Source organism: Notolepis coatsorum, assembly GCF_963971535.1.
Source record: "Notolepis coatsorum genome assembly, chromosome: 8".
Classification (NCBI taxonomy): domain Eukaryota; kingdom Metazoa; phylum Chordata; class Actinopteri; order Aulopiformes; family Paralepididae; genus Notolepis; species Notolepis coatsorum.
In genome coordinates, this window is record NC_140172.1 from 72,953,009 (window position 1) to 73,086,306 (window position 133,298).

The 133,298-nt window shown below is 44.2% G+C and overlaps 1 protein-coding gene across 1 annotated transcript; it reads left to right on the forward strand.

Annotated features, from left to right (window-relative positions):
• The first annotated feature begins 34,628 nt into the window (after nucleotides 1-34,628).
• Nucleotides 34,629-114,397, forward strand: LOC311233283 (uncharacterized protein). Its single transcript, XM_084320226.1, has 7 exons — nucleotides 34,629-36,109; nucleotides 40,184-40,245; nucleotides 69,809-70,034; nucleotides 71,853-73,789; nucleotides 107,424-107,642; nucleotides 113,838-113,955; nucleotides 114,193-114,397. Exons 1-6 carry the CDS (start codon nucleotides 35,839-35,841, stop codon nucleotides 113,940-113,942), a joined length of 2,820 nt encoding a protein of 939 aa, XP_084176352.1. The 5' UTR covers nucleotides 34,629-35,838; the 3' UTR covers nucleotides 113,943-113,955; nucleotides 114,193-114,397.
• The last annotated feature ends 18,901 nt before the right edge of the window (nucleotides 114,398-133,298 follow it).

Sequence of the window (133,298 nt, forward strand, 5' to 3'; positions counted from 1 at the left end):
TGAAAACACAACATCCTCCATCTAAAACAGCCAGGGGGTCACCTTTGAGTCTCTATACAGTTGTCCATTTATGTACAGTTTATCGACTGACAAAGCCACTCTGTGATTCAGGGCCCTGTTTTCCCTCATGATAGGAAGCAGTTGTTTTCTCCTGTCATTGATCTCCACAGGAAAGTGGTCATTTAACCACAGAGAGGACCCCTTCAACTCCTTACCACGGCTCTTCACCAACTCCTTATGCTTGTAGTGCTCAAACCGAGCTATAATTGGTCTGTTTTTTCCTTCAACAGGTCGGCCCAGTCTGTGAACCCTTGAGAAGGTTATGTCCCTAACCACCTCAGGGGACAGTTTGAGTTTTTTTGACATAAAGTCTCTTACAATTTTTTCCGGCTCAGTTTTATCCTCAGCTTTGTCCTCACTGATACCAGAGAAAATCAAGTTGTCCCTCATCTCTCTGCACTGTATTCCCAGTAAGGTCTCTTTCATATGCTTCTTCTCCAAGGTGAGAGAGACAGCAGATTGCTGTACCTCCTTCACCACACCCTTAAGGAAGGCATTTTCCTTCATCAAGTCCTCAATCTGCTTTTGACTAAACTCCAAGCTGGTTTTCAACTCACGGATGTCATGTTGTAATGAGTCAAGGATATCCAACATAGTTGTGCTGCAATGAAGAGATCAACGTGGCATGAAGCTTTTCCAGTTCCACCAGCTTGGAGAGACGTCCCTTGCGGAGATTAGATGCAAAGAGAGTAGTGTTATTTCTGATAAAACCCTTAACCAAATCCCATAAAATTCTGGGATCCTGTACAGAGCCCGTATTAAACTGCAGGAATTCAGTGAGCTTTTCTTTAAATTGCAAGTTAAAATCCCCATTTTTCAGCAGTGTAGAGTTAAAGCGCCACCTAGGGGCACGGGACGTTATTTTACTGAGTGAAACCTTAAGTAGGATACCTTTGTGGTCTGAAAGTGCTATGGGTAATAAGTCAACATCAAAGCTATCAAAGAGCCGTAGGGAAGAAAAAACATAATCAATCCTGGAAAAAGTCTTATGTCTCGATGAGAAGAAGGAATAATCTCTCGCGGATGGGTTGAGCGAACACCACATATCGATTACCCCCGTGTCCTTAGACCAGGCACGTAGGGCCGCTGTAGCTTGCTTCTGATCAGGGGTTTCAGCGTTACTGGACCTATCAATCAATGGATCCCAAACCGCATTAAAATCAGCTCCTACTATTAATGAGTAATCAGGTAGTTTCAGCATTGCTGCAGTGAGGACAGCATAAAGATTTGCGTACACATACACATTAGGGGCGTAAGCAGAAATCAGCGCAATTTTCCGGTTGGAACATTCTATTTTAGCAATAGTAATTCGACCTTCTGCATCGGACCACACATCTAACAGTTTAATATTCAATTTTCGCTTCGCTATTATGGCTACCCCTCTGGACCTGGTGTCAAAAGAAGAATAACTTATGTTATGGTAAAATGTCTTGCGTTATCCGCCAATAAAAGGTGTGTTTCACTCAGCAATGCAAGATCCACTTCCTTCCTTTTTAGCCACGTTAGTACACTTGTGCGTTTCTGTGGTATATTGAGACCCCCTGTATTCCAGATCAATATGTTCAAACTAGCCATAGTCTAAGAAGGCTGCAGTATGACTGAATGTAATTCGTTTGGAGTAGAGTACCATAGCAGTTATATAACCATTTGTTAAGGTCCTATTGAGATCAGAGCGTGAGCATGAGAACAAACATAAAACAGAGCGATTCAAATTGAAAGAAAAACATAAAACCACACAATCCCCCATTCCCACCCCCCTCCCCCCCTTCAAAATACTTGTCCGGTATCGATCAAACATCAGTTGGTCAAACCTGACAGAGCACAGCAACCACAGCAACAATATGTATCTTAACCATACTAATAACTTGTAAGGTATATTGTAACAAATCAGACAAATATAACCCATTTCACTCTACTGAGAGGAGAATTCAAAAACGCTATATGTGCAGTTTAAAGTGCCAGCGATAATAACAGGAGTAATAAAAACACAATTTGTCTAATATGAACTATAGCAGACAATATAAGGTCAATGCGTTAAATAGCGCCGGTCGTCCGCATTATACTTGAAAAAATTAAGTCAGTGTGCAACCGTAGCTAAAGAGTCACAGTAAACACGTGGCGAGGTAGTGTTAACTAGGAGAGCTGGTTAGCCGGCATGTCTTGAGCATAGCTTAATTAGGCTAAGGCCTGTTGCCCGATTCACGTAGATAGCTCCGCCAAGAGGGATCCTTCCCTCTCGACCGGCCGATATGTTAGCATATAGCTCTTTCGAGTGAAAGTTATGAAGTACAGTCCATCCAAATACAAACTTGAAAAAAGATAGTTTGCATAACAATACGAAGTTCAGTAGCGAAGTTCAATGCTCAGACAATAAAAAGACTAGTGCATCAAAAAGCACAAGTTGTAACTTGTCTGAATTATATTCGAAAATAGTCAATGTACATACCCATTTCTGGATATATATAGCGTCGATAATACCATGCATGTTACCGTTCTGTTGAATCGAAAGGCCGTGTTAGGCGAGTGGAACGAAATAGTTAGTTGAAAGAGCCCGATAGCCAGCATAGCTTGCGCTAAGCTGCTACTCCCCGGTGCTCGTCGTCTGCCCCGCCGGGTGCGGCACACCATCCACGGACGGGGTGGACGTTGCCACGTCGCGTCTGAGGAACCGCTCCGCTTCGGACGGCGTTGTGAATAGGTGGTTGACGGACACAACTCCGCGTCCCTCCTTGATTTTCAGAGTCGCAGGGTAAATTAGGAATGCTTCTATGCCCCTCTCAAGAGCAATCCCCATGGCTTTCGAGAAGGCCCTGCGGCGCCTGGCCGTATGGTCGCTGAAGTCGGCGGCGAATCTCAGTGTATAGTTGCCCATTTTCGGGGGGTGTTTTCTTGCTTCTCGTAAAATAGCCTGTCTTGTAGGGAACCACAGGCAGCAAAAGATAAAAGTGCGTGAATGTCCGGCTTTATCCGTGGGGCCATTTCTAAAAATGATATGCGCCCGCTTAATCGCCGGTGTTTTAATCGACGGAAACCATTGAGGAATCATCTTTTCTAGGTATGAAATCGGCGCGTCTTCTTCAATGTCCTCGGGCAAGCCATAAACTCTAATATTACACCTCCTGTTCCGGTCCTCCAGTTCTGCGATCTTATTTTCGTAATAATGGAATTTTTCCTCGACCTCCGACAGTTCAGCACAGTTGGTTTCATTCACGATTGCCACCTCTGCCATCCTTTCCTCCACTTGGGTGATCCGCGTGGTCGCGCTAGCTAGCTCCTCCTGGAGCGAATCCAGTCTGCTGGTTAGCAAGAGCATGCTAGCGTCGAGCTCAGTGCGGAATAGAGTTCTGATAAAGTCACCATCCACTTCATTTAATGTCCCCTTCTTATTCGATAATTGATTCGCCATCACTGTAAAGCAATATATGAATGTATGTCGTGAAATTAACGTCGTAATTGATATATATGTGGAGTGGTCACTGAGCTCGGAAAAATCACGCCGCCATCCGACCTGATCGTAAACTGGAAGTCCTCTTCTGAAGCATGTTCTGAAACTTCTGAAGCATGTCTGAACCTGTTCTGAAGCATGTTCTGAACCTGTTCTGAAGCATGTCTGAAACTGTTCTGAAGCATGTCTGAACCAGTTCTGAAGCATGTCTGAAACTGTTCTGAAGCATGTTCTGAAGCATGTCTGAACCAGTTCTGAAGCATGTCTGAACCAGTTCTGAAGCATGTCTGAAACTGTTCTGAAGCATGTTCTGAAGCATGTCTGAAACTGTTCTGAAGCCAGCAGCCTGCAGTCCCGAAGGCCTCTGACACTGGATACTTGGTGTGTCCTACTGTAGGTCAAAGTAGATACTTGGTGTGTCCTACTGTAGGTCAAAGTAGATACTTGGTGTGTCCTACTGTAGGTCAAAGTCCAAACTGTAGGTCAAAGTAGATACTTGGTGTGTCCTACTGTAGGTCAAAGTAGATACTTGGTGTGTCCTACTGTAAGTCAAAGTAGATACTTGGTTTGTCCTACTGTAGGTCAAAGTAGGGCGATATGGACAGAAATGAACATGTATCACAATATTCAGAAGCCTTTTTTGTCTATAGGTATGGAAAATCACATCATGATCGAATCCATGTTTATCATATTGGTCTTGCATGGCAATGGGAAGTATGATACAATCAACTGAAACCAATTATAATAAACAATCACTTGACATTCTCCAACATTTTGTGGGAGATCTGACTTTTTGCATTGATTTAAAACAGCTAATTTGTGTCTCACAATTCTTGATATAAAATAAATATCCACTGTCCCTAAACCACCTCGCCCCACTTGTAAGTATCAGACAATCCAATGAAATCCTATATTCACATCTACTCAGCCATTTTCTTGATTTCCTGTTGGCTTACAAAGTGTGTGTTTGTTAAAGTGGGGGCAACAATGGCTCAGGAGACTCGTCTGGAAATCTGGAGGTTCCTGGTTAGATTCCCACTCCTCCCGGGCAGCGTGTCGAAGTGTCCTTGAGCAAGACACTTAACCCTGTATTGGTCTCGATGTGCAGGACACCTTGCATGGTTGCTTCCGCTGTCGGTGTGAATGTGTGAGTGAATGGGTAAAATGTGAGGAACAAATTGTAAAGCACTTTGGATAAAAGTGCTATGTAAATGCACCATTTACCATTTTAATGTCCAATTGCTTTTTTTTTCTTTTTTTTTTTTTTTTGATTTTAGACTTTCGGAAGCACTTAAGCGCTTAAACAAAAAATCTGGCATCGATTTTCAAGCTCCCAATGACTTCACACTGAAAGAACTACAGCAAAGCTAACTGCGAGGATGTATGCTGCATGTATGTAGGCATATATTGTTTGGTTCTGTTTTGTGTTGTTTTTGTCTCCCTCTTCTGTTTCTACATATCCTTTTCTCAGATGGACCCCTGGTTTCAGCCCTCATCATCACCACCTGTTCCCGATCAGCAATCAAGCATTCCCACACCTTATATATAGTCCCCTTTGTGTTTAGTTCGCTCTCTTCCTTTTGGGTATGTTGTGTGTAGAGCTGGTGGCAGAGCGCTGGTATTTTCCCTGTTGTGATCATTTGTGCTGTTACTTCGGTGAAGCTTGTGTCTTTTTGTTACTCATTTACCCATTCTTGTTTAAAGCTACCATTCGTATATTTGTTAGTCCTTCATTTCACCCAGCCTACTGTAGTTATATTTCTGTGTATTCACTCTTGTTTTTGCACACAGGGACAAGTGAGGACAGGAAGATGCCCTGGGGTCTTCATCTAGCATCATGTAGGTTTACCTGTTGTTACAACCCTAGGTTAGAGTGAGCACCACCCTCTGTATTTATGGATGCTTAGCACCTGTCAAGGGGGGTGGGTTATCATTTATTTGTGTATTTCATTTGGTCCCACTGATAGTCCTCCTTGATCCCTGTGTTGCCTTATGTAAATAAACATTATTTTATAATCTGTTTCTTGGTTTTGTGTCGCTGCACCCTCACCCACCATGTCTGTTGCCTTATGTTGCGCCCTTCCACTGAGTGACCACAGGGGGGTGCAACAAACATAGTTTGGTTAATTAAAGTTAGTTTAGAAAGTCAGTTTAAAGTAGTTTGGTCAACTAAAGTCATTAGTAATTCACACTACTTTATAAAATAAATGTACATCTGCAATGTAACACAAAATTGTAACACAAAATGAAGAGACATGATTGCAAAAAATAGCGCTCAGTAGAAAGTGAAAGCTAAGTGCATAGTGAAGCTACTCATGTCGATAGCTGTCTACCAGTCAGACATGAACCAACACCAAATACCTATCTGGGTTCTTTACGGAAAAAAGTATCAGTGTACATTTGTAAAACTGGATTTTGCACAGATGTTATTTTAAAACGTGTTTCTTAAAACGTGTTTCTTTAATTGCCACCTTTTTAATAGTTTAGAGACTATTTACCAAATTAAATATCACAATGGTCTCGCCTGTCTGTCTACAGTGGTTGTCGGAGCAGAAGTTCTTGTATGACAAGGAGGGGGTGGAGTTGATAGTGGGGGTATCGCTCAAGGAGAGGAGAGGCAAAAAAACATTTTATACATGGAAAGCTATCTGGCTGCAAGATAGCCTAGCTTAGCACAAATTAATAGAAGTGGATACGAACAAAAAATCCCTCCCTGAGTTCTAATCTAGGCTAGTGGTCTATATTTGCTTCCTTTGTGCTAAGCTAGGCTACAGTAGCTTGCAGCCCAATAGCTTTCTACTGAACGAGAGGAAATGGTCTGATTCTGCAGAAGACGGTCAGCGCAATTCCCATAATGTTGGCATGTTTCTTTAACTATTAAAATCACTATGCCGGGGGCGGCCGGGTAGCGCAGCGGACTAAGCGTCTGTCTACCACCACAGAGCCAGTGGGATCGAATCCGGCTGTGGTGCCTCCGGCTTGGCTGACCGTCCATACTAACACAATTGGCAGTGTTAGCGGGTGGGAAGCCGGCGTGGGTGGGTCCTGGTCGTTGTAAACAGCGACTCCTACAGTTCGGTCGGGGCGCCTGCACAGCAAGGGAAGGATCTAGGAGAGGTAGTGTGACCTTCCACATGTTACACTCTCCCAGTGAGAGTCCGCGCTGCCAGGTGAAAAGAAGCGGTGGGCTGGGTACACATGTGTCTGAGGAAGCATGTGATAGTCTCCGCCCTCCCAGACCGACGGTAGGGGGTAGAGTGCGCAACGACCAGGAAGGGGATTGGGAATTGGCATAACGACTAACATTGGGATGGGAGAAAAACGGAAAAAGAAGGGGGAAAAAGATCACTATGCCAGTTTGAATTCTCACATTGTGTTAGTCTAGTGATCTTGGACAGTTAAGTCAGTATCTATAAGCAGAGACGGCCGTCTCCCTAAGCTGGAGACCAAAGCATCAAGGCTTGAATCTTTCATGTCAAAACCACTTTTTGGAGTTGGTCCATTGACAATAGATAAGTGACCAATACTGTGGACTCATTGAATGTTTGTTTGAGCTATTACATCCAGATTAGTTTGATTAAAATGTAGGGCTTCAGAAAATGTACCCATATCCCAGTAAGATCACCATGGTTACCTGTCGTAATGGCCTAGAGGTAAAGAGGCCGACCATCCCTTGTGCCACATACTGAGTCCACCAGTAGACCAAGGACCCAGGCAGGTGCAATGTCTCTGGACAGCAGAGAGTGGATACGATGTCACTAGTCAGTGCAAAGAGTGGATGATGTCACTGGACAGCAAAGAGTGGATATGATGTCACTAGACAGCAGAGAGTGGATATGATGTCACTGGACAGCAGAGAGTGGATATGATGTCACTAGACAGCAGAGAGTGGATATGATGTCACTGGACAGTGCAGAGAGTGGATATGATGTCACTAGACAGTGCAGAGTGGATATGATGTCACTAGACAGTGCAGAGAGTGGCTATGATGTCACTAGACAGTGCAGAGAGTGGCTATGATGTCACTAGACAGTGCAGAGAGTGGATATGATGTCACTGGACAGCAGAGAGTGGATATGATGTCACTAGACAGTGCAGAGAGTGGATATGATGTCACTGGACAGCAGAGAGTGGATATGATGTCACTAGTCAGTGCAGAGAGTGGATATGATGTCACTAGACAGTGCAGAGAGTGGATATGATGTCACTGGACAGCAGAGAGTGGATATGATGTCACTAGACAGTGCAGAGAGTGGATATGATGTCACTAGACAGTGCAGAGAGTGGATATGATGTCACTAGTCAGTGCAGAGAGTGGATATGATGTCACTAGACAGCAGAGAGTGGATATGATGTCACTAGTCAGTGCAGAGAGTGGATATGATGTCACTAGTCAGTGCAGAGAGTGGATATGATGTCACTGGTCAGCAGAGAGTGGATATGATGTCACTAGACAGCAGAGAGTGGATATGATGTCACTGGACAGTGCAGAGAGTGGATATGATGTCACTAGACAGTGCAGAGAGTGGATATGATGTCACTAGACAGTGCAGAGTGGATATGATGTCACTAGACAGTGCAGAGAGTGGATATGATGTCACTAGACAGTGCAGAGTGGATATGATGTCACTAGACAGTGCAGAGAGTGGATATGATGTCACTAGACAGTGCAGAAAGTGGATATGATGTCACTAGACAGTGCAGAGAGTGGATATGATGTCACTGGACAGTGCAGAGAGTGGATGATGTCACTGGACAGTGCAGAGAGTGGATATGATGTCACTAGACAGTGCAGAGAGTGGATATGATGTCACTAGACAGTGCAGAGAGTGGATATGATGTCACTAGACAGTGCAGGGAGTGGATATGATGTCACTAGACAGTGCAGAGAGTGGATATGATGTCACTAGTCAGTGCAGAGAGTGGATGATGTCACTAGACAGTGCAGAGAGTGGATATGATGTCACTAGACAGTGCAGAGAGTGGATATGATGTCACTAGACAGTGCAGAGAGTGGATATGATGTCACTAGACAGTGCAGAGAGTGGATATGATGTCACTAGACAGTGCAGAGAGTGGATGATGTCACTAGACAGTGCAGAGAGTGAATATGATGTCACTAGACAGTGCAGAGAGTGGATATGGTGTCACTGGTCAGTGCAGAGAGTGGATATGATGTCACTGGTCAGTGCAGAGAGTGGATATGATGTCACTAGACAGTGCAGAGAGTGGATATGATGTCACTAGACAGTGCAGAGAGTGGATGATGTCACTAGACAGTGCAGAGAGTGGATATGATGTCACTAGTCAGTGCAGAGAGTGGATATGATGTCACTAGTCAGTGCAGAGAGTGGATATGATGTCACTAGTCAGTGCAGAGAGTGGATATGATATCACTGGACAGTGCAGAGAGTGGATATGATGTCACTGGACAGTGCAGAGAGTGGATATGATGTCACTAGACAGCAGAGAGTGGATATGATGTCACTGGACAGTGTAGAGAGTGGATATGATGTCACTAGTCAGTGCAGAGAGTGGATGATGTCACTGGACAGTGCAGAGAGTGGATATGATGTCACTAGACACTGCAGAGAGTGGATGATGTCACTAGACAGTGCAGAGAGTGGATGATGTCACTAGACAGCAAAGAGTGGATATGATGTCACTGGACAGCAGAGAGTGGATATGATGTCACTAGACAGTGCAAAGAGTGGATATGATGTCACTAGACAGTGCAGAGAGTGGATATGATGTCACTAGACAGCAGAGAGTGGATATGATGTCACTAGACAGCAGAGAGTGGATATGATGTCACTGGACAGTGTAGAGAGTGGATATGATGTCACTAGTCAGTGCAGAGAGTGGATGATGTCACTGGACAGTGCAGAGAGTGGATATGATGTCACTAGACACTGCAGAGAGTGGATGATGTCACTAGACAGTGCAGAGAGTGGATGATGTCACTAGACAGCAAAGAGTGGATATGATGTCACTGGACAGCAGAGAGTGGATATGATGTCACTAGACAGTGCAAAGAGTGGATATGATGTCACTAGACAGTGCAGAGAGTGGATATGATGTCACTAGACAGCAGAGAGTGGATATGATGTCACTAGACAGCAGAGAGTGGATATGATGTCACTAGACAGCAGAGAGTGGATATGATGTCACTGGACAGTGTAGAGAGTGGATATGATGTCACTAGTCAGTGCAGAGAGTGGATGATGTCACTGGACAGTGCAGAGAGTGGATATGATGTCACTAGACACTGCAGAGAGTGGATGATGTCACTAGACAGTGCAGAGAGTGGATGATGTCACTAGACAGCAAAGAGTGGATATGATGTCACTGGACAGCAGAGAGTGGATATGATGTCACTAGACAGCAGAGAGTGGATATGATGTCACTGGACAGTGTAGAGAGTGGATATGATGTCACTAGACAGTGCAGAGAGTGGATATGATGTCACTAGACAGCAGAGAGTGGATATGATGTCACTAGACAGCAGAGAGTGGATATGATGTCACTGGACAGTGTAGAGAGTGGATATGATGTCACTAGTCAGTGCAGAGAGTGGATGATGTCACTGGACAGTGCAGAGAGTGGATATGATGTCACTAGACACTGCAGAGAGTGGATGATGTCACTAGACAGTGCAGAGAGTGGATGATGTCACTAGACAGCAAAGAGTGGATATGATGTCACTGGACAGCAGAGAGTGGATATGATGTCACTAGACAGTGCAAAGAGTGGATATGATGTCACTAGACAGTGCAGAGAGTGGATATGATGTCACTAGACAGCAGAGAGTGGATATGATGTCACTAGACAGCAGAGAGTGGATATGATGTCACTAGACAGTGCAGAGAGTGGATATGATGTCACTAGACAGTGCAGAGAGTGGATATGATGTCACTAGACAGTGCAGAGAGTGGATATGATGTCACTGGACAGCAGAGAGTGGATATGATGTCACTAGACAGTGCAAAGAGTGGATATGATGTCACTAGACAGTGCAGAGAGTGGATATGATGTCACTAGACAGTGCAGAGAGTGGATATGATGTCACTAGACAGTGCAGAGAGTGGATATGATGTCACTAGACAGCAGAGAGTGGATATGATGTCACTAGACAGTGCAGAGAGTGGATATGATGTCACTAGACAGTGCAGAGAGTGGATATGATGTCACTGGACAGCAGAGAGTGGATATGATGTCACTAGACAGCAGAGAGTGGATATGATGTCACTAAACAGTGCAGAGAGTGGATATGATGTCACTAGACAGTGCAGAGAGTGGATATGATGTCACTGGACAGTGCAGAGAGTGGATATGATGTCACTGGTCAGTGCAGAGAGTGGATGATGTCACTAGACAGTGCAGAGAGTGGATATGATGTCACTGGTCAGTGCAGAGAGTGGATATGATGTCACTGGTCAGTGCAGAGAGTGGATGATGTCACTAGACAGTGCAGAGAGTGGATGATGTCACTAGACAGTGCAGAGAGTGGATGATGTCACTAGACAGTGCAGAGAGTGGATGATGTCACTAGACAGTGCAGAGAGTGGATATGATGTCTCTGGTCAGTGCAGAGAGTGGATGATGTCACTAGACAGTGCAGAGAGTGGATATGATGTCTCTGGTCAGTGCAGAGAGTGGTCACTGGAGCAAACCTCCCATGGCAGACGTTTAGTTGACTTTGGGATTCTTGGAACCAACTACTCTCAGATCCACAACTGTGGCACCACTGCCAGCCAACCTCACCATCAAGACCACTCCTATACCATCTGTTACGAAGGATCAGATTAAACCGAATATATATATTTACTAGTTGATATATATTGCATAATATTTGTATATCGTCTGATATCCCTTGTGTATTCTTTGTACATATACACGGAATATCCCTTTACCTAGTACAGACCATAATATTTCGTTCTCCTATTGGACAGCGGTCCCTTAGGCGCCACTGCCATACCCCCAAGGTCTAGTTCAAAGTCACCGCCAAAGACATGCCTGGACATGAACGGCTCTGCGCAAGAATACGAGACAGGAATAAGGCTGGTACTAGTTTGTTCACCTAACGTATAAATATGGCGCAGGTGAATACAGAAGTAGTTCGAGTTACCCAAGTGAAGCCTCACCCACGATACAACGTGCGGTGAAGTAGGGCCCGTTTTGACAGTAACAGAAGAAAGCCTGCACCCTCAAGCAGCACAAAGGCAAGTGTTATGTACATTGACCCCGCCAGCAGCGGGGGCGCCCGGGTGCTCTTGAAGGTGGTCCGCGTAACATTGAGTTACGAAGACAAGGTCATGGACACCTACGCCGTCCTTGACGACGGGTCAGAGAAGACCCTTCTCCTCGCGTCCGCTGCGGCCCAGCTGGGGCTGCGGGGGAGCGAAGAAACGATGACGATTCGGACAATAAGAAGAGACCTGAAGACGATCAAGGGCGAGAACGTCTCCTTCACTATCGCAGCAAGCGGGCAGCCAGAGAGACGGTATAGGATCACTAACGCTTTCACCAGCCAAGACATAGGCCTGTCGCAGTACACCTACCCCATCGCCAAGGTGATGGATAAATATGTGTACCTGCGTCAACTACCTATACCGCTCATAGACGGTGCCACCCCGACCCTGCTGATAGGATCCGACCATGCACACCTCATCGTCCCGATGGACCGGGTCCACACTGGGCCCAGAGGCTGTCCAGCAGCAGTCGAGACCCGCCTAGGATGGACACTACAAGGCCCCCTCTCTAGGTCTCCTAACCGAACAGCAGCCACTCGCTGCCTCCACTCCAGAGTGACAGAAGAAGACACCACCCTCCTACAGCACGTCGAGAGGCTATGGACACTAGAGACAATGCCCTTTAAGAACGAAAAGAAACACATTCGTTCCAAGGAAGACATTTATGCTATAGCCCTCCTCGAGCAGGGGACAAAGAGAGTCAAAGTCAACGGAGTGATGAGATACGCAACTCCACTCCTGAGGCGAGAGGGTATGCCTACCTTCCACGCCCCCAAAGAAGCGACGGAGCGGTATCTATCGAACACAGAGCGGCGCCTAGCCAGAGACCCCGCTCAAGCTACTGTGTACCGCGCTGAGATTGACAAGCTAATCACAGCGGGACACATAAAGAAAATTGACATTAAAGAGGCCGATCAGACGACCGAATCATGGTACGTGCCGCACCACAAAGTCCACCACAACGGCAAGGATCGTATTGTGTTTAACTGCAGCTACCAGATCGGATCACAAAATCTGAATAAAGAGCTCTTGCCCGGCCCAACACTCGGCCCCTCTCTACTAGGCGTGTTGCTACGTTTCCGCCAAGACAAGGTGGCCATCAGCGGCGACATCAAAGGGATGTTCCTGCAGGTGCGACTAGTGGAAGAGGACAAGCCCCTGCTGCGGTTCTTATGGAGAGAGAGGATCGGGGATGAGCAACCATCCATCTATCAATGGGAAGTCCTCCATTTCGGAACCACATGCAGCCCATGCTGTGCTACGTTCGCACTGCAAAAACACGTCGCAGAAGACCCAGCAGCTGATGAAGAGGTCCGACAAAGTGTAGGAAATAGTTTCTATGTGGACAACTGTCTGCAAAGCGTCTCGACGCCAGAAGAAGCCGAGGCCCTCCTACTCAAGCTCCGCGCCTCCCTGATCAAAGGCGGCTTTGATCTCCGGCAGTGGGCCAGCAGCGACCCTCAAGTATTGCGCAGCCTCTCCCCAGAGGACAAGGCAGCAAGCAGCGAGACCTGGATGGCGACCATCCCAGGAGAAGCCCAAGAAATGACATTAGGACTAGTCTGGCGCTTCAAAACAGACTCGCTCCATTATAAACACACACCCCTGACCAAGGAGCAGGGAAGGTCGACTTCACTACCGACCACAAGACGGAGTGTATACAGAACACTCGCCAGACAATATGACCCGTTGGGATGTATTCTACCTTACACCACCAGGGCAAAGATGATTGTAAGAGCGTTATGGGACAAGGACCAGGGCTGGGACGACCCCATACCCGAACACCTTGCCTCCACATGGAGAGAGTGGGAGACAGAACTCAGCTCGCTCCCAGGTGTCAACATACGCCGCAGCTACTTCCCACCCACAGTGAGGCCGGAGACGTGCCAGATGGACCTGCACGTCTTCAGCGACGCCTCCGAAGTAGCTTACGGTTCGGTGGACTACTTGCGGGCCCGAGAGGAGGGAGGAGAAATACATACTGCCTTCATCCTGGCTCGCTCAAGAATAGCCCCCCGCAAGCAACAATCTATCCCGCGTCTAGAGCTCTGCGCAGCTCCCGGAAGAAGAGTGGCCTACACCCACCCCACGGGAGGCGAGTGAAGAGGAGGCAGAGAAGAAGAAATCTATGTTCTGTGGGTTGACACACACACTCGTCCCCACAGATCCCAACATAGACGACTGCCTCACCCTGGAGAGTGCGCAGCTAAAGACATTCCTGTGGCACCACCCAGAGGTTCAGCCCACTACTGACATTACTGCAGCTAACTACGAAGAAGCAGAACTCCTTCTGCTACAGCGAGCCCAGAGAGACTCGTTCCCTGACGAGCTAGACTGTCTGCAGGGATCAAAGCCAGTCCCGTCAGACAGCAGACTGCTCCACTTAGCCCCTGAGAGCGACGCCCATAATCTCATCAGAGTGGGTGGTCGTCTGAGGAGAGCCCCAGACTTACCGGATGACATCAAGTACCCGATAGTCTTAAACAGCCGACACAAGGTCACAGAGCTCATCATAAAGAAATACGACGAGGACGTGCACCACGCCGGGGCAGAGAGAGTCTTCGCGGAGATCAGACGTCGTTATTGGATACTGCAAGAAAGAGAAGCAGTACGACGCTTCCAGCGGACCTGTCTAGACTGTCGTAAATGGCGAGCACAGCCCCGTATACCCCGGATGGCTGACCTACCCCCCTGTCGCCTCCGACTCGGCGACAAGCCTTTTCACTCCACCGGTATGGACTGTTTCGGCCCGCTGTATGTAAAGAAAGGAAGAGGGACAGAGAAGCGGTGGGGTATTGTATTCAAATGCATGACCACCCGAGCGATACACATAGAACTCCTTCCAACCATGAGTACGGACTCATTCCTTATGGCCTTCCGGAGATTCACATCGCGGAAAGGAAAACCGTCTATATTATTGTCTGATCACGGGACAAACTTCAAAGGCGGAGAAAGAGAGCTGAGAGAGAGCTTCCAAGCTATGGGCCCAGAACTTAAGACCCACCTCGCTCCATCTCAGATTGATTTCCAGTTTAACCCCCCGAATGCACCTCACTTCGGTGGAACTTGGGAACGAGAAGTACGTTCAATAAAGACAGCCCTGTACGCCGTGCTTGGGGCCCAGACCGTGGCGGAAGAAGTCCTCACGACAGTCCTCACGGAGATCGAGGGAGTATTGAACTCAAAGCCCCTCGGTTACGTCTCAAGTGATGTAGCAGATGTCGACCCAGTCACCCCCAACACTCTCTTGATGGGGCGGCTGGACCCCGCGCTACCACAGACAGTGTACAGGCCTGAAGAAGCGAACGGCCGAAGAATGTGGAGGTACAGTCAAGTATTGGCTGACAAGTTTTGGAACAGTTTCCTCCTCCACTATCTACCGTCTCTGCAGACACGCCAGAAATGGGTGAAAGAAAGAGACAATTTGACAGAAGGAACAGTCGTCATGATTATCGACCAGTCACTACCCCGAACTATGTGGCCGGCCGCGTAAGCAAAGTGATCACTGGTGCCGACGGAAAGGTCAGAGCGGCAGAAGTGCTCGTCCAAGGGCGGACATATACCAGACCCGTGGCGAGGCTGATAGAGTTGCCAAGGCTCACCGACACTTTTGATGACGACCATGACCCCCTGACTTTGTGAACTGCCCTACCCTCACAACGGACATTGAGTAGTGGACAGTGCGGTTAATCTGTCTCTGCTTATCTAATTAGGTGGGACTAATTAGGAGGCGGCTGTTACGAAGGATCAGATTAAACCGAATATATATATTTACTAGTTGATATATATTGCATAATATTTGTATATCGTCTGATATCCCTTGTGTATTCTTTGTACATATACACGGAATATCCCTTTACCTAGTACAGACCATAATATTTCGTTCTCCTATTGGACAGCGGTCCCTTAGGCGCCACTGCCATACCCCCAAGGTCTAGTTCAAAGTCACCGCCAAAGACATGCCTGGACATGAACGGCTCTGCGCAAGAATACGAGACAGGAATAAGGCTGGTACTAGTTTGTTCACCTAACGTATAAATATGGCGCAGGTGAATACAGAAGTAGTTCGAGTTACCCAAGTGAAGCCTCACCCACGATACAACGTGCGGTGAAGTAGGGCCCGTTTTGGCCCCAAATAGAGCATTGAGACCGCGTGCGAATTGATAGCTGAAGTATCAGAGTTTAACGCTGTACCGTCGAGTTCGACCTATTCTATTAATTCAGTAATAGTCTATTTATGTATAGTGTATCGTGCGGCTACCGTTCTACAGTGACCAGCATTACCAACGTTTCCTCGTACCAGCTAGTGTGCTTATCCAGGCTGGGCAGCTTAACCTGGCGCCTTCATCCGAGGAGCCCTAGACGAGGACCGTGTGGACATGTACACTGGATAACCTACCCAACGACTGCATAGCCCTTTTCGGCTGGATTATATTTGCTTTGGTCCTGTAGCTGATGGAGCGGAGAATCGTCTACACCCACAATTGTGTGGGATTTACCCTGTGAGGAGCAACGTCGAGCCCGCCTCTAAGACGCCTGAGGCTGGCTAGCTTTCTTCCATGCGGAGCTGCATGCCGGAGAATAGCTGTTATTCGTCTGCGGATCAAGAGATTATTGCACTGTCTCATGTACCTGGAGTCTCCCTATTCTTCGTTGACCCAGACTTTGCTACCGACAAATCCTCTCCCCTTGCTGGTCTACAACCGGAGGGACCCTACTAGTATCTCCCGCTGCCCTACTAGTGTACCATAGATATAATTCCTAAGATACAGGTGGTATTCATTATCTCCTGCGTAATATTATAATGGACTTACGCTCTTGACTTACTCACGCACATTCTTCGCCTTACAAGCGCGACTCTAAGTAAAGTAATGTAATCTACTATTATTGTTGCTAATAAATATTATTCTAACCAAGATTTGTGTGGAACCGTGTCATTGTGGAAGTGTTCATCTCATATACCTGTGTACTGTATGGCCAGTAGTAATGTACATAAGACAGTAGTGGTTTAATGATACCATACTTATTTAATACAGTCAGGGAATTGTACCCCTCAGTTACACCGTCTCTGATTTACCAGTTTCCCCCAAACCCTGTGCTATAGGGTACTGATATCCTGCAGACCTTGTGCTATAGTTAAGCATTACATCACGCGCAGGAGTGGTTTGTGAACAATAAACCATGCCTAGGGGTGGTCGTTAGACCCCCCTAGGCATGGTTTATTGTTCACAAATCACGACTGCAAGTGGTGTAAAGCTTTTATACAACTGCCAGATTCATCCAACCTTATTTCTATACAATAAACACACATTAATCGAAGATTTATTGAAAAAACCATCCGCCAGAAAAAGTAGTTCCCACAACTACAAAAAAGACAAGTTGCCTCCATGTGGAAGCAGCTTGAAGTGCATCCAACCAAACTAACACATCCAACTGTGTATTATTGGAATGATTGAGAGAAGTTGCCTCATGTGGAAGCAGCTTGAAGTGCATCCAACCAACTAACACATCCAACTGTGTATTATTGGAATGATTGATTGAAAATTGTATTACCAGATGCAGAATGGGTACAATACAGTACGGCTCAATACACACAATTGTTAAGGGAATGCAGACCTACTTTCCATAGAACTTCATTCTTAGATGCTTCTATATAAAGTAGGTAAAACAAATTAAAAAGTTTTCTTTGCCCTATAGGCAGTGTTGGGACTAACGCGTTACAAAGTAACGCGTTACAGAAACGAAGTTACTTTTTGCCGCAACTAGTACTCTAACGCATTACTTTTGAAATTCAGTAACGCTACTTACGTTACTGAATGGTTCGTCACTGCGTTATTTGCGTTATATACGGCGTAGATTGATAGCGAGCGGTAGTGATTATTATTATCCTCATCCCCACCCGCGTAGAATGATACGAGGCGAGTCTGGCCACTGGCCAATCAGAAGTGCGCAAACCAGATGCGGCTACGGAAAGAAATAGACCCTCTCTATTGTAAACAAAACAAACGCTCGCTATTAATCCACATAAAAAGAACGCAGTAACAAACTAACAAACCATTTAGCAACTACTTGGAGAGATAATTAATATACAACATGGAAACGAGATAAAGAACATGTTTGAGGCGCTGCTGGAGTCGACTAACGTAACGTTACTACATCTCGACCACCGCAGACTTTGGTGAGTGCAACTGAAACTCAAGTTGATCAACGGATTTTGACTGTACGAAATCTGCCAGGGAATCTCATAATACTAATCAAACAATATAAATAGTCCTTTCATGCACAATTGATATCCTAACTATTCTATCGTTGCAATGCTTTGATTGATATCTTAAACAACGTTGCAACTTGCAAGATGGTGAATGAATGAATGAATGAATGAATGAAAACTTTATTTAACAGATTGCAGAATGGGTACAATACAGTACGGCTCAATACATACAATTGTTAAGGGGATGCAGACCTGAGAAAGACGTTTGTCTTGTTTCCATCAGGGTCCCCCATTTTCAATTCATATAGACATTTATGACATACACAACATACATGACATTTATGGCATAGGGACATATAGGTATTTAGTACTGATACATTTGTGACATAAACGGTATTCAAATATACAGTACTGTTACCCGTAGGGCGTTCCACATTGTTGTGGCATAATTGCGAAACGTGTTTAGTCCCTTGTTTGAGCCGAATCTGGGTTTTACATGATTTGTGGAGCTCCCTCTGGTGTAGTGGTTGTGGTATTCACTGACCTTTGGGAAGTATTTTGACATGTACATGGGTACCCCGGTCGTATAGTGTATCTTGTAGACCAGGCCCATTGCAAGTTGCTGTACTCTGTCGTCTACTCTAAGCCATCCTAGGTTGTCAAAGTGGGCAGGGGTGAGGTGGGTTCAGGTCAAGTAGTAGTCTGACCAGTTTGTTTTGTGATGTTTGTAATTTTGTTTTAAGCGCCTTTGAGGTGCTTTGGTACCATGAGGTGCAAGCATAGTCGTAGTATGAATGAATGAATGAATGAAAACTTTATTAACAGATTGCAGAATGGGTACAGTACAGTACAGCAGTACAGTTCAAGTACCCTTGAATTATAATGGTTATAATGAAACGCTCCGGCGACATCAAGGCTGTTCCTTCAACCGCCGCACTTCTTATTATATCGACTCGGGACAACATTTGTTTGTGTCAGATTTGTGTTTGTATCTAGACCACATTGCTTAGCAGAGTTCGGTGATGTGAATGGAAACTGTCAAGTTGATCAACCGATTTTGAATACTATCTGGGGCATGGGACTCGGGAGCAATCTTTTTTTTTTTTTTTTTTTTTTAAATAACTAAATAGTTACTTTTCACAGTAACTCATTACTTTTGGGTGTAAGTAACTAGTACAGTAACGAAGTTACTTTGAAATGAAGTAACTAGTAAAGTAACTGAGTTACTATTTTTCAGTAACTAGCACAACACTGCCTATAGGAAAAAAACGTTTTCTTCGCCCTATTCTTTTATTTATTTTTTTAAACCTACTGTAGAGGGCCTAAACTTAACCAGTTGGAAACCAAGCGTACAGTAATTAAATTAGCAATCAATCAATCAATCAACTCAATAGGCCATGCTCACTTAGAACAGCGCAGCACCCAGCTCTCTGACTATCCCCCGCGTTGCAGGCAGAGTGTGTGTGTGTGTGTGTGTGCGTGTGTGTGTGTGTGTGTGTGCGTGTGTGTGTGTGTGTGTGTGTGTGTGTGTGTGTGGGGGGGGGGGGGGTGTGTGGCGGTGGGTGGAGACTAGAGCGAGCGCTGACAGCGAGCGCTGACAGTCGAAAGGAAAAAAAATTGAAAAAAAATTTGAAAATTAATCAATCAATCAATCCGCGATTTTTCTTTTGTTACAGAATGATTCAAGACCCATCAATTACATCATCCAACATTGTTTAAACGACTAAGACATTCGCTGTGACAGAATCGCTTGATATTTAGTCGTTTAGTCGCTATCAACATCCATTTGTAAAGATTATTGTCCACCTTCTTGTGATCCGGCGGAGTGATGTGATGTGGTTCGGTTGTGGGCGGGTCCTGGGCCAGCAGCGTGGAATTGTTGCCAATAAAGACGTGTAAAATGACTGTTTCAGCCAATCAGAATCGAGAAATTTGCATGCCGTTGTATAAGTACTGATATCCTGCAGACCTTGTGCTATAGGTATACTGATATCCTGCAGACCTTGTGCTATAGGTACTGATATCCTGCAGACCTTGTGCTATAGGTACTGATATCCTGCAGACCTTGTGCTATAGGTATACTGATATCCTGCAGACCTTGTGCTATAGGTACTGATATCCTGCAGACCTTGTGCTATAGGTACTGATATCCTGCAGACCTTGTGCTATAGGTACTGATATGATGCAGACCTTGTGCTATAGGTACTGATATCCTGCAGACCTTGTGTTATAGGTACTGATATGATGCAGACCTTGTGCTATAGGTACTGATATCCTGCAGACCTTGTGCTATAGGTACTGATATAGTGGATTTCAGGAAGAAAGCAGCCCTGCCCCCTCCCATCATACTGGGAGGCACTCAGGTGACCTCCGTGGAGTCATGCCGATTCCTCGGCATGACCATCTCCCGGGATTTGAAGTGGGAGCTCAACATCACGGGCCTGCTCAAGAAGGCCCAGGGGAGGATGTTCTTCCTCCGGCAGTTGAAGAAATATAAACTGCCGAGGACCATGATGGCCCAATTCTACACGGCCATCATTGAGTCCATCCTCACCCACTCCATCATCTCCTGGTTCCCCGCTGCAGCGGCAAAAGATCTTGCCAAGCTGCAGCGGGTGATTCGCTCCGCGGAGAGGGTGATCGGCTGTCCCCTGCCCTCCCTCAGGTCCCTGCACGACTCCAGGGCGCTGAAGAGGGCGAGAAAGATCATGGCCGACCCATCCCACCCCGGTCACAGCCTCTTCACCCTGCTCCCCTCTGGGAGAAGGCTGAGGATCCCAAAGGCTGTGAAAGCTCGACACAGACTGAGCTTCTTCCCCTCAGCCGCCAGGCTGATCAATGCCTGTATGTATAGTGATATCCTGCAGACCTTGTGCTATAAGTACTGATATCCTGCAGACCTTGTGCTATAGGTACTGATATCCTGCAGACCTTGTGCTATAGGTACTGATATCCTGCAGACCTTGTGCTATAGGTACTGATATCCTGCAGACCCTGTGCTATAGGTACTGATATCCTGCAGACCTTGTGCTATAGGTACTGATATCCTGCAGACCTTGTGCTATAGGTACTGATATCCTGCAGACCTTGTGCTATAGGTATACTGATATCCTGCAGACCTTGTGCTATAGGTATTGATATCCTGCAGACCTTGTGCTATAGGTACTGATATCCTGCAGACCTTGTGCTATAGGGTACTGATATCCTGCAGACCTTGTGCTATAGGTACTGATATCCTGCAGACCTTGTGCTATAGGTACTGATATCCTGCAGACCTTGTGCTATAGGTACTGATATCCTGCAGACCTTGTGCTATAGGTACTGATATCCTGCAGACCTTGGTCGGTTATCTGACACTGGACTTCACCGGACCGACTTTACATTTCATTTAGGTGCTTGTTACACACAGTGTTTTTGTGCTCGTTTTTATACGTTTTTGAATACGTTTGATGTCCCTATTACATAGAAATGCCGTTTTTGCCGGATACGTTGTGGCCCTACTGAAAACGCTAAATTGTGTTTTCCGTTTTGGAGTAGCGCCAAAACTCGCCAACAACATGTCGTGTAATCTGCGTGGAGCCGTTGTTGCGAAAACGCCCATGCGCAGTAGATACCATCTGCGTGCCCTTCCGGTGACAACAGAGCTGTCCCAAATAGCTGCAGCTACCATGTGTTGTCAAGTTATTGTTATAAGGACCCCAGTCCAAGCTACAACAGTCTGCATTCCCTTAACAATTGTTTGTATTGAGCCGTATTGTATTGTACCCATTATGCAATATGTTAAATAAAGTTTACATCCATTCATTCTGCTAGCATTACCGATTGCATGAGCACTGCCGCTGGCTAACGTGAGCTAGCGTTAGCTATCAGACCCTGTTAGCTCAAGCTCCTCTTTCAATCTTAACAAGCATTAAACAAAATGGCCCAGTCATCTATTCACCTTTGTTTAATACACACGGCAATGTCTCTAATGTTATCTAGCTACTGATAGCTCCCGATATCATCAGTTTGGTGCTGGCTGGTTAATGTGAGCTAGCGTTAGCTTCTAGCCACAATGCTATACTGTTATACTGGCATATTCCAGTCACGTTAGCATGTAGCTAACAATGTAGCTAACAACATTGCCGATCCTTTTTGAGACTAAACTATCCGCTCTTGGTGGTCACTTGTGTTGATGTTAGTTTTGTTTCATCAACAAATGAGAGGCAGAACACACAGTGAATGTATCCGTTTTGTTTATTGCACTTTTATTACACTTTGCTGAAAAAGAAGTGCTGCATTGGGTAAATAGGCAAAGATGGCGGCGCCCGCCTTGTTGACATTTTCTTTGCAGGAAGTGTATTGGCACATTCAAGTTCTGATTGGTTGAAAATTGCTTTCATGTTCGCCACCTACTGCCACCTACTGCTTTGGCAGTGTACTACATCACTGTGCTCAGGTGACAAAACGAAAGTGTGACTCGCCTCCCGCTACGTTGCGACCTGGAAAAGCGAAACTCATCTGAAAACTAAACGAAAGTCTAACCGCAGCCTTAGCTGAACGCTTTTATCCAAAGCGACTTACAAGTTCTGTACGACAAGTCAGCAGGAAGGGTACGACTCTTTCAGCTGAGTAACAATGTTCATCAAACAGTGTTGAAACTTGAGTGATGCAGTGTTGAGTGCATAGTAGTAAAGACATAATATAGTATATTAGGAAGAGTGTATGATAGTAGACAGAAAGACGTTTTTTCTTCTTCTTCAGATATAGATCTTGATATTGACTTGACTGACTCCTTGAGCAGTACCGGTCAATGCAGGGGTCTCTGCACCCCAGTCAGTACCTAAGAGTGTAGTTATGTCATCGGGGTATCAAGTGGGCCCCTCCAATCACAGACACCCAGGACACCAGCAGGAGGCTCCTGGAACCCCCCCCCCCCCCCCCTCTCACAGCCATGTGTGAGTTCACCATGTATCACTGGGGTTAAGAGAACTGTAGCTATTAAAGGGATATTTCACTTCATGATAATCTTACAGATAAAGCCGTGAAAAGTCCTGGAACCACTGTAGGGGGGGGGGGGTTGTATGCGAATGCAAAGCAACACGGCCGTATGGTGAAGGCTGAGAAGTGGCTAGATCGCTCTTCTGCTTCCAAAGAACTAGAGCTCTCCTTCTGCAGTGAACAACTATAATCATTAAATAGTTATCTTACCAAGACACTAGCTACATTTTAAATGCATTTTAGATACTCACATTTTAGTGTGAATTTGGAGGCATACAGTATATGGGCCATGAATGAATAAATGAATGAAAACTTTATTAACAGATTGCAGAATGGGTACAATACAGTACGGCTCAATACACACAATTGTTAAGGGGATGCAGACCAGAGAAAGACATTTGTCTTGTTTACATCAGGGTCCCCCATTTTACATTTAACCAATCAGTATCATAACATTTTAGTTTATAACTCAATATACTTATTTTTATTATTTTTTTACCTAAACGTGACTGCATAATACATAAAACATAATATTTAGCATAAAACCCCCAAAAGTGTACCTTATTGAAGAGAATATGTGTTCCATTCTTAAAGTTACACACTGATTTTCTGACTTTGGAACACATTTATTTCAAAATGATGGGATTTAACTACTTATCATTCCATTTTAAATAGATCATCACATATTCTTAGTAAATATCTATGTCTGAATACTTAATTGTTTTGTTAAATAGTTTTTCTAGTATTTCTAAATAATGTATAATGTATAAATAAAGTTATGTGGAATGACATAGGAAAAAAGTATTGAACACACTAACTGAAATTAATTCAATACTTAGTGGAGAAGCCTTTGTTTGTAATATAAAATAGTAAATTGTATAGTAGTGTACATAGGAATATCATTAGAATATTATTCTTTTGGTAACGTTTTATTTCTGACTACAGTACAGTATGTATTACTATCTACTACTACCTACTATGCTGCTATGTCTATACTACTATCTACTACTACAACTTTTTTCTCTAAAACACTGGAACGCATTGCTGCCTCCCAACTCCACTCCCATCTCCAGTCCAACACCCTCTATGAACCCCTTCAGTCTGGCTTCCATCCCGCTCACAGCACCGAAACTGCACTGGTTAAAGTCATCAACGACCTCCTCATCGCCGCTGATTGTTTACTTGTTTATTGCACAATGTCGCTCTATTGGTTGGATTCTTATTATATATTATTACTATTGTATTATGCACATCGTTGCGGGCAATTTCATTTTATAAATAATAAAAGAAATTATATCAGAAACACTGGGATTCAAACCCAGGTCGTCCGCTGCTTAAGAGGTATGAGCATTAACCATTACACCACGGTACCAGACAAAACATATCCATTATATATCCATTATAAACAGAGCCCACCTGGCACCTCCACTAGCAATCTATACAAAATATACACATTGACTGCTCCATTCGACAGGTTTTAACTGGTTAATTATTTTATTCAGCAACATTGCGTGTTTACACAACCGCTTTACCGCTTTACCGCGTTTTGTTCCAGGTAACCATAGTTAAATTCCATTCCTGCATAAACGCGGATCATTGTTCAGCATTCCTAAGCAATTAGCCGTCATTGTAATTTAAAGGTTTAGAACGCCTATTCACATATACGCCTGGTATGGTATTTATTTTAGACAACAAAACATATACAGATCGTTACATACAGTACAGTACTGTAGGACGTTGTAGCGTCCGTCTAATGACTTTGCGCCTCCTGGCGGCATAAAACAGAACAGCAGCCTGGGTTCCTAATTAATTCCAACGACGTGATATCACCGTGCGTGCGTCGCGGCAAAGCGTCCATGAAAACTAAAGGCTTCATCTGTAACTACCCACCTCACTAAAGTCTACCCATATACTCTGTATGATAGCATAGATAGATATAGAATGTAGGCCTTGGCTAGTAATTAAGGGTGTGTGTTTAATAGATATAGAATATAGGCCTTAGCTAGTAATTAAGGGTGTGTGTTTAATAGATATAGAATGTAGGCCTTGGCTAGTAATTAAGGGTGTGTGTCTAATAGATATAGAATGTAGGCCCTGGCTAGTAATTAAGGGTGTTTAATAGATATAGAATGTAGGCCTTGGCTAGTAATTAAGGGTGTGTGTTTAATAGATATAGAATGTAGGCCTTGGCTAGTAATTAAGGGTGTGTGTTTAATAGATATAGAATGTAGGCCTTGGCTAGTAATTAAGGGTGTGTGTTTAATAGATATAGAATGTAGGCCTTGGCTAGTAATTAAGGGTGTGTGTTTAATAGATATAGAATGTAGGCCTTGGCTAGTAATTAAGGGTGTGTGTTTAATAGATATAGAATGTAGGCCTTGGCTAGTAATTAAGGGTGTGTGTTTAATAGATATAGAATGTAGGCCTTGGCTAGTAATTAAGGGTTTGTGTTTAATATATATAGAATGTAGGCCCTGGCTAGTAATTAAGGGTGTTTAATAGATATAGAATGTAGGCCTTGGCTGGTAATTAAGGGTTTGTGTTTAATAGATATAGAATGTAGGCCCTGGCTAGTAATTAAGGGTGTTTAATAGATATAGAATGTAGGCCTTGGCTGGTAATTAAGGGTGTGTGTTTAATAGATATAGAATGTAGGCCTTGGCTAGTAATTAAGGGTTTGTGTTTATAGACTTTAGGCCTTGGCTAGTAATTGAGGGTGTGTGTTTAATAGATATAGAATGTAGGCCTTGGCTAGTAATTAAGGGTGTGTGTTTAATAGATATAGAATGTAGGCCTTGGCTAGTAATTAAGGGTGTGTGTTTAATAGATATAGAATGTAGGCCTTGGCTAGTAATTAAGGTTGTGTGTTTAATAGATATATATATATAATGTAGGCCTTGGCTAGTAATTAAGGGTGTTTAATAGATATAGAATGTAGGCCTTGGCTGGTAATTAAGAGTGTGTGTTTAATAGATATAGAATGTAAGGCCTTGGCTAGTAATTAAGGGTGTGTGTCTAATAGATATAGAATGTAGGCCCTGGCTAGTAATTAAGAGTGTGTGTTTAATAGATATAGAATGTAGGCCTTGGCTAGTAATTAAGGGTTTGTGTTTAATATATATATATATAATGTAGGCCTTATAGGGTGTGTGTTTAATAGATATAGAATGTAGGCCTTGGCTAGTAATTAAGGGTGTTTAATAGATATAGAATGTATATAGGCCTTGGCTAGTAATTAAGGGTGTGTGTTTACTGTTTAATAGATATAGAATGTAGGCCTTGGCTAGTAAATAGTAATTAAGGGTGTGTGTTTAAGAAATTAACTTCCCTTCAGGATTCAACCTTGGAACACATGTCTGACAGGGGACAGAAAAGGGGCGTGTTTAAAGAGCGTGTGAGACGGGATGATGTGGTCAATCAGGTGGACTGGTCGTGTGAGACGGGATGATGTGGCCAATCAGGTGGACTGGCCGGGTAACGTATGGGTGGAGTTACGCAGTGCAGGTTAGAAATAGAAGGCGAGGAATAGGGGGGCGTGCGTAATAATAATCCACATCATTGGTGTAAGCCTCCTCCCGAAATTTGTATAAATACTCCAATTATAGTAGATATTAACTTCCTATGGTCATACAGGTGAAAACAAAATCTGTCCTCAAACATAAAATTGCATCAAACTTTGTGGGTTTAAATCCTGATCATGGTTTTTATGGCGTCATCGTCGTACACTTCTTATCCTGTCACTCTCTAATGTTTACTTTATCTAATAAAGCAGAAGGTATGCCCACTTTCTTGAATCTTTTGAAGGGACACTGATAATCTTGTGGAGAGCTATACATCTGGTGCAGGGCACCTACTTCCTACAATCCTGACATTGACCTTTGAGTCAAGTCAAGAGTTTTATTTGTCACGGCATACAAGCATAGTGAAATGTGGGTGGTCATGCCCGCAGCGATTGTGTAATAATACAGGTAATAAGAATAAGACATTTGTGCAATAATACAAGTAATAAGAATAAGACATAACAGGTATAATGTACATAAAGTTTACAGAAAGCATGGTAAAAGACATGCTAAGATCCTGCGATAGTGCAATAATGTATAGCTACGGATGAGGCACTGGGTCTTATGTACACTACTATACAATACTATACTATAGAATCTACAGTTATACTATATATCCGTATGCTATCTTGCTATATCCATCTATTTACTCCCGTTCTGTTTTATTTAATTTTTTTAAAGTGACCTTTTCATTGTGTAAAGTGACCGTTGAGTGTGAGCGTGTGCAGCATGTGTGTGTGTGTGTTCATTCTAAAGTGACTGTTAGTGTGTGAGGGTATTCAATACAGTATGTGTGTTGTGTGTGTGCTCATGTGTGCTTGTGTGTGGAGAGTTCATTGTTCAAGACTCTGATGGCCTGGGGGAAGAAGCTGAGCCGAAGTCTCTCTGTCCTAGTTGCTGGTGTGCGCAGGCGTTTGCCTGACCGCAGCAGCTTGAACAACACATTAGGCCTTGGCTGGTAATTAAGGGTGTGTGTTTAATAGATATAGAATGTAGGCCTTGGCTAGTAATTAAGGGTGTGTGTTTAATAGATATAGAATGTAGGCCTTGGCTAGTAATTAAGGGTGTGTGTTTAATAGATATAGAATGTAGGCATTGGCTAGTAAATAAGGGTGTGTGTCTAATATATATAGAATGTAGGCCCTGGCTAGTAATTAAGGGTGTTTAATAGATATAGAATGTAGGCCTTGGCTAATTAAGGGTGTGTGTTTAATAGATATAGAATGTAGGCCTTGGCTAGTAATTAAGGGTGTTTAATAGATATAGAATGTAGGCCTTGGCTAGTAATTAAGGGTGTTTAATAGATATAGAATGTAGGCCTTGGCTAGTAATTAAGGGTGTGTGTTTAATAGATATAGAATGTAGGCCTTGGCTAGTAATTAAGGGTGTGTGTTTAATAGATATCGAATCTAGACCTTGGCTAGTAATTAAGGGTGTGTGTTTAATAGATATAGAATATAGGCCTTAGCTAGTAATTAAGGGTGTGTGTTTAATAGATATAGAATGTAGGCCTTGGCTAGTAATTAAGGGTGTGTGTCTAATAGATATAGAATGTAGGCCCTGGCTAGTAATTAAGGGTGTGTGTTTAATAGATATAGAATGTAGGCCTTGGCTAGTAATTAAGGGTGTGTGTTTAATAGATATAGAATGTAGGCCTTGGCTAGTAATTAAGGGTGTGTGTCTAATAGATATAGAATCTAGGCCTTGGCTAGTAATTAAGGGTGTGTGTCTAATATATATAGAATGTAGGCCTTGGCTAGTAATTAAGGGTGTGTGTCTAATAGATATAGAATGTAGGCCCTGGCTAGTAATTAAGGGTGTGTGTCTAATAGATATAGAATGTAGGCCTTGGCTAGTAATTAAGGGTGTGTGTTTAATAGATATCGAATCTAGACCTTGGCTAGTAATTAAGGGTGTGTGTTTAATAGATATAGAATATAGGCCTTAGCTAGTAATTAAGGGTGTGTGTTTAATAGATATAGAATGTAGGCCTTGGCTAGTAATTAAGGGTGTGTGTCTAATAGATATAGAATGTAGGCCCTGGCTAGTAATTAAGGGTGTTTAATAGATATAGAATGTAGGCCTTGGCTAGTAATTAAGGGTGTGTGTTTAATAGATATAGAATGTAGGCCTTGGCTAGTAATTAAGGGTGTGTGTTTAATAGATATAGAATGTAGGCCTTGGCTAGTAATTAAGGGTGTGTGTTTAATAGATATAGAATGTAGGCCTTGGCTAGTAATTAAGGGTGTGTGTTTAATAGATATAGAATGTAGGCCTTGGCTAGTAATTAAGGGTGTGTGTTTAATAGATATAGAATGTAGGCCTTGGCTAGTAATTAAGGGTGTGTGTTTAATAGATATAGAATGTAGGCCTTGGCTAGTAATTAAGGGTTTGTGTTTAATATATATAGAATGTAGGCCCTGGCTAGTAATTAAGGGTGTTTAATAGATATAGAATGTAGGCCTTGGCTGGTAATTAAGGGTTTGTGTTTAATAGATATAGAATGTAGGCCCTGGCTAGTAATTAAGGGTGTTTAATAGATATAGAATGTAGGCCTTGGCTGGTAATTAAGGGTGTGTGTTTAATAGATATAGAATGTAGGCCTTGGCTAGTAATTAAGGGTTTGTGTTTATAGACTTTAGGCCTTGGCTAGTAATTGAGGGTGTGTGTTTAATAGATATAGAATGTAGGCCTTGGCTAGTAATTAAGGGTGTGTGTTTAATAGATATAGAATGTAGGCCTTGGCTAGTAATTAAGGGTGTGTGTTTAATAGATATAGAATGTAGGCCTTGGCTAGTAATTAAGGTTGTGTGTTTAATAGATATATATATATAATGTAGGCCTTGGCTAGTAATTAAGGGTGTTTAATAGATATAGAATGTAGGCCTTGGCTGGTAATTAAGAGTGTGTGTTTAATAGATATAGAATGTAAGGCCTTGGCTAGTAATTAAGGGTGTGTGTCTAATAGATATAGAATGTAGGCCCTGGCTAGTAATTAAGAGTGTGTGTTTAATAGATATAGAATGTAGGCCTTGGCTAGTAATTAAGGGTTTGTGTTTAATATATATATATATAATGTAGGCCTTATAGGGTGTGTGTTTAATAGATATAGAATGTAGGCCTTGGCTAGTAATTAAGGGTGTTTAATAGATATAGAATGTATATAGGCCTTGGCTAGTAATTAAGGGTGTGTGTTTACTGTTTAATAGATATAGAATGTAGGCCTTGGCTAGTAAATAGTAATTAAGGGTGTGTGTTTAAGAAATTAACTTCCCTTCAGGATTCAACCTTGGAACACATGTCTGACAGGGGACAGAAAAGGGGCGTGTTTAAAGAGCGTGTGAGACGGGATGATGTGGTCAATCAGGTGGACTGGTCGTGTGAGACGGGATGATGTGGCCAATCAGGTGGACTGGCCGGGTAACGTATGGGTGGAGTTACGCAGTGCAGGTTAGAAATAGAAGGCGAGGAATAGGGGGGCGTGCGTAATAATAATCCACATCATTGGTGTAAGCCTCCTCCCGAAATTTGTATAAATACTCCAATTATAGTAGATATTAACTTCCTATGGTCATACAGGTGAAAACAAAATCTGTCCTCAAACATAAAATTGCATCAAACTTTGTGGGTTTAAATCCTGATCATGGTTTTTATGGCGTCATCGTCGTACACTTCTTATCCTGTCACTCTCTAATGTTTACTTTATCTAATAAAGCAGAAGGTATGCCCACTTTCTTGAATCTTTTGAAGGGACACTGATAATCTTGTGGAGAGCTATACATCTGGTGCAGGGCACCTACTTCCTACAATCCTGACATTGACCTTTGAGTCAAGTCAAGAGTTTTATTTGTCACGGCATACAAGCATAGTGAAATGTGGGTGGTCATGCCCGCAGCGATTGTGTAATAATACAGGTAATAAGAATAAGACATTTGTGCAATAATACAAGTAATAAGAATAAGACATAACAGGTATAATGTACATAAAGTTTACAGAAAGCATGGTAAAAGACATGCTAAGATCCTGCGATAGTGCAATAATGTATAGCTACGGATGAGGCACTGGGTCTTATGTACACTACTATACAATACTATACTATAGAATCTACAGTTATACTATATATCCGTATGCTATCTTGCTATATCCATCTATTTACTCCCGTTCTGTTTTATTTAATTTTTTTAAAGTGACCTTTTCATTGTGTAAAGTGACCGTTGAGTGTGAGCGTGTGCAGCATGTGTGTGTGTGTGTTCATTCTAAAGTGACTGTTAGTGTGTGAGGGTATTCAATACAGTATGTGTGTTGTGTGTGTGCTCATGTGTGCTTGTGTGTGGAGAGTTCATTGTTCAAGACTCTGATGGCCTGGGGGAAGAAGCTGAGCCGAAGTCTCTCTGTCCTAGTTGCTGGTGTGCGCAGGCGTTTGCCTGACCGCAGCAGCTTGAACAACACATTAGGCCTTGGCTGGTAATTAAGGGTGTGTGTTTAATAGATATAGAATGTAGGCCTTGGCTAGTAATTAAGGGTGTGTGTTTAATAGATATAGAATGTAGGCCTTGGCTAGTAATTAAGGGTGTGTGTTTAATAGATATAGAATGTAGGCATTGGCTAGTAAATAAGGGTGTGTGTCTAATATATATAGAATGTAGGCCCTGGCTAGTAATTAAGGGTGTTTAATAGATATAGAATGTAGGCCTTGGCTAATTAAGGGTGTGTGTTTAATAGATATAGAATGTAGGCCTTGGCTAGTAATTAAGGGTGTTTAATAGATATAGAATGTAGGCCTTGGCTAGTAATTAAGGGTGTTTAATAGATATAGAATGTAGGCCTTGGCTAGTAATTAAGGGTGTGTGTTTAATAGATATAGAATGTAGGCCTTGGCTAGTAATTAAGGGTGTGTGTTTAATAGATATAGAATGTAGGCCTTGGCTAGTAATTAAGGGTGTGTGTTTAATAGATATAGAATGTAGGCCTTGGCTAGTAATTAAGGGTGTGTGTCTAATAGATATAGAATCTAGGCCTTGGCTAGTAATTAAGGGTGTGTGTCTAATATATATAGAATGTAGGCCTTGGCTAGTAATTAAGGGTGTGTGTCTAATAGATATAGAATGTAGGCCCTGGCTAGTAATTAAGGGTGTGTGTCTAATAGATATAGAATGTAGGCCCTGGCTAGTAATTAAGGGTGTGTGTCTAATAGATATAGAATGTAGGCCCTGGCTAGTAATTAAGGGTGTTTAATAGATATAGAATGTAGGCCTTGGCTGGTAATTAAGAGTGTGTGTTTAATAGATATAGAATGTAGGCCCTGGCTAGTAATTAAGGGTGTGTGTTTAATAGATATAGAATGTAGGCCTTGGCTAGTTATTAAGGGTGTGTGTTTACTAGATATAGAATGTAGGCCTTGGCTAATTAAGGGTGTGTGTTTAATAGATATAGAATGTAGGCCTTGGCTAGTAATTAAGGGTTTGTGTTTAATATATATATATATATAATGTAGGCCTTTGCTAGTAATTAAGGGTGTGTGTTTAATAGATATAGAATGTAGGCCTTGGCTAGTAATTAAGGGTGTGTGTTTAATAGATATCGAATGTAGGCCTTGGCTAGTAATTAAGGGTGTGTGTTTAATAGATATAGAATGTAGGCCTTGGCTAGTAATTAAGGGTTTGTGTTTAATATATATATAGAATAGACCTTGGCTAGTAATAAAGGGTGTGTGTTTAATAGATATCGAATGTAGGCCTTGGCTAGTAATTAAGGGTTTGTGTTTATAGACTTTAGGCCTTGGCTAGTAATTAAGGGTGTGTGTTTAATAGATATAGAATGTAGGCCTTGGCTAGTAATAAAGGGTGTGTTTAATCTATATCGAATGTAGGCCTTGGCTAGTAATTAAAGGTGTGTGTTTAATAGATATAGAATGTAGGCCTTGGCTAGTAATTAAGGGTGTTTAATAGATATAGAATGTAGGCCTTGGCTAGTAATTAAGGGTGTGTGTTTACTGTTTAATAGATATAGAATGTAGGCCTTGGCTAGTAAATAGTAATTAAGGGTGTGTGTTTAAGAAATTAACTTCCCTTCAGGATTCAACCTTGGAACACATGTCTGACAGGGGACAGAAAAGGGGCGTGTTTAAAGAGCGTGTGAGACGGGATGATGTGGTCAATCAGGTGGACTGGTCGTGTGAGACGGGATGATGTGGCCAATCAGGTGGACTGGCCGGGTAACGTATGGGTGGAGTTACGCAGTGCAGGTGAGAAATAGAAGGCGAGGAATAGGGGGGCGTGCGTAATAATAACCCACATCATTGGTGTAAGCCTCCTCCCGAAATTTGTATAAATACTCCAATTATAGTAGATATTAGCTTCCTATGGTCATACAGGTGCAAACAAAATCTGTCCTCAAACATAAAATTGCATCAAACTTTGTGGGTTTAAATCCTGATCATGGTTTTTATGGCGTCATCGTCGTACACTTCTTATCCTGTCACTCTCTATATTTGTGCAATAATACAAGTAATAAGAATAAGACATAACAGGTATAATGTACATACACAGTTTACAGAAAGCATGGTAAAAGACATGCTAAGATCCTGCGATAGTGCAATAATGTTAGCTACGGATGAGGCACTGGGTCTTATGTACACTACTATACAATACTATACTATACAATCTACAGTTATACTATATATCCTTATGCTATCTTGCTATATCCATCTATTTACTATACAAGAACCACTCCTGTTCTTTTTTATTTTTATTTTTTTTAAAGTGACCTTTTCATTGTGGAAAGTGACCGTTGAGTGTGAGCGTGTGCAGCATGTGTGTGTGTGTGTGTGTGTGTGTTCATGCTAAAGTGACTGTTAGTGTGTGAGGGTATACAGTATGTGTGTTGTGTGTGTGCTCATGTGTGCTTGTGTGTGGAGAGTTCATTGTTCAAGACTCTGATGGCCTGGGGGAAGAAGCTGAGCCGAAGTCTCTCTGTCCTAGTTGCTGGTGTGCGCAGGCGTTTGCCTGACCGCAGCAGCTTGAACAAGCTGTTGTTGGGACTTGGGGTGGTGAGGGTCTTTCATTATTCTGCAGGCTCTGGATTTGCACCTCTTGTTATATAAGACCTGCAGGGGTGGTAGTGCAATACCCGTAGTACGCTCAGGCTAAGCGCACCACTCTCTGTAGGGCCTTCTTGTCCTGTGCCTTGCTGTTTCCATACCAGGCAGTGATGTTTCCAGTTAAGATGCTCTCTACAGCTCCGGAGTAGAAGGACTAGAGTATCTTCCCCGATACTCTGAACTTCCTTAACTGTCTCAGGTGGTAGAGGCGCTGCTTCACCTTCTTTACGACTGAGTCTATGTGTGTTGTCCATGTCAGGTCTTCTGAGATGTGGACCCCCAGGTACTTAAAGCTATCCACAGTGGTGTGTGTGTCCCCTGCTGTGTTCTCCTAAAATCCACGATCAGCTCCTTGGTTTTACCAATGTTCAGGAGCAGGCTGTTGTCCTGACACCAGCGTGCCAGTGCATCAACCTCCTCCCGGTAGGCCTTCTCGTCGTTGTCAGAGATCAGCCCCACCACCACTGTGTCATCCGCAAACGTCGTCCTGCTTTGTGAGCAGGATGTGGTGAACGCTATTTTCTGTAAAACAAGGAGAGGTACATTATGCCATATATGGTCATGGCTGCTCAGTGTCATTATATTATTACAATCGTCAATACATTTACAGTTAGATGGCATAGATGGTCACAATAAAATCCCAGATCTAAAGTCATTAGATATAATATGGTTATTGTGTGTGGATAATCAACCCTGGTCTCTCAGGTCACATTTAGGTTTAGATGTAAATAACATAGAAACTGGAATACAGTCCACACATTAGGTTTACTTGTCACAGAAAAACAGTAGGCCTAATATATGCCTACTTACTGTATGCACCCTATTCTCAGTGACCAACTTGACTGTGCACCAAGTGAGGCAATAGGCTACCGCTATTGGCATCAAGCGCTACCAACCTACCTTGATGCATGTAAAAGCTCTCACCGAGTGACAGTTCTAACAGCCAATCACATCCTCTCTGGCGGATTCTCTTTAAAGGATCTACTAATGGCCTTTGTCTGAAGGCGGGGGAAGAGCGCCCTTCGTTAGGCTGTTATTTAGTAACCAACAGAAGGTTACGAGTAAAAAAAAATTGGATTATTTGATCATCTGACTGATTTTGCATAAATGGTAGCGATATGGAATATGTCGGATGTCGCGTTTGAGAGGGTTGGCTATCTTTTGAGAAGATCGACGGGTGGATTTTTACAACATTTTGCGCCGATCAGGGAGACACCTCGCTTCTTCTTCTTTTTTTTTTAGGTCGTTCAACTCGCGATGCTGGACAGATAGCTGCATCATCATCATGTTGCTTCCGACTCGAGTTCTAGCAGAAAGAAACCACAAGTTACGTGCCGGAGGTGAAGCTCGATCCGCCCGTCATTTAGCTCCGGAGGGCCGCCACCCCCGACAACTCCAGCTGCTGATAAATGAGACTATTAGGCGCTGAGCCGCGTGTTTATATAGTTGTTAAAGTGTAGCACTAAACCTCTTCTGAAAACACGTTACACGATCACGTTCTAAAAGTGCTTACAGTGGAGCCCGCTCTGAAAACACGTTACATTGTATCACGTCGGTGTTGTGTGAAGAAGAGTATATTGTATTAATTACGGCGACATTACCGTGTTTGTAAAAAAATCTGGGCGCTTTGTTTTTAAAGCAAACTTTGCAACTTTAATCATTTGAATATTTTTTTTGTATCAGTATTTGGACCAAGTAGTTGTGACACAGAATGACCTCGACTTGACAAAGATGCCCAGGAATGTGGAGCAGGAAGACGCTACCGTCCGACAGTCGGATTATACCTTCTGATCTAAAGGATGGTGGTGAGCGTTTCATGTAGTAACGCGAACTGAACGCCGACGAACCCTCGTCGTGAAGACAATCGATTTATTTCCCAGCCGTGCTCTCGGTAAGTGACACCTGACGCCCCGTGCAGACACCAGCCCAATAGGGGATTGGGCTTGCGGCTCTGCAGATATACCCTACTCCGAGTGGGACGATGGGACGCGCGAGCCTCGTAGGTTGTCCCCAGTCTGGCCGCCCCGCGGTGTCCCTTTTGTGAGTGGTCTTGATCCGCCTGTCACCGTGTCCACGCGGGAGTGCATGTCGGGACACCGGGGGGAGGGGGGGGAGACTTCTGGCCGAGGAGGCTCCGTGATGCTGCGGTGAGGACAGATGAGTTTGTTTTGGTTCAGGCGGCAGAGGATACGGGATAATAAAGTTACATCAAGATAAACGGATCCGGTAAAATGGCCGGCGATTGCGCCGCCTACAAGACTCGTTACGGGAGCGACGGGACGTTCGACAACGGTTCTTCTGTCGGGAAGTTGAAAGGCTTCGAGGTGATCGACGGGCTGCTGTACCGCAGGAAGCTGGAGAGAGGCTTCATCAACTACCGGGAGGTTCTGGTCGAGGACCGGCGGCACGAGGCGGTCTCCGCCTTCCACCGGCGGCCCGGCACGCGCCACCTCTCCCTGGAGGACACGTACAAAGCCGTGGCGGAGAACTACTGGTGGGAGGGTACGGATGGACTTTGTTAGCCTACTACTCCTAATACTAATGCATACTAAAAATACTACCGTATGGCTACACACGCAGTCACGAAAGGGGCTACCTTATACATGACTTAATATGACAAACATAATTATGTATCCCTCCACGAGTCCTTATAGCGTTCCCTGACTCACCCGACTCTTGCCCTGTTTGTTTTGACATGTTGTTCTGTTCCTTTGTTTGTCTGTTGGTTGGTTGTTTATTTTCTGTTTATTTATAATTTAGGAGTACTTTCTTAGCTACACGGCCCACTGTAAAGCACTTTGGTTGACAAGGGTCATGTTTGAAGCATGAAGACATTGTTATTGTTAGGGCACTATGTTTTAGTATGAAGACATTGTTATTGTTAGGGCAATATGTTTTAGCATGAAGTTATTGTTTGGGTACTGTTTTAGCATTAAGACATTGTTATTGTTAAGGCACTGTTTTAGCATGAAGTTATTGTTAGGGCACTGTTTTAGCATGAAGTTATTGTTAGGGCACTATGTTTTAGCATGAAGTTATTGTTAGGGCACTGTTTTAGCATGAAGTTATTGTTAGGGCACTGTTTTAGCATGAAGACATTGTTATTGTTAGGGCAATATGTTTTAGTACAGAAGTGTTATTGATAGGGCACTGTTTTAGTATGAATACATTGTTATTGTTAGGCCACTATGTTTTAGTACAGATGAATTGAAAATGGGGGACCCTGATGTAAACAAGACGAAAGTCTTTCTCTGGTCTGCATTCCCTTAACAATTGTATGTATTGAGCTGTACTGTACTGTACCCATTCTGCAATCTGTTAATAAACTTCTCAATCAATCAAGTGTTATTGTTAGGGCACTATGTTTTAGTATGAATACATTGTTATTGTTAGGCCACTATGTTTTAGTACAGAAGTGTTATTGTTAGGGCACTGTTTTAGTGCAGAAGTGTTATTGTTAGGGCACTATGTTTTAGTATGAATACATTGTTATTGTTAGGCCACTATGTTTTAGTACAGAAGTGTTATTGTTAGGGCACTATGTTTTAGTACAGCAGTGTTATTGTTAGGGCACTATGTTTTAGTAAAGAAGTGTTATTGTTAGGGCACTATGTTTTAGTACAGAAGTGTTATTGTTAGGCCACTGTTTTAGTACAGAAGTGTTATTGTTAGGGCACTATGTTTTAGTACAGAAGTGTTATTGTTAGGGCAATATGTTTTAGTAAAGAAGTGTTATTGTTAGGGCACTATATTTTAGTACAGAAGTGCTTCTTTAGGGCACTACGTTTTAGTACAGAAGTGTTATTGTTAGGGCACTATGTTTTAGTACAGAATTGTTATTGTTAGTTAGGGCACTATGTTTTAGTATAGAAGTGTTATTGTTAGGGCACTATGTTTTAGTGCAGAAGTGTTATTGTTAGGGCACTATGTTTTAGTACAGAAGTGTTATTGTTAGGGCACTATATTTTAGTACTGAAGTGCTTCATACTGCAGGCTGGGGGGTGATAACAGAGAGTGAAACGTATTCTTAAACATTGCCTCATTCTACTAACTTCTAAAATGAGTATTCGTTTAATTAGAATATTATGTCATAGTAGAACCTAGCTCAATGAGATGATGCATCAGCATGACTTTATAACCACTGTTATCTGCCCACCTACTGTATATAGACGGAGATGTCCTCGGATTGCGGTCGGGTCCAATGCGGGTACTTGGCCTGTTGATCTTTGTAGGGGTTTTGAGAATAGTTGGGGAATCCCCGTTGTAGTGACTAAAATTGCAAAACCAAATTTGTTTTGCATCTTGTTGGGGACCCCTGGAACCCACTTTTGGAACCACTGTCATAGGATGTCATTCTTCTCCTGAGACAACAGCCCCATCATTTATAGTATTCTCATGAGTCATGACCGATCATGCCCTTCCATCCTCTATTGATATGGCAGGGCTCTACGCTAACCTTTTTCACTAGGGGCACAGGTGCTCCTAAATGAAAAAATTTAGGAGCACACAAAGAAATTTAGGAGCACCCAAAAATATTTAGGAGCACAGTGAAAATATTTCAAGTAACAGAGTTTATTTTTTTTTCCAAAAATAAATGTATATTTGTACTGTGCGTGCATGTGCAAACGGGAACGGGACACACATCTGTGCAATTACCAAAGTCACTGGCCCACTGTGTGCGTATGTGTGTATCATCTGCATGTGCAAACGGGAATGGGACACAGACATTTTAACTATTAATTAAGTGATTAATGCCTACTGTGGCAAAGTTGTAGCCAACAACTAGGCCTAATAAGAAAGGCAGTGACATTGAACAAAAAGGAGACACTGGCATTACCACCAGGGCCATCAGTAGAGGGGGGAGCTAGTGTTGCTCTTCTAGAAAAATAATCCTTTCAGGGTTGCCTATTGAAATACTGTACACCTCCAATACAGAAACATTGTTTATGAGTTTGCGTGTCAGGTAGACCATTGATTGACAATTACGACGTCACACCGCTTGCACTCTGGTCGTCCGGCGCTGCAGCTGGACCCTATTGCCCACCTCTGCGGTTGATAACGCTAGCCAACTTAGCTGTACACACATACACAGTGGGCCAGTTACTTTGGTGTAGGGGTGTAACAATGCATCGATCCTACTTTGCAATATTTACAAAACATGACATTGTTTTCGAACTCTAGCCATGGGAAAATGTTTAGCCAATTCACGTTAAATTTGTATGTCTTCCCTCCGGCTCCAGTGGGTGTAGCTTCGCTAGCTACAGTGGGTACATTGGGTGCTACAGTGGGGGTAGTAGTGGGTGTAGCCTCGCTAGCTTTGCCAACTTCGCTAGCATGCTGGCTAGCGTCAGTATCTTGGTTAACGTTAACGTTAACTATCACCTCTGTAACATGAGCTGCCTCGCCTGACTTCTCATTCTCCGGTATCTTTCGCGCAAAATAAAAATGAATGGGCTTCGACATGGCTGTATCGTCTGACTCAAACAGACGCTGATCATTACGTTCAGTTTCCAGTCACGTGACCACAGGAAACTCTACTGTGATTGGAACGTTTATGCGGCTGTGAACTGTGGGACTTGTAGTTTTTTTAACGATTCTCGCAGCGGAGAAAAAAAAGAACTAATGAGGCTGTAATCTGCACTCGCACAACGTGCAAGTAATTGATTTTTCATGTTCGAAAAACACATTTTTAGGGGCATATGCGAGCAATACGGTCACACTGTAGAGCCCTGTATGGCCTGGTGCCATAAACATATGGAGGCCATGGCTGTCTCTTTAATGAGTATTACCTGTTATTTGATTACAACCACCTGTTGTTTGCCTACCATGATGTCTGACTGCAATGGTGATGTAATGGAATACTATGGATAGGCTCATTTTATTAGAGGGTTATGGAAGGATTCTACCCGGCGACAGATGATTCCTATTTCATTACCTTCTGCTTTCCTCGCCACGCTGCGCCTGCTTGGCTGTGTGATGTATTTATCTGTAACCTAATCATGACTGAGTTCCTTTTTTTGATATTCATCATCCTCTTTTCTATGGGCACATTATTCTCTATGAATAACTCATTCTCCAAGTGTGATCCTGTTTTAAAAGGCATGCATGAATGAAGGAGTGATTCAGTCAATCAATCAATGAAAGAAGAGCAGACTGTATGAATCACACAAGGAAGGAGATTGTTAATCACAGCCCTGCCTTTCTTTTTCTGCGATTTGATGGACTTATTTTTCTTTCTGGGGTTGGATTGATGATGATGATGATTATGATTGTAATTTCCTTTTTTAAAGAGACAGTAGGAAGGCTGAGAGGGAGATGGAGTAGGGGAGACACGGGAGATACAGCAGGGGTACATGTGGTCCCAGAGATGTGGGGGGGTTAATAACTTAATTTAATTCAATCCAAACCTTTATTTAAAACGTGTTAAAATTGATGATAACATTGATTCCCTTTTTTCTTTCCTGCTTCCTGTTTTGCTGTTTCCTGTGTTTTTCCGTGTGTTGTCCTGATGTTTTCCGTGTTCTGTCCTGATGTTTTCCCTGTTCTGTCCTGATGTTTTCCCTGTTCTGTCCTCAGACATGTACTTCCAAATCCGAGAGCATGTCCTGGGCTGTCCGGAGCGCTGCCACAGATCAGAGGTGAGGAACTATAGTACTGTAACTATCAGATCAGAGGTGAGGAACTATAGTACTGTAACTATCAGACCAGAGGTGAGGAACTATAGTACTGTAACTATCGGATCAAAGGTGAGGAACTATAGTACTGTAACTATCAGACCAGAGGTGAGGAACTATAGTACTGTAACTATCAGACCAGAGGTGAGGAACTATAGTACTGTAACTATCAGATCAGAGGTGAGGAACTATAGTACTGTAACTATCAGATCAGAGGTGAGGAACTAGTACTGTAACTATCAGACCAGAGGTGAGGAACTATAGTACTGTAACTATCAGTTTCTTCAAGTTTCTTTAATAGTTGTCATACAGAAGTACAGAATACTTTCATACAAAATGCTTCTTACTGTTACGCTCCAGAGACTGTGCTAGACAAGATAGTATCAAACATAGTATACGTGTAATTTAGAAGAAGAAAAAGAGGTCACAGTGTTCGGTATAGACATATGTACAATGTTCTGAGTTACCATATAATATACAATACTATGCAGTGTACTAATGTACAGTACTATCTAGTGCAAAGCAGAAATGGGATGAGGTACAATTTAGGTACAATTTACAGTAAGGTGTACGAGTTGTAGTGCAATCCTTCATCAATAAATATAAAGTGTGGGGAGTGGGTGCTACAGTGTGTTTGTTTAAAGTGGGTGTGTGCTATAAAGTGTGTGGAGTGGGTGCTACAGTGTGTTTGTTTAAGTGAGTGTGTGCGTGTGGATGTGTGTGCTATGTGCGTTTGGTGGTTGTTGTGTAGTGTTCATTCATTGTTCGTTTAGCAGCCTGATGGCCTGGGGATAGAAGCTTCTTCGGAGTCTTTCTGTGCTCACCTTGAGACTCCGGTATCGCTTGCCTGACCGCAGCAGTTCAAAGAGGCAGTTGTTCGGGTGACTGGAGTCTTTAATGATTCTCTTAGCCTTGCCCTTGCAACGCTTGTTGTAAATGTTCTGGAGGGTGGGGAGCCCCCCTCCAATTGTGCGTTCGGCTGAACGTGTCACTCTTTGTAGTCTGCTTCGGTCTTGTGCAGTGCTATTCCCAAACCAGGAGGTGATGTTGCCGGTCAAGATGCTCTCTATTGTACATGAGTAGAAGTTCTTAAGGATCTTCTGACTGACTTGGAACTTCCTTAGGCGCCTGAGGAAGTAGAGGCGTTGTCGTGCCTTCTTCACAACACTGTCAATGTGTGTGGTCCATGTCAAGTCCTCGGATATGTAGGCTCCGAGGTACTTAAAGCTGTTGACTCTCTCAACCGGTGCCCCGTCGATGCTGAGGGGGCTGTAGTCCTTGACCCCCGACCTCCTGAAGTCCACAATCATCTCCTTTGTTTTGCTGACGTTCAGGGAGAGGCTGTTTTCCTGGCACCATCCCGCCAGGACCTTGACCTCTTTCAGGTAGGCCCTCTCGTCGTTGGCAGAGATCAGGCCCACCACCACTGTGTCGTCAGCAAATTTGATGATTGTATTGCTACTCCGCTGAGCCACACAGTCGTGTGTGTACAGGGAGTAGAGGAGGGGACTCAGAACACAGCCCTGGGGGGCCCCTATGTTGAGGGTGATGGATGAGGAGGTGCAGTTGCCTGCTCTCACCACCTGGGGTCTGCCAGTCAGGAAGTCCAAGACCCACTGGCAGAGGTCATAGTTCAAGCCCAGGTCCCTGAGCTTGGCTATGAGTATGGAGGGGACTATGGTATTGAATGCCGAGCTGTAGTCGATGAATAGCATTCTCGCATAGTTCCCCTGCCTCAGACCAGAGGTGAGGAACTATAGTACTGTAACTATCAGACCAGAGGTGAGCAAGGGCCTGGCTGGTACTGTAACTAGAAAAGACAACTATCAGATCAGTAGGGTTGGGTACCGTTCACATTTGAACCGATACCAGTACCCGACGGTACCTTTCATTATAACAACATTTTTATTTATGTTGTAAAACTAAACTAAAGTCTAAACTTCTCAATTTAAACATTGTTATCACACCACACAAACTAAAACCCCTCCCTACCTCCCTCTCCCAAACCGTTTGTACAACGATTTTTTTTTGTCTCATGATCATGTATACATTTATTATGTATTATTTTTTAAGTTTAAATATCAACATATTTCAATCAAGTTGAAAACATTTACTTTCTACTTCCTCAGGAAAAGACAACAGGCCTACTTTCTACTTCCTCAGGAACAATAGGCCTACTTTCTACGTCCTCAGGAGAAGCAGGGCTGTACAGTGCGATGAGGGCGTCACATATTGCGCCTAATTATAGCCTGTGTGAATAGAAAAAATATTTGGGGGCACCCTTGCAAGTACTGATTTAAACCCTTTCATTCGCATTTCACTCAGGGCTCCAGAGTGCGAAAAATCAGTGCAGTGCGACTGAATATTTCCCCTTGTCGCACTGGTGCAGCTCCCAGCAGGTCTGTCTGTCTGTGTGTATGCGTGTGTGTGTAGCGTATTTCCCCCCGTGGCCATGTGCGTTCTCAAAAAAAATTCGAAATAAAAAAAATCTCTGCCTTTGATTGGCTCTAACGTGCATTCTGCAAAGACCAGCCCTGATCTGCCTCTGATTGGCTCTGATCATCACCCTGCCATTATTATTTACTGAATGACAGGATAAACAAAAAAGCCATGTGAGCATCAACTTTCCGAATTGAAACGATAAAAAAAGCACAGCGTCTCATACTGGTTTCATAATACAATGTTTCCGAATGGAGGTTTGGAAGTGTGTGCAGTGATGCTGATGCTTTCCCAGCAGAACACAAGCTCCTTAACGTTACACAGGTATGTTATGCACGTTAATTGGACTTCCTGACTGGCAGACCCCAGGTGGTGAGAGCAGGCAACTGCACCTCCTCATCCATCACCCTCAACATAGGGGCCCCCCAGGGCGCCTGTTCCTTAATGATAAGCAAGCAGTGCAAGAATGCCGCCCAGCGCCCAGGTGCGTGCACCGGCGGCGGCGTGCTCGCTCAGGTGCGTGCGTGCGCCGGCGTGCTCGCGCGAGGTGCCCGCGCATGCGCATGAGATCCCGCCTTGGTTCGACACGAGCGGAGCTCAATATATATAAGTCACCGCCCCTTATTCAGTATCGAGAAATAGCTCAATTGGCAACACTGCATGGCTGTGGATCCTACAGCTCGTTTGCTGGCGAGTTCGAATCCCATAAAATATATTTTTTTTAACGTGATTTTTTTTTTAACGTGTATTCTTTCGCCGGTTAAGGTTAGGCATGGTTAAGGTTAAGGTTAAGGTTAGGCATTGTTTCGGAGTTGGTTAAGGTTAGAACGGTTAAATTTAGGCGCTGTTAAGGAGCTGGTTAAGGTTAGAGTTTGTCAAAGAGAATGGCAATATTCTTTCTATGGTTAAGGTTAGGCATGGTTAAGGTTAAGGTTAAGGTTAGGCATTGTTTCGGAGTTGGTTAAGGTTAGAACGGTTAAGTTTAGGCGCTGTTAAGGAGCTGGTTAAGGTTAGAGTTTGTCAAAGAGAATGGCAATAGACAGCCTATTTCCGCGCGACAGCTCCCAAAGCGGGCCTGAAAAGAAAGGCGCTTTACCGTAGTGGCGTGCGGTGACGAATGCTTCCGCATTTTTGCACTGCTTGCTTATCATTAAGGTAGACGCCCCCAGGGCTGTGTTCTGAGTCCCCTCCTCTACTCCCTGTACACACACGACTGTGTGGCTCAGCGGAGTAGCAATACAATCATCAAATTTGCTGACGACACAGTGGTGGTGGGCCTGATCTCTGCCAACGACGAGAGGGCCTACCTGGAAGAGGTCAAGGTCCTGGCGGGATGGTGCCAGGAAAACAGCCTCTCCCTGAACGTCAGCAAAACAAAGGAGATGATTGTGGACTTCAGGAGGTCGGGGGTCAAGGACTACAGCCCCCTCAGCATCGACGGGGCACCGGTTGAGAGAGTCAACAGCTTTAAGTACCTCGGAGCCTACATATCCGAGGACTTGACATGGACCACACACATTGACAGTGTTGTGAAGAAGGCACGACAACGCCTCTACTTCCTCAGGCGCCTAAGGAAGTTCCAAGTCAGCCAGAAGATCCTTAAGAACTTCTACTCATGTACAATAGAGAGCATCTTGACCGGCAACATCACCTCCTGGTTTGGGAATAGCACTGCACAAGACCGAAGCAGACTACAAAGAGTGACACGTTCAGCCGAACGCACAATTGGAGGGGGGCTCCCCACCCTCCAGAACATTTACAACAAGCGTTGCAAGGGCAAGGCTAAGAGAATCATTAAAGACTCCAGTCACCCGAACAACTGCCTCTTTGAACTGCTGCGGTCAGGCAAGCGATACCGGAGTCTCAAGGCGAGCACAGAAAGACTCAGAAGAAGCTTCTATCCCCAGGCCATCAGGCTGCTAAACGAACAATGAATGAACACTACACAACAACAACCACCAAACGCACATAGCACACACATCCACACGCACACACTCACTTTAAACAAACACACTGTAGCACCCACTCCACACACTTTATAGCACACACCCACTTTAAACAAACACACTGTAGCACCCACTCCCCACACTTTATATTTATGGATGAAGGATTGCACTACAACTCGTACACCTTACTGTAAATTGTACCTAAAATTGTACCTCATCCCATTTCTGCTTTGCACTAGATAGTACTGTACATTAGTACACTGCATAGTATTGTGTATTGTATATTATATGGTAACTCAGAACATTGTACATATGTCTATACCGAACACTGTGACCTCATTTTTCTTCTTCTAAATTCATGCTATATTATGTTATTATGTTATTTGATACTATCTTGTCTAGCACAGTCTCTGGAGCGTAACAGTAAGAAGCATTTTGTATGAAAGTATTCTGTACTTCTGTATGACAACTATTAAAGAACTTGAACTTGAACTTGAACTTAATTAAGCTATGTAACGTTAGAGCGCAGCCCTTTAGCTAACGTTAAGATAGCAGGAGCCATCGGCCAACAAAGTTGTTTCAACAAATGTATTCACAAAATGGATTATCATTCAAATGTTATTGAAGCCTCCCGTGACCAGTAAGTAGGTACTACTACTCAACCGCAGCAATGTGCGCTATGTGCCTAAAGTCAAGACTCGACAGTACTGAACTAGAAAAAACCTGTGAGTAAATCAAGTACGCTGGAGTGAGGCGCGGACGGAAGTGGCCATTTTTCAAAATAAAATACCCGAAAGACTATTACTACTACTAAATTGATTAGAGTTGTTCCGATACCGATACCAGTATCGGAAATGCCTCCGATGCTAAAATGCTGGTATCGGTATCGGCGAGTACGCCGAAAGGCTAGCCTCCGATACCATATGACGTAATTTATCAACAACACGTGCGGTATCCTCCTACTGAGAGTGAGCATTATAAAACAAACATGTTTTTAATCGGCCGTGAATTAAAGTGTCAATGCTGTTTGTCATTTTAACAGCAGATACTTTTTATTATTTTTTTTATCAACTTTTTCTCCCCATTTTTCAATTTTTTCTCCCATCCCAATTTTCGTATTATCCAATTCTTCCCTCCCCTGTCTCGAACGTCGCTAGACCATGCCTCCCACTGGTCGGCTGCAATGTGGACGAAGCCTTGCATCACGTGTCCCCTCCGGTACACGAGGAGGCAGCCGTCTCATCTTTTCACCTGTACAGCGCGATCTCTCAGTGGCGAGGAGTAACGCGTGGGAGGCTCACGCTGCCCCCGATACTTCCTGATTCTGCTGTACAGGCGCACCAACCGACCTGTAGGAGTCGCTGTCCACAACGTCCGATCCCCACCCACCGGCTTTCCCACCCCCGAATACTGCCAATTGTATTAGTATGAACGACCAGCCAAGCCGGAAGCAACGCCGAGAGCTGGGCTCGAACCCAGCATCTCCTGCGTTAGTGGCGAGCGCCTTGCCCACTGCGCCACTTAGCCGCTAGCAGATACTTTCTTAAATGCCATCGTCCCGAGAGAAGGGTGTTGACGGGGAGCTCTGATGTATTCGCTTGCTGGTGTTATTAGCATTAGCTGAAGAGCTAACCGAAAAGCTAGTTTTAGCTTAAAGTGGAGATGAAGCAGTGAGCAATGTGATCCTAGTTTGTTTGTTGTGTACCTTGTGTAAGACAGGGTTCTATAATCAAATGTGAAATCTATCTTATTTGTCTGAAAAATATAATATAATATCCCTGTTTTCAACATGGGCGCCGCCATTTTGTTGCTGACGTCATGGCTGACGTCATACCGTGGCTTGGGTGTATACACTCTGGTTAGCTGCCTATATTGAATGGGTCGGTCAGCAAATAAAATGTTGCCTACAAAACAACGGGACCGCGGTGGTTCTGTTTGTATTGCTCCTGGCTGTTCAAACTAATTTTACCATGTGAGAGAGAGGAAAGTTGGTTAATTTCCACAAACTACCAGTGAAAAAAACAGTGTTGTTGACATGTTGGCTCGGGCTGCCTGCACCCAGACGGCGCGACCAGCCTGTTGGACAGGGAAGGAGGATCTGCAGCGAACACTTCATTGCCTCGGATTATGTTGTTGGGGTGGGATGTTTGTCCAGAAGACCACTAATCAGCTGAAGCCGGACGCGGTTCCCTCGGTCTTCGACAGACAGACCGGCGTTAGCTCTCGGGAGCTAGTTGGCACCAGCCGGGGCCAGGCGTTAGCTCTCGCTAGCTAGCGTTAGCAACCGGAGCGTCGCGGAGCATTCAGCCTGCTGGCTACCTAGACCCACTTCAACCAGCGTCGCGGAGCATTCAGCCTGCTGGCTACCTAGACCCACTTCAACCAGCTTGTGTAGCCAGCAGGCTGAATGCTCCGCGACGCTCCGGTTGCTAACGCTAGCTAGCGAGAGCTAACGCCGGGCCCCGAGAGCTAACGCCGGTCTGTCTGTCGAAGACCGAGGGAACCGCGTCCGGCTTCAGCTGATTAGTGGTCTTCTGGACAAACATCCCACCCCAACAACATAATCCGAGGCAATGAAGTGTTCGCTGCAGATCCTCCTTCCCTGTACAACAGGCTGGTCGCGCCGTCTGGGTGCAGGCAGCCCGAGCCAACATGTCAACAACACTGTTTTTTTCACTGGTAGTTTGTGGAAATTAACCAACTTTCCTCTCTCTCACATGGTAAAATTAGTTTGAACAGCCAGGAGCAATACAAACAGAACCACCGCGGTCCCGTTGTTTTGTAGGCAACATTTTATTTGCTGACCGACCCATTCAATATAGGCAGCTAACCAGAGTGTATACACCCAAGCCACGGTATGACGTCAGCAACAAAATGGCCGCGCCCATAATGCTAAATGCTTCAGAAATGTACACAACAAATCGTTTTTTCTTAGAAACTGCTTATTTTTATAACGTGACTTCTTCTGTGGCTTATCTAAATACTAATGTGATGCTATGAATATGTATTTATGCTCACTGCTTCATTTCCACTTTAACGTTACCTTGGCTAAAATTGGGACTATTCATAATCTAGCAATAATGGCTGCAGACCTGCAAGCAAAGTACAGCAAGTTGGCAAAGGAGTATTCCAAGGTAAATCACTTTTTCACCAGTAACGTTATATTTAGGGATGCACGATAATTATCGGGTCGATAATTATTGGGCCGATATCAGCAATTATGACGTCATCCCGATAAACCAGATACAATTATTGATAGCTCCGATAATATATAATATATATATATTTTTTTGATCCACTTTTTCTCCCATTTTCTATATTATCTCCCATCCCAATTTCGTATCATCCAATTCAACCCTCCCCTGTCACGGACGCTGTTTCTTGCCTCCCACAAGCCGGCTGCAATGTGGACTAAGTCATACATAGCACAAGTCCCCTCCGGTACTTGAGGTAACAGCAGTCGCATCTTTTCACCTGCGCAGCTCGATCTCTCAGTGGCGAGGAGTAACGCGTGGGAGGCTCACGCTGCCCCCGACACTTCCTGATTCTACTGCGCAGGCGCACCAACCGACCTGTAGGAGTCGCTGTCCACAACGCCCGATCCCCACCCATCAGTTTCCCACCCCCTAATACGGCCAATGTGTATTAGTACGGACGACCAGCTAAACTGAAAGCAAATGTGGAGCGCTGGGCTCGAACTGACGAGCCCAACGTCTCCAGCATTTCGTGGCGAGCGCCTTGCCCACTACACCACGTAGCCGCAATATATAATATATTCTTTGGTTAAAAAAATGCGGTGTGGGTGGATTGGGATGAAGGGCGTTTGTTTTTACTTTAGGCTCCTCCCGTTTTGTCAGTACTGTGGTACGGCTGATAGCGTGTGGTTTAGGAAGAGGGAGTTTTTCACAAATCCAGCGCTCCCTTTCTCATGCCTGGCTGTGACGTAGTCACGTAACTTTCAGAACCAGCGCAGATAGTAAACAAAGATGGCGTCAGTAGTGTGGGACTTTTACAAAGTTTCAGAGGAAAACAGTTCGCTTGCTATTTGTAACAAATGCAATGCAGAAGTTCCACGAGGAGGGAAAAGGGCAACAAGCTATAACACATCCAACATAATAAGTCACCTGCAACATCACCACCGCTACGATGGTGTGTTAAAAGCCTACGACGACACGCGAGCAGCTAAACCTGCTGCAAATCTAGCCCCTTTTGTGACTGTGATGCAACCCTTGGTTGAATACGATTACGCAGTCACTTATTGCTCCGTAGTAGCCAGGTTAATTTGCACCACCAAGCACTGCTTAAGAGCTAGTGGTGGGTCCAAAATATATCAGATATAAATTTCAAAGGTACCCAGCATTCCATTAGGGTTTCACACACACACGTGCGGCGGGGTTTGAAAGCTCGGCGTTGCTAATAAACATTTAAAATCATTTTTATAAACTATTAAAAAATATCACTGAGCTAGCCTTCGCTAAAATGGCTGCTTCCGCATTTTACAGTAGGAGTGCTGTGATTTCTGGGCGCACCAGACACGTGACAAAGCAGCCAGCAATCGCAGCACGTACGTTTCACCACGGACATATGGACCTGTGATGTTTGTTTGGTTTATTTAATTCTTTTTGAGGCGTGCTGTCCTATAAATGCCAAGTAATAGTTGTTTCATGGACCAAGACCACAACAGTCTCATCTCCTATAGCAGGGGTCGGCAACCCTAGGCACGCGTGCCTGCATAGGCACGCGGGGGCATTTGCATAGGCACAGGGGGCAGCAGTAAAAAAAAAAAAAACATATATATTTTTTTTTTTTTTCTCTGAAATATCATAGTGAAATATTTTGCACTGTTGTCGCATTTATCTTGTTGAAATCCTCCCACAGGTTCTTTTTACTACCACATATTTAATTGAGACCCTTTATTTGTTTATTATTTCAATTTAGCTGGAAATACATTGCTACATCACTCAGTAACATTTGCAGAGCCTTATAACAAAAACATTATTACGGTCACCATTGTGACCAGTGGGATTAATCAACAATTTTTATTATTTATTTTTCTATTTCATTGAACATTGCACATGTTAAAAGCCATTTTTTTACTCAAAATGTGAGTATTACCAAGTCAACTTGTGTTCTTAAAACAATGACAATAAACATATTTTTATTAGGTTGAAATAATGTGGTTGTGTACTTATTTTTCTGTTAACTTATTATGGATTGAAAACTGAAAACCTTAATGCACAGTAACTGAACTCAATATTTTTAAGTTCTGGTAACTTATTATTATAATTTTTTTTTACAGTGTAGTCTTGCGATCAATCAAAACTTATTTACACGATATACCTCACATTCACCCTCCATTCACATCCTGGTGTTCTCCTGGTGTTCTCCATTAGGCCTGTAGGTGGAGCTATGACAGCACACGTACAGTACACACACCGATGGTGTGTGATGTGTCCAAAAATGAATGGGCAAATGTGAGTGAAATGGTCGCACTGCATGCAGCTGTTTGTCTGCATTGCATTCCCCCCCCCCCCCAAACTCAGATTTAGGGTTGATACAACCATCATAATAATATTGTTAATAATAACAATAACAATAAGTAAGGGATAATGTATGGCTACGAGGTCATTGTCGCAAAATAATTGACCGACACGGAGTTTAAAATACCGAGGCGCCGCGCCGAGGTGTTTTAAACGTAGTGAAGGTCAATTATTTTGCGACAATGACCGAGTAGGCTAGACATTATCCCGCTTATTACATGGCTAACTTACTAACAATATACCTAATTCATTTGACAAATCGCAGTTGTTCTGTGGCTCTGTCAGCCCAAATAAAGTGATTATTATTATCGCGGGCAGCCTCTGTTCTGGCTCCGCTGACACTCCGGTGTCAGTGCAGCGCTATACATTATCCCACTTATTACATGGCTAACTTACTAACAATATACCTAATTCATTTGACAAATCGCAGTTGTTCTGTGGCTCTGTCAGCCCAAATAAAGTGATTATTATTATCGCGGGCAGCCTCTGTTCTGGCTCCGCTGACACTCCGCTGTCAGTGCAGCGCGGCAGGTGTGTCTGATTTGCTGCACTGATGTGGGCTTGATTGCCAACAGCTGCGCACTGCGGTCATTATTGAAAAAACAGCGGTCATTATTGAAAAATAATGACCGCTGTCGGGGGGCTATTGACCAATCACAAGCAAGCATTTCGGCGAATGTGAAAACGCCATGTAATAATGATGTAATAATGTAAAGATTATCATTAAAAATACCTGATTATCAGAAAAAATTACGATGCATGTAATATTGTTGAGGCACACTAGTTACAACTATATTTCAAACAGGCACTCCATGTCAAAAAGGTTGCTGACCCCTGTCCTATAGCGTCAAATGTTTTATCTGCTGACAAAGCACAATACCTGTTGGTTTTTAGTTCACTCATTGTTCAGGGAAACACATTGTTAATGACATTGACGGATTGTGAATTTTGTGACTGACTCAAATTATATTTATTTGGAAAAATAAATATAGTCACTTTATTTGAAGAGTCAAAACTGTTCTCTTGGCTTTGTTTTGTTCATAGTAGTAACGCTCATGTCATGATAAATCTGGTTAGGTAAAAACTACAGGAATATACATAAAAAAAAAGATTATAATATATTTTTGTATTATAATCTTTTTTTTGTTATCGGTATCGACCTTGAGGAGCAGAAAGTTATCGGTATCAATATCGGGGTAAAAAAAAATCAATATCGTGCACCCCTAGTTATATTGTCTTGTTTCCATCTAACGTTAGCTCACGTTAACCTAGCTCACGCCAACGTAGTCACTGATCGACCTCTCGCACGCAATTAATGACATGTTGTGGACAGCCATACCGGTGACAATGTTTAGCTTTTAGTGCCAAATGATAAGAGTCTGAGGCGGAGTCTCAAAAGAGAATGTAGAATATTTATTGTGCAAAAATCACAACAGAGCCTCTGCTACTAACTGAAGTTACCGGAGCCTTCTGGAGTGCAACAACATATAACGTCCGTGTGGAATCGATGTCCCAACAACCGTTCCGTGGGTGAGCATAGTTTAATAAATACCATTACTTTATAGTTATTACTAAAAAACAGTATATATTAGAGGTGGGCATAGATTCATTTTTTTTAATCTAGATTAATCTATCTGCAATCCTGGATTTAATCATTAAAATTGCTAAAAAAAATAATAAAACCTGCAGAAGGCATTCAAAATATGTGTGTTCTACCCAAATAATGACCAGAAGTAAGTCCTTACTTTTTCTTTCCTCCTTATGTTTCTCAGGCCAGGTGGCCCATTACACCATGAGCCCATCTCCCGTTTCCAAAATGCATTACAGACTGTTTGAAAAAGCTGTTTTGCTATGATAATTGGTAATGAAATATCAATAATGTTCAATAAGATGTACTTGTGTTTAATAAGTTGTTTTATTCAGAAATTAACACAAATAAATAATATTACCAGTACAGTACAGTATCTAGCACACTCTCCAGGGCTGTACGCTAAGCTTTTTCACTAGGGGCACACTTGCCCCTAAATGAGAAATTTAGGGGCAAAGAATATTTTTTAGGGGCACATTTTTAAATAACTATTTTACCATTATAGTAGGGCTGGGCGATATGGCCTCTAAATGATATCGCGATATTTTGACATTTCCTCTAAAGCACTTAAAAATGCTTGATTTAACCCTTTGATGCATACAGTCACGCCAATATGATGATTATAATAAGTCCCTGCAACATATGTTTGCATTATTAAACCATGAAGATGCTTTAAAAAATAATTTAATGAAAATGTACTAAGAGTAGTCTACTGACACACTAATAAAAAAACTTATTTACATCTAAGACAATTTATATAAAAACTCTTGGGTGCCTTTTACACAGTACTGTGTTTTCTATCCACTTTAGCCAAACACACACACATATATATATATATATATATATATACACACACACTACTGTGAGAAAATAATAATCACACAGACTTAATGATTTTAGAATATTTCAGATAATGAAATTAAATGTTTATATCATCAACTATCCAGTTAGTATTTATACTGTGTGTAACATTTGGCTACTTTAAATCATTGAATGTAGAGAGAGAGCGAGAGAGAGAGAGAGAGAGAGAGAGAGAGAGAGGGGGCGAGAACGAACAAGAGAGCCAGCCCCCCCCTTCGGGTTTTGTTCTAGGTTCGCGTTTTGATCGTCTAAGCTGCCGTAGGTGATGACGTCACACTCGAATGTAAACAGGAAGAGATGGAGACACACGGAGATGGAAATTTGATGATATACAGAAATGAATAACCAATAAATATGAAGTTATGTTTAAACTTCTGTTGTCAAGCGTTGTCAATATAACCCACCCCCTTTCCTCACGAATGGAACTAGTCTTGTGGAGTCCGCTTTGACCGTTTTCCAGGGTTAGCAGAGATCGCTAGTTAACTTAGCATAATCCTAATGGATACCTTGGTTAGCAGCTACCGTTAGCTCATTGCTCGTGTCAATTAAATTGCATGTTATTAAAGGTCCGCGCTGGTCTGAATGAAATTACAACCGCAACATTATATTGCACTGTACAGCCCTGGTTGTAGGCTAATGTTTTACTACAATTTGTATGGATTAATTTAGGAGTGAAATGCGAATGAAGGGTTGAAATCACCACTCGCAAGCTTGCCCCCAGATATTATTTTAAACTCGCACGGACCAAATTAGGGGGCAATTTGCGACCATATCATCGCAGTGTACAGCCCTGCTCTCAGGAGCAAAACAGAAAGAAGCATTTCAAACTTGAACTATGTGACATGGCTTGACTCAATCAGTCCAATCTCTATTTCTCCTTATTCCACCAGTCACTCAGGCAGACCAGCTTGTTTTATGTAGCGGTGTCTACTTATAGTGCCTATAATATTTTTCCCGTTGGGTGCCAGACAGGGCCAAACCCTGCCAATGCAAATCAACTGCTCCAGTGGAGTTGCTCAGTGGCCAATGGTGTCAACTGTGGTTGTACTGGGCAGCTCCCAGGTGTGAATGGAACTGTGTGAATGTGAAGCAGGGCGTTCCTGAAAAAGAGCATCTGTGCTCAGAGAACCTACCCTGGGTAAATAAAGGTAATTTTTTTTATTTATTTTTTGAATTTTTTTTAGATTAATGTGTTAATTATATTATCGCGCGATACTAGTATCGCGTTAACGCCGTTAAAGGCCCAGCTCTAGTATATATAAAACAGTAGCTGTAAAAAAAAAAGTTTTATAATTTTCTTTTTATGTATGCACTGGTATCGGATCGGTATCGGCCGATACCCAAAGCTTAGGTATCGGAATCGGATCGGGAAGGAAAAAATGGTATCGGAACATCTCTAAAATGTATCTATACAAATTGGATAAAAAAATTGTGTACTATAGTTAAATGGTGAGCAGCCAGATCATTGCTGTAGACTGTGGTGTGTTTTGCTTTAATAAACCACAGGAAAATGGTGAACTGTGTGGGCCTGAACATCTTCTTTTAAATGCTTTATTTTTTCACCAGCCAGTTATATTTTTCTCCTTACCAGTTTCCACCTGTGTTTACCACAAGAGAGCGTTGTTTGAGTGTTTTTTGCTAATACATTCCAGTTATTGCCATCAACAGCAGAGCAGCAGATGCTGACTATGAACACTGTTATCAATGAAAGAAGAAATGTTTGCAGCAGTGGTAATATTTCAGTTGGTTCATTATAAAAGATACAAACCTGAAAACAAAAGCACTTGAATGTTAAATAAAAGGACCACAGTAATGAGGCAGGATGAACATCTTTTTTTGCACTATAATGGTGAAATTGTTATTTAAAAAAACGCCCCTAAAAAATATTCTGAAATATTTAGGGGCACCTGTGCCCCTAGTGAAAAAGCTTAGCGTACAGCCCTGAGAAGTGACTGGTTCTTCTTTAGAAACAGAAGCGTCTCTGCTTTCTCTCAGAGAAAGTCGGTTCCTTTTCTCACCAATGACATGACATGCAGCGCTAAACAGTCTCTCACTGTCTGTGCTTGTGGACGGAGCAGACGAGTACCTGTCATCTGTACCTGCTCTGGAAAGATGAGTACCTGTCATCTGTACCTGCTCTGGAAAGACTAGTACCTGCCATCTGTACCTGCTCTGGAAAGACTAGTACCTGCCATCTGTACCTGCTCTGGAAAGACTAGTACCTGCCATCTGTACCTGCTCTGGAAAGACAAGTACCTGCCATCTGTACCTGCTCTGGAAAGACAAGTACCTGCCATCTGTACCTGCTCTGGAAAGACTAGTACCTGCCATCTGTACCAGCTCTGGAAAGACTAGTACCTGCCATCTGTACCTGCTCTGGAAAGACTAGTACCTGCCATCTGTACCTACTCTGGAAAGACTAGTACCTGCCATCTGTACCAGCTCTGGAAAGACAAGTACCTGCGTGCCATCTGTACCAGCTCTGGAAAGACTAGTACCTGCCATCTGTACCTGCTCTGGAAAGACTAGTACCTGCCATCTGTACCTGCTCTGGAAAGACTAGTACCTGCCATCTGTACCTGCTCTGGAAAGACATTCCTCCAATAAGAGGGCTATCGCGACTGTACTTGATCCGCAGTATAAAAAACATTACTTTGATGTGAGGGGCAAAACAGCATGCACGCAAAATGATCCAGGGTCAGTTGTATTGAATGGAAATGGAAGTTGATGACAGACGGCTTGCGCAGCACAGAGCATACGTTGTGGCAAAATATCTCAGATCAGCACTTCTCCTTCGAGATGCTTGACGAATACAGGCCTAACCACATCATTCTGCTTGGTGAAATACAGGCCTAACCACATCATTCTGCTTGGTGAAATACAGGCCTAACCACATCATTCTGCTTGGTGAAATACAGGCCTAACCACATCATTCTGCTGGGTGAAATACAAGCCTAACCACATCATTCTGCTTGGTGAAATAAAGGCCTCATCATTCTGCTTGGTGAAATACAGGCTTCATCATTCTGCTTGCTGAAATACAGGCCTAACCACATCATTCTGCTTGGTGAAATACAGGCCTAACCACATCATTCTGCTTGGTGAAATACATGCCTAACCACATCACCATCAACATGGACCCCCTGCAATTTGCATACCGCCCCAACAGGTCCACGGAGGACGCCATAGCCCATGTGCTGCACACAGCAGCATCACACCTGGACAAGAGGAAGGGGAACTATGTGAGAATGCTATTCATCGACTACAGCTCGGCATTCAATACCATAGTCCCCTCCAAACTCATAGCCAAGCTCAGGGACCTGGGCTTGAACTATGACCTCTGCCAGTGGGTCTTGGACTTCCTGACGGGCAGACCCCAGGTGGTGAGAGCAGGCAACTGCACCTCCTCATCCATCACCCTCAACATAGGGGCCCCCCAGGGCTGTGTTCTGAGTCCCCTCCTCTACTCCCTGTACACACACGACTGTGTGGCTCAGTGGAGTAGCAACACAATCATCAAATTTGACGACGACACAGTGGTGGTGGGCCTGATCTCTGCCAACAACGAGAGGGCCTACCTGGAAGAGGTCAAGGTCCTGGCGGAATGGTGCCAGGAAAACAGCCTCTCCCTGAACGTCAGCAAAACAAAGGAGATGATTGTGGACTTCAGGAGGTCGGGGGTCAAGGACTACAGCCCCCTCAGCATCGACGGGGCACCGGTTGAGAGAGTCAACAGCTTTAAGTACCTCGGAGCCTACATATCCGAGGACTTGACATGGACCACACACATTGACAGTGTTGTGAAGAAGGCACGACAACGCCTCTACTTCCTCAGGCGCCTAAGGAAGTTCCAAGTCAGTCAGAAGATCCTTAAGAACTTCTACTCATGTACAATAGAGAGCATCCTAACTGGCAACATCACCTCCTGGTTTGGGAATAGCACTGCACAAGACCGAAGCAGACTACAAAGAGTGACACGTTCAGCCGAACGCACAATCGGAGGGGGGCTCCCCACCCTCCAGAACATTTACAACAAGCGGTGCAGGGGGAAGGCTAAGAGAATTATTAAGGACTCGAGCCACCCGAACAACTGCCTCTTTGAACTGCTGCGGTCAGGCAAGCGATACCGGAGTCTCAAGGCGAGCACAGAAAGACTCAGAAGAAGCTTCTATCCCCAGGCCATCAGGCTGCTTAACGAACAATGAACACTACACAACAACAACCATCAAACGCACATAGCACACACATCCACACGCACACACTCACTTTAAACAAACACACTGTAGCACCCACTCCCCACACTTTATAGCACACACTCACTTTAAACAAACACACTGTAGCACCCACTCCCCACACTTTATATTTATTGATGAAGGATTGCACTACAACTCGTACACCTTACTGTAAATTGTACCTAAAATGTACCTCATCCGATTTCTGCATTTCTGCTTTGCACTATATAATATTGTACATTAGTACACTGCATAGTATTGTATATTATATGGTAACTCAGTTACGTCTATTCTGCATCGAACATTGTACATATGTCTATACTGAACACTGTGACCTCATTTTCTACTTCTAATTTACATGCTATACTATGTTATTTGATACTATCTTGTCTAGCACAGTCTCTGGAGCGTAACAGTAAGAAGCATTTTGTATGAAAGTATTCTGTACTTCTGTATGACAACTATTAAAGAAACTCCAAAACTCATTCTGCTTGGTGAAATACAGGCCTAACCACATCATTCTGCTTGGTGAAATACAGGCCTAACCACATCATTCTGCTTGGTGAAATACAGGCCTCATCATTCTGTTTGGTGAAATACAGGCCCAACCACATCATTCTGCTTGGTGAAATACAGGCCTAACCAGAACATTCTGCTTGGTGAAATACAGGCCTAATCACATCATTCTGCTTGGTGAAATAGCGTCCAGGTCTATTTCTATAACAAGCCTCGCCATGTGTTCACACTACGGGCTACAAAGTAACATGAAATCAATACATTTTCAATGGAAGTCGTGACATGAAGCTACAGACCCGTTATGCAGAGTGTGACGGAAGACTGCAGCTTCAAATAGAAATTTAGACAAGCTCAACTTTTCCCTCTAATGCCGTCGTGAGGCGCAAATATTTTTGCTGAAAGAGAAACGGACAGATCACTGTACATTTCAACTGCAAGAGAAACAGACGGATCACTGTACCTTCAACTACAATTTTCTTTTTTTCAAAATGTTTATAGCAATTTTGTTCCACCCATTCACTCACACATTCACACACCGACGGCGTAGGGGACCATGCAAGGTGCCGACCTGCTCATAAGGAGCACATAGGGGTTAAGTGTCTTGCTCAAGGACACTTCGACATGCTGCCTGGGAGGAGTGGGAATCGAACCGGAAACTTTACATCTACCAGACGACCACTCTACCTCCCTGAGCCACTGTCGCCCCTTACAATTACATTTAAATATCATCATATTGCCAAATAATTAAACTCATTCAACGCCAATCACGGAAAAAGTCGGGTTAACTCGCCAACCGTTCAGCTCCAATCACGAGAAAAGTCGGGTTTTAATCGCTATTTCTTTTATTAGCTATATCCATTCATTTTCATTAGGGATGTCCGATATTATCGGCCTACCGATATTATCTGCTGATATTGGCATTAAAATGTGATATCGGAAATGATCGGTATCTGTTTTCAAAAATAATTTCCCAGTTATTTGATCGCCATCTGGTAGATCGATATGTCCATTGGCTGATGCTATATTCCTTTACTGCATACTGAATTCAACGTTGCAAAATGTATTCCAGGCGATCTGGTAAAGCCATAGCTTTAGGCTAACAGAAAAGTCCACCTGGAGCGAAAGAAAAGTGACACCCGGTCTGCAACAGGGGAAACTGCATTCTCGAGACAGCGCCAATACCAGGATCTGGCCGGTACTGCACTTTCGGAGTCCCAATATGCCTTTTCCAGCCAAAATACAGCTCCGTGACAACATCCGGGATATTAAAATGGAATAAAAGCAAAAACGAGTTTAACACGTGTATATATACGTGGTTGGCCTTCAAAGGTCGGCTCCCAAACACGTGTATATATATATACGTGCATGGTTGGCCCCGAACCAGTTAACGGTAAACATAATTCATTATCCTACCGATTAACAAACCTCCTACAGCCTGTAAATTGGTGTTAAAGGCTCAGACAGTGAGTTTCCAGAGTGAAGAGAAGGAAATCTTCAATCCAATGAATTCTTTTTTTAAACAAAGTCGGTAGTGGGCCTTGTTATAACGGCCATCATGGATTGGGCCTTAACTCATTCCCCGCCAACAACGAGTATACTCGTTATTTGATAGTTTTTCCTTTTTTTTCGATATTTGTATTCATTATTCATCCAGGGACCTTGGTGTTATAGGGAATGAGTCTGAGATCGCCAAAGTGCAATACCGGCCACATCCAGCTAGACGGCGTTATCAAGCACCCTTTGAAACCTTGTATCTTGGCCTGTGCAACGGTCAAATGTCACCGGGGACCGGGCTCACTTTTTTTTGTCGGGCCAGTCTAGCTGTTCTCCCGGTTGCATTGAAGCGCGTCAAATATCCCCGATCCATATGTTGTGGTGGGTTATGTCGGGGATCAAATGGACATTGGATGTACCAGATGGCGATCAAACAATTGGACTATTATTTTTGGAATACTCACAGTTAAGGACTATCTGACGTCAATTTTAGCTTGATCGTGCAATGCTTTTATACCGATCGGGCTGAGACACGTTTTTAGTGTTCAATAGGAATGCCGTTACTGCCAATCAAATAATCAGAAACGACCCTTACTTACAGGTATTGGCACAAATGAATGAAGGTGGATAAGGACTACTAGCCTAGCTTCAAACCCAGGGAGAGGTGTTTTTTCCCAACAGCTAGGTTAGCTGGTTCGTATCCCCTTCATTTGTGCTATGCTAGGCTAGTACATGTCTAGTTTTAGGCATACAGCTATTTATTTGTGTCTGTCTCTTATTTAACACATTGACTGCCGTTCACGTAGATCTACATTTCTGTGGCCCGACCGCTGAGTGCCGGAAACGTAGATCTACGTTTCTGTCGCGGTATTTCTTTTATTATCTATTGCCATTCATAATTCAGCGGGGCACCTTGTGCATACTGTTCTGAGTGTCTGAGCCATTATATTAGTATTATACCACCCTCTAACGCCTTCGGCCAGTAATGCACCCCGTTAGAAACAGGTTGGTTTTTTTTCTCTACCGAGCTGCGGCATGGGGGCGGGTCCTAAACACTCCGGCAAAACACACGTTTGTAGGGGTGGTTTGGACTACTGACCCCGCCCGCCCGTTGAAGTGCAATGTCCTACAACGTCGGGGGCACGATCGCTGTGGATAACTGGAATGGCGATGAGATTATTGGATTCTTTTTTTTGCATTACTTCAGAGACCAGGTAAGGACACCATATATGAAAGTTGCGTTGATATGGTATTTATTTCTACTGCGAAGCTATCTGTGTTATAGCTGTTTGGCTGTATGCCGTTGGGTTGCAGGAGGGGGTGCGCCGGTCTAAATCACATTGCTTGCGTGCACGAGGAAGGATAATAGTGATGATCTAGCGTTGATTTCAGGAAGATCCGATAATCAGGCGAAAAATTACGTGTTTATTGAATTACACAAAAACGCTGTTTTCGTGTTTTTTCCCTGGAATTGCTCAGAAGCGGCCAGACTATGTTCATATTCAAAACGGTATGAAACGGAAATGTACGGATGAAAAAATTATCTGTTTTTTGCACATTGACCAGAAGCAGCTCAATGGGACTCAACGGCGTTATTAGACCCATAGCTATACTATAGAATATAGGTTTAGGTCTACAAAGTACAACTACGTTTACATGGGGTTAATGGACGGCACGGAAGTGGTCACTTCCCGGAAGGGGCGTGGCACTCAATGTGTTAAAGGAGCGCTTCCCCCCCAAAACGTATTATTTTGTGCATGCCTCCACGATTAAGCTGTAGCCCTATTTTCTGAAGATCCGCCTAAAATACATACCTAAGTAAATGGAAGATTGCTCCACTTCTACAAGGCCGCATTTGCATGTTCTTGGTATCTAGGGACATCTATTGATATCAGGGAATGTATTCCCAGTGTCAGAAATATTGTGTCTGTTACTAGGCTTGAGTAAATTGTGATGAAACAAAGGAGAATATAAATTATGATTTTTCTTTGCATCTTTGACAGTGAATAACACCATGCTAAAAATGACCAGACATGAAAAACTGCCACTGAGCTCATCCAGCACCTTCTCGAGATCATGTGTACAAAAAATCTAAGCAAATGAATAAAGGCAAGATGATTAACTCATTCAGTGCCAGCTATTAGTCTTGGCCATGTAGCTAACGTGCCAGGTTTCCATTACATATTTTCACTAGGGATGCACCGAATATTCGGCCACCGAAAATTATCGGCCGAAAATGGTTAAAAAGGCTCTTTCGGCTTTTGGCCGAAAGGGTTTTAGCACCGAAAATATATCACCGAATGTCAAAGAACAGGGATATGTAACGTTCGTAACCGAAAGTGTTGTGTGATGACGTAATCAAAACGTGCAACGTGTAATGTGAGCAGCTTGGCAGCTCTTCCTGCATTCTGCAGCCTGTGATAACTAACTCCTCTTGGGAGTTGCGCTGTTTCTATGTAAACTCCGCGAGCAACGCATCCAATAAATGCGTCTTTAACATGCTTTATATCCTCGCCATTACTATATGCCCGTCGCGGTTAAAACATTTTGAACTAACGTTAGCGTTAAGCTAGCTAACGCTTCCATTCCTCTTTGACCAGTCTCTCGTAAGCTACGTCATCCCCCGCTAAGAGTCATGGGAGATGTAGTAAATACAACAGTCCTGTGTGTGTGTCTTTATGCAGATCGTTATTGAGTTTTAAAGCACCTTGGCTTTGTTCTGAATGCACTTTGTTGTAGTTATCCTACAGAGAAAAGAAAATGCACTTGACTTTAATGCACATTTTGTTGTATGCAAAGAGAAAATGTTTAAATTGTACAATCTTTCAGCAGTCAGTCTGGAATTAATGTATGCATTCAAAAGTGCTGAATAAATGTTTTATGGGCCCATAATAGTGATTATTAATATGATTTAAGTTAAGTTTTGCCATAATCATGTCTTTTGCCATAATCAGGTAGCTGAAAAAATTAAGAAATACATTATATATATATTTATATTAATCATTTTCGGCCTTTCGGCATTCCGTTTTCGGCCAACTGTTTCCTATTTTCGGTATCGGTTTCGGCGTCGGTGCATCCCTAATTTTCACTGTGCGTCACTGTTTGGAGAGCTATATCTATATTCTATATTATAGCTATGGGGACACAGGGTGTCCGCGGATCCTTAAAAAGTCTTAAAAGGTCTTAAATTTGTTTATCAATAATTAAGGCCTTAGTTTGTCTTAAAATGTCTTAAATCCATTTTCAGAGGTCTTAAAAATGCCATAGAAAGGAAAGATAAAATGCAATGTCATCTTATGTTTTATTATGAAATCTGGGGGAAAACGGTTAACGGGAAATAAAGTTTGACTTTTCATTGACCGTGTTGTAGAATCACGCAGACCGGAATGGGGCGGAACCAACAAGGAGTTGTGTTGGGCCGGGGAACCATTTCAGCAACGGAGTCTAGCTAACGTTAGCAAGGCGAAGCGATAACGCTAACATTACGTTTAGTTTAGTTTAGCATTTGCACTCGTTAATATGGGAAAGTGCCAATTTAACGAGAACTGGCTCGACAATCCACTGTTTGCGCGATGGTTGGTCCCAGTCAAAGACCATTACGAGCCCAGCTGCAACAAAAAAAATAGCAGTCGCGTCGCACATGCTGAGCGCTAAGCATGTTACCTCTGCAAACTACTATTTCCTCCACACCAGCTGCGCCATCAGGTAGGACTATAACATTTGCACCAACAGAAGTCCGGATAACATTCGGCTCCACGCCAAAGCTTGAAGCTGAGGTCTTAACTTGAAAATAATCTATTCACGGATGTAAACAAGGACACGTTTGTGTTTATGTTCGATGAGAGCTTCACCCACTATGTATTTTTTCCTCCCACCCACCCCCTCCTAATGACGTACAGTATCCTCCCATGTATGTTAGGATCTATGGGTAACAGTACTGTATATTTGCATATCGTATATGTCACAAATGTAACAGTACAGTACTATATACCTGTATGTCCCTATGCCATAAATGTCATGTATGTTGAGTATGTCATAAATGTCACTATGAATTGAAAATGGGGGACCCTGATGTAAACAAGACAAACGTCTTTCTCTGGTCTGCATCCCCTTAACAATTGTGTGTATTGAGCCGTACTGTATTGTACCCATTCTGCAATCTGTTAAACAAAGAATTCATTCATTCAACCAAACCACAAAAACAAAACAACTGGATGAATGAATGAAAACTTTATTTAACAGATTGCAGAATGGGTACAATACAGTACGGCTCAATACACACAATTGTTAAGGGGATGCAGACCAGAGAAAGACGTGTCTTGTTTACATCAGGGTCCCCCATTTTCAATTCATAGTGACATGACATTTATGACATACTCAACATACATGACATTTATGGCATAGGGACATACATGACATACAGGTATATAGTACTGTAGTGTTACAATTGTGACATATACGATATGCAAATATACAGTACTGTTACCCAGAGATCCTAACAGAAAATATATACATATGATGGGGAGGAGACTGTACATTGGGGGGGGGGGGGGGGGGGGGGGTTTGGACATTTTACTCTTTAAGAGCGGTTTTGAATGTGGGCAGGGGTAAAGTGGGTTTTAGGAGTGAGGTTAAGCAGTAGTCTGACCAGTTTGTTTTGTGATGTTTGTAATCTTGTTTTTAGGGCCTTTGAGGTGCTTTGGTACCATGAGGTGCAAGCATAGTCGTAGTACCCTTGAATGAGTGCTCCTGTTAGAGTCTTCAGGGTATTCTTGTTTACCAGAGAGGAGATCCGGCACAAGAATCTTGTTTGTTGGTTGACTTTTTTGATACCCTGGGGAGGGTGGTAATAGTTATGTGTTCTGACAGTGGCTGTTGCACTTGCTGCTTGGCCCCTGGTATATTTTGTATAGCTATATTTGCTATTTATGTTTGGTCACCCCTTTGTTGAAATTCATCCAATCCAGTTACTCCTTTAAGTTCAAGATTTTTAAGTTTCTAAGTTATGTTTTAATAAACATCTTTGGACCAATGTGTCCCTAAACTTAAACTAATTGGTGTCGTTGCATGATTTGTCATTTTGTTATTGTGAAATTGGTATTAAATTTAATTCTGAGTGGCATTAAAAAGTCTTAAAAAGCATTAAATCTGACTGGGCTAAACCTGCAGATACCCTGGGACAATACTATGGTCATTTGACAGTGACTTTCTTCCGTCCAAGATGCAAAAGAGAGATTTTTTTTCATGCATATGTTTGCGCGTTATCCCGTGGTGAATATAAGTATAATTTCAGAGTGATCCGGGATAATTCCCGAAAGGCTGAGTTATAGGGCGCTACGTGAATTCTACTATAAGCATTGGCGTTTCTTGCCTGGACACGCTACTATTTCCAAATCAAATGTGATTTCTTCGGTTTAAAACGGAATTCCGGTTTTTCTGACCTAAAATAGTGACTCACGTGAATCATGCAGAAAAGCAATACAAATTGTAAATTTTTGGGGGTCATGGTCAATATTGAGCCCCGAAACCGGCTTTTTAGAAAGCAGCCAAATGCAACCAACCAGAAGGCGAGGCTGTTCCGAAGCTTACAGCGCTTTCACCCGCCTCTGCTGTGCTCGGCACCAATGAGAAGCGGCTATTTGCTTTTTCCCCGCCTCTGCTGTGCTCAGCACCAATGGGAAGCAGCCATTTGCTTTTTAGTTTTCTGAAAGGCGGCCATTACCCTCTAGCTCTACACAAGAGTACACTTGACTCAACAACACTGACCTGCGGCAACCTTTCCGAGACAGTAAGTTCATTTGACTTATTCTAGTCTAAGGCTATGTGTCCACTAAAAGCCTTTTTTTCAAGGCGGACCGCTTTGAAAAAAGAAAAAAAAAAGCTCTGAGCGTTTTTCTGAGGCTCGCGCCAGCCGCGGCTCCGCCCCTTCCTCGATGAGTTACATTGATGAGCGCGCTCCTTTCCAAAAGTTGAACTAGTTTCAACTTTATGAGCTGGGAGCGCTCCGACCAAAAACGCTGTCGCCGAGAGCTCATAAAATGCGAGGCGCGGCGCTGGGAAGAGGAGCGCGCGCGCCTGTCGCGTCTCCAGCATAGAAATGAATGACAGAAAGGAGCTGACAACTCATAAAACGTCCCTGGTGGACACAAGCCCTAAAGAAACATATATATTACTATTAGGGATGTCCCGATCATATTTTTTTGCTCCCGCCACCGTCTGTAAAAATCAGGTGACTGGCAAGTTCTGCAACTAGTGGATGTCCCTCATCCTTGACATAAATCATTTGATGTATAATTAAATCAAAGGAAATGCGTTTGTTTTGGCAAAATTCTTCTGCTCTGTGACAATAAATAAATGAATGATGATATGCAATTTAAAACCAAAACTAAGGCCTCAGTATGAGTTTAAGACATGAACATGGTCATGTTTGTTGAATTAAAAAAAAAAGGTTATTTTTTTTTAATCCAGATTCCCCCCCCCCCCCCCCCCCCCCCCCCGATCTTCTGAAAATCACGTGAGGCCGATCACATGATCGGATCGGGACATCCCTAATTACTATTGCTATTGATAAATCTAGGTAACATGACGAATGCGTTTGTTAATCAGAAAGTTATTTACGCAACAACCACTGTGTGTGTGTGTGTGTGTGTGTGCGCGCGTGCTGTACATTGGAATATCGACGAAACCTTACTTGGTCCCAAGAAAAAAGAATGGTTTCGAAAATGTTCAGGTTTTTTTCTTAACACATTCCCTGCCACGCAATTTGTGCATCTTATACCATTCTCTGCCAGCACTGTAAGTCTATGGAGATGTTCACCTTCTTTGCAGGGCTATAACTTTTTAAATTGTATTGCTAAATTGACATTACTATGGCCCATTCAACATCGATTATCTATCGTTCAGGATGTAGGAACGTTTAACTTTTTCATTCATACATTCATACGAAAATACCGGCTAGAATATAAATATGTTTTTATCGTTTTCTGCAGTAATTCCTAAAACGTGAGATATAGGCATAAACGCATATATAGATTATCAAATGGCGTTTGTTGCCGATCCACGCTATATTAAAAATGTCAACTGTACATGATCCTAAACGTTATGACTGATCATGCGCGGTTGAACGGAGGGGGGGGGGGGGGTCGTTTATAATTCCGTGATCGTCGTTAAATGCTTTATGTAGTATGGGTGATATATTTATCAGAGCAGTTTGCATGGATAATAATAAACAAACAGGCTGAAAGTAACGTCAGCGTCCTCTTACCGTTCGACGATGAGACTGGAGGAAAAAGATCCCACTTATTTGACGGCGATCGCCTAAATCCATTTCCGGTTTGTATAATCATAATACACGGCCAAATCGTATAGATTATTGCGTTATGGCAGCGATCGCTACACACGGACGTGTGTCTACAGTCCCGCAACAATATGCGAGTGGCCGGACGCATTTCGGAGACCAATTCAGGTTTGGCAACTCGCCGATCATCCACCAATCATCCACCAGGGGCCAGTATTGAAGCGTTGCAGAGATGCGACCGAGTGAACCTCTAGGCTTCCCTGTACTAAAAAAACTGCGCCCGGAGCGGTTTAAACGTAACACACGGTCTGGAACAGGGTTTACTGCACTCTCGATACTGCCACCTGGCAGGATCTGGCCGGTGCTGCACCCTCGGGGTCCCAGTATGCCTTTAACGGCAATATACAGGTCTGTGACATTGAATTGGATATTAAAATCGAATAAAAGAAAACGACCAAAACCCGAGATATCTTGGGTCTGGCAGCCAACGCATGGCGAATTAACCCGAGATATCTCGGGTCTGGCAATTAAAGAGTTAAACGGAAGGTTTTGTAGATGCAGTACTGAATTCTGCCATCCGGACACATGCAATTTGAAATATTATTATTATAGAATATAGAATACCAGGCCTATAAATGACCTTATTATAGCCAACTCGCACATCTATGGATCGGGCCAAATCTCCTCTTTCAAATGGCAGAGTTCAATTTGGATTTAGTATCTCCAGGCATGCACTGAAGAACCGTGAATGAAATCTACTGTATGTACAGTTCAATCCTTATAATGGATATGGCTCCGCCATTTTCAGTTTGCAACGCGATTATTGCTAAATGTTCACAGAAGGTAGACTAACTGCGCTCCAATCTATGCCAATAACGTTCAGTTTTGTGGTAGAGAATCCCGAGAAATAAGAGAAATAATATTTTTTTATACAGAAGTAATTTGCTTGCAGGAAGCTAGAATCGGCTGGGTACTGTAGTTTTTCGAAATTCCAACACTCATTGAGAGCTCTGGATGCCCTCTTCTCATATGACTATTCTGCGACGTTTAGCAAATTCAAAATGGCAGATATTCGCTAAATTATAAACACATTCCATAAACTAAAATCTCACTAACACTTTACCCTATTGGTAAACAAACATATTGTTGAAAATATACACTATGACTGCTGTTGTGACATGGTTAGCGTCTTTACTATTGGATACATTTGGAGAAAAAAAACGCTACTTAACACTTATGCGTTGACCGCCAGGATCGATGTACAGCGTTTTTGAGATCAATATTTCATTTTTTCGCCATGGCATTCATAATTCATATACCCACCCCCGGTGCTGCAGCTGGACCTTAGATGTGACTGCAACGACGGCTCAATACCGCCGCCTGGTGGATGGTCGGGCGAGTTACACTCGCCAACAGGATGTGCCCATCAGTGCATCGATGAAACTCATCCGGCAGTCACATCTCGTTACGGGACTCCCGACAGACACTATGTACATAATGGATCGCTTTCTAAACGTAATAATCGATATGATTTCGGCGTTTATTGCGACATACAAACCGGAAATGGACCTAGGCGATCGGCGTCGTATAATTGGGATCTTTCACCGCCAGTCTCATTGGCCCACGGTAAGAGCAATATAACGTTATTTTCAACTCGATTGTGCGTTTCCTTGTTTGCAAACCATCTGATCAATATATCCACCCAACCTACATAAAGCATTTACTGATTATCGGGGAATTATAAACGACCCCCCCCCCTTTCCTCCGCGCATGATGAGGCATAATGTATACCGATCATATACATTTGAGTTTTTTGGTGTAGCGTGTATGGGGGGGAAACGGCAATCGATAATCTATATAATGCGTTTGGGCCTATAACTAGCGTTTTTGGAATTACAGCAGAAAAGATTAAAAACATACTTATATTCTAGAAGGTATTAACACAACAATGTATGAATGAAAAAGTATAACGTTCCCACATCCTGAACGATAGATAATCGATGTTGAATGGGCCATAGTAATGTCAATATAGCAATAACATTTAAAAAGTTATAGCCCTGCAAAGAAGGTAAACATCTCCATACGCTTTTAACGGTGGCAGAGAGGGGCATGAGATGGGCATAACCCCCGGCGGGCAATGTGTTAATGTCATACAGTCTGGAGAGATTGATTTATGACGTGATGTAATTTGCGGTCCGCCGATGGACCGCTCGGGCTAAAGAGTTTAAAGTAGAATCCCCAAAAAAACTGTAGCAGTTCTTGATGAATTGAAGTTACTGAATATGTACATTTAACAACCGCAACAAAGACGACATCAAAACATCCATTTACAAACTCTTGTACTCTCAATCTCGCAGTATAATCCAAGTCTCCTTTATCCTCCATCGTGTGCTCAAGGCTTCACAAACGCGTGCATTTTTAGCTAAAACTGGTTGAACAGTCTCTGTGTTGACACGTGCAGTTTGTACAAGAAGCAACGGTTGTGATTGGAGGATGGAGAAAAAGAGGGCGGGGTCTGAGATGAGTCATTATTGGTGTGACCCAGCTGTACTGCAGTGTTTTCCCCTCCATATCTATCTTAGCTTTAATTTCCTCGCTTTCTCTTTCAGCTCCTCATTTCTCAGCCGGCAGCCGCTCTCTCACATTTGGAGTATTTCACACATAATTTTTCCCATTGTGCCTCTTCAACTCAATCACCCCCCTCCCTCCTCCTCCCCTTCTCTCCCTCCTCCCTGTCTCCCCCTCCTCCCTGTCTCTCACCTCCCTGTCTCCCCCTCCTCCCTGTCTCTCCCTCCTCCCTGTCCCCCCCTCCTCCCTGTCTCTCCCCTCACACGTTTCTGATCGCCTTCTCACACGTTCTATACTGTATCTTATACGCTGCGTATCCTATGACATCCTCTCTGGATGTTTCTCCCACTCTTTTATTCCTTCTCTTTCTGCTCTCGTTTCCTCCCTCTTTCTCTCTCTCGAATCTCTCCCAACACTTTCGCTCTTTTCAAACAACAACATCCAAAGATGTACGGTAGCACTCACCAACTCTTGAGAACAACATCCAAAGATGTACGGTAGCGCTCACCAACTCTGAGAACAACATCTAAAGATGTACGGTAGCGCTCACCAACTTGGAGAACAACATCTAAAGATGTACGGTAGCGCTCACCAACTCTGAGAACAACATCTAAAGATGTACGGTAGCACTCACCAACTCTGAGAACAACATCTAAAGATGTACGGCAGCAACTGACCAACTCTGGGGGGGAAAAAGGACAAGGACAGGGCCTCAGTTTCACCAATTTATTTTTGCCATCAAAGTAAACATGCTAAAGTTTCAGCCTAGTCGTCAGAGCATGTCCTTGTCCTTTTTCTCCAAGTTGGCGAGTGCTACCGTACATCTTTATGTTCTCAGAGTTGGTGAGTGCTGCCGTACATCTTTAGATGTTGTTCTCAGAGTTGGTGAGTGCTGCCATACATCTTTAGATGTTGTTTTTGATGTACATGTTTTTTGGTTCAACACCACAGTACGAGTTTCTTTCTGGGAAGAAACCTCCACTGCAGCCCTTCTCTCTCTCTCTGTTAGTCTCTCTCACTCTCTGTCTCTACTGTCTCTCCTCCAGGGTGGCGAGGGGCGCCTCTCGAAGACTGTGGCACCTCACAGTCGTGACGTGCTGAGCAAGCTGAGGAGCCAGCGGGAAGCGGGGCTCTTCTGTGACATCACACTGAGGACCGATGGCCGCTCGTACTGCGCCCACAGAGCCGTGCTGGCCGCGGTCAGCGAGTACTTCCAGGAGATCTTCGCCGAGACGGATGATGCCAGCAGCAAGACGGATGTGGACCTCACTGGTAGGGGGTGTGGCCAGGGGTGTGTGATAGTCAGCGGACCTCACTGGTAGGGGGTGTGGCCAGGGGTGTGTGATAGATCAGCGGACCTCACTGTTAGGTGGTGTGGCCAGGGGCGTGTGTGATAGATCAGCGGACCTCACTGGTAGGGGGCATGACCAGGGGGGTGTGATAGATCAGCGGACCTCACTGGTAGGGGGCATGGCCAGGGGCGTGTGTGATAGATCAGCGGACCTCACTGGTAGGGGGCATGGCCAGGGGTGTGTGATAGATCAGCGGACCTCACTGGTAGGGGGTGTGGCCAGTAGGCTTGGGCGGTATCATTTTTTTCATACCGTCATACCTTGCTGACATAATACCCCGGTATGGGTATTATGACGGTATGACTTTCATTCTCAGCTCCCAGAACGATAGCCAGTTAGCCCACACCAGCCTAGTACTACTAACGTTAGCTCCCAGAACGATAGCCAGTTAGCCCGCACCAGCCTAGTACTACTAACGTTAGCTCCCAGAACGATAGCCAGTTAGCCCACACCAGCCTAGTACTACTAACGTTAGCTCCCAGAACGATAGCCAGTTAGCCCGCACCAGCCTAGTACTACTAATGTTAGCTCCCAGAACGATAGCCAGTTAGCCCGCACCAGCCTAGTACTACTAACGTTAGCTCCCGGAACGATAGCCAGTTAGCCCGCACCAGCCTAGTACTATTAACGTTAGCTCTCAGAATGATAGCCACGTAACCCTCTGCTGGCGCGTGCTGTGCACTACAATCAACTCTGTGTCAGTGTAATAGCAGTCTTTGACGTCACGGTATTGAGAATCATACCGGCGGGATTTCGAAATATCCTGGTATACCGTAATACCGTCATACCGCCCAAGCCTAGTGACCAGGGGCGTGTGTGATAGATCAGCGGACCTCACTGGTAGGGGGCATGGCCAGGGGTGTGTGATAGATCAGCGGACCTCACTGGTAGGGGGCATGGCCAGGGGCGTGTGTGATAGATCACACACAATGAGTTAATATCTAGATTACGTTTTGTCACAATGGCGACACCTTGCGATATGGCCTAAAAATAAAATCTCAGATATTTTTTCTTTTATCCGATTTACGATTTTAATCGATTTTTTTCTCTTGAAAACTAGAAACGCCAAGGAAATCATTCAAATAACCGTTGTTATTATTTGACACAAAAAAATATTCAAACCAAGATGAATTTCCCTATTGGGATTGAAGTGCAAACCTAACTTTCACCAATCTTCACTTAATTTTTATATATATATATATATATATATATATATATATATATATATATATATATATATATAAAAGGTTACTCTTCATCAAACAAAGATGAATGTCCCTATTGGGATTAATAGTGCAATAACTAGCTTTTTCACCTAACTTCACTTAAAAGTAACAAACAAATAAAAGGTGCCTCTTGATCATCAAACAAGAATGAATTTCCCTATTGGGATTAATAAAGTGCAAATCTAACTTTCACCAAACATTACTTTTTGTAAAATAAAAGGTGACTCTTAAAAAAAAGAAGAAAAAAAGAAAAGACTCAATTTCATTGGCGACCCAAAGAAAAATTGCATGTGTGTGTTCCTGTGTGTGCCGCCCATTATTATTTTCTTTACTTTTTTTCTTCTTACTTCAGCTGCTGTCGTTTTAGTCATAAAACATTTGTCTTGGACTAGTCCTTTAGAAGTTTAGAGCACAGATGACGGATGCTGTATCGAAAATGCCCAAGATGAAATGTCTGTCATCTAAAGGTTAAGTAGCAGTTGCCTGAGGTCTGTCTTGTCTCTGTCCTCCAGGCTTCAGCGAGGACAGCCTCCTCTCTCTCCTCGACTTCTCCTACTCCTCCACGCTGAGCGTGCGCCAGGAGAACCTGCATGAAGTCAGCGCCATGGCCCGCCACCTGGGCATGTGGCCTGCGGTGGAAGCCTGCTCCGCCCTCCAGAGGGAACAGGTGCGTACGTCCCCCCGCTGCGCCAGGACGGAGCTCTCTGGCCAGGACCCCCATCAGAGGAGGAAGAAGAGGGCGTCGCCGGAAGAGGACGGCGTGGAGGACGCCTTCAGCCTGACGCTGGACGCTTCGGATGAGTCTGTGGCGGAGAGTCCCAGGCGCTCGCTACGGGGCCCCTCCAGAGCGGGGCCCCGGGGCCTCCTCCCTCTCAGCCCCACGCACAGGATGAAGCTCATGGACTTCAAATCCCCCTCCTGTAAGAACCGGTCCCCGGGCTCTCGTGGCTCCATGTCCAGCCCGCAGTCCCCCTCCCACAGCCGCCTCCTCCGCTCCTCGCCCGGTGCCGCCCAGGAGGTCCTAAAGCTGCTGCCCCGGCCGGAGAGCCCGAGACGGAACAAGAGGTCATACCCTGTCCACCGGCCCTCTGGCTCCTCCAGGCCACCGGCCGGCGCGGTTGGTCTCCAGCCTGGTGTGATGGTGGAGAAGGAGGGGGAGGACGAGGAGGACTACGCCCGAGCCCAGGAGAAGTACCGCCTCATGTTGGTCCTGGGGCTCCAGAGGACTGCCCTCCTCCCCAGACCGGAGGATCTGATTGGCTGGAGACAGAAGAAACGCCTCCGAAAGCTGAAGGCCAACAACTATTCGCTGACCAAGCGGAGGAAACCCCGCCCCCAGCTGCCGGAGGTGTCGTTCGGGGATCTGTCCCTGTCGTTGCCACTGTGTAACCCCGTAAACACTCGCTTCCTCAGCAGAGTCGTCAAGACTGAGCCACAGGAGCCAATCAGCGTGGAGGAGATGAGGCTGAAGCGACCTCGGCACTGTGTTCCGCCCAGCGACAGGAGCATGCGCAGTAAAGAGGGCTCCTCAGACCTGGTGCCGTCCACATCCAGGCCTGCGTTCGGGGGGCGGGAACTCCGGCAATCGGTGAGGGGAGGAGACGGCACGCCTATTCCTGTCCGTCATCCTCCTCCTCGCCATGGCAACAAGGCTCTGACGAGGAACGTGGTCAGAATCAAACCGGAACCGGTCGACTACTCCATCTCGGGTCCCTCAAATGGTTGCCGTGGCTACACACAGACTCACAAACCCCCCCCTCCTCCTCCACCAAGGGTGCAGGCAAGCAATGGCGCGGTCGCCATGGAGACGCTCAGGACCGTACGCTACAATGGCGGCCGGCCGCCAGCTAAACCGAGGCGGGGCGTGGTGAGAGAGGCCAGGCAGCCGCAGCGTGAGCCCAGAGAGAGGGGCCGTCAGGCGGGGATCCGGGGCCTGCAGGGGGGCGTGGTCCGCCCTGCTGGGGCTCTTGGTGACAAGAACAACAGGCTCCAAATATCTGCCCCCGTACCTCCGCCTTCCATCTACGGCCCCCTTTACGCGGTCATCAAAGAGGAGCCGGCGGACCCCATGCCAGTGATGGGCCCCTTCCCGGACCCCCCCTCCCCCGACCTGGGCAAGCGGCAGAGCAAACCCCCCATCAAGCTCTTGGACCCGGGCTTCCTCTTCAGCTTCTGCCGGCCGGCCGGGGCGCCCGCGGGGGGCTCCGTGAAGAGGGAGGAGGAGAGCGTGGATATCTGCCTGACGCGCTCTGTGTCGCAGGGCCAGAGGTTCAGAGCAGGGGAGTCCCAGCCCAGGGTCCTCAGGGCCAGGCTGGGCCCTCCGCCCCTGCCCCCGCTGAAGAAGAGGAGCGAGAGCCAAGGCAGGGCCCAGAGGCCAGGGTCACACTCTCACCAGAACAGCAGGTCTCATCTGGCCGTGGGGTCGAAGGTCACACGGGACATGCCAAAGGTAGGGGCTCTCTCTCATATACACACTAGGGGTCTAGCAATTCAATCCAACTTGGATTCAATGACTTATTATTTAGGCAACAATTCAATGCACCAGAAAATCGTATAGTTTTACTAATAATCGCAATACCTTTAACTAGGCTTGGGCGGTATAATTTTTTTCATACCGTCATACCTTGCGGACATCACACCCCGGTAGTGTTGTCACGATACTGGAATTTCGACTTCGATACGATACCTTGAAAAGTATCGATACTTCGATACCATTTCGATACCGAAAAAAAAATACAAAATTATAATATATATATATATATATATTTTTTTTTAAAACAAATTTAGCTTTTGTTGCTGGTTGATTCTCCTCAGCTTCTCTCTGGTACTATAAGAGAAGATAAATATAACACTTTTAAAACCCTTTGTTTATCTTTAGATCACACATTTAAAAATAACTGTTCATCTCACTTCAATCATTTTTATTGCAGATGCAGAACATGGTATTTTCTCAAGCAGACAGATGTAAACACTGTAATCTGTGTTGCATGTACCTGACAAACTGAACTGTTTGTATTACAGTTAGTATTTTTATTTTTATTTAAAGATAACGAGAGGGAGAGAGAGAGAGAGAGAGAGAGAGGCTATACTCGGAGCATTTTAGTAACGTTACATTTTCAACAAGATTGCTGCTATTTAAACACTTCATGGAAACGGGGTAACGTTAACCTTATGTCGACTGTAGTATTGTATGACCTCGACATAACGTTTAAACGTTAACGTTACTCCGTTTCCATGCAGTAATTATAAAAGGTGGCCAGCTAAGCTAAGGGAGCTAACGGCTAGCAGTAGCTAACGTTAGCTGATAGCTGCCTGTAATGTTACTAACAACGAATCAGCTGTTGATATTATGCGCCATCAGTAGACAACGTATCATGTATTAAACTAGAGTTAATGGTTTAATGCTTCAGTCACAGTGACGTTGAAAGAGCAGCTGTCACGAACCTCTTTCATTTCTTTATGGACATCCGCGTTGGCACTGCTCTGTAACACCGCTTGCAAATAGCATTGGGGCATCTTTAGCTCGTCCTTCGTTGTTTACTTCAAACCCGAAGTACCTCCAAACAGCACTTCTGCTGTTTTCTTTATCCACAAGCACAAGTTGCGGAGCCTCTGCATTTGCCATCTTCAGCTAAAATGTTTGTTTACAAACTGAAGACGGCTCTGTGAGGGGGAGGGATGGACTTGGAGGAGGCGGAGGGGCAAGCGTGCTCTGAACAGCGTGTCAACAACTTGCGGTAGAACACTCGCCAGCTGGTACCGATACTGCAGAAAGTATCTGTATTTTGGGAAATTAGTATCTAAACCATTTTAAATATTCAGTATCGATATGTATCGATACTTCGATATTTTTGACAACACTACACCCCGGTATGGGTATAATGACGGTATGACTTTCATCAGCGGGGGGGCGGAGCGGAGCTAAGTTAAGTTAACAATATACTCGTTATCACCATACATAACGCTTATATTGAAACACGTTGACATTAGGGCCGTTCTTTCAACCTAAAAGTGCACTTTCTTCAACCTCGAACCTAAATTCCCTAGCGACCCGTGTTACCAACGTAAACAAATTGCACAGCGCGGCAGCGCGCACATTCGAGACACACAGATATGAAACGAGTCATACATACGGAACAAATAACGTTAACGGAGGCTGAAATTAGACCAATGTGACTCACAAACTCATGACGGTAGTACACAACTACACATACAGACGCACAAAATTGAATCTGCACTGATAATCAAAACCTAGCTTAAGCCATTAAACCCCTGTAGTGAATCACCGAAGCCAATCGAACTGGAATGGTTTACCAAACATAACTTGTACGTTCATCTTCCATACGCTTAACCATAACATAACTTACTTACCGGTACCCAAACAATGTATCCCAGAGTCCACATTCATGCACGAATCCATTTCAAAACGTTAGAAAAACGATACCCGAATCCACAATCATCCAATGTCTGGAAGTGGACCCATCATTCGACCTTAACACATTCATGTATATTCATATATATACGTGGTAAACTTGTTTTTGCTTTTATTGCATTTTAATAACCTACTCAATGTCACGGAGCGGCACTGCAGATATACCCTACTCTTGAGATTCGGAAAAGTGCATTACCGGCCAGATCCTGGTAGTGGCGCTGTCTCGATAATGCAGTGTTCCCTGTTACAGACCGGTGTTTTTATTTTTTTCATCATGGGTGGACTTTTTTGTTAGCCTAAAGCTATGCCTGTAGCCCGGAATACTTTTTGCGAGACGGAATTCAGTATGCAGTAAAGGAATATAGCATCAGCCAATGGACATATCGATCTACCAGATGGCGATCATAACTGGGAAATCCTTTTTGGGATCCAACCGGCTGCAGGTAAGAACGATTTCACGTAGATTTCATGCTGATCAGTCCTTGTTATCATAGCCAACCAGCCGATCAGTTAGGGCTGGGCGATAAAACGATAACTATCGCGATAAATTATTTCCTCGAAATAAACATGAAACGTGGTTGCAAAGTTTCGATATATCGATTTTCCAAGCTTGGATATGAGCACACGCACTAACAACCAATCAGTGAAGGAGATGGCCGACAGCGGAAGGAGACCCGGAAGTAGACCCGGAGGTAGGACTCAGTAAACAAGGCTGGCTAGGCTAATTAGCTTGCACGGCGCTATTTTACAGTTTACCTGCCGAGTTGGTGTGTGTTTTGAATTCTGAGGGTAACTGTTATAGTAGTGTGGGGTATACGGTGGACGTCGTTGCAATGTATTGGGGCGGAACAGAGTATTTTATGGTCATATTTAGTACATTGTCTTGGAATACACTAGGGATGTCCCGATCGCCTTTTTTTGCTTCCGATCCGATCCCGAGCATGTGATTTTAAATATCTATCGATCCGATCGTTTCCGATCCGATCTTTCACATTAGTAATCAATTTTGACGCATTTTTGTCAGAAACTAGAGCGAGACAAGCCCATCTGTTGCCTATAATAGTCCGGGGCGCGAGAGCGGAGGCTTTTATTATTACATTCACCCTGAGAAATGTGCTTCTGCTTCATATGAAAAATATTAAAAGTTTCAATATATGTTTGCACATTAGTATACATTCAGTGTTCGACTTACGTAATGGTCCATTCTGGTCTGAAACGGCGACGATAAACCTCAGTCACGTAACGTTATCCTCCAGGTGAAAATTTAGTCTGAAAACTTCGCCTCCAGCCTGCTGCTTCATGCGTTTTTCCTCCACGCGGAATCTCCTCCTTGCAAACATTGCAACTGGCTTGACTTTATATTTTAAAATGCTTAGTTCCAAACCTCTGACATTAAGTCTAGCTGCTCAAGTCAGTGGATATTAACTGTGTTTCGGGAGCGACGTGTTGTTGTTGTGGTCGCGTGTAGCGTGTAGCGTCTAAATTAAAGGGAATGTTTGTTGCAACGGTGAAAATTAAAGGGGAATGTGTTTGTTGTGGATAATTATTCTGCTCTGTGTGACAATAAATACATTAATGATGATATATTATATGTAATTTAAAACCAAAACTAAGGCCTCCGTATGAGTTTAAGACGTGGACATGGTCATGTTTGTTGAATAAAAATTTTCTTTTTTTGACTGCCGATTTTTATTATTATTTTTTCCCGATCCCCGATACTCTGAAAAGCACGTGATCGACGCCGATTCCGATCACGTGATCGGATCGGGACATCCCTAGAATACACCGCTCGGAAACGAGGCTGGCTAGGCTAATTAGCTTGCACGGCGCTATTTTACAGTTTACCTGCCGAGTTGGTGTGTGTTTTGAATTCTGAGGGTAACTGTTATAGTAGTGTGGGGTATACGGTGGATGTCGTTGCAATGTATTGGGGCGTAACAGAGTATTTTAGGGTCATTTAGTACATTGTCATGAGATACTCCGCTTGCTTTGGCTAACTGCTAACGTGCGCGGACTGATGACGACATCAACTCGACTCTCGAGACATTCGCAGCAGCAAAACAAGTATATTAATAGCCCGTCCATCGGCGCCGGTCATAATAAGTTAATTAAACTTGACAGACATTATGTAACTGAGGGGTACAATTCCCTGACTGTATTAATAAGTATGGTATCATTAAACCACTACTGTCTTATGTACATTACTACTGGCCATACAGTACACAGGTATATGATGAGAACACTTCCCACAATGACACGGTTCCACACAAAACTGGGTTTAAGAATATTTATTAGCAGCAATGATAGTATATATAATAATACTTTACGTAAGGTGCGCTTATAAGGCAAAAGAATGTGCGTAAGCAAATCAATAACGTATGTCCATTCTCATATTACGCAGGAGATAATGAATACAACCTGAATATTAGGAATTATATCTATGGTACTCTAGTAAGGTAGCGGGAGATAATAGTAGGGGTTCCCACTAGTGCACTGCAACCTTGCCCAAGCCCGACGGGGCCCTACCCGACCCGACGGGTTCGGGCTGGGTAGGGCTTTGTTTTTAAATAAATAATTCGGGCTCGGCCGGGCCGGGCAGTGCCCTCTTTAAAAAAAAAATTGTTTTATTGCGTCTTTTTTTTTTTTTTTTTTTTTTTTTGCGCTCGCTATACTCATATAACTAGGGTTATAGCCAGGTTAACCTTAAGTTTCTGTTTCATTTTCGCGTAACGTAGTGCTGTCATCAGAGCGTGAAAGCCTCGTGTCTGAGGAGTCAAGATGTATAGGTTAACAGATAAAATAAGGGAAAGTTGCATTTTTGGAAACATTTGGATGTCTCCCTCCGCAGCCTGCAGGGATAACTCGAGGGGAGCGCGCGGCTCAGGTGGATGATAACTCGAGGGGAGCGCGCGGCTCAGGTGGATGATAACTCGAGGGGAGCGCGCGGCTCAGGTGGATGATAACTCGAGGGGAGCGCGCGGCTCAGGTGGATGATAACTCGAGGGGAGCGCGCGGCTCAGGTGGATGATAACTCGAGGGGAGCGCGCGGCTCAGGTGGATGATAACTCGAGGGGAGCGCGCGGCTCAGGTGGATGATAACTCGAGGGGAGCGCGCGGCTCAGGTGGATGATGAACAAATTAACCAGACCGAAGCGGCATAGGTTGAAGTTGGAATATAGCCAGTTGGCGAATGTTTTAATTTGTTCTTGGATGTTAACGTTGTTAACGTTGTTCAACGCCTTGCTGACATCAACACAGCGAAGTGGTGAGTTTGATTATTATTATTTGCTGGTGTCTGGGGTGACGTCGCTGCTGCCCTGTTCTGTTGCGCTTTCATTATATAAATTTTGCTCTGCTCGAAATCTGATTTATGTTTTCTGTTTGTTTGTACAGTGACTGAGTAGGCTATTGTGTCGTGTGTGTGTGTGTGTGTGTCAAAGAAGATTCCATATAGCCTTCAAATTACGAGTTTTACGAGGCTGACTCGCGCTGGGAAATAGAATTTGCGAAAAAAGGCTATACTGGTTGTTAGTTTTCAGCATGATAATGTGTTATTTAGTTAGACCTATTGGACATTTTCGTTTTTGTTTATTTATTAAGTTAATATATAAACAGTGTTTAGAATATTTAAAACAAAAAAATTAAATAATTTTTGGCTATATGTTATAATATATATATTAATGTTTCTTTCGTTTTCACTATCTGTTATTTAGGTAGACCTATTGAACATTTTCGTTTTTGTTTATTTATTAAGTTCATATAAAACCGTGTTTCGAATATTTAAAAAAAATTAAAAATTTTTTTTATAATAAATAATTAAAAAAAATCGGGTTTTCACGCGGGCTAGGGCCTAAAATATTATTTACAGTCAGGCTTATTTTCGGGCAGGGCCTGAAGTTCACGGGCTCGGGCTGGGTACGGGCTTCATTTCAAGGCCCTTGCAGACCACTAGTTCCCACCGGTTGTAAGCCAGCAGGGGGAGGAAATGTTCGAATGCAAAGTCTGGATCAACGGGGACTCGATAAGCTCCTGCTATGGGAGGCGGTATATTACTCCCTTGATCGGCAGACGAAAGCAGCAGCTGTAATCCCAGTATGCGTGCAGCATAGGTGAAAGCCGGCCAGCCTCTCCAAGAGACGGGCTCGAGTGATGTTCCTCACGGGTAGATCCCACACAGTAGTGGGTGTAGACGATTCTCCTCCGCTCCAACATCCACAGGACCAAAGCAATAATCCAGCTGGAAAGGGCTCTGCATTCACCGGTGTAGATTCTCCGGTGCGCGGTACTTCACATTAACTAGGTCGAACTTGACGTTATTCCACTAAGCTCTGACACTTTACTATCCTATTCGCACGCGGTTATAAGTGCTCTATTTAGATGCACGGTTGCTCACTTCACTTGGTCGTTGACTCGTGATGAAGGCTTTACTAGTAAGGAGCGAACGATACGTTGAACGAACGTATTAGGATAAGACAAGACTACTGCTGTATCCACCTGCGACGTATTTATACGTACAGTGAATAATCTAGTGCCAACCTTATTTCTGTCTCGTATTCCTGGGCAAAGCCGGGCATGTACAGACATGTCTTAGCGGTGACTTTGAACTAGACTCTGGGGGTATGGCAATGGCGCCTAAGAGACCGCTGTCCAATAGGAGAATGAAATATTATGGTCTGTACTAGGTTAAAGGGATATTCCGTGTATATGTACAAAGAATACACAAGGGATATCAGACGATATACAAATATTATGCAATATATATCAATCAATAAATATATATATTCGGTTTAATCTGATCCTTCGTAACAGCCGCCTCCTAATTAGTCCCACTAATTAGATAAGCAGAGACAGATTAACCGCACTGTCCACTACTCAATGTCCGTTGTGAGGGTAGGGCAGTTCACAAAGTCAGGGGGTCATGGTCGTCATTAAGCGAGTCGGGGAGCCTTGGCAACTCTATCAGCCTCGCCACGGGTCGGTTGTATGTCCGCCCTTGGACGAGCACTTCTGCCGCTCTGACCTTTCCGTCGGCACCAGTGATCACTTTGCTTACGCGGCCGGCCGGCCACGCAGCTCGGGGTAGTGACTGGTCTATGATCATGACGACTGGACGGGATGAAGGGGGGCTTAGGAGGAAGCGGGCCTGAGACTGCTTTGATCTGTGCTTGGCTGTGCCTCCTCCTCCTCCGTCTGTTTCTCTTGTTTGCTCTGTACCCCGTCTGAGGAGGGGCCGGTTCTGGCCGCCCCGTCAAGGAGTCGCTTGGGGTGCTAGGTTTGAGGTCAGCTACGTCTGAAGCGCAGCTGAGGGGGGTGGAGTTCCGAACTCCCTCTTGTGCCCACTGTTCTCTCACAGGCCTCTCGCTTAATGTCAATAGCCTCTCAACGGGCTGTACGAGGGAGTGGCCGGTGTCACTCGCCTTTGTGTGTAGGCAGCGTGTAGACGTGGGTTGACTGTCAAGTCCGTAGAGGGGGCCCTGGAGCGTCCATCCCAGTCGGGTCTGAACCGCGACTGGGCATCCTTTGGGTCCGATGTGGGCCGCCTCAATTGGGAGAATGAGGTCCGCGTGGTCGGAGCCGATGAGCAGGGTCGGTGTGGCGCCGTCGATAAGCGGTATAGGTAGTTGACGTAGGTGGCGGTGCACATACTTCGCCATCAGCTGTGGGATGGGGTAGGTGTACTGAGACAGGCCTATGTCGTGGCTGGTGAAGACGTTGGTTATACTATACTGCTTCTCGGGCTGGTCCACCGCTGCTATCTTGAAGGAGACCTTTTCACCTTTTATGGTCTTCTGGTCCCTTCTGATGGTGCGTATGGTCATGGTACCTTTGGCACCCCGCAGGCCCAACTGGGCTGCTGCGGAAGCGAGGAGGAGAGTCTTTTCAGACCCATCGTCCAGGACGGCGTAAGTGTCCAGGACCTTGTCCTCGTAGCTCAGGAGCACTCTGACCACTTTGATGAGCACTCGGGGGGGGTCCCGTTATGCTGGTCAATGTGGAGCACTCCCGTTAGTCGGTTGCTTTGGATCTTCTGGAGTGGTGCCGACTCGCGGTCGTCCGAGTAGCACCGTGACTCCCAGTGTCTGCTGTAGCAGTCGGGACAGTAGGGAGCGGTCTGGTGGATCTTTGGTACTGGTGCCACCGCCTCGGCATGGTACATTACCGCGACGGGCCCACTCTGTTGTCCTGGCTGACGCCTGTTGATGTCATGCAGGACCTCCAAGTGGGTGCCGCCGCACCTGCTACACTTCTTCTTCAAGCGGCACTCGGCTGCCAAGTGGCTGCGCGCGCAGCGGAAGCAGCGGCGGTGGTCCTTGATCCACTGACTCACCTCATCCGTGGTCAGCTTCTTGAAATCGTCGCATTGATACAGCCGATGTTCCCCTTCACAGTACTGGCATTCAATCTTCCACTCCTCTTTCGTCGAGGGGGTGTCGTGGTTCTTGTGCTGCGGTACTGATTCGGCTTGGTGCATAACGGTCACCGACCGGCGGTTATCATTTAATCCCCGAGGTCCTGGTCTTGGGCTTGGTCCACTCCATACGAACGTGTCCAGTCGTAAGCTGCTGACCTCCCTGGCGAGGAACTCAGACAGGTCTAGGAGGGATGCCTCTGGGCCGTTGGGGTCACGGTGGTCTCTCTGCCGCCGAAACCGCTCTTGTCGGGCGGGAGGGAGCTTCTCTAATATTCTCTCTACATTAGAGTTAGCGTACAGTTCGTGTATCCCTTTTTCCTTTTGGGACCCCAGCATCCCTACCAGGGACTGTACCTTGATAGAGAGGTCATCCAATGCTCTGTTGTCTCTGGCTGGGGGGAGACGGTCAATGTCTCTTATCTCCTGTATCACGTAGTCCCATATGCGTCCATAACGTTGGTCGAGGGCTACTAGAGCCGCGGTGTATGGGGTAGTAGAGTTGGAATATGCCAGCGCTATATTGTGCGCTCTGGGCACCTTCAGGTGCTTGAGTAGGATAGCATACTTTTACGTTTCATCCGGTACATCGGACATCATTGTCTCTAAGCACATTCGTAGCTCTGTGTACCATGCTCTGTTCTCGTGTGTGAAGTCCAGGAACGTCGGTGTGCCAAGGTACGATGCCATGGATGGCTGGCACATCGGTGAGCGTTGGGGGAGAGGCCTCCTGGGCGAGTCTCCCCGTGCGTGTCGTCTTGGGCTGGTACTTGGTGGGTACCGAAGGTCGGGTACCCAGGTGCTGTTCCTCGGTGCTGACGGTGCGTCAAACTCACCCGTGAGTTGAGTCGGGGTTTGTAGCGCAGTGCCTCGGGGCTGACGTCTGGGCTGTACTGGGCCTCCTGGTCCAGAGTACGTTGCTGCTGGTCGGGGCTGTACTGGGCCTCCTGGTCCAGAGTACGCTGCTGCTGGTCGGCTTGACATTCCTCCTCTTCCTCCTCCTCCTCCTCCTCCGCCAGGTCCTGGAGTCTTCTGTTCAGTCTCTCGGCGTGGTCCGGTTCTTCCCGGTTGCTGGGTCTCGTATGGACCGGCCGGGGAGGGGGTTCGGAGCCGTGGACAGGATCCTCCTGTTGGCGGGGTCCCGGGTCGCTTGGTCGGGTAGGGGAATGTGTCCTAGACCCTTGTAGTGACGATCTCCGGGAGCTCCGTGCGGAGCGGGGGGGTGTCGCCATGGCCATCAATTGTTCTACCATCTTCGCCTGCTGCCGGTCGCGCTCTGCTTCGCGCTGGGCATGGGCGGCGTCGCGCTCTGCTTCGCGGTGGGCATTGGCGGCGTCGCGCTGTGCATTGGCGCTGGCATGGGCGGCGTCGCGCTGTGCATTGGCGGCGTCGCGCTGTGCATTGGCGCTGGCATGGGCGGCGTGGAGCTGTGCATTTGCGGCGTCGCGCTGTGCGTTGGCGGCGGCGTGCTGTGCATCGGCGCGGCTTCTTTCAATGTTCTCTTCCGTCTGAAGGCGTCTGGTCTCCAGTCTTATGCGGTCGTCTTCACTCCTTTGTTGCGCCTGGAAGCGCTCTCGCTCGGTTGCAGAATGTTCGCGTTCACGGAGGGCTTGCGCTTGGAGTTGCGCGTGAAGGCGCTCTCGTTGGTCTGCAGCTTGTTCGCGCTCGCTCGTCTGTTGCGCTTGAAGTCGATCGCGTTCGGTGGAGGCTGCCAGGGTGGCGATGAGTGCCTGCGCCAGCATCTTGTCCGCTTCGCTGGGGGAAGACACAGGCGGAGGTGATCGGCTTCTGGCAGTGCTCGTTGGAGATCTGTTCTCCTGTCGCGCTCCGAGGAGATCCATCTCCTGGGTGTGCGTCTCTTCTGGTAGTGGGTCGGGTTCCGTCCAGGGTTTCCGTTAGAATTTTTTTTTGCAGGTCTGAGTGTCCGGTAGATTTCAATCTACCGGACAAATGGGATAAATTCCGGTCAGAGTTTATTGAGCTTAAAAACAATTGATAGACCTATATAAAGAATGACATCATCAAGGCATTTATAATATTTTAACTTAAAACTAGGCTACTTTTGCGTATCAGTCATTAATATATTCCAAATAAAATAAGTCCCTCGAGACTTCGTGCTGCTGCTGCCGACTTGAGGTGTCGGTGGGCAGTCTGCCCGACCTTAATAAACAGCAGTCTGTTATAATCACATTTTTATGAGCTAACTAATTCCGTTATATTGGACATTTGTATTAATTATATCAAGCGAAGAACTGAGAAATTTGGCACCGCTGTGTCAGCGCGAGCTGGCTGCTGATATATTTACGTGAAGCATGGAGCACTTGGAGCAGGCAGAGCAGAGCAGTGGTGTCAGCAGCGCCCCCACCCAACAGCTGAATTGCCAATGGCTGAATTGGAGTACTGCACCCTGCCAAGCCATGCTTCACGTAAATATATCAGCAGCCAGCTCGCGCTGACAGCAGGATGTCATTATTAGACCGGCTGCTTGGTGAGATTGTTTCGTTCATCGCATAGGCTATATAATTTTAGCCTATTTTAATACAATTCAAATAATCTAATTGTGTTTAGAGGGAATTATTTTCACCGGACATTATGACCGGAGAGATTAAATATGTCGGACTTCAACAGATTTTGCCAGTCAAATACCGGTAATTACCGGCTAACGGAAACGCTGGTTCCGTCCCTGGAGCGCTGTCTTTATCCTGGAGCTCTCCGGGGACTACCTCGTCGACGTTGGCGGGGGGTAAAGTCATGTCGGGTCCCTCCTGGTCCCCACCGTGAGCTTGGTCAGTTACGTTAGAACCCACTAGGGTCTCTACTGGCGGGGTCGCCTGTTCGGTAGGGTTTGACATACTTTTACTATCCGCTTTAGTTACTTTATCCGTATTTAACTTCCTTTTAAAGCTAGGTATTGGACTGACAACGTATGCCTCTAGATAGGGAGGTGGCTGCTGTCTGCGCTGCGGGCGATCTAGTTTAGGAGAACCGTTTGTGGAGTGTTCATCATCGGCCATGTTAATATTAATATTATATTAATATTACGCTAATTACTATCTCCGGCTCGAAGGACCAATTGTAACTGAGGGGTACAATTCCCTGACTGTATTAATAAGTATGGTATCATTAAACCACTACTGTCTTATGTACATTACTACTGGCCATACAGTACACAGGTATATGATGAGAACACTTCCCACAATGACACGGTTCCACACAAAACTGGGTTTAAGAATATTTATTAGCAGCAATGATAGTATATATAATAATACTTTACGTAAGGTGCGCTTATAAGGCAAAAGAATGTGCGTAAGCAAATCAATAACGTATGTCCATTCTCATATTACGCAGGAGATAATGAATACAACCTGAATATTAGGAATTATATCTATGGTACTCTAGTAAGGTAGCGGGAGATAATAGTAGGGGTTCCCACCGGTTGTAAGCCAGCAGGGGGAGGAAATGTTCGAATGCAAAGTCTGGATCAACGGGGACTCGATAAGCTCCTGCTATGGGAGGCGGTATATTACTCCCTTGATCGGCAGACGAAAGCAGCAGCTGTAATCCCAGTATGCGTGCAGCATAGGTGAAAACCGGCCAGCCTCTCCAAGAGACGGGCTCGAGTGATGTTCCTCATGGGTAGATCCCACACAGTAGTGGGTGTAGACGATTCTCCTCCGCTCCAACATCCACAGGACCAAAGCAATAACCCAGCTGGAAAGGGCTCTGCATTCACCGGTGTAGATTCTCCGGTGCGCGGTACTTCACATTAACTAGGTCGAACTTGACGTTATTCCACTAAGCTCTGACACTTTACTATCCTATTCGCACGCGGTTATAAGTGCTCTATTTAGATGCACGGTTGCTCACTTCACTTGGTCGTTGACTCGTGATGAAGGCTTTACTAGTAAGGAGCGAACGATACGTTGAACGAACGTATTAGGATAAGACAAGACTACTGCTGTATCCACCTGCGACGTATTGATACGTACGGTGAATAATCTAGTGCCAACCTTATTTCTGTCTCGTATTCCTGGGCAAAGCCGGGCATGTACAGACATGTCTTAGCGGTGACTTTGAACTAGACTCTGGGGGTATGGCAATGGCGCCTAAGAGACCGCTGTCCAATAGGAGAACGAAATATTATGGTCTGTACTAGGTTAAAGGGATATTCCGTGTATATGTACAAAGAATACACAAGGGATATCAGACGATATACAAATATTATGCAATATATATCAATCAATAAATATATATATTGGGTTTAATCTGATCCTTCGTAACACATTATATCGACGATAATTATCGATATCGAGTTATATGAAAATAATTTTATAATTTTATCGCGATAACGTTTTTGCCCATATCGCCCAGCCCTACGATCAGTGAATGAGGCTACAATAACGAATGCCGTTATTGGTAATCAATAATCAGAAACGACGTCCCCCCGCCCCCCCCCCCTTTCATGCATTCATGGTGGAACATGATACCGATCATATGCATTTTGATTTTTATCTCTAGCTTGTGTAGGGCCGAAACGGCAATCGATTTAACGTTATTAGTAGGGATGCACCGATATGAAAATGTGCCACCGATACCGATTGTTCACCTAACACAATCGGCCGATACCGATATTTATATATATATATATATTTTTTTTTTGTAATATTTTTTTTTTGTATTTTTTTTTAATGAAACTACTGTATATTTGTGTTACAAATTGTGCTCACCGATATGAACATAGGCCTCTTTACTTACTTAAAAGAAGGAAACATCAAGAAATAGCACTATCTCTCTCCCAGTATGGTCTGCCGGGCTGCACCTAGATACTAGTTCTCCCAGTATGGTCTACCGGGCTGCAGCTGGATACTATTGTCTCAACCAGAGCTCTCAACCAATGAAATTGATTGACAGTCGATTCTGCCAATTACGTCACACACCGCTTGCACCCGCCCAAATACTTACTTACTTACTTACTTACTTACTCTGCTGTTACCACCAATCGGCAAGCGCGTATACATTTTTTACTTCCGATTTTGTCCGTCATTGATTTTGACGAGAGGTTTTCTACAACAACAAAGCGCGGCCGACGTTTAGCTTTTAGCTCCGCAGGATGACTAAATGAGGCATAATGATTTTACTGCAACGAATGTTGTAATAAAACAAAGCCTTTCTATACATGTGTCTGATTGAAAACTTTATTAACAGATTGCAGAATGGGTAAAACTCAGGGCTCTATGAGCAACGGAAGGAACTGAGCTAGTATGAATGCTTGCTACGTTCGGGTAAATAATATGCTGATGTTATTGAACGTGTAACACTAACTATATAACGTTAATGCCACAAAACGAATGCATTTGTTAATCATAAGTAGTAACTTTGATGCAGTAGCTTGTGTGTGTGTGGGCCGGGGGTGGCGTTGTCGCGACTGAACTTTTTTTTGCCATTTGACGCGACACAAATTGATGGATATTTATCGGCTACTGCCATCGGCACATTTGAGTTTATCGGCCGATAGGCCGATTGCAGTCAACAAGGCACTTATCGGCCGATACCGATACCCGACCGATACATCGGTGCACCCCTAGTTATTAGCTTACAGGCATTAAAGCGTTCCGTCTCCAGACGGATTTCCGTCAATTTGATTCGGGAGATCCGTCCATTTGATTCAGTCTGACGGAATTGGCTACCTTGGTATAATATGATTCGTAGATGCATACAGATTTAAACAAAATTGAGCCAATCAGAGGCGCCAAATATCTACCGCGGCTGTGCCAAGCAGAGTCATCACTCAGCAACCCGAGAGACAGGACGCTGCTCGCTCAGCGGTTGCAGCTGGAGGCTATTGGAGTGACATTTGCGAGGTCTGAGAGGTCTGTCCGCCACAGGGTAACAAAATAGTCATGTAAAATAATTAAAAACTGCAGTGTGTTTTGGTTTTACGACAGTCGTCTTTTTTGCAGCCTCGCGCATCAACTCTCCTTGTTTACAGACGTCACAGCCACCACGCTGCTTGCACTTGCTGCTATACCGATTAGCTAGCGTTAGCTTAATAGCATCGGTTAAATGGAAGGAGTAAGCCTGCCACTAAAAAGAAAAACCACAGCGGTTTTCTCAGACGAAAAGGATGAGCACCACCACCCAACAAAAGAAAGTTTTGAGTGGAAGTTTGAAGATAGCAGTGTTTCAAGAGACTGGCTAGGCTACTGCGGGCTGTAGTGGTGAGTTGTTAACTTGTTCTGTGTGCCGCTAGAATGTCAAAAAGAAAAACAGAAACAACACATTTGTCATTGTCGTGTTAACAGTTACTTCACAGTACAAATAAGTGATTCCCCTGTTGTGGTTGTGAGTCACCTTTATTAGCTTAACTCCGTAGCAACATCACACAGGTGTATCTGTGTAGACAGTCTCCTCCCCACCGTATATTCTCTCCCCACCGTATGTATCTTTTTTCTACCACCCCTCCTCCTAATGTACAGTCTCCTCCCCATCATAATGTATATATTCTCTGTTAGGATCTATGTGTAACATTGATTACTGTATATTTGCATATCATATATGTCACAAATGTAACATTATAATATACCTGTAGTATGTCCCTACTATGCCATAAATGTCATGATGTCTATGAATTGAAAATGGGGGACCCTGATGATGTAAACAAGACTAAAGTCTTTCTCTGGTCTGCATCCCCTTAACAATTGTGTGTATTGAGCCGTAATATTGATTGATTGATTGAACATTTTATTAACAGATTGCAGAATGGGTACAATACAGTACAGCTCAATACACACAATTGTTAACCCTTTCTCCGCCGATGACGTGTTTACACGTCATTCCTCGCCATGCGTCATGGTATTCACATTTCACCCACATATTCACATTTCACTTTGCTGGTGTGGTAGGACTCCGCTCAACTCTGCAACGCTTCAATACCGCCACCTGGTGGCCAATCTGCGAGTTGCCAAAACCGGAAGTGCTTAGTCCGTCCCCTATTCCGTCCGGCCACTCGCTATCGCTCGCAGGACTCTATCCAGACACCGTGCATATCGATCCGTTGCCATAACTCAATAAACAACATGATTGGACGTATATTAGTATTATACAAACCGGAACTGGATCACCTAGATCAACATTACATAACTGGGATCTGTTTGCGCCAGTGTGATCGCCCAACGGTAAGAGGTAGCTGCCGTGAGTTTCAGCGTTTTTGATTATTCTTATCTAGGGCTGGGCGATAAAACGATAACGATAACTATCGCGATAAATTATTTCCTCGAAATAAACATGAAACGTGGTCGCAAAGTTTCGATATATCGATTTTCCAAGCTTGGATATCAGCACACGCACTAACAACCAATCAGTGAAGGAGATGGCCGACAGTGAAGGAGACCCGCGGTGCACCTCTGGGTAGAGAGGTAGGACTCTAGTAGTAAACAAGGCTGGCTAGGATAACTAGTTTGCACGGCACTATTTTATATATTTACGTGCCGAGTATGTGTGTGGCGTGAATTCTGAGGCCACGTTTATAGTAGTGTGGGGTATACAGTGGACGTCGTTTCAATATATTGGGGCGGAAGAGAGTATTTTAGGGTAATATTTATTACATTGTCATGGAATACACCGCTTAGACACAACAGGCTGGCTAGGATAACTAGCTTGCACGGCACTATTTTATATATTTACGTGCCGAGTATGTGTGTCGTGAATTCTGAGGCCACGTTTATAGTAGTGTGGGGTATACAGTGGACGTCGTTTCAATATATTGGGGCGGAAGAGAGTATTTTAGGGTAATATCTAGTACATTGTCTGTCATGAGATACTCCGCTTGTCGGCTAACTGCTAACGTGCGCGGACTGATGACGACATCAACATTCGCAGCAGCAAAACAAGTCTATTATATATATCTATGCTATTAATAGCCCGTCCATCGGCGCCGGGCATAAGAAGTTAATTAAACTTGACAGACATTATATCGACGATAATTATCGATATCGAGTTATATGATTTTTTTTTTATAATTTTATTGCGATAACGTTTTTGGCCATATCGCCCAGCCCTATTCTTATCCATACAAACTTCTCTGATCTATATATCACCCATACTACATAAATCATTTAACGTCGGTCATTGCATTATAAACGACCCCCCCCCCCCCCCCCCCCCCCTCCGGTCACCAGCAGATGACCAGTCATGACGTTTAGGATCATGTACAGTTGAAATTTTTAATATAATGTTGATCGGTATCAAACTGCATTTGATCATCTAATATATGCATTTATGGCTATATCTCACGTTCTATGAAATACAGCAGAAAACGATAACATATTTATACTCTGGACAGTATTTTAGTATGAATGTGTGAATGAAAAAGTAAAACGTTCCTACATCCTGAACGATAGATAATTGATGTTGAATGGGCCATAGTAATGTCAATTTAGCAATACAATTTGAAAAGTTATAGCCCTGCAAAGAAGGTGAACATCTCCATAGACAAATAGTGCTGGCAGAGAGGCTACAAGGATGGATATAAGCTCCGGCAGAGAATGGGTTAAGGGGATGCAGACCAGAGAAATACTTTCATCTTGTTTACATCAGGGTCCCCCATTTTCAATTCATCATAACATACACGACATACAGATAGACAGTACTGCTACATCTATACATTTATAGGGCTGTCTTAAATACTTCGAAGCTTCGTTCGATGGCACAAGTTTCGAACATTAAAAAAAAATCGAAGTTAAAAGAAAATATATATATTTTTTTCAATATTTTTTTATAATTTTTTTTACTTCGATTTGTGTGTGTGTGTGTGTGCGCGCATGGGGCCATTGGGTGGGGCCGGGGGACAAATACACTGGAGGAAAGTAACCCAGCTCAGCACTGCCCAAATTATATCATCACTATTGCCTGTTTGAAGGATATCATCCTCAAACACATATACACCTACATGCCTTGTAGAATTCCACACATAAGAAAGAAAGATACTGGGATGAATAAACAAAATAGGAAATAAAATGTAGAAATGCATGCAATACATAAATAAATATGAATCTCCATATATGAAATAGAACATTTAGATAAGGTGCTACTGAGATGTTTTGGTGAGTTCTTTGTTTTTTTGTGGAAGTAGCCCTTCTTAAAAATGCATGAACATTCACTGATAATTGGTCTGTAGTGGTATCTACAAGGTCTACATTGCCGGACCATGTAGCATCCGGACCTTGTAGACTGACATAATTCTGTGCATAGTTTAGTCTACACGGGCCATATTTCAAATAATCAAAATCTTACTTCATTCATCTTAAACATTCTTGATTTGGGGGATTGGTAGTTCCCATGAAATCTGAAGTTGTTCAAACGACAACAGCGATCCACCTTGAATTAAATCACACAGCCAAGTGAAACCTTGTTGGCTGTGTCACAGTCACGAAAGGGGCTACTTAATTAATTAATCCAATCCACTTTATTTATAGAGCACATTTAAAAACAACAAAGTTTACCAAAGTGCTGTACAAGTCCTACAACATAAGATTAAAAAAAATATATATATATTCTTAAAAGAAATATTATTTCTTTTTCCGAAGCTTCGAATTAAAATCGAAGCTCGGCCCGAAGCTTCCATTGCCAAAAAAAGCTTCGAAGGTCAGCCCTAATTGTTTGTGATACAAAAATAGTCTAAAAAAGAGAATATACATTTGACGAAGAAACTACATTGGAGGAGGTTGGGTAGGTGGGGTGGGGGGACTGTACATTGGAGGTGGTTGGGTGGTGGGGGGGGGGGAGTAACTGTACATTGGATTATCGACGAAACCTTACTTTGTTCTCGCCAGCGGTTGAGCGCCATACCCGAGTATAGTCGGGTTTTCATTGTTATTTCTTTTATTCGATTTTTTTTATTCATTTCAGGTAGGGCTGGGCGATATGACGATATTATATAAATATCGGGTACAGTTCATTAACGATACACTTTTTCAACGTATCGTGGATATCGATCCAAGAGGATTGTGTCGCGTCAATCTGTCCACACGTTACTCGTTCATATCTCAGCCTGTGCTGAGATATGCCCATTCCGCGGTCTGTTAATAAAGTTTTCAATCAGACAGATGTATGGAAAGGCTTTTATTATAACATTCGTTGTAGTAAAATCATTATGCCTCATTTAGTCATCCTGTGAAGCACTGGTCTCCTACTCGACGGCCGCGGGGAGCTAACGTTAGTAGCTTTGTTGATGTTCAGCACACGGGACATTCAGGAAGTCAAAAACTATAACGCTTGCCGATTGGTGCTAAGAACAGCAGGGCGGGTGCAAGCGGTGTGACGTCATTGGCAGACTCGACTGTCAATCAAAATGATTATGTTTCCGTCAGAATGAATGAATGAAAACTGTATTAAAAGGTTTCAGAATGGGTACAATACAGTACAGGAGGATGAAGACCAGAAAAAGACTTTCGGCTTTTTTACATAAGGGTCCTCCATTTTCAATTCATCAAAACATTTAGAGACATACATATATACAGTAGTTTCATTAAAATGCTATTTATTGATTGATTGATTTAAAACTTTAACATATTGCAGAATGGGTACAGTACAGCTCAATACATACAATTGTTAAGGGGATGCAGACCAGAGAAAGACTTTAGTCTTGTTTACATCAGGGTCCCCCATTTTCAATTCATCATATTTCATATCTAAATCATATAATATCTCATATGCAATATATAATCTAATAATCTAAATCTAATATAAAAATGCTAAATGCATGGGTATTTTATTTTGTCTTTAATGTTAGCTTGCAAACTCAAATACTGTCTTGGTAAGCCTCATAATGAATTGTTTGGGGTAAAAAAGAAAAACATCGTGATGTGTATCGTGTATCGCCGAAAGGTCAGAAAATATCGTGATATCATATTTAGGCCATATCGCCCAGCCCTAATTTCAGGCACACAGACCTCGGCGTTACCATAGGAAATCATTCTGAGATTGCTAGAGTGCAATACCGGCCGCATCCTGCTAGGTGGCAGTATCGCCCACCCTTTGAAACCTTTTTTCACACCGGGCGTTGCATTTAATTCCCTCTGGGCGCAGTATTTTGGGTCAGGCAAGTCTAGCGGTTCACCCGATCACATTGAAACGTCCAATGCCCCTCGATGCATGTGTTGTGCCGGATTATGTTGGGGACACGATGGACACCAATACTGGAAATCGCGATCAGACAATCGGAATATTCTTTTTGGGATACCTCATAGTAAGGACTATATGACATCAATCCTGCTTTGATCCAACCATGATTTCACATCTATCGCAACAATTATGTAACGTACTCCAAAACGTATGCCGTTGGTGACGATCAAAGCATCAAAAAATGCCCCCCCCCCCCCCCCCCCATCCCCTTTCATGCATTCATGATGAAACATAATACCTATTATACACCTTTTGAATTGGAAATAATAGCGTGTCCAGGCGAGCAACGCCAACGCTTTTAGCAAAATTCACGTATTGCTCCATAGCGCCGTTTTCAGGAATTAGCCAGGATCACTCTGAAACTATACAATATTCACCACGGTATAACACGCAAACATATACATGAAAAAAAGTATTCTTTTTCACATGTTGAACGATGGATAGTTGATGTCAAATGAGCCATAGTATTGTCTCCATAGCTATAATATAGAATATAGATATAGCCCTGCAAACACCGCCACGCATCCCTATCTCTTAGAGTGGTGGCGCAGTAGGAACAAAGATGGCTAGACCCGGTGGCGCTGAAAGATTTAACATCGAATTCTACCATGAAGTATAATAGAACTGGAATGACGGACATTAGTCGACAAAGTCGAGGACGGCCCCTAAATCAATTAAATGGCTGAACACACATGGGCTTACATTAATATTAATATTATTAATATTAATTAAATATTAATATTACCAGTTCCTCCCTCCCCATCAACCTGGACCCTCTGCAATTTGCATATCGCCCCAACAGGTCCACGGAGGACGCCATAGCCCATGTGCTGCACACAGCAGCATCACACCTGGACAAGAGGCAGGGGAACTATGTGAGAATGCTGTTCATCGACTACAGCTCAGCATTCAATACCATAGTCCCCTCCAAACTCATAGCCAAGCTCAGGGACCTGGGCTTGAACTATGACCTGTGCCAGTGGGTCTTGGACTTCCTGACGGGCAGACCCCAGGTGGTAAGAGCCGGCAACTGCACCTCCTCATCCATCACGCTCAACATAGGGGCCCCCCAGGGCTGTGTTCTGAGCCCCCTCCTCTACTCCCTGTACACACATGACTGCGTAGCACAGCGGAACAACAACACCATCATCAAATTTGCTGATGACACAGTAGTGGTGGGCCTGATCTCTGCCAACGACGAAAGGGCCTACCTGGAAGAGGTAGAGAACCTGTCACAGTGGTGTCAGGAGAACTGCCTCTCCCTGAACGTCAGCAAAACAAAAGAGATGATTGTGGACTTCAGGAGGTCGGGGGTCAAGGACTACAGCCCCCTCAGCATCGACGGGGCACCGGTTGAGAGAGTGAACAGTTTCAAGTACCTCGGAGCCCACATATCCGAGGACTTGACATGGACCACACACATTGACAGTGTTGTGAAGAAGGCACGACAACGCCTCTACTTCCTCAGGCGCCTAAGGAAGTTCCAAGTCAGTCAGAAGATCCTTAGGAACTTCTACTCATGTACAATAGAGAGCATCCTGACCGGCAACATCACCTCCTGGTTTGGGAATAGCACTGCACAAGACCGTAGCAGACTACAAAGAGTGACACGTTCAGCCGAACGCACAATTGGAGGGGGGCTTCCCACCCTCCAGAACATTTACCACAAGCGGTGCAAGGGGAAGGCTAAGAGAATTATTAAGGACTCGAGCCACCCGAACAACTGCCTCTTTGAACTGCTGCAGTCAGGCAAGCGATACCGGAGTCTTAAGGCGAGCACAGAAAGACTCAGAAGAAGCTTCTATCCCCAGGCCATCAGGCTGCTAAACGAACAATAATCGCTAAACGAACAATAATCACTATGCAACAACTAGGCCTGCCGCGATAAGCAATAAATCGATTAATTGCCGCGATAATTAAAATGAATGCAATGATTTTGACGGGCGCGATTAATTGCTATTTGCGCGTTTGTTTTAATGAGGCGGAACCAGTGCCCCTTGTCAGTCACTGTCCGTGTTGGGAGGCGGGCCGCTGGCTTTACTACAGAGCAGAGAGCACAGCACAGGAGCTCCGTGGGGCAACACCACATAGCTTAACTACATTTCTCAATAGTGTTGCTCCTTTTAACCAAGTAGCGTTATTTGTAGTGTAACGTTCGCGTTTTAACGTTAGTAGCTAACGTTAAAACTAACTTAAAGTTAGTTGTTCACCAACAATCTCAACATTTGTTTTATCATTAGCTCATGTCGATCTACTAGTAGCATCAGCAAGCTAACGTTAGCTGGCCCCAGTCCACTAGCAGCATGTCGATCTACCAGCAGCATCAGCAAGCTAACGTTAGCTGGCCCCAGCCCATTAGCAGCATGTCGATCTACCAGCAGCATCAGCAAGCTAACGTTAGCTGGCCCCAGCCCATTAGCAGCATGTCGAAGTAGTAGTAGCATCAGCAAGCTAACGTTAGCTGGCCCCAGTCCACCAGCAGCATCAGCAAGCTAGGATAATCACAACAATACTTCCGGTCCGGTCGGTGGGCTTCAAAATAAAAGTCTAAAACACCGGAAAAGACGGAGCGGTGGGCTTCAAAATAAAAGTTTTGGGAAATAAATTTCTCAAAAAAAAATTCTCTAACGGTCGCAATAATATCTCTTATCGCGATATTTTCGGGGGCAATTAATCGCCCAGCAAAATTTGTTATCATGGCAGGCCTAGCAACAACCATCAAATGCACACAGCACACACACCCACACGCACACACTCACTCAAACAAACAACACACTGCAGCACCCACTCTCCACACTTTAGATCACACAAACACACTTACACTTTATATTTATTGATAAAGGATTTGCACTACAACTCGTACACCTACTGTGAATTGTACCTAAATTGCACCTCGTCCCATTTCTCCATTTCTGCCTTGCACTATATAGTATTGTATATTAGTACACTGCACAGTATTGTATATTGTATGGTAACTACGTCTATTCTGCATCGAACATTGTACATATGTCTAAACTGAACACTGTGACCTCTTTTTTTTACTTCTAACTTTACTATGTTTTTATTTCATACTTATCTTGTCTTGCACAGTCTCTGGAGCGCAACAGTAAGAAGCATTTTGTACAAAAGTATTCTGTACTTCTGTATGACAACTATTAAAGAAACTTGAAACTTGAAACTTGATATTGATACATTTTACTTATTGATACAGTTGGATATCCACATTCACTTTGATTTGTCACGATCAAAGCACTCTATATTAAAACGGTCATGACGCAGTGATTATTGGCAAGATACTGTTACAGTGCATCCGGAAAGTATTCATACCCCTTCACTTTTTCCACATTTTGTTATGTTACAGCCTTATTCCAAAATGTATTAAATACATTTTTCCCTCAAACTTCTACACACAATACCCCATAATGACTCAATGAAAAAAGATTTTTAGAATTTTTTGCAAATGTATTAAAAATTTAAAGATTTAATATCACATGTACATAAGTATTCACACCCTTTGCTATGCCACAAACATTTTTGCTCAGGTCCATCCTGTTTCCTCTGATCATCCTAGAGATGTTTCTACAACGTGATTGGAGTCCACCTGTGGTAAATTAAATTGATTGGGCATGATTTGTAAAGGCACACAACCCGTCTATACAAGGTCCCACAGTTGACGGTGCATGTCTGAGCACAAACCAAGCCATGAAGTCCAAGGAATGGTCTGTAGACCTCCGAGACAGGATTGTATCGCGGCACATATCTGGGGAAGGGTACAAAAATTATTCTGCAGCATTGAAAGTGCCAACGAGCACAGTCGTCTCCATCATTCGCAAATGGAGGACGTTTGGAACCACCAGGACTCTTCCTAGTTTCAAGTTTCAAGTTTCAAGTTTCTTTAATAGTTGTCATACAGAAGTACAGAATACTTTCATACAAAATGCTTCTTACTGTTACGCTCCAGAGACTGTGCTAGACAAGATAGTATCAAATAACATAGTATAGCATGTAATTTAGAAGAAGAAAATGAGGTCACAGAGTTCGGTATAGACATATGTACAATGTTCTGAGTTACCATATAATATACAATACTATGCAGTGTACTAATGTACAGTACTATATAGTGCAAAGCAGAAATGGGATGAGGTACAATTTAGGTACAATTTACAGTAAGGTGTACGAGTTGTAGTGCAATCCTTCATCAATAAATATAAAGTGTGGGGAGTGGGTGCTACAGTGTGTTTGTTTAAAGTGGGTGTGTGCTATAAAGTGTGTGGAGTGGGTGCTACAGTGTGTTTGTTTAAAGTGAGTGTGTGCGTGTGGATGTGTGTGCTATGTGCGTTTGGTGGTTGTTGTTGTGTAGTGTTCATTGTTCGTTTAGCAGCCTGATGGCCTGGGGATAGAAGCTTCTTCTGAGTCTTTCTGTGCTCGCCTTGAGACTCCGGTATCGCTTGCCTGACCGCAGCAGTTCAAAGAGGCAGTTGTTCGGGTGACTGGAGTCTTTAATGATTCTCTTAGCCTTGCCCTTGCAACGCTTGTTGTAAATGTTCTGGAGGGTGGGGAGCCCCCCTCCAATTGTGCGTTCGGCTGAACGTGTCACTCTTTGTAGTCTGCTAGAGCTAGCCGCTCGGCCAAACTGAGCCAGCGGGGGAGAAGGGCCTTGGTCAGGGAGGTGACCAAGAACCTGATGGTCACTCTGACAGAGCTCCAGTGTTCCTCTGTGGAGATGGGAGAACCTTGCAGAAGGACAACCATCTCTGCAGCACTCCACCAATCAGGCCTTTATGGTAGAGTGGCCAGACGGAAGCCACTTCTCAGTAAAAGGAACATGACAGCCTGCATGGAGTTTGCCAAAAGGCACCTAAAGGACTCTCAGACCATGAGAAACAATATTGTCTGGTCTGATGAAACCAAGATTTAACTCTTTGGCCCGAATGCCAAGCGCCATGTTTGGAGGAAATCAGGTACCGCTTATCACCTGGTCAATACCATCCCTACAGTGAAGCATGGTGGTGGCAGCATCATGCTGTGGGGATGTTTTTCAATGGCAGGGACTGGGAGACTAGTCAGGATCAAGGGAAAGATTAATGCAGCAATGTAGAGAGAGATCCTTGATGAAAACCTGCTCCAGAGCGCTCTGCACCTCAGACTGGGGTGAAGGTTCACCTTCCAACAGGACAACGACCCTAAGCACACACAAGCCAGCAATAATGTTGCGCTCTCCAGACTCCATGACGAGGTAAATAAAATCCAAGCGGCGAACGTTAACGCCGCCATAATAGTGGTGGGTGATTTCAATAGCGCCAATCTGAGAAAGGTATTACCTGACTTCTATCAGCATGTGACTTGTAACACCAGAGGCGGTAACATCCTAGATCACTGTTACACGCAATTCAAGGGTGGATACAAGGCTCATTCTGCTAGTGGCTTTGGTAAGTCAGATCACGCGTCCATTTTCCTTTCACCAAAGTACAAACAGAGAATCAAAAGCACTCCCGTAGTCTCGCGAGAGGTGCAGAAATGGGATTTGACGTCAGAGGAGACGCTCCAGGCTGCGTTTGACTGCACAGACTGGAGCGTGTTCCGCGACACCGATAACATTCATGTCTACACGGAGACAGTGCTGGACTATGTTCGTACTTTGGTGGAAGAAACAATCCCCACTACCACAATGAGAGTTTACCCAAATCAAAAACCCTGGGTAGACAAATCCGTCCGTGAAGCTCTGAGAGCGCGCACCAAAGCATACAACGATGGCCTAGTGGCAGGCAACATGAATGACCACAAGGTGGCGCGATACAACGTAAGGAGGACAGTGACAGAGGCCAAACGGCGCTACAAGGATACAATTGAACTCCAGTTTGAACAGGCTGACTCTAGAGCTATGTGGCAGGGGCTCAAAACGATGACAGACTACAAAGGCGCCTCCCTCAAACTGAACAGTGACATCTCCTTAGCAAATGACCTCAATACCTTCTATGCGAGGTTTGATGCTGGTAATAACAACACCAGCCCACAAGCCACAGCAATGGGGGGGGGTTCTGCTGCTGATGGAGACTCAGTGTTCAGGGTAACAGAGCATGAGGTGAGGCGGACCTTTAAAAAAGTGAATATCAGGAAGGCAGCAGGTCCGGACGGCATCCCCGGCCGCGTCCTAAAAGTCTGTGCAGACCAACTGGCCCCGGTATTCACTGACATATTTAACCTGTCCTTAGAACAGGCTGTCATCCCCACCTGCCTGAAGAAGTCCACTATTATCCCTGTACCCAAAAAATCCAAGCCTGCTTGCCTCAACGACTACCGCCCTGTAGCTCTCACCTCCATAGCCATGAAGTGCTTTGAGAAGCTAGTAAAGGGCTACATCTGCTCCTCCCTCCCCATCAACATGGACCCCCTGCAATTTGCATACCGCCCCAACAGGTCCACGGAGGACGCCATAGCCCATGTGCTGCACACAGCAGCATCACACCTGGACAAGAGGCAGGGGAACTATGTGAGAATGCTATTCATCGACTACAGCTCGGCATTCAATACCATAGTCCCCTCCATACTCATAGCCAAGCTCAGGGACCTCGGCTTGAACTATGACCTCTGCCAGTGGGTCTTGGACTTCCTGACGGGCAGACCCCAGGTGGTGAGAGCAGGCAACTGCACCTCCTCATCCATCACCCTCAACATAAGGGCCCCCCAGGGCTGTGTTCTGAGTCCCCTCCTCTACTCCCTGTACACACACGACTGTGTGGCTCAGCGGAGTAGCAATACAATCATCAAATTTGCTGACGACACAGTGGTGGTGGGCCTGATCTCTGCCAACGACGAGAGGGCCTACCTGGAAGAGGTCAAGGTCCTGGCGGGATGGTGCCAGGAAAACAGCCTCTCCCTGAACGTCAGCAAAACAAAGGAGATGATTGTGGACTTCAGGAGGTCGGGGGTCAAGGACTACAGCCCCCTCAGCATCGACGGGGCACCGGTTGAGAGAGTCAACAGCTTTAAGTACCTCGGAGCCTACATATCCGAGGACTTGACATGGACCACACACATTGACAGTGTTGTGAAGAAGGCACGACAACGCCTCTACTTCCTCAGGCGCCTAAGGAAGTTCCAAGTCAGTCAGAAGATCCTTAAGAACTTCTACTCATGTACAATAGAGAGCATCTTGACTGGCAACATCACCTCCTGGTTTGGGAATAGCACTGCACAAGACCGAAGCAGACTACAAAGAGTGACACGTTCAGCCGAACGCACAATTGGAGGGGGGCTCCCCACCCTCCAGAACATCTACAACAAGCGTTGCAAGGGCAAGGCTAAGAGAATCATTAAAGACTCCAGTCACCCGAACTACTGCCTCTTTGAACTGCTGCGGTCAGGCAAGCGATACCGGAGTCTCAAGGCGAGCACAGAAAGACTCAGAAGAAGCTTCTATCCCCAGGCCATCAGGCTGCTAAACGAACAATTAACACTACACAACAACAACCATCAAACGCACATAGCACACACATCCACACGCACACACTCACTTTAAACAAACACACTGTAGCACCCACTCCACACACTCTATAGCACACACCCACTTTAAACAAACACACTGTAGCACCCACTCCCCACACTTTATATTTATTTATTGATGGAAGGATTGCACTACAACTCGTACACCTTACTGTAAATTGTACCTAAATTGTACCTCATCCCATTTCTGCTTTGCACTATATAGTACTGTACATTAGTACACTGCATAGTATTGTATATTATATGGTAACTCAGTTACGTCTATTCTGCATCGAACATTGTACATATGTCTATACTGAACACTGTGACCTCATTTTCTACTTCTAAATTACATGCTATACTATGTTATTTGATACTATCTTGTCTAGCACAGTCTCTGGAGCGTAACAGTAAGAAGCATTTTGTATGAAAGTATTCTGTACTTCTGTATGACAACTATTAAAGAAACTTGAAACTTGAAAGGAGTGGCTTCAGGACACGTCTGTGAATGTCCTTGAGTGTCCCAGCCAGAGGCCAGACTTGAACCTGATTGAACATCTCTGGAAAGATCTGAAAATGGCTGTACACCGATGCTCCCATCCAACCTGATGGAGCTTGAGACAATCTGCAAAGAAGAATGGGAAAAACTGCCCAAAAATAGGTGTGCCAAGCTTGTAGCATCATACTCAAGAAGACTTGAGGCTGTAATTGATGCCAGAGGTGCTTCAACAAAGTATTGAGTAAAGGGTGTGAATACTTATGTACTTATCTGTTTATTCTTGATTTTTTTTTTATAAATTAGCAAAAAATTCTAAAAAACCTTTCACTTTGTCATTATTGGGTATTGTGTGTAGAATTTGAGGGGGAAAAAACATTTTTGGAATACGGCTGTAACATAACAAAATGTGGAAAAAGTGAAGGGGTATGAATACTTTCCGGATGCACTGTATATACAAGATATACTTGCAGTGTTGGCTTCCTCGCATGTGGCTTTTTAAAGATGCATAGTTTCAGGGAGCCAAGGAGTTTTTTTACATTTGGAGAGCTTGCATTTAGTTTGCAAAACACATTTACTATAAAAAGTAAGTCTTAAAATGATTGTCTTATGTCACCGTGAATCCAAATAAAATCCTGTTGAGCCACTGTGAACCAAAAGTAAGTCTAGAATATTATTTTCAACAAAACTGCAGGTGCTGCCTTTAGAACAGGGTTCATACGGGTGTTGGAAATCCTTGAAAATGCTTGTATTTCAATGTGGTGTGCTGGAAAGTTATTGAAATTGTAATTGCACTGTATACTTTCATAATAAATCGCTATCTGACTGAATAGTTCGGTTTTTAGATAAAGAAATAAAATTCGGAGAGAGCCTAATTGCTTACGCCTTTCACGCAAAATGAAGAGGCGTCTTCTGTCGAGCCTCGCCACGACACCCCCCGCCCCTCCTGAAAGCTTGCTTTAATCCCAGTAATGTTAGCGCGCTAACGTTAACTAGCTTCTTATTATTATAATTTTTTTTAAACGTTAGTGAGCTAGCGTTGCCACAGACGGCTATGTTTATTGTTCATGTTGACAACGACAAGCGACACTGTATATTAACTCTTTAACACATTGGGTGCCGTTCACGTAGAACTAAGTTTCTGTTGCCCGACGGTTGAGTGCCGGAAACGTAGAACTACGTTTTTCTCACTGTATTTCTTTTAATCGCTATTGCCATTTCATAATTCAGCGGGGCACCTTGTGCATACTGTTCCGAGTGTGTCTGAGCTGGCAGACGGTCTTATACCGCCCTCTAACGCCTTCGGCCATTATTGCACTCCATTAGAGACAGGGTCGTTTATTTTCTCTACCGAGCTGTGGCGTGGGGGCGGGTCCTAACTAGGGATGGGAATCGAAAACCGGTTCCTGTTGGTTCCTAATTGTCCGATGCCTGGAATCGCGTGCCTCCCGTGACTTTCGATTCCCTTAACGCTGCCAGGTTTTCAAAACAACGTTAGCGTTAGCATGTAGCCATGGCAGACTTATTTGATTCCTTAAGGGCATAAAAAATCTGTCGGCAATGAATGACTGAATCTGAGTGAATCTGGGCCACGCTATATACTTGGAAGTTGTAGTCTATCGTGCGATTAAATATCATGACCCCGTCTGCGTAGAGTCCACATCCAACACCAAATCCCAGAATTCCTTGCGAACAATCGAATCGAAACTGAATGTGGCCAGTTCTGTGCAGCAGCATCGCCAAAGAACTTCCTTTCAATAAATTTAAGCCGCTAATTTTGCTCTGCAAGAAGAACGGAGCGGATATCAATCCATCTTATCACAACCACGTCCGATGTGGAGACATGATAAGAGACCATAGCCGATTAAATTAAGTCTGATCTGGCAGTGATGATTGACGGGGACACGGACACTTCTAACGTTCAGCCATGCATTAGGTGAGTCGCCCACTATTAGGACGTGAAATACTGTCTACTTAAATTTCCCTCCGGGGATCAATAAAGTATCAACCTATCTATCTATCTATCTATCTATCTAATAATGAGACAATATGCAAATAAGATAATACTAATAAAAGTGGCTCGTTTTGCATAGTATTACATTCCTCTTCTATAAACAAAGTCCTACCGTAAGAGCCTCATACGGGTCAATTAAACCTTTTTGATTAGTCTTTCCTTCGAGCTAAGTTGAACTGAACATTTCACTGTCAAAAGCGCAAACTTAAACAAGGTTGCGTCGCAACACTGTTTTCAAAATAAAGGTCACATACAAATACCTCTCAATTCTTATAAAAAAAAAAGTCCTGGATATACATAAAACATTAATTGGCATAGATCTCTATAAACGGCTATACATTTCTCATTTAGGGGCAAGTGTGCCCCTAGTGAAAAAGCTTAGCGTACAGCCCTGCTAATGTACAGTCTCCTCCCCATATGTATATAATCTCTGTTGGGATCTATGGGTAACAGTACTGTATATTTGCATATCGTATGTCACAAATGTAACATTACTATCAGGGTTTCCGTTAGAAAAAATTGTTGCCGGCCTCGGTGTCCGGTAGATTTCAATCTACCGGTCAAATGAGAGAAATTCCGGTCAGAGTTTATTGAGCTTAAAAACAATTGATAGGCAAAAGAATGACAACAAAACAAAAGAATGACATCCTCAAGGCATGTAGATTTATAATATTTTAACTTAAAACTAGGCTACTTTTGCGTATACAGTCATTATATTCCAAATAAAATAAGTCCCGAGACTCCGTGCTGCTGCTGACTTTAAATCAAATAGTTGTCTGTGGGCAGTCGGCCGACATTAATAAACAGCAGTCTGTTATAATCACATTTTTATGAGCTAACGAATTCCGTTATATTGGACATTTGTATTAATTATATCAAGCGAAGAACTGAGAAATTTGGCAGAGAGAGACGGCAACATTATCGTGGGTTTGCGTGATGAATCTCCACCTCCCAACGACTTATTTGCGAGAGTATGCCGCTGCAGAGTCGCAGATTCAGCTGTTTTCAGGCCCTATCTGGGGATCGCTCAGCAGCGCCCCCCACCCAACAGCTGAATTGCCAATGGCTGAATTGGAGTACTGCACTGTGCCGGCACTGCTGGTGTGCAGCTGTGGCTCTGCAGCTGCACATGCACTCGCAAACCCAGCACTAAGCTCTCGCTGACAACGTCGTTGTCATTATTAGAAGCAACGATGAAACAAATGTAATGATTGTTTCGTTCATCGCATAGGCTATTCAATTTTAGCCTATTTTAATACAATTCAAATTATCAAATTGTGCTTAGAGGGAATTATTTTCACCGGACATTATAACCGGAGAGATTAAATATGTCGGACTTCAACAGATTTTGTCGGTCAAATACCGGTAATTACCGGCTAACGGAAACGCTGATTACTATATACCTGTAGTATGTCATGTATGTCACTATGAATTGAAAATGGGGGACCCTGATGTAAACAAGACGGACGTCTTTCTCTGGTCTGCATCCCCTTAACAATTGTGTGTATTGAGCTGTACTGTATTGTACCCATTCTGCAATCTGTTAAATATTGATTGATTGATTGTTATTAACAGATTGCAGAATGGGTACAATACAGTACAGCTCAATACACACAATTGTTAACACTATGATCGCCGCGGACGAGTTTTCACGTCATTCCTAGCCATGCTCATTCTGCCGAAGACGCCGTAACTCGTCTTTGATGTCAATATTTCAAAAATCTGTCATCGAAATCATATTTCCTTTCCGGAGCCCTGAGACACACTGCTGATCTCAACTCTCTAGCGGTTCAAGAGCGCCATCTGGTGGCCGATCGGCAGATCGCCAACCGGAAATTAACCTTTGAACCGGTAGTGCTCATCCATATGTGGTCCGGCCACTCGCTATCGTTAGAGAGACTCCGTATTGACACAGTGAACATCGATCGGTGCAAATAACTCGAAAAAACAACATGATTTGGACGTATATACTATTATACAACCTGGAAATGGATCGGCATTTCTCCATCCCATAATAGAAAGAATTCTGTTCCACGCTCATCTGCCAGCGGCGCGAGGAAGCCACGGTAAGATTCAGCGTTATTTTCGAACGTCTTCTATACTAACTGATCTGATGAACATATGACCCACTCTGGATGAATCATCTAACGCTGCCCACGGAATTATAAACGATCCCCCGCCCATCCGGTCATCATCAGATGATGCGTAGAAACGTCTAGAACCACGTCCAGTTGACATTTTTTATCTCGCACAGATTCCTACCAAACTGTATTTGATCATCAATATAATGCATTTAGGGCTATAACTCACGTTCTGAAGAAAGCTGCAGAAAACGATAAAAACATACTTATACTTTAGACCAGTGGTCACCAACCTTTTTAAGCCCAAGATCACTTTTTTTTTGGTGAAGGCAAGATCTACCTATTGAAGCGTTGAGAGAAAAAGACAGCCAAGATTGTACTTTAAACTAAATTACTTTTATTTGCCTGTATTCTAATTACATGCAATGCTTTGGTCCAACATTAAAACGTCAAAGTAGAACTATTATGTACTTTCTCAGTCAGTGCTAAGTGCAGTCATCTTATGCAGCATCAGTTTTCACATCAGAACAAAAGTAGAACTGTAATGTGGACTTTCTCATATTATTAACATTGACAAACATATTTACAATTAGCATTTTATAAAGTAGAACTGTAATGTGTACTTTCTCAGTCAGTGCTAAGTGCAGCATCATTTTCACATCAAAACAAAAGTAGAACTGTATGTGTACTTTCTCAGTCAGTGCTAAGTGCAGCATCATTTTCACATCAAAACAAAAGTAGAACTGTAATGTGGACTCTCAGGGTAAGATCTAAAAAAAAAAGTCAAGATCGACTGGTTGGTGACCACTGCTTTAGACCATATTTTAGTATGAATATGTGAATGAAAAAGTTTAACGTTGCTACACCCTGAACAATACATATAGGACATTGAATGGGCCATAATAATGGCAATTTAGCAATAGAATTTAAAAAGTTATAGCCCTGCAAAGAAGGGGAACTTCTCCATAGACAAATAGAGCTGGCGAGGGATGGTAAATTATTAATTTAACCCATGGCGATTAAAGTGTTAAGGGGACATACATGACATACAGATAGACAATACTGCTACATCTATACATTTATGACATACCAGATTTACAAATACAGTATCGTTTGTGATACAATAAGAGTCTAAAAAAAGAGTATATACATTTGACGAATAAACTGTACATTGGAGGAGGATGGGTGGAGGGGGGGGGGACTGTACATTTGAGGTGGTTGGGTGGGAGGGGGGGGGGGGTAACTGTACATTGGATTATCGACGAAACCGAAACAAGTAGGCTCCCTTAAAACGCTAACGCTATAAAATTCAGTCAGGAGATTTTTTTTTTGCTTTAATCCCTGCGTTGGGTGCAGGAGGGGAGGGGGGAGCGCCGCGCTCCAGGGCACATTTCATGTAGGCACAAGGAAGGATAATAATGATAACCTCTAACCAGGGAGTTAAACACTAGAGTGGAGGATACCTGGTGGAGGGAGTTAAACACTAGAGTGGAGGATACCTGGTGGAGGGAGTTAAACACTAGAGTGGATGATACCTGGTGGAGGGAGTTAAACACTAGAGTGGAGGGAGTTAAACACTAGAGTGGAGGATACCTGGTGGAGGGAGTTAAACACTCGTCATTCACAAACACCACAGCTGGTGTTTTTAATTTGCATTTGAGAGAAAAAACAACGGATCACAAAATGAGATTTATAGATGTCATCTGGAGGAACGGGCTGGGGACAGTTTTGACTATTATATTCCAATGATTTGCTACCTTATAACATTTCACATTACCAACATTTAATTAATTGAATTAATAACATTTCATGGTTTTCTAATAAATTTGTAACTGCAGTCTTTCTTACTTCCCTTGACACTCACATTGTGTCACATTGATCTCCTGCACACATAAATTGTCTGATTTATTGATATTCCTTTGAAACGGGTATCTTGGCACCTGACCGTAAGGTAATGACTGACTGATGATCTGTCTGTATTCCCGCAGAGACGAGGTAAAGTCCTCCCTCTGAGCAGCAAGAAGTGCGTGCTGTTGGACTCCGTCCGTCGAGCGCGGCTAAAGCAGCTGCGTGGCCCTTGTAGTCAGGCCCCCAAGGGCCCCAAGCTGGCCCACACCTGCCCGCAGTGCCACGCCACCTACAGGGACTGTGACGCCCTCATCATGCATCGTCTCAGGCATGTTGAAGGCAAGCAGTGGCCGTGTCCGGTAAGTAGCACCTGTCCTCCACACACCTGTCCTTCACACACCTGTCCTGCACACCTGTCCTCCACACACCTGTCCTCCACACACCTGTCCTGCACACACCTGTCCTCCACACACCTGTCCTCCACACACCTGTCCTTCACACACCTGTCCCGCACACACCTGTCCCGCACACACCTGTCCTCCACACACCTGTCCTGCACACCTGTCCTGCACACACCTGTCCTTCACACACCTGTCCTGCACACACCTGTCCTTCACACACCTGTCCTCCACACACCTGTCCTGCACACACCTGTCCCGCACACACCTGTCCTGCACACCTGTCCTCCACACACCTGTCCTGCACACACCTGTCCTCCACACACCTGTCCTCCACACACCTGTCCTGCACACCTGTCCTCCACACACCTGTCCTGCACACCTGTCCTGCACACACCTGTCCTGCACACCTGTCCTGCACACACCTGTCCTGCACACCTGTCCTGCATAGGGATGGGAATTGATAGGATTTTATCGATACGATTCCATTATCGATTCTGCTTATCGATTCGATTCTTTATCGATTCTCTTATCGATACCTGATCAATTTATAATTTAAATAAATAAATTGGAAATGCAACAGAACTAAGCTGGTTAGAATAACAACATGCAACTTGACATTTCTGATTGTCATTTATTGTTGAGCCCCCATGTCAGGGGCGACAGTGGCTCGGGAGGTAGAGCAGTCGTCTGGCAATCCGGAGGTTCCCGGTTCGATTCCCGCTCCTCCCGGGCAGCGTGTCGATGTGTCCTTGAGCAAGACACTTAACCCCTAACTGCTCCCGATGAGCAGGTTGGCACCTTGCATGGTTGCCTCCGCCGTCGTTGTGTGAATGTGTGAGTGATTGGGTAAAATGTAAGGAACAAATTGTAAAGCGCTTTGGATAAAAGCGCTATATAAAAAAGCAGCCATTTACCATGTCAGAAAAATACAAAAACTGTAAAAAATAAAACATTAACTATAGCCTACACTTAAATAAAATAATGTATTTGAGATTCTCTTAAAATGTATTTATTTGTTTATTCTTAAACTAATTTAATCTATTGAATAACAGGTCGTTATTCCTCTGACTTCTGTCTCACACACACACACACACACACACACACACACACAGAGCTCCCTCCCCGGGCCGCCTATTGCTTAATAACAGCGGAGCAGTGCTGCCGTTGCTTCCGCGTTTTCCCTGATTGGCTGCGACACGCCCCGCGGCAACCGCAGAGCGGAGCGGCAGAGCTTGCGGAATTATGTAACCGCCCTAATCCGCCATGATTTTCATTCGGCGCTCAGCTCACCTGGCAGCGCAGCAGTCCTGCGGTCCGTTGTTGACGAGTTCGAATCCCATGGAATTTTTTTTTTAACGTGATTTTTTTTTTTAACGTATTCTTTCGCCGGTTAAGGTTAGGCATGGTTAAGGTTAAGGTTAGGCATTGTTTCGGAGTTGGTTAAGGTTAGAACGGTTAAGTTTAGGCGCTGTTAAGGAGCTGGTTAAGGTTAGAGTTTGTCTTAGAGAATGGCAATATTCTTTCTATGGTTAAGGTTAAGGTTAGGCATGGTTAAGGTTAAGGTTAGGCATTGTTTCGGAGTTGGTTAAGGTTAGAACGGTTAAGTTTAGGCGCTGTTAAGGAGCTGGTTAAGGTTAGAGTTTGTCTTAGAGACAGCCTATTTCCGCACTGCCGCTCTCCCGCGTTGCCGCGGTCACATGGTCAAATTGTCACATTCTTGCACTGCTCCGCTGTTAAAAAGCAACACGCCCCCGGGCCCCTGTCCTGTAAGGTATTGGCTTGTGTTGCTACACGGACACATTTGTATGTTGCACCATGGTACTTCCTGTCTGACAGACTCAGAGTAGAGACTTAGTAAACAAACACTCCGGCTCTTATTATATGTGAACTAAAGAGTACAAGGTTTACACAACAGTCCCCACCCGCTGTTTTATTGTATTTGTACCTGTACTGCCCTGTCAAGGCAGACCGCAGTAACTTCAAAAAAGTTTAACTGAGAAAAATGGCTTTAAAGTTTTTTGACTTGCCATCCAAAATGTGTTATAGGTAGATAGATGATAGTACCCAGATTTAACATGTATTAATGAAGTAATCTTTAGGCATACAAAAATATGACATAATTATTTTAATTAACCCCCAAAAAGCAGATACTGCACTCTGCTGCACAGTTCCCTTAAATAATTATACAGGTAATGTACAGGCAAAGTGCAGTAACTTCAAATACAATGTTGTTTTCCCTCCAGCTTTCATAACTTAACCTAGCCATTTTATTTGGATCATCATCATTCCAATATATTCAGGTGTTAAATTTCATTTTCAAAATGGCTAGGTTAAGTTATGAAAGCTGGAGGGAAAACAATATTGTATTTGAAGTTACTGCACTTTGCCTGTACATTACCTGTATAATTATTTAAGGGAACTGTGCAGCAGAGTGCAGTATCTGCTTTTTGGGGGTTAATTAAAATAATTATGTCATATTTTTGTATGCCTAATTAAAGATTACTTCATTAATACATGTTAAATCTGGGTACTATCATCTATCTAGCTATAACACATTTTGGATGGCAAGTCAAAACACTTTAAAGCCATTTTTCACTGTTTGGAAGTTACTGCGGTCTGCCTGGTTTTTGAGTGTGATTTTGTAGTTACTGCAGTTTTTAAAACCCCATATCTCCAAAACTGAGCGACATTAACATCTGAAACTTGGTCACAAGATGAAACATTTATTGACAAGTTCAATTTCACTCATAACTCAATTCTGACTTTTTTTGATTTACTGCGGTCTGCCTTGACAGGGCAGTGTACTATCCGCTGTCAGCTGTTTATCTCTCTTTGTGAGCTTGATTAAATAGCGTTAGCTCATGTTAGCTAGCGATAGCTCCGCGGCTAATTTTAGCTCACCCTAAACTAAATCAATGACTAGGTTCTAAAGCATTCAAGTAGTTTTCACTGCACATAGAAGTAGCCAAACAGCGGGAGCATTTCGGGAGCATATTACCAAAACCCAGGCAATTTCGAGCCCTTAATGAATCAAATAGAGTCTGCCATGGCTACATGCTAACGCTAACATTATTGCGCAACTAGGAAAAACCTGGCAGCGATAAGGGAATCGAAAGTCACGGGAGCCACACGGTTCCAGGCATCGGCCAATTAGGAACCGGTTCCCAACCGGAACCGGTTTTCGATTCCCATCCCTAGTCCTGCACACACCTGTCCTGCACACACCTGTCCTGCACACCTGTCCTGCACACACCTGTCCCACACACACCTGTCCTGCACACCTGGACACCTGGCCCTTCTCTCTGACAAATACAGGTTGTCGTCCAACGCTACTGTTACCAGAATGTTTTCATAACTGCCAATTAAACTAATTAGACGGTATGTTACCTGTGTTGGCATTCCATTGTGTTCACATTCATGAAAGGTATGTTTCATGAATGTGAAACAAAACATGTCTGCACCCATGGAACAAGGCACTTGTTTGAAAGCATCTATCAAATGGCTGGTTATGTTAAAGACCAGAGTTGTGGCTCTGAGTCTCTGGGTCTCTGAGTCTCTGAGTCTCTGGGTCTCTGGTCTCTGGGTCTCTGGGTCTCAGGTCTCTGGGTCTCAGGTCTCTGAGTCTCTGAGTCTCTGGGTCTCTGGTCTCTGGGTCTCAGGTCTCTGGGTCTCAGGTCTCTGGGTCTCAGGTCTCTGGGTCTCAGGTCTCTGGTAGGGATGCCCGGATCGATCGGCCAGCGATAGGTATCGGCTAGGGGTGCACCGATATATCGGTCGGGTATCGGTATCGGCAGATAAGTGCCTTGTTGACTGCCATCGGCCTGTCGGCCGATAAGCTCAAATGTGCCAATGGCAGTAGCCGATAAATATCCATCAATTTGTGTCGCGTCAATCTGGCCCACACGTTCAAACTTTGAAAAAAGTTTCAGTCAAGCGACCTACACAACGCGCCCCCACACACACACGCTACTGCATCAAAGTTACTTATGATTAACAAAGGCATTCGTTTTGTGGCATTAACGTTATATAGTTACACGTTCAATAGCATCAGCATATTATTTACCCGACCATATAGCATTGTTGTTGGTCATTCATATCTCAGTTCCTTCCTTTGCTCAGAGAGCCCGTACTGAATTGTACCCATTCTGCAATCTGTTAATAAAGTTTTCAATCAGACAAATGTATAGAAAAGCTTTTATTATAACATTCGTTGCAGTAAAATCATTATGCCTCGTTTAGTACTCCTGCGGAGCGCTGGTAATCTACTTGTGGGCCGCGGGGAGCTAACTTTATTAGCTTTGTTGTTGAGCTCTCGTCAAAATCAATGGTGGACTTCCCGGAAGAACAGCAGGAGGTGGGTGCTAGCGGTGTGACGTAATTGGCAGAATCGACTGTCAATCAAAATGGTTCTGTTGTACCTGACACGACGCATGCATTGCAAACTCAGATTATGGAGATATTACTGGAGAACATGGAGCTTTGTTTGAGAGAGATACAGTGAGTGCTGTCTCTTAAACTCTCAAAACTCATAAACTTTTTTGTCTTTTTAGTCAAGTTAGTCTGTTGAAGATGAAAGCCAGTGGGTATTGTATGACTCAGACTTCAGCAATAATCATGAGCATTATAAAATATATAAAAAACACACATGGCATGATGGAATACCATAAACATATTTCTTGATGTTTCCTTTTTTAAGTAAGTAAAGAGGCCCATGTTGATATCGGTGAGCACAATTTGTAACACAAAAAGAGAGACGTGTAGCCTATTTATTTATTTAATATTTTATTTATTCATTTTATTATTTTATTTGTTGCCATGCCTAAAATAATAGTCAAGCATAGGGCTAACACATTTTCATAAACAATAATATCATTTTTGTTATATGGTTATAATAAAAGCTTTTCTATACATTTGTCTGATTGATTGATTGAAAACTTTATTAACAGATTGCAGAATGGGTACAATACAGTACAGCTCAATACAACAACAGTGCTAAGACTGGAGGATGAAGACCAGACAAATACTTTCGTTTTTTTTACACAAGGGTCCTCCATTTTCAATTCATCAAAACATTTAGAGACATACAAATATACAGTAGTTTCATAAAAAAAAATATGTAAAAAATTATTACAAAAGATATTAACTATTATTATTATTTATTACATGGCGTTTTCACATTCGCCGAAATGCTTGCTTGTGATTGGTCAACAGCCCCCCGACTGCGGTCATTATTTTTCGATAATGACCGCAGATTTTTCAATAATGACCGCAGAGCGCAGCTGTTCGCAATCAAGCCCACTGACACACACTGTTTCAGTGCTGCCGGCGATGACAGGGGGCGGAGCAACGAGCGGAGCCTGAACACAGCGGAGCCAGAACAGAGGCTGCTGCTCACGATAATAATAATAATCACTTTATTTGGGCTGACAGAGCCACAGAACTGCGATTTGTCAAATGAATTAGGTATATTGTTAGTAAGTTAGCCATGTAATAAGCGGGATAATGTATAGCTTTACTCGGTCATTGTCGCAAAATAATTGACCTTCACTGACGTTTAAAACACCTCGCCGAAGCGGCTCGGTATTTTAAACTCCGTGTCGGTCAATTATTTTGCGACAATGACCTCGTAGCTATACATTATCCCTTACATATTTTTTTACCACAAATATCGGTATCGGCCGATTGTGTTAATTGAACAATCGGTATCGGTATCGGCCGCACATTTTCATATCGGTGCATCCCTAGTATTGGCCGATATTCAGTATAAATATGAGATTGGGGAATTCCGATAATGCTTTCTAGTCACCGATTGACTGACTGAGTGATACACTGACCCCTGAAACAGGAAGTGTTACACTGACCCCTGAAACGGGAAGTGTTACACTGACCCCTGAAACAGACATGAAGTGTTACACTGACCCCTGAAACAGGAAGTGTTACACTGACCCCTGAAACAGACAGGAAGTGTTACACTGACCCTGAAACAGGAAGTGTTACACTGACCCCTGAAACAGGAAGTGTTGTGCAACATATACCTCTCGTGTCCGGCTCGTTCTGCTCCTGCTTCCTGTATGATTCAGGTGAAACAATTCTCACTGAAACTCACTTTATCTATGTTGACATTAACCCTTCCTCTCCCTCTCTGTCGTGTAGCTGTGCAGCAAGACCTTCTTCAGGCTGAGGAACGTGAGGAACCACATCCGGACCCACGACCAGAAGCTGTATAAATGCCGCAGCTGTATAGCCGCTGCGTCCTGAGGCGAGCCTCCTGGTGTGTGCAAGTAACCTTAACCTGGCTGATAAGATAACAGAAAAAAACATTTTAATTAACTTCTGTGGACAGGAATGTGAAAATGAACTATTTCTATAGACCGGTTCAGTGGAATTGTGTTGCTAGGGAACAGCTCTGACCCAAGTATATCTCCTGTTGCAGTCAAATGTATTCTAGAATGTTCACGTTTTGTTTTTCGTCGAGCTAAAACCATGTATGTCTCCTTTTCCTTCCAAGGTGGAGATGAGACGAGGATGGTGGTGGAGGGCGGGTGGTGTAATCAGCAGCTTGTACATAACGTTAACAGAGTCTCCGTCTCTCACAAGCACAAGGCTCCCAAGACTCCAGCTCTGATCGTTATTAGTCATTGACAAATTGTTAATGTTATTTAAATAACCAAACTAAATGTTCCCCTTTCGGAAGCTACAGGGGTTTAAACTTGAACGTTACTCTCAGGGGAGGGGCGTGGGGGAGGGGGGACGATTGTGACGATAATTATTATTATTATTATTATTATTATTATTATTATTATTATTATTATTATTATTACTACTACTTATTATTGCTATCATTATTTTTCTATGTATAGATGAATCTCGAGTGCACTTATATCATAGCTTTTGTTGTATACCTAAGAAATGGTAAATGAAACGGAAGGTTTTTGGAGTCGGCGGTGGGATTACTTGAAGATGGTGTTAGTGGTGGTAGGAATACTTGAACTGGAGGTGGAGTTGGAGACTTTCGAACGAGACTGTTCTTTGGGGGGTTTTGAGTGGGTCAGTTTGTCTGAAAGCTCATGCTGCACAAAAGCTATAACATCGGTTAAATTCCAGAATAAGGCCAATGACCCCTGGTCCTTGTAGTCTCGGGTGGAGGCACCTTGCTGAAGAACTACAGCTGGGTAAGACTAAGACTTAAGGCCTCGTTCAGTTGCGCTTTGACCGTTTTTGGTTTAGTCAAATGCATGCTTCCGGGGAATGCCGAAACATTTGACCTAGGACCTGGAAATGTTTTGTAGGTTGTAGCTTGAGGTGTGTACAGTCCCCCTCCATCACGTCATGTAGCTTGAGGTGTGTACAGTCCCCCTGCATCACATCATGTAGCTTGAGGTGTGTACAGTCCCCCTGCATCACGTCATGTAGCTTGAGGTGTGTACAGTCCCCCTGCATCACATCATGTAGCTTGAGGTGTACAGTCCCCCTGCATCACATCATGTAGCTTGAGGTGTGTACAGTCCCCCTGCATCACATCATGTAGCTTGAGGTGTGTACAGTCCCCCTGCATCACATCATGTAGCTTGAGGTGTGTACAGTCCCCCTGCATCACATCATGTAGCTTGAGGTGTGTACAGTCCCCCTGCATCACATCATGTAGCTGGAGGTGTGTACAGTCCCCCTGCATCACATCATGTAGCTTGAGGTGTGTACAGTCCCCCTGCATCACATCATGTAGCTTGAGGTGTGTACAGTCCCCCTGCATCACATCATGTAGCTTGAGGTGTGTACAGTCCCCCTGCATCACATCATGTAGCTTGAGGTGTGTACAGTCCCCCTGCATCACATCATGTAGCTTGAGGTGTGTACAGTCCCCCTGCATCACATCATGTAGTTTGAGGTGTGTACAGTCCCCCTGCATCACATCATGTAGCTGGAGGTGTGTACAGTCCCCCTGCATCACATCATGTAGCTTGAGGTGTGTACAGTCCCCCTGCATCACATCATGTAGCTTGAGGTGTGTACAGTCCCCCTGCATCACATCATGTAGCTTGAGGTGTGTACAGTCCCCCTGCATCACATCATGTAGCTGGAGGTGTGTACAGTCCCCCTGCATCACATCATGTAGCTGGAGGTGTGTACAGTCCCCCTGCATCACATCATGTAGGCTTAGCTCACACTGCAGGAAAACAACTGTGTATCTGAGACGATGAATGGATCTGGTGGGTTTACTTAATCTAGCTGTACTATCAAATCATGCAGAGGACTGTTTTCACATGGTGGGTCAGCGGGAGGGCTGTAGATTAGTTGATTTAATCGACAGATTTGTGAAATTGTGTTTCCCACGTGTGATCCAGCAGAAGGACCGCTTTTAAATGTATCTGCTTATATTTTTTTCAGGAAATAACTGATTCTACATGGAAAAATAGTATAGAACATGACTGATCAACTAACCAAGTCTTGGTTGACTAAGACCCAACCGACCAGTTAATCGAGGGGGCGGCTATACTGATGAGTTTTCTTAATTTTAAATCATACAGCTATTTATATTTCTAACTCTGTAAACATTGAGGAAACGATTCCACTATCGTTCTGCAGAATGAGCTTTCAGACAGCCGGTATCTCCTAGTCTTTGTCTTTTGGTGTTAAGATGTTGTATGAGTTGGCTAGTCTCTCTCCCTTTGTATTGGTCTGCTATCGTCTCATCTTCATCCTGGGAGGGGGGGGGTGTTGATCACGGGTCGATTCAATTTCATTTCAATCAAATCAGGAAGTTGAATTTCTAAATAATTCACAGTGGGGGGGGGGGGGGGGGGGGTGGAGTATTGCAGATATTTTGGTTTGCATGAGAAGGTTGTCACATCTACCTGTTAGGGCTGTTTCTTAAACTATGGATCGGGACCCCCAAAAAAAGGGTCTTCAGCTCTGCTTCCGGTGGGTCCCCAAGACGAGAATCGTAGTACGTTATTATTGGACTTGATCGGGCAAGACTTACTTCACTCTGTTGGGGAAGTTTAAAAACACCTGAACAGGCTGAATGAATTGCAGTTTCGATTTTTACATTTTGAGTTTGACTGGATTGAAAATAAATGACACCAGCCAGAGTCCACAGGGCTCTACAGGACAGCCGGGGTTGGACTTTAACATGCTGGTCCATGAAGTCTGTGGCTGGTAGCTTACGTTACCAGTATTTCAATCTATTATTTGGTGGTAGTTTTCTATACTAAATATCGATTTGGCAAGTAACAAGACATTATTTGGAGATTCTTTTCTATACATCTATTTAGCAACGGTAAAAGTGTCTGGTGAACTTTGTATTCCAGTGGTTTGAAAAAGTTTGCCTCCTGATCTATTTCACTATTTCGTTTCTTATGGAAACGGAACGCATGTGTCCCATAACGTTCCATCTTGCTCTGTTGAAATTATCTTTGTAAAAAAACAAATTCTGACACATTTTCTTAATTCCGGCTGTAGTGGTAACATAAGAAGTCACTTAAGTTCCGTCGCAACAGACGAAACTAGCAGAATCCCCTTTAATTTGGACTGACTGACTCTCCCCTCGGAGGCGTTCTGTTTATGTAGCATTGTCATGGTGAAATGGGAGGGGGGGGGGGGGTGAGCATCATGTTGAAACGGGGGGCGTTGCAAATCTGTTCTATCCCGCTGTCTTTTTCCCCCTGAAGCTACCTGTTTACTAAAGGGAAACGTGTCGGATTTTAAATGTGAATCTCCACCAATGTAATCAATACCATGTCTCATTGATGATGTTTTCTGTCTTTTTGCCCTTTTTAAACCAGAACCAGGCTTTTATCCGCCTCGTTTGTAGGAGTTTCCCTCCTACTGAATGCAATGCGTGCACATATTATGGAGATATTTAAAGATGTTTCAGAATTTGATTTTAGAAATGTAATGATTCAGCGTTCTCTCCCTTCGGTTATCTGTAAGAAGATAATGAAATTGAATAAAACTTTGCCTTTTACATCCTGTTGCTCTTGTTGTCCCTTTCTGGCTTCCATAGTCCTCAGCTGTAAATAACTCGACAGTGTGCTTCACTATTGTTAGATAATCGTGTTTTCAGCCTTTCGTTGATCATTATCAGCCTCCATCTCCTCTCCTGTGATGCCTCTGCATTGTTAGTAGTCCCTGGCTGCAATCGTTCGATGGAATTCTGTTCTCCCACGCGCTTACTGGCTAAACACTGTCTCTATCCCCATTATGCATCCGAAAATAACATAAGTGGAGTCGTCTTCATATCAGCAGGATGTTTATTTGCATAAACAAAGGTCTTGTACAGAATGAAACAAATTGAAAGTCTTTAAAAGGTTAAGAAACTAAATTAATAAGTTCTATCTCTTGGTTGTTGCATCCTCGTCGCTTCCCTTCCTCCCCATCAGGAGGCCTGGTGTCTGCCTGGTGTGACCTGTCTCGCTGTTCAGACTCAACTGCCCTAGCTAAGCGATCGACACTGCCTCTTACATTTACATTTACATTTAGTCATTTAGCTCACGCTTTTATCCAAAGCGACTTACAAGTTCTGTACGACAAGTCATCAGGAAGGGCACAATTCTATCAGCTGAGTAACAATGTTCATCAAAGTGTTGAGTTCTACAGTGTAGGTTAGTATTAAGTGCATGACAGTAAGGTTAGTTAGGGTTAGATGAAAAAAAAAAATCAGATAATGGTTGAAGTGCGTCTTTAGTTGACGGCGAAATATTGGACGGCTTTCACCTGTCCTAATTGTGGTGGGCAGTTCCACCATCGCGGGGCAAGGACTGAATAGGTGGCTTTTCCTTGATGACCCTCCCGGAGCTCGGATAGGAGTGGGTCTGAGACGGCCAGAAGATGCAGAGCGTAGGGGTCTTGAGGGTGTGTAGTTAGAGACCGTTGACCGGAGGTAGGCGGGAGCAGTTCCTTTTGCCGGACGGTATGCCAGGTCGAGGGCCTTGAAGCGGATTTGTGCGGCAATGGAACCCCCTAAGAAGTGGGGTGACATGGACTGACTTCGGTAGGTTTTAGATCAGGCGGGGCGCTGCGTTCTGAATGAGCTGAAGAGGCTTGGTGGCAGTGGCTGGAAGGCCAGCAAGCAGTGCGTTGCAGTAGTCGAGGCGGGAGATGACTGTTGATTGGACGAGGATTTGGGTGGCTTTTGTCAGGAAGGGGCGGATCCTTCTGACGTTGCTCAGGAGGAATCTAGGTTCTGGTTGTTGCTGCGATGTGATCGGAGAAGTTCAACTGGTCGTTGAGGACAATACCAAGGTTCTTGGCGGTCGGGGACGCGGTCACAGCTGCATTCTCGACTGTGATGGAAAGGTCGGTCAGGGGGGAGGATTTGGCCGGCAGGTGGACCAATTCTGTTTTGCTTAGGTTCAGTTTGAGGTGGTTTGTCGTCATCCAGGCGGAGATGTCGGACAAACAGGCCGAGATCCGCACAGAGACGTGGATATCGGGGAGGGAAGGAGAGGAAGAGTTGAGTATTATCGGCATAGCAATGATACGAGAAGGCATGAGATGTGATAATGTTATCCAGGGATTTAGTGTAGAGGGAGAAGAGAAGGGGGCCTAGGACCGAGCCCTGGGGGACACCCGTCCGCAGGGGGCGCGGGGCCGACATGGTCGCTCTCCATGACACTTGGTAGGAGCGGTCATTGAGGTATGATGTCAGCGCAGAGCCAGCCACTCCCATTCCTGCGAGGGACGCGAGGAGGATCTGATGGTTGACTCTGTCGAAGGCTGCAGATAGGTCTAGGAGAATCAGGACAGGAGAGGCCTTTCGCTTTTGCTAGGGCCTCTGTGACCGCAATGAGGGCCGTTTCTGTGGAGTGGCCAGTCCTGAAGCCTGACTGATTAGGGTCTAGGAGGTCATTCTGTAAGAGATAAGCAGTAAGTTTGTTGGATACAGCACGTTCAAGTGTTTTAGAAAGGAAGGAGAGAAGAGAGACAGGATGATGGTTGCCTATGACGGTGGGGTTCATGTTTTTTTCGGTCAGACTGGCTTGTTTTAGGGAGGTGGGGACCACCCCCTTTTAATGAGCGGTCTACAACTCCCTTTTCTGTGACTTGTTATCTTTTAAGGAATATAGCTCAATGTTGCAAGGAGACCTGCCCCCACTATCTGAAGTTGCCTAGCAACCTCACCTATCCATCTGGCCTCCTGCCCCCACCAAGTCAGAGGCAGACTGCTATTGTGGTTCCACTTTAACCTCTTAACAGCAGTACTGCCTGTACTTTTCATGTGACCTGGTTAGCTTAATAAAAACTACTTTTGAGTACTATGCTCTCCTCCAGTTTTTCCTCTAAGCTGACAACAAAAGAATTGAGTCTTTTCAATAGCGTTCTAACAAAACGCTGCAAAATTGCGGAGGAGCCACATGTCATCCTGTGTGCTACTTCTCGATTAAGTTCAAACGTCATCAGTTGAATTATTCCGCCACTGAGAAGGAAACCTTGGCCACGCTACTCGCTTTGCAGCACTTTGAGGTGTGTGTTGGCTCCAGTTCTTCTCCAGTATATCCGGATCATATTCCGCTGGTTTTTCTGTCCCAGATGTACAACCTTATGATGTGTTGGGCTCTGCTGGTGCAAGGCTACAAATAGTGTTGTGGCTGACGGGCTGTCCCGTGGGTACGAGTCTGTTTTTAGTGTGTTCATTCATACCTCTTATGGGGTAGATGTAGTACACATAATGGTGTAGTGGTTAACACTGCCGCCTCACAGCTAGAAGGTCAAGGGTTCAATTCCCGCTTGGGGACCAGGTTGCCAGGTAACCAGGTGGCACTGGCGGACTCAGGCCAGTGCCCCCACGGTCGAAAAACGTGCGCTTAAGTGCCCTTTTGAGTGAAAGAAATTAGAGGATGTGCCCTATTGGTGCCCCCACGGTTGAAAAACGCGCGCTAAAGTGCCCTTTTGAGTGAAAGAAATTAGAGGATGTGCCCTATTGGTGCCCCCACGGTTGAAAAACGCGATCTTAAGTGCCCTTTTGAGTGAAAGAAATGAGAGGATGTGCCCTATTGGTGCCCCCACGGTTGAAAAATGCACGCTTAAGTGCCCTTTTGAGTGAAAGAAATTAGAGGATGTGCCCTATTGGTGCCCCCACGGTTGAAAAATGCATGCTAAAGTGCCCTTTTGAGTGGCGAAAAATTAGGTGTGCCCTATTGGTGCTCTTCCAATGGTCTAAACTTGACCATGTGCCCCACGGTTAAATAATATCACGCAAAAGTGCCCTTTTGAGTGAAGGAAATTAGAGGACGTGCCCTATTGGTGGCCCTCTAATGGTTAAACGTGACCATGTGCCCCCACAGTTGAAAACATCGCGCTAAAATGCCCTTTTTGAGTGTTGAAAATGAGAGGACGTGCCCATTGGTGCCCTTCCAATGGTCTAAACTTGACCATGTGCCCCACGGCATGGTAAGATGGAGCAACTTCAAACAGAGACCACTGGAAGAGGCTTTCAGGAGGGCAGACGTAGAAGGCCAAGCCAAAAGAGAACAGGAACGACAAAGAAACAGGGAGCTAATGACAAGACTGGTAGACATCACATTGTCGGCAAGATGGGGCGTTCAGGGGTCATGATGAAAGTGGTACATCCAGTCTCAACAGAAAAAACCACAGACATCACTGTTGTCCTACAAGACACAGAATGACATAATCAGTGGCCTTGCCACCTATGTCAGAAGAGTAATTCTCAAAGAAATGGAAGATTCCAAAATATTCTCCATTCTCTTGGATGAGACAACTGATGTTTCTCATGTCGAACAAGTGTCCTTTGTTGTTCGCGTTGTCCATCAGATGGAAATCAAGGAGAGATTTTTACAAGTTTGTGATGTGAGTGGAACAACAGCAAAATAATTGGAGAATGTTGTGATGACATTCCTTGAGGAGAATGGATTAAAAGTGGAAGACATCAGGGGCCAAGGCTACGATGGAGCCGCAAATATGAGCGGAAGCTACAACGGTCTGCAGTCGCGAATTCAGAGCCACAATGAGAAAGCTTTATACGTGCACTGCCATGCCCACTGTCTCAACCTGGTCTTGGTGGAGAGTGCGAAATCAAGCCAGCATTTTGTTCGGTTTTTCAATTTAGTTCAAATCTGTACACTTTCATATCCAGATCTCCAAAACGCCACGCTGCGTTTGTGAAAATGCAACAGACCATGTACCCTGGCCAAAGACTCTGTGAACTGAAAAGGCTGTCTGACACACGTGTAGAGAAGATGCTCTGAGATCCCTGAAGAAGGTCCTTTCTGCTGTGGTGAAGCTGCTTCAGAACATGGCTGATAGTGATCCACCAGACAGCAGGTGATGCCCGGATGCTCTTGCGTAGCATAGATTTTGAATTTATGCTATGCATGGAGATAGCCACACCTGTCTTCAATGAGACTGCCATCGCATCTGCTTCACTTCAGAGAAAAGACCTTGACTTGTCAGCATCATACACCATTGTGGAGGGAGTCATACAAAGAGTGAAAGCAATGAGGAAGGATGAGGAGTTCAAGGTCCTTTTCTCAAAAGCAAAAGGGCAAGCAGAGGCAGCAGGCATTGAGGTGCCAGAAGAAATACCTGGACAAACAAGACGCAGGAAGGTACCTCAAAGGTACAGGTATAGCTCTCAATCTGCTACGGAGGACTACCAAGTCCAAGACTTGGAGGAGCACTACCGGGGAAAGGTGTTCTTTACCTTTCTTGACATACTCTCCCATGAGCTACACCGAAGATTCAAAGGGAACGATGACACGCCTACTGGGTCAATCCTATCAGGTCTTCACTGCCTTACCATCTCAAGTCACTGGAAGGGCATGACAAACGACACAGCTGCTGTATCTGTCAGAGATGTGTGCCAGTTTTATGATGTAGAGGAAGAGAATGTTGTCACCGAAGTCAAGGTATTCCACTCTTCATATGCTCTCCCCTCCAACAATGTCAAAGCTGCGCTTAAGTGCCTAAAGACAATGATGTGGAATCTGTTTTCCCAAATATAACCATGCTCCTCAAAACATATGCTACAATACCAGTGACTACTGCTTCAGTAGAGCGATCATTCTCTAAACTGAAGCTGATCAAAACCCAGCTCAGAAACCGATGTGGGGAAAAAAGGCTCTCTGATCTTATGCTTCTTTCAATTGAGAGGGATATCCCAATTGATCATAATGAGGTCATTGACATAAACAGAGGACCAAAAGATGAATTCTGCTATGACTCCCCCACCCACCATCTCCCTTCCATTGCAGCAATGGAGAGCCAGCACATACAGTACAAATCTGTCCATGAAAATAACCAACATATTTTCATTAGAGGTGATAGAGGAGAGGACAGAGGATGGCAGGAGGGAGGAGTCAGGTGGTACAATATAGTCAGTTTAATGGAGAGAATGGGGAAGATAGGGAGGGGGAAGGAGAGGACAGGAGGAGAGGACAGGATGAGAGAAGGAGAGTAAAGGACAGGAGGAGAGAAGGAGTGGACAGGAGGAGAGAAGGAGTACAGGAGGAGAGAAGGGGAGTATAGGAGGAGAGAAGGGGAGTACAGGAGGAGAGAAGGGGAGGAGAGGACAGGAGGAGAGAATGAGAGGAGAGGGGGAGTACAGGAGGAGAGAAGGGGAGGAGAGAGAAAGGAAGAAGCTCAACGGCACTCGAATTAACTTTAACTGTTAAACTGTTTTATGAAATAAAAATGTTAAAGGTGTATTGTTCCCTGTGTGTTTTTATCATAGAGGTGTGGTTATACTATTAATCTGGATTGTCTATGTTATTCTAATGTTAATCTTAATCAAGGATGAAGGCTATTTCATCATACATGACTCATCATAGCTTTTTGCTTACTGATGGGGTCCCATGTTGTGCAGTAGGTGCCCTTTTTTTATTTTCGCCCCTGCCCTTCAAACAGCCTGAGTCCGCCACTGCCAGGTGGGGTATCTCCCGGGCCTTTCTGTGTGGAGTTTGCATGTTCTCTCCATGCTCACAAGGGTTTCCCCTCCCGATAAGATAAACCCAATGGAAAAACATGCACAGCAGATCACTAATGCTGTCGCATCCCTTACGAATATGGACAGGAGCATTGGATTGGTCCCCGGGGCGCAGCCCCATGTGACAACCCATGTCTGCTCCCGGCTGTCCTTGGGGGGCAGAGAAGACAGAGAGACATTTGCAGAGAGACATTTAATCGGTGATCCAATGCATGTGTGTGTGTGTTCATCTGCATGACAAATAAAGACTTCTCTATATGTAGGAACAGGACTATCTCACTGTGTATCAATATTGTTAATTGTGCTGTTTTAGAGTTATTTATGACAAACTACCCGTTTGCTGTTATGGGGGGGGGGGGGGGGGGCGGGGGGTCATATTTTGTGTGTTTTCTATTATGTTTCTCCCTTCTTGCTATCAGTAGTTGACTAATCAGGGCTGGGTGCATCAGAACCAAGCCAGTGGACCATTCTACAGAACCATGTGTGTTCTGTGTGCATTGCAAGCTTGTGTTATCTATAGTTATATATGCTCGAGTGGTTTGTGTACCGGGATCTATAAGAACTAGACCAGTATAATGGTATATGAACTAGACCAGTATAGTAGTATATGAACTAGACCAGTATAATGGTATATGAACTAGACCAGTATAATGGTAGAACTAGACCAGTGTAATGGTAGAACTAGACCAGTATAATGGTATATGAACTAGACCAGTATAATGGTAGAACTAGACCAGTATAATGGTAGAACTAGATTACTCCCCTGGAAGACACCAGAATAAGGTGGTTGTAAAGTCAAATGAAGCTGATTATAAGTGTCATATATTATATTTATGTAGACACTTGAATGTGTCTGATAAGACGCACTTCTTCAATCATCTGAAATGAAAAAAAATTAAAAACTCTAACCCTAACTAACCTTACTGTCATGCACTTAATAATATACTAACCTACACTGTAGCACTCAACACTTTGATGAACATTGTTACTCAGCTGATAGAGTTGTACCCTTCCTGATGTCTTGTTGTACAAAACTTGTAAGTCGCTTTGGATAAAAGCGTCAGCTAAATGACGAAATGTAAATGTAGACTCTCTGAGGTTTTCCTTAGGACGGATACTAGGGGGAGCTGCGGGGCAGTCAGGCTGGTGGTCAGAAGAACAGCGACAGGTGACAGGTGTTGACAAGCTAAAAGCAATGGGTTTTGATAGTCTATCAGTGAGATTGATGCAATCCTACCTGGAGGGGAGAGAACAGATGGTGGAGGTAAACGGTACCCTATCCCCCCCCTCACAGTGAGCTGTGGTGTTCCACAAGGAAGCATACTAGGACCGCTACTGTTCCTAATTTATGCAAATGACATGTCGTCAGCTTGTGACTGCAACTTGTTCTTGTTCGCAGACGACTCAGCCCTGCTGGTCTCTGACAAGAACAAGTTACAGGTTGAAAAAACCCTCAGCTCGGAACTAGGCAAAGTCTGCACATGGCTAGCTGAAAACAAACTATCATTACACATGGGCAAAACAAAGTCCATTCTCTTCGGTTCAAATAACAAACTCAGCAAGACCGACGGCTTCTCAGTTACAGTGGGTGACAATATTGTCACAAGGAAAGATGAAATTACCTACCTGGGCTCCATCCTAGAGGCTAATCTTTCCTGTGACAAAATGGCATCCAATGTAATAAAAAAAGTCAACCAACGAACTCGATTCTTGTACCGGATCTCCTCTCTGGTAAACAAGAACACCCTGAAGACTCTGGCACGAGCACTCATACAAGGGTACTACAGTACGACTATGCTTGCACCTCATGGTACCAAAGCACCTCAAAGGCGCTAAAAACTAAATTACAAACATCTCAAAACAAACTGGTCAGACTACTGCTTGACCTTACTCCTAGAACCCACCTCACCCCTGCCCACTTTGACAAACTAGGATGGCTTAGAGTAGACGACAGAGTACAGCAACTTGCAATGGGCCTGGTCTACAAGATACACTACACGACCAAGGTACCCATGTACATGTCAAAATACTTCCCAAAGGTCAGTGAATACCACGATCACAATACCAGAGGGAGCTCCACAAATCATGTTAAACCCAGATTCGGCTCAAACAAGGGACTAAACACGTTTCGCAATTATGCCACATCAATGTGGAACACCCTACCCAAAGCTGTAAAGGAATGTGAATCACTACCCACTTTTAAAAACACTCTCAAAGAACACCTACGGGAGACTGCAATTCGAAACTGGCCCATGTAAATGTCCTAACCCAACCCCCTCCAATGTACAGTAAATGACCAAGTATGGTTGTCAATTTTCCAATGTACAGTTTTGCTTGTACAGTTGTACAGTGTTCCCCCCCCACCCCTCCTGCCCAACCCCCATTTGTGTGTATTGAGCTGTACTGTATTGTACCCATTCTGCAATCTGTTAATAAAGTTTTCAATCAATCAATCAATCAATCAATGCTGGATACAACACGAGGAAGAGAGGTGCACTGCCCTTCCTGTTTAGGACAACGCCAGGGTAGAAGACGCGTGCGAGATGGCTCTGCCTAAAACAACGAGCCCCAGGTTAATAATGTGACCCAGTATTTAGATATAATGCAACGGGCCGTAAGTGTTATAAGAACAAGTATAGTATCGAGTCGACGTGCTAATGAAGAGGACGGTCAACCGACGAATGTGTGAAGACGACGGAGAATTTGCGTGTTAACTCAATCGGGGCCATTCACGTAATATTACGTGTTTGCCCGACAACCGTTGGGTGCCAACCACGTAATATTATGTTTTTGGTTTGTTTTTCTTTTTTTTCTCGATTTTAATATCCTATTCAATGCCAGGGACCCGTATGTTGCCGCTAGAAGGCCTACTGCGATGCCGAGGGTGCAGTACCGGCCAGATTCTCCCAGGTGGCGGTATCGAGCTGCAGTAAACCCTGTTCCAGACCCTGTGTTACACTGAAAGGTTTTCAGTAGACTGCAAGGCTAGAGGTTCAATCGGTCGCATCCAAACGCCTACGGGCCGATGCATATGCTGTGGTTAGTTATGTCCTGGGCCAAATGGAAATCGGATGGAGCAGATATTGATCAAACAATTGGAATATTATTTTTGGAATACTCCCGATCAAAGGTAAGGATCATCTGACGTAAATTCTGGCTTGATTGTGCAAGGTTTTCATACCGATCCAGCAGATTTTTAGCGTTCAATACTAATGCCGTTACTGGTAATCAATAATCATAAACGACCCCCCCCCCCCCCTTTCATGCATTCATGATGAAACATAATACCTACTGTATAGATTTGATTCGGGAATACTAGCGTGTATAGGCAAGAAACGCCAACGCAAATAGTAGAATTGGCCTATATGGCTATTACGCAGCATTTCAGGAATTACCCTATACCGCTGTAAAACCATACTTATATTCACCACAATACGGGAACGTATGCATGGAAAAATGATCTCTTTTTTGCATCTTGAAGAAGAAGAAACACAGTGTCGAATTACTATAATATTGTATTCATGGCTATAATATAGAATATAGATTTAGCTCTACAAACAAGGTCATGCAGTCGAACCCCTTAACGCTTGGCCCAGCTACAGCGGTCCGCGTCTAATGGCTGGCACTGATTAAGTTAACAGTTAGCCTGAGAGCTAGGATAGCCACACCGGCTATTAGGTAAATCAAGTGTTTTGAGTTAGCCATTTAGCTTAGCGCGTCGCACCAAGCATGCTACAAGCGGGAGAAAGACTCTCCACCAAGGACCTCTGCTGGACATCTCGTGTATCTGCCCGGACCACCAACTGACTGCCCGCACGCGTGTAGCTTTTCTCCAACGCGTCCGTGTTTCCGGGTTCCCGTTTTGCGCTCTGATTGGCCAGGTCATGTGACATGGGGGGGGGGGGGGGGGGGGGGGGGGGGGGGGGGGACGGCAAGTTCTGCGCCTATTTCCGGGTCGAACAGCCTGCAAACTACCTAACGCCTAGTTTATCACTGGTTAAGCTTAGGCGACTCTTTCGAAGTTGGTTAAGGTTAGAGTTTGGAATCAGGGCAAGCGTTCTATCGCCATGCTCTAAGGCAAACTCTAACCTTAGCCAACTTCGAAAGAGCGCCTAAGCTTAACCAGTGTAGAAACTTGCGGTCCCACGATTGGGCGTACATGTCACATGACCTGGCCAATCAGAGACACAGAAACACGAACGCGTTGGAGAAAGGCTACAGGCTGCCCGCACTGCCCTGGTTGCCTGTAGCTGTTCCGCAACTGTAGCTATTTCCGGGGTAGGCCTGATTGGCCCCGACAGGCACGTGACCGCCGCGGCCACGCCCCGCGGCAGCCCCGCGACGCGGCAACGAGGCTGGCGTGGTTCACAGGCGCTTTCCGCCTTCAACGCCGCCCGCAGCAGAAGGAGTTCGCGGCGCCTTTCACTGTCATCAGTCATAATAATATCATCAGTCATCTCTAATAATATTAATCACTGTTCAATGTACTAATATACAATACGGCTCACTTTTCCCACTTCAATGACAGAGCCGCTGTTTAATAATATTGTCGCGGTGGAGCTCCGTCGCGGCAGCATTATGTAGCAGTAATCCCCCCTTTTTTACCATTGACAAACTAGCTCAATTGGTAACGCTGCTTGGCTGTGGATCCTATGGTCCTATGTTTGATTCCCTTAAGTTTTTTTTTTTTTTTTTTTTTTTTACGTGCATAGCGTATTGTATATTGTATATTGTATGGTACAATTTACAGTAAGGTGTATGCGTTGCAGTGCAAATGCTTCTTACTGTTGCGCTCCAGAGACTGTTACTGTACCATACACGCTATAGTGCAATGCACGTAAAAAAAATAAATAAAAAAACTTAAGGGAATCAAACTTAGGATCCACAGCCAAGCAGAGTTACCAATTGAGCTAGTTTGTCGATGGTAAAGAAGGGGGGATTACTGCTACATAATGCTGCTCCGCCGCGACAATATTATTAAACAGCGGCTCTGTCATTGAAGTGGGAAAAGTGAGCCGTATTGTATATTAGTACATTGAACAGTGATTAATATTATTAGAGATGACTGATGATATTATTATGACTGATGGCGTTGAAGGCGGAAAGCGCCTGTGAACCACGCCAGCCTCGTTGCCGCGTCGCGGGGCTGCCGCGGGGCGTGGCCGCGGCGGTCACGTGCCTGTCGGGGCCAATCAGGCCTACCCCAGAAATAGCTACAGTTGCGGAACAGCTACAGGCGCCCTTTATCGTCGAATAAGCACAGACAATATGCATGCTAACAAAGCCAGTCACGGCTGAAGATATAGACTGCCTAACGTGACTCAGACATTTGTGTATGCAAGCATCGCAACCTCTAGCATCGTGGCTGTAGACTATGATCTGCGAGCGTGTTCACTAAAGTTGCATTCCGCGCTTTTAGCGCCGTTGGATTAGCCCTCTTTCATTTGTTCATGCTCACAGCTGAGTGAAAGGGCCATTATTTTCTAAGGTCACAAGCCACGACTCAGCACTGCAACAGGGTTTTTATTTATTATTATTTTCATTATTTTAACTCATTCAGCGCCAGCCATTAGCCGGGTCCCGTTGTAGCTATGCCATGCTTTAAAGATAGGAGTGCGTCTGTGCGTCACCTTGTTTGTAGAGCTATATCTATATTCTATATTATAGCTATGGGGACAATACTATGGTCATTTGACACTGACTTTCTTAGTAGTATAGACATATTGGTATAGTAGGTAGTAATATAGGCACAGTAGATTAGTAGTATAGACATATTGGTATAGTAGGTAGTAATATAGGCACAGTAGATTAGTAGTATAGACATATTGGTATAGTAGGTAGTAATATAGGCACAGTAGATTAGTAGTATAGACATAATGGTATAGTAGGTAGTCCACACAAATCATGTGGTAAAGAAGGCCCAACAACGCCTCTACTACCTCAGTAGGCTGAAGAAGTTTGGCATGACACCCAAGATCCTGAAGGCGTTCTACAGAGGAACGACAGAGAGCGTCCTGACGGGGTGCATCACCGCCTGGAGGGGGAACTGCACCGACCTCAACCTCAAAGCGCTGAGCAGAGTCATGAGGACAGCTAAAAAAATCTGTGGATGTGAGCTCCCCTCCATCCAGGAAATCTATGAGAGCCGGTGCATTAAAAAAGCCCGGAAAATTATCAAGGACCTTAATCACCCCAACCATGGACTGTTCCAGCTGATGCGGTCTGGAAAGCGCTTCCGCAGTCACACAGCCAGAACCAACCGGCTGAAGAACAGTTTTTCCCCCAAGCCATCAGACTCGTCAACAGAGCCCATAATCCCCCCCGGACTACTCTTGAGAAACACAAAAAAAACTATTGCACATTGCATTTTACACACTGCAAACATTTGCACATTGCTCATTGCACATCACACAACAGCGACCTCCAAGAAGATCCAATTCAGTTGAGTGCTGGAACTGCGGTGCGTATACGAGCACATGGGCCGAGAGAGACTGTGACCAACCAGGCCACCGACCACAAGGTAATGCCAGGAGAAGACATCTTCCTAAGAGAGCGGCCTTGTGCACAACAGATGCAACACCACGGCCCTGAGGGGTAAGAGACTTACAGGCAGAAATGCCATGGGACAGAACCAGAGCAACCAGGCCTAATTGCAACCAGTATTGCAATGAGACAACAATAATCCTGGTAATAAAATACTATTTAAAGAAGGAACACAGAATGGAAGACAGTGTTCCACAGTGACATTGTGTGATCAACAAACACATAGGAGTTATGCTGGCTGACAGGATATACAGTTTCAATGGACAGGAGTATCTGGACAAATCCGGACGAGAAGATTGTCATGAGGATGCTTTTCAGGACAAGATGAGGGGCATCCTCAACCAGCACAGTGGACAATTTGAGACATGTGAGACAACAGCCAAGAGGTGGCACCTCCCATGAACACTACAAACAAGCGGTTGGAAGGTAACGGACAATACAGGAAGTAACACACCATACTTCCAGAAAGAAACCTGAGAATGCTTGTCACTTGAATAGACAATGTTACAACTATAGTATAAATGTTTTTTGGTCAACTGTCCAGCAGAAAACACATAACCCACAAGCATTACTAACAAATATATCCCCATGTTTTAACAATAATTGAGTCAAGTGTAGAATGTTATGTATTTTTGTTTGTCTATGTTTTTCTTTGTTTAATAAGATAATGATATGACACATCAGGGGTCTAATATTGACTGAAAAATGAGCTGAGCTAACAAGTAGTCTGAAACTGAGCTATTTCACAAAAACATTTCCGCTCATTATCCAAACTAAAGGTTTGGACTGATGAAACATATCACAAAAGGAATGGAAATTTCAAAAGCAGAATTCTCTATAATTAAAAGCGCATAGAATTCTGTGGGGTGGAAAAAAGCACAAGCCGTCCTCACAAAAGATATTGGCTCAAGACTGGCCAAACTAGTCATATTAAAGTAAACGTGTTTAATGGCAGAAGTAACAATAAGTGAACACCACATGGACTTGGCTTAGACTCAGAATGTCAAGAACAGAGTCACAGAAAATAAAATAAAGAACATAACACATAAACGCTACATGCCTTCTTTAAGAAGAGGCTGAGCATTAAAGACAGGAATATATATATATAAAGACAAAGAAAATAGAAAACACAGAATACAAGTTAAATGTGATAATAATCAGAGCTTTGTCACAAGCCCCGTTTTGCCTGGTTGGATCTGAGGAGAGAGATAAAGAGAGGTAAGTAAAAAGTATTTCACTAATAGAAGTTATACCCAAGCTAATGGAATAAATATGGAATTAGGTTTAAAAAACAATAAAAGTAGGAAATAAGAGAGTAGACACACACATACACACACCCCACACACACACACTCTGTCAGGGGACCCTCACTCACTCACACACATCAATACACCCAACTAGTACCACTGTCTCAGCTAAAACAAGAGAAACTGGTTTTAGGTTCATTTGATCACCCCCCCCCCCCCCCCCCCCCCTAACACACACACACACACACGCACGCACGCACGCACGCACGCACGCACGCACGCACGCACGCACGCACACACACACACACACACACACACACACACACACACACACACACACACACACACACACACACACACACACACACACACACACACACACACACACACACACACACACATCAGATAACACTCAAACAGAGACACAACCAACCAGTTTACCAAGTATGGAGGCCAATCACAGAGGAGGGTCAGACTCACTTGTTTAGAGAAGATTGTATTTAAACCACTTGTATTGAACAGTAAGACACACAACAGCACAGAGCCTGTGTCACTGAGAGATTTTGATATCCTGTACACCCATGTAATTCTACCGCTGCTCTACTGAAATAAACCAACTGGAGGACCTGAAAACCATTGCATTTCAACCCGTATCCAGCGTCTACTTTCTTGCCGTGAGTTAGTAATTTGCCTTTAAGAGAGAGATTTACAAAGTCACAGACAATTTGTAACTCCAATGGTACCCATACTTTCAATTAAGTATAATTTCTGGGTACTTTTTACACCCCTGCATGCATGTTAGGTACTGTATATCCTGTCATTGCCCTTGAGCAAGGCACTATAGCATTACAACTGGAGTTGGTCCCCAATGAATGAATGAATGAATGAAAACTTTATTAACAGATTGCAGAATGAGTACAGTACAGCTCAATACATACAATTGTTAAGGGGATGCAGACCAGAGAAAGACTTTCGTCTTGTTTACATCAGGGTCCCCCATTTTCAATTCATTGTAACATATATGACATACATGACATACAGATAGACAGTACTGCTACATCTATACATTTATGACATACCAGATTTGCAATTACAGTACTGTTTGTGATACAAAAAGAGTCCAGAAAGAAAAGAGTATATACATTAGGCGTAGAAACTGTACATTGGATTGGGTAGGTGGGGGTGGGGGGGGACTGTACATTGGAGGTGGTTGGGTGGGTGGGGGGGGGGGGGTTGGGTAGGAGTGGGGGGGGAGGGGGGGTTGGGGAGGAGTGGGGGGGGGGGGGGGGGGGGGGGGGGGGGGTTGGGTAGGAGGGGTGGGTGGGGGACACTGTACAACTGTACAAACAACACTGTACATTGGATTATTGACAAGACCATACTTGGTAATTTACTGTACATTGGAGGGGGTTGTGTTCGGACATTTACAGGGGCGCTGCACTGTGTGTGGCTGCCCACTGCTCCTAAATATAAACTAAATCAGCAACACACAACTTAAAATAGGATCAAAGTACTACAATATATCATTCCTATTCCCATGTTTCCTATTAATTACCTAGACTGTGGCGGGCCGCAGTAATCCAGTATATTTTTTTATTTTCTAAAAATAAACCAGTTCAACACAGGTAACCACTTTTGCTTCATTTCTTTGATGGCTCAAATATGCTCTAGTCGATTTTGTGTTTTGAGCACAAAGTTCATCATAGATCTAGCCTCTTTATTTTGCTCTCAAAGTGCACCAGATTGATGCATTTAACTTTAAAACTAAAAAGAAAAAGAAAATCCGGGGGGGCATGCCTCCCGAACCCCGACTAGAGGGGCCGAGGTTCACCCACCACAGTCTCACAAAATCCTGTGGGAAACACCAGGCAATATTTATTTTAT

Bases quoted from the DNA above. Each gene is read 5' to 3' on its own strand.
- LOC311233283 (XM_084320226.1), top strand. From the start codon at position 35,839: ATGGCCGGCGATTGCGCCGCCTACAAGACTCGTTACGGGAGCGACGGG. The intron at 70,035-71,852 runs GTAGGGGGTGTG...TCTGTCCTCCAG, and splicing joins GACGGATGTGGACCTCACTG to GCTTCAGCGAGGACAGCCTC. The intron at 107,643-113,837 runs GTAAGTAGCACC...TCTGTCGTGTAG, and splicing joins GCAAGCAGTGGCCGTGTCCG to CTGTGCAGCAAGACCTTCTT.